At 47.5% G+C, this 144,179-nt stretch overlaps 1 protein-coding gene across 1 annotated transcript; it reads right to left on the bottom strand.

The window, feature by feature from the left end:
• Positions 1-45,340: 45,340 nt before the first annotated feature.
• Positions 45,341-129,141, bottom strand: CDH5 (cadherin 5). The gene is made up of 12 exons (XM_038740134.1): positions 129,006-129,141; positions 88,653-88,877; positions 67,247-67,535; positions 67,006-67,122; positions 64,023-64,190; positions 62,399-62,586; positions 58,360-58,607; positions 54,597-54,739; positions 53,666-53,790; positions 52,495-52,603; positions 47,943-48,188; positions 45,341-46,572 (listed from the first exon to the last, which is right to left on the bottom strand). Exons 2-12 carry the CDS (start codon positions 88,854-88,856, stop codon positions 46,064-46,066), a joined length of 2,346 nt encoding a protein of 781 aa, XP_038596062.1. The 5' UTR covers positions 88,857-88,877; positions 129,006-129,141; the 3' UTR covers positions 45,341-46,063.
• Positions 129,142-144,179: the final 15,038 nt, after the last annotated feature.

The raw sequence follows: 144,179 nt of genomic DNA, 5'->3' as shown, positions 1-144,179 counted from the left end.
CTTGCCCAAGGTCCCACAGCAGGTAAGTGGCGACTCACTGTCTTATGCTCTCTCCACTAAGCCACGCTGCTTCGCCAGGAGGAGGGGCAGGATGAGTGGCAGGGAGGGGAAGTTCCTAAGATCAGGTGAGTGGGAATCTGTTTTCATGGGGAAGTGTCAGGGAGTGGGGGTGGGGGGGCAGTCACAACCTTAGAATTTCACCCTGCAAGAGTTTAGAGATTCTTGGGCACAGAACATGTGATTCCCCCTCGGCGGTGAGGAATCAGGTAAGTGCCTAATGCCAACCTACTCACTATATCTCCATCTTGTCTATCTCACCAGTGATCCCTTGCCCACGTCCTACCTCTGGCTTGGAACACGCTCCCTCTTCACATCTGGCAGCCAATGACTCTTCCCACCTTCAAATCCTTATTGAAGGCACATCTCTTCCAAGAGGCCTTCCCAGACTAAGCCCTCATTTCCTCTTCTCCCACTCCCTTCTACGTCACCCTTGAACTCGGATTTGCACCATGTAATAATAATGATGGTATTTGTTAAGTGCTTACTATGTGCCAAGCACTGTTCTAAACACTGGGGTAGATACAAGGTAATCAGGTTGTCCCATGTGGGGCTCACAGTCTTAATCCCCATTTTACAGATGAGGTAACTGAGGCACAGAGAACTTAAGTGATTTACCCAAAGTGGCAGAACTGGGATTAGAACCCACGACCTCTGACTCCCAAGCCTGGGCTCTTTCTACTAAGTCACGCTACTTTGTCTGGCTCCCCTTCTAGACTGTTAGCTTGTTGCAGACAGGGAACTTATCTACCAACTCTATTGTAGTGTACTCTCCCAAATGCTTAATGCAGTACTCTGAACGCAGGAAACACTTAATAAACTTAATAAAATAAATAATTGAGGGAGGGATTGATAGGCTTGCCACACTGGAATGAAAATTCTTTATGGGCAGGAAATGTATAGCTTGTTTTGTACTTCCCAAGGGCTTAGTACAATTCACTACAACCAGTGGATGCTCAATAAAAACTATTACTACTATGCTGCTGCTAGCAGGAGGCTTTGGCCATAGGGCAGTGGGGAAACTCACTTCCTACCACTGACATCAGGTTTGGTAGGGGAGGATAAGTCACTCCGGTGAGGATCCCGCGGAAAGTTCATCCAGAGCGACCACCCTCGCTCTGGTATGGTCTTCCAGAAAAGGGAAAGGGAACACTGGCCTTTCTCTCTGGCTCGCTCCAGCCTTGACTCATTCTCCTCAAGAGACTGTACTACTACTAATAATAATTATGGTATTTGTTAAGTGCTTACTATGTGCCAGACACTGTACTAAGCGCTGGGGTGGATTGGACACAGTCTCTGTCCCACATGGGGCTCAGAGTCTTCACCCCCATTTTACAGATGAGGTAACTGAGGCACAGAGAAGTGAAGTGACTTGCCCAAGGTCATAGAGCAGACAAGTGATGGAGCCGGGATTAGAACCCATGACCTTCTGACTCCCACATCCATGCTCTATCCACTACGCCATACTAGTAAGTGGGTCCCTGAATTGCTCTAGGAGAGCAGACAGTTCTAACCCATATGTCCCCTGCTTACATGAATATGGCAACCTTAAGGCTGCCCAGGGGTTTGTAATCAGGTCAGGGTTTATTTAAGGAGGAAGTCAGTTACAGTGTGCACTTTGTACTCTGCACCAAATATTTGTGCTTTCTCATTTTTTATTAAAAAAATATGGATGGACCAGGCCGAGGACAATTTTAGATAAAGATGCTGGATGAGAGCAGCTTGTGTAGGCCTAGGTTTGGCCTAAGGGCTGAGCTCAGGTCAGTTATGGTCAGCTGTGTGGCCTAGTGGAAAGAGCCTGGGACTGGGAATCAGGAGACTTGGGTTGTAGTCTCAGCTCAGCCTCTAGCCTGCTGTGTGACCTTGGGCAAATCACTTCACCTCTCTGGGCCTAAGTTTCCTTCTCTGTAAAATGGGGATAAGATCCCTCCTCTCCCTCCCTTTTAGACTGTGAGCCAGGCCTTTGTGGGAGAGGAACTGTGTTTCATTTGATTATCTTGTAGTTACCTCAATGCCTGTTACAGGGTTTGGCACAAAATAAGCACTTAATAAATTCCATTAAAAACAGGGGTGATAAAACCATAACGTTTGGGCTTGGGTTCAGCATGGGTCCCAATTTCTTATTCAGGGCACTTGGCTGACTCCAGGCTGACGTTCATATCCATTTCTTCCAACGTCATATCAAGTTATCAATCCATGGTATTTATTGAGTGCTCTCTGTGTGTAGAGCCCTGGTCTAAGTGCTTGAGCACTGTTCTGATGTGTCTGTCTGGCTTTTTATGGTATTTGTTAAGCACTCACTATGTGCCAGGCACTGCACTAAGCACTGGGGTAGATACAAATTAATGGTCTTTGTTAAGCATTTACTATGTTCCAGGCACTTTAGTAAACACTGGGTTGGATTCAAGCAAATTGGGTTGGACACAGTCCCTGTCCCACATGGGGCTCTCAGTCTCAATCCCCACTTTACAGATGAGGGAACTGAGGCCCAGAGAAATTAAGTGACTTGCCCAAGGTCACACAGCAGACAAGTGGCCAAGGCTGGATTAGAACCCATGACCTTCTGACTCCCAGGCCTGTGCTCTCTCCACTATTCCCTGCCCACGAGGAGCTTCCTCTCTAACAGGGAGACAAACACAAACATCTTTAAAGCACTCAATCACCTTGTCTCCTCCTACCTCACCTCACTATTCTTCCACTACAACCCACCCCGCACACTTTGCTGCTCTAATGCCAACCTTCTCACTGTACCGTGACCTCATCTATCTCGCCGCCAACCTCTTGCCCACAACCTGCTTCTGGGATGGAATTCCCTCCTTCTTCATATCCGACAGTTATTCTCCCCCACTTCAAAGCCTAATTGAAGGCACATCTCCTCCAAAAGGCCTTCCCTTCTGCATCGCCCTGACTTGCTTCCTTTATTCATTCCCCTTTCCAGCCCCACAGCACTTATTCATTCATTCAGTTCATTCAGTCGTATTTATTGAGCGCTTACTGTGTGCAGAGCACTGTACTAAGCACTTGGAAAGTACAATTCAGCAGCAGAGATAATCCCTACCCAACAACAGGCTCACAGTCTAGAAGGGGGAGACAGACAACAAAACAAAACAAGTAGACAGGCATCATTAGCATCAAAATAGATTAATAGAATTATAGATATATATACATCATTAATACAATAAATAGAATAATAAATATGTTTAAATATGCACAAGTGCTGTGGGGTGGGGAAGGGGGTAGAGCAAAGGGAGGGAGTAGGGGTGATGGGGAGGGGAGGAGGAGCAGAGCACTTATGTATATATCTGTAATTTTATATATTTATATTAATGTCTGTCTCCCCCTCTAGACTGTAGCTCGTTGTGGACAGGGAATATGTTGTTATATTGTTGTATTATACCCTCCCAAGCGCTTAGCACAGTGCTGTGCACACAGTAAATGCTCAATAAAAATAATTGTTTGACTGACTGACTTACTGACTGACTATAGAGTGGTCAAAATTGATGACCGCTGTGTTTTAGTGGGTTTGGGAAGGAAGGGAGTACCATGCCTGAGGAAGATAATAATAATAATAATAATAAACTTTGGTATTTGTTAAGAGCCAGGCACTGTTCTAAGCGCTGGAGTAGATACAAGTTAATGGTCTCCCACATAGGGCTCACAGTCTTCATCCCCGTTTTACAGATGAGGTAACTGAGGCCCAGAGAAGTTAAGTGAGTTGCCCAAGGTCACACAGCAGACAAATGGCAGAGCTGAGATTAGAACCCAGGTCCTTCCGACCCCCAGGCCTATGCTCTATCCTCTAGGCCATGCTGCTTCTCATGAGGCTATGAGGACATAAGATACAGTCCCTGTACTCAAGAAGATTAAACTCTAATACAGGAGACAGACACAAAGTATCAAAAATATAGTATGGGTGAAAGAGTATGGGTGTAGATATAGACGATAAAAACCAGTACACATCAGAGCACTGTACTGAACACTAGGGAGAGTACAGCAGAGTTAGTAGATATGATCCTTGCCCTCAAGGAGATTCCAGTCTACTGTGTGCAGAGCACTGTACTGAGGACTTGGCAGACTAAAATAGAAGGGTTTTTTTTAATGGTATATGTTCAGTTCTTTCTATGTGCCAGGCACTGTACTAAGCACTGGGGTAGATACAGGCTAATCAGGTTGGACACAGTCCATGAGCCACGTGGAGCTTACAGTCTTAATCACCATTTTATCAATCAATCGTACTTATTGAGCGCTGTGTGCAGAGCACTGTACTAAGTGCTTGGGAGAGTATACAATGTAACAGACACATTCCCTGCCCACAGTGAGTTTACAGTGTAAAGGGGGAGAGAGACAATAATATAAATGAATAAATTATGGATAGCTACATAGGTGCTATGGGGCTGAGGTGTGTGGGAGGTGGGAGGCTTGAAAGCCTAATTGAAGGCACATCTTCTCCAAAAGCCCTTCCCTTCTGCATCGCCCTGACTTACTCCCTTTATTCATTCCCCTTTCCAGCCCCACAGCACTTATTCATTCATTCAGTTCATTCAATCGTATTTATTGAGTGCTCACTGTGTGCAGAGCACTGTTCTAAGCACTTGGAAAGTACAATTCAGCAACAGAGACGGTCCCTACCCAACAACAGGCTCACAGTCTAGCAGGGGGAGACAGACAACAAAACAAAACAAGTAGACAGGCATCATTAGCATCAAAATAGATTAATAGAATTATAGATATATATACATCATTAATACAATAAATAGAATAATAAATATGTACACATATACACAAGTGCTGTCGGGTGGGGAAGGGCACCTCCTCCAGGAAGCCTTCCCAGACTGAGCCCCCTCCTTCCTCTCCCCCTCCTCCCCCTCTCCATCCCCCCCGCCTTTCCTCCTTCCCTTCCCCACAGCACCTGTATATATGTATATATGTTTGTACGTATTTATTACTCTATTTATTTATTTTACTTGTACATATCTATTCTATTTATTTTATTTTGTTAATATGTTTTGTTTGGTTCTCTGTTTCCCCCTTCTAGACTGTGAGCCCACTGTTGGGTAGGGACCGTCTCTGTGTTGCCAACTTGTACTTCCCGAGCGCTTAGTACAGTGCTCTGCACACAGTAAGTGCTCAGTAAATATGATTGATTGATTGATTGATGAGGTAACAGATACAGAGAAGTTGAGTGGCTTGTCCAAGGTCACACAGCAGACAAGTGGTGTGCCAGGCACTGTTCTAAGCACAATTAGGTTGGGCACAGTCCCTGTCCCACACAGGGCTCAGTCTTAATCCCCGTTATACAAATGAGGTAACTGAGGCGCAAAGAAATGGAGTGATTTGCCCAAGGTCACAGAGCAGACAAGTGGCAGAGCCAGGATTAGAACCCAGATTCTTCTGACTCCCAGGGCCGTGCTTTGTGCACTAAGCCATGATGCTTTTCTATTGTACTCTCACTTGGGAGAGTACACTATAACAGAGTTGGTAGACATGTTCCCTGCCCACGAGCTTATCATCCAGAGCGGGAGAGAGACATTAATATAAATAAATAAATTATGGATATGTACAAAAGTGCTGTGACATGAGGGAGAAGTGAATACTGGGTGCAAACCCAAGTAGAAGGGTGATGCAGAATGGAATGGGAGAAGAGGAAATGAAGGTCTAGTTGGGGAAGGCCTCTTGGAGGAGATGTGCCTTCAGTAATAATAATAATGATAATAATAATAATGGCATTTGTTAAGCGCTTACTATGTGCAAAGCACTGTTCTAAGTGCTGGGGGGATACAAGGTGATCAGGTTGCCCCACATGGGGCTCACAGACTTAATCCCCATTTTACAGATGAGGTAACTGAGGCACAGAGAATAAGTGACTTGCCCAAAATCACAGAGCTGATAAGTGGCGGAGCTGGGATTAGAACCCCTTACCTCTGACTCTTGAGCCCTGGCTCTTTCCACTAAGCCATGCTGCTTCTCGGGAAGTGAAGTGTGTAGACTGAGTTATGGTAGTAAAGCAGTGAGGTAAGATAGGAAGGGTCAAGGCGATTGAGTGGCTCAGTGAGTTGAATTCTCTCAGTTGAGAGAAGCAGCCTGACTCAGTGGAAAGAGCATGGGTTTGGGAGCCAGAGGTCATGGTTTCTAATCCCGGCTCCACTACTTGTCATCTCTGTGACTTTGGGCAAGTCACTTAACTTCTCTGGGCCTCAGTTACCTCATCTATAAAATGGGGATTAAAACTGTGAGCCCCACGTGGGACAACCTGATAACCTTGTATCCCTTCGCACATAGAAAGCACTTAACAAATGCCATTATTATTATTATTTGAGTGCTTTGAAGTGATGGAAAGGAGTTTCTGTTTGATGTGGAGGTGGAAGGGCAACCACTGGAGGTTCTTTAGGGGTGTGGAAACATGGACTGAACATTTTTGTAGAAAAATGATCCGGGCAGCAGAATGAAGTATGGACTGGAGAGTGGAGAGACAGGAGGCAGGGAGGTCAACAAAGGAGGCTGATGCAGTAATCAAGGCAGGGTAGGATAAGTGCTTGGATTAATGTGGTAGCAGTTTAGAGCAAGAGGAAAGGGCAGACTTTAGTGATGTTGTGAAAGTTGAACTGACAGGATTTGGCGACAGATCCAATATGTGGGTAGAATAAGAGAGACAATTGGAGAAGCAGCGTGGCTCAGTGGAAAGAGCACGGGCTTTGGAGTCAGAGGTCAGGGGTTCAAATCCCGGCTCCACCAATTGTCAGCTGTGTGACTTTGGGCAAGTCACTTAACTTCTCTGTGCCTCAGTTACCTCATCTGGAAAATGGGGATTAAGACTGTGAGCCCCCCGTGGGACAACCTGATCACCTTGTAACCTCCCCAGCGCTTAGAACAGTGCTTTGCACATAGTAAGTGCTTAATAAATGCCATTATTATTATTATAACCACAAGGTTTCAGGCTTGTGAGACAGGAAGGATGGTACTGGTGCCTACAGTGTTGGAAAAGTCCAGGGGAGGACAAGGTTTGGGTGTTTTGGACATGTTAAGTTTGAAGTGTTGGTGGGACATTCATCATTCAATCGTATTTATTGAGCACTTACTGTGTGCAGAGCACTGTACCAAGAGCTTGGGAAGTACAAGTCGGCGACATATGGAGATGGTCCCTACCCAACAATGGGGCATCAAAGTAGAGATGTACTGAAGGCAGGAGAAAATGTGAGACTTCAGAGAAGGAGAGAGATCAGAGCTGGAGATGTAGATTTGGTTATCATCTGCATTGAGATGGTAGTTGAAACTGAGGGATTGAATTAGTTCTTTAAGGGAGTGGGTGTAGACAGAGAATGTTCAATCAATCATATTTATGTTCATTTGTATTTATTGATCACTTACTGTGTGCAGAGCCCTATACTAAGTGCTTGGGAGAGAACAGTATAACAGTAAACAGACAGATTTCCTGCCCAACAATGAGCTTACCCAGAACTGAACCTTGAGGGTCACCCACAGTTAGGGGGAGGGAGGTGGAGGAGGCGCCTGCGAAAGAGACTGAGAATGAGAGGCCATAGAGACGGGAGAAGAACCAAGAGAGGACAGTGTCAGTGAAGCTGAGATTAGATAATGTTTCCAGGAGGCGTGGGTGGTCCACAGAGTCGAAGGCAGCTGAGAGGTCGAGGATGATTAGGATGGAATAGAGGCCATTGGATTTGGCAAGAAGGAGGTCTTTTATGACCTATGAGAGGGTGGTTTCTATGGAGTGAAGGGGGAGGAAACCAGATTGGAAGAGGTCAAGGAAAGAATTGGGTGGGAGGAACTTGAGACAGCCAGGTTTAGATAACTCACTCAAGGATTTTGGAGAGGAATGGTAGGGGGAAAATGGGGCAGTAAATGGAGGGAGCTGTGGGATTAAGGGAGGGTTTTCTTTTAGGATATGGGAGACATGAGCATGTTTGAAAGCAGTGGGGAAGAAGCCAATGGAGAATGAACAGTTGATGACAGTCAGGGAGGGAAGAAAGGAGGGGGCAAGTGCTTTGATAAGTTCTTGGTCCCCTTCTGTTCTCTATCTACACTCACTCCCTTGGTGAACTCATTCACTCCCATGGCTTCAACTATCATCTCTATGCTGATGACACCCAAATCTACATCTCTGCCCCTACTCTCTCTCCCTCCCTTCAGGCTCGTGTCTCCTCCTGCCTTCAAGAGATCTCCATCTGGATGTCTGCCCGCCATCTAAAACTCAGTATGTCCAAGACTGAACTCCTTATCTTCCCTCCCAAACCCTGCCCTCTCCTTGACTTTCCCATCACTGTTGACAGCACTACCGTCCTTCCCGTCTCACAAGCCTGCAACCTTGGTGTCATCCTCAACTCTGCTCTCTCGTTCACCCGTCACATCCAATCCATCACCAAAACCTGCCGGTCTCACCTCTGCAACATCGCCAAGATCCGCCCTTTCCTCTCCATCCAAACTGCTACCCTGCATCCTAGGGTAATCTCTCATCCTATCCCGACTGGATTACTGCATCAGCCTCTTCTCTGATCTCCCATCCTCCTGTCTCTCCCCACTTCAATCTATACTTCACGCTGCTGCCCGGATCATCTTTGTGCAGAAACGCTCTGGGCATGTTACTCCCCTCTTCAAAAATCTCCAGTGGCTACCAATCGACCTATGCATCAGGCAAAAACTCCTCACTCTTGGCTTCAAGGCTCTCCATCACCTCGCCCCCTCCAACCTCACTTCCCTTCTTTCCTTCTACAGCCCAGCCCGCACCTCGGCCGCTAACCTGCTCACTGTGCCTCGTTCTCGCCTGTCCCGCCATCGACCCCCGGCTCATGTCCTCCCCCTGGCCTGGAATGCCCTCCCTCCGCACATCCGCCAAGCTAGCTCTCTTCCTCCCTTCAAGGCCCCACTGAGAGCTCACCTCCTCCAGGAGGCCTTCCCAGACTGAGCCTCCTCCTTCCTCTCCCCCTCATCCCCCTCCCCATCCCCCCCGCCTTACCTCCTTCCCCTCCCCACAGCACCTATATATATGTATATATGTTTGTACGTACTTATTACTCTATTTATTTTACTTGTACATATTTATTCTATTTATTTTATTTCGTTAATATGTTTTGTTTTGTTGTTTGTCTCCCCCTTCTAGACTGTGAACCCGCTGTTGGGTAGGGACTGTCTCTATATGTTGCCAGCTTGTACTTCCCAAGCACTTAGTACAGTGCTCTGCACACAGTAAGCGCTCAATAAATACGATTGAATGAATAAGGTCCAAAGGGATGGGGTTGGAGGCGCAAGTGGAGTGGGTGGATTTTGAGGAAAGGCAGGACATCTCCACTTGATATATTGCTGGGAAAGGTAGGGGAGTAGAAGAAGAGGCAGGAAGAGGGAGGGATTGGAGAGGAGCAGGGGAGATTTTAGGGAGATCATGCCTGAAGGTTTCAATTTTCTCAATAAAGTAGGTGGCCAGGTCATTAGGGGCAAGGGATGGGGGAGACAGGTGAATAGGGGATTTGAGGAGGGAGTTAGAGAAACAGAGTGGCTTAGTGGAAAGAGCACGGGATTGGGAGTCAGAGGACATGGCTTCTAATCCCTGCTCCACCACTTGTCTGCTGTATGACTTTGGGCAAGCCACTTAACTTCTCTGTGCCTCAGTACCTCATTTGTGAAATGGGGATTAAAACTGTGAGCCCCACGTGGGACAACCTGATTACCTTGTAGCTACCCCAGCACTTAGAACAGTGCTTGGCACATAGTAAGCACTTAACAAATACCATAATTATTAATTTCTTATTATTAAATTTCTGGAACAACTGGAGAGGGCATTGGCATGGGTGTCAATTAGAATGGAGAAATAATTTTGCCTGGCAGAGGAGAGGGCAGAGTTGAAGCAATCAAGTACTACCTCGAAGTGGACAAGGTCAGCCTGATATCTAGATTTCCACCAGCAGTGCTTTCTAGCTCGTGCATAGGAGAGAAGGGAGTGGACAGTGGAGTTGATCCAAGCCTGTGGGTTAATGGTACGAGATTGACGAAGGGATAGGGGAATGAGTGAGCTGAGTTCAGTAGAGAGTGTGGGGCTGACGGCATCAATTTGGTCATCAAGGGAAGGCAGTTTGGGTATGGAGGCTAAATGGGGCATGATGACGAGTAAATTGGATGGAGTCAATACATCGGAGGTGTGGGACAGGACAGATTGCAGGGAGGGGTATGTGGGAGAGAAGGCAGATAAGGAGGCTGTGGTTGGGTAGAGACTGCACAGAGATTAGAGTTGATGTGATCCAGTGTATGTGTCCAAATTGGTGAGTGGGCGAGGTGGGGTGGAGTAAAACTAAGCCCTCATTTCCCCTACTCTCTCTCCCTTCTGCATTGCTGTTGTACTGGGATCTGTACCTATTGTTCACCCCACCCTCAGCCCCTCAGCACTTATAAATAAATAATGATGGCATTTTTTAAGCGCTTACTATGTGCATAGCACTGTTCTAAGCGCTGGGGGAGGATACAAGGTGATCAGGTTGTCCCATGTGGGGCTCACAATCTTCATCCCCATTTTTACAGATGAGGTAACTGAGGCATAGAGAAGTTAAGTGACTTGCCCAAAGTCACACAGCTGACAAATGGTGTAGCCGGGATTTGAACCTGTGACCTCTGACTCCAAAGCCCAGGCTCTTTCCACTGAGCCACGCTGCTTCTCTTATGTACATATCCTTTATTTATTTATTTATTTATTTATTTTAATGTCTGTTTCCCCTATAGACTGTAAGCTCATTGTGGGCAGGGAATGTGTCTACCAACTCTGTTACCAACTCTCCGAAGCCCTTAATACAGTGCTGTGAACACAGTAAACTGAATGCTCCTTGAGGGCAGGGATTGTGTCTACTAACTCTACCGTACTCTCCCACGTGCTCAGTACAGGGCTCTGCACACAGTAGACTTTCAGGACCTTGATCGATCAATCACTTATATTTATTGAGTGCTTACTTAAAGGGCTGGAGAGAGTACACTTGAGTTGGTAGATGCCATTCCTGCTTTAAAGGAGCTTACAATATAGCAGGGGAGAGAGACACCAGAGCAGGGAGGGAAAGAGAGAGAGAGACAGACAGACAGACACACGTTTGAATGTAGGTGTTTTTCAGCTGGGTCTTCTTTACATTCTGTTCTCCTGCCTAACTTGGAAATCAATTTAAGGTTTAGGCCGGTCTTGTTTTACAGGCTTTCATCATTTCGCCTTCCCTCCACAAGTACACAATGTCCCTTTTCAGTTGTGGGTCCCAGAGTGGACAGTCCCCTGCACCAGCCCAGTCTGAGCCCTAAGTTTTTTAAACAGGATGCTGGTACCCCACCTGACACTCAGATCTTTCTCGGCCAGTCTCGACTTCCTTCACCCACCCCCTTACCCCCGCCTTCTCCCTCCTCTTCCTCTTCTCCCCCTCAGCCAGGACCAATGGCTTTTTCCATGGTCACGCTCCTCAGCCTCACTGCTAGTCTCAAGCTCCAAATCATGGAAATTACTCAGTGCTTTTTGCAAAATCTTTGATGTGGAACCTAATCAAAGGCCTTTTGAAAATCTAAATCTATTATGTCTCTTGGTTTCCTTCTATCCACAAGCTTGTTGATCCAGGCAGAGAAGTGCAGCCGGTCATTGAGGTCCAATTTCCCCTAGAGAAACACTGTTGTCTTTTTCTCTAACTCTGCTCCTGTCCCTGTCCCTGACTACTCACTGATATTGAAATTAATCATCATCATCTTCATCACCATCAATGGTATTTATTGAGTACTTACTAAATGCAGAGCACTGTAGTAAGTGCTTGGGAGAGTACAGAAAAGCAGAGTTGGCAGACACGTTCCCTGCCAAAAACAAGCATCATCGATTCCACCAGCTTTCCAAGTATGGTTGCAGGGGGAGACACAGTGGTCTAAAATTCCCAGGTGCTCCTCTGGACCTCTTCTTACAGCTTAGAGTTACACTGGTGTTTCTCCAGCCCTCCCATGCGGTGACCCATCCATAATAATAAGTTACACTCCCGACAGAAGTCTGCAACTTTTTTTCTGAGTTCCTTAGGAACTTTCAAGTGGATGTATATGATTCCAATTTTCTCCCTGTTAGACTGTAAGCTCCTCAAAGGTAGGCACATTCTAATATGTCTAAGGCTTATGCACACATTGGCCAGGCTGGGAATTCTGGGTTCTCTGGACCTTCTCTCTCCTGCTTGGATTTCCCAGCTGCCTCTGCAGGATTTTGGTACCCAATGAGGAGCCTGAATCAATCAATCAATCAATCAATCGTATTTATTGAGCGCTTACTATGTGCAGAGCACTGTACTAAGCGCTTGGGAAGTACAAATTGGCATCACATAGAGACAGTCCCTGCCCAACAGTGGGCTCACAGTCTAAAAGGGGGAGACAGAGAACAGAACCAAACATACCAACAAAATAAAATAAGTAGGATAGAAATGTACAAGTAAAATAAATAAATAAATAAATAAATAGAGTAATAAATATGTACAACCATATATACATATATACAGGTGCTGCGGGGAAGGGAAGGAGGTAAGACGGGGGGATGGAGAGGGGGACGAGGGGGAGAGGAAAGAAGGGGCTCAGTCTGGGAAGGCCTCCTGGAGGAGGTGAGCTCTCAGCAGGGCCTTGAAGGGAGGAAGAGAGCTAGCTTGGCGGATGGGCGGAGGGAGGGCATTCCAGGCCCGGGGGATGACGTGGGCCGGGGGTCGATGGCGGGACAGGCGAGAGCGAGGTACAGTGAGGAGATTAGTGGTGGAGGAGCGGAGGGTGCGGGCTGGGCAGTAGAAGGAGAGAAGGGAGGTGAGGTAGGAGGGGGCGAGGTGATGGAGAGCCTTGAAGCCCAGGGTGAGGAGTTTCTGCCTGATGCGCAGATTGATCGGTAGCCATTGGAGGTTTTTGAGGAGGGGAGTAATATGTCCAGAGCGTTTCTGGACAAAGATAATCCGGGCAGCAGCTGAACCTAAGAGGGAAGTCATCAATACCTTCCTCAAACTGGAAGGGACTGGAAGGTAAATCCCAGCAAAACCTTGACTCTTCTTCTCTCCCTAACAGCCATCTTCAACTGTTTGCTCTCCAAGTGCTTCTTCACCACTGCTTTCAAATATACCCATGTCTCCCCTATCCTCAAAAAACCCTCTCTTGACCCCACAGCTCCCTCCAGTTGTCTCCCCATCTCCCTCCTACCATTTCCCTCCAAACTCCTTGAGTGAGGTGTCTACACCCACTGTCTCAAATTCCTCTCCAATTCTGTCCTTGAGCCCTTCCAATCTGGTTTCCGTCCCCTTTACTCCACAGAAACCGCCATCTCAAAAGTCACCAATGATCTTCTTCTTGCCAAATGCAATGGTCCACTTTAACCTAAACTGCCTTGACCTCTCAGCTGCCTTTGACACTGTCGACTACCCCCTTCTCCTGGAAACATTATCCAACTTTGGCTTCACCGACACTGTCCTCTCCTGGTTCTCCTCATCTCTCTGGCCACTCATTTTCAGTCTCTTTCACGGGTGCCTCCTCTTCCTCCCACCCCCTAACTGTGGGTGTCCCTCATGGTTCAGTTCTGGGTCTCTGTCTCTTCTCCATCTACACCCACTCCCTTGGAGAACTCATTCACTCCCATGGTTTCTACTACCACCGCTCTGTGGATGACACCAAAATCTACATCTCCCCTGATCTCTCTCCCTCTCTCTAGTCTTGCATCTCCTCCTGCCTTCAAGACATCTCTTCTTGGATGTCCTCCTGTCACCTCGAGCTTAACATACCCAAAACTGAACTCCTTAACTTCACACACAAACCCTGTCCTTCCCCTGACTTTCACATCACTGTAGACAGCACTACCATCCTTCCTGTCTCACAGGCTGTAACCTTGGCTTTATCTTTGACTCATCTCTCATTCAACCCCCATCACTAAATCCTGTCGGTTCTACCTTCACAACATGGCTAAAATCCTCCCTTTCTTCTCCATCCAAATGGCTACCATGTTAATACAGTCACTTATCTCTCCTGCCTTGATTACTGTATCAGCCTCATTGCTGACCTCCCATCCTTCTGTCTCTCCCCACTCCAGTCCATGCTCCACTCTGCTGCCCAGATCATTTTTCTACATAAACGTTCCCCATTCTTCAAGAAACTCCAGTGGTTGCCCATCCATCTCCACATCAAACAAAAAGCTCCTCATCTTTGGCTTTAAAGCACTGAATCACCTTGTCTCCTCCTACCTCTTCTCACTACTCTCCTACTCCAATCCAGCCTGTACACTTCACTCCTCGAAAACCAACCTTCTCACTGTACCTCCATCTCGTCTACCACACCACCGACCCCTCGCCCACATCCTGCCTCTGGCTTGGAACACTCTCCCTCCTCAAATCCAACAGACAATGACTCTCCCCATCTTCAAAGCTTTATTGAAGACACCTCTCCTCCAAGAGGCCATCCCTGACTAAGCCCTCCTTTCCTCTTCTCCCACTCCCTTCTGCATCACCCTGACTTGCTCCCTTTATTCATCCCCACCCAGCTCCACAGCATTCATTCATTCATTCAGTCATATTTATTGAGCGCTTACTGTGTGCAGAGCACTGTACTAAGCACAACACAGGTACATAACTATAATTTATCTATTTATATTAATGTCTGTTTCCTCATCTAGACTGTAAGCTCGTTGTGGGCAGGGAATGCTTCTGTTTATTGTTATATTGTACTCTCCCAGGTGCTTAGTACAGTGCTTTGCACATAGTACATGCTCAATAAATACGATTGAATAAATGAATGAATGAGGCTGCTGGGAGCCTGCAGAGAGTGCAGAGACTCCAGAGTGAAGATCCCAGAGAGACCATAGAGAGATGCAGAGCGACAACAAAGAGACCAAATAAATACTGCCACAGAGACTGCAGAGACCCCAGAGAGATCTCAGAAAGATTGCAGAAAGACCCTAGAGAGACCCTAGAGAAATGGAACCACGGAAAGACTGAAGAAAGACCCCCCCTAGAGACTGCAGAGAGGCCACATAGAGACCCCAGAGAGACTTTAAAAACCACAGAGACTCCAGAGAGACTTTAAAAACCACAGAGATCCCACATAGCAGAAAGACCACAAAGAGACTGCAGAGAGGCCACAGGAAAACCCTGGAAAAACTTCAGAGACAACAGAGAGACTATTGAGAAACTACAGAGACTGCAGAGAGATTGCAGAGACTGCAGAGAGGTCTCCAGGTGACAGTAGCTTTGCTCACTATGGGTCTGGAATTCTCTCTAAAAGCTTTTCAAGTTTCTTTTCTCTGATTCTGTCCCTCTTTTTAGATGTCTGGGGCATTCTCGGATGCAGCTTTAGTCTTAGGGGAGAAAGTGGTGAAATCTCTTCACTCTGGATCCTCTTTCCAGGATGACACATGGGAGTGCTAATGCCTCCTTGTCTCTTTGCCTTTTGGAACAACATATCTTCTCAACTTCTTCCCTCTTTCCTGTTCAAGAGGTCAGGGTGCAGAGCATGGCAGAGTACTGTCCTTAAGTGCTTGGGAGTGTACAATATGAGAGAGTTGGTAGATATGATTCTTGCCATCAAAGAGCTTACAGTCTGTAGGGGGAGACAGCTCGTCTGTAGACCCTAAGGTTGTTGTGGGCAGGGAATGTGTCTACCAACTCTGCTATACTGTCATATCATACTCTCCCAAGCACTTAGTACAGCACTCTACACATAGTAATTATTGATTATGATTAATTGATGGATAAATTACAGAGACAGAGAAGGGGAGTGGCAGAATATAAGGATGGGCTGGGGGTGGGGTGAGTATCAAAGTGCTTAGGGATACAGATCCAAGTGAATAGGTGATGCAGAAGGTGGGGGGCAAATAGGGTACGGAAAACAGGTTAGTCAGGGAAGGCCTCTTGGAAGAGATATGATTTTAGTGGGGCTTTGAAGGTGGGGAGAGCGATGCCCTGCCAGATATGAAGGGGGAGGGAGTTCCAGGGCAGAGGGGTGATGTGGGTGAGGGGTCGGTGGTGAGACTGACAAGTTCATTGTACAGTAAGTACGTTGGTGTGGGCTGGATTGTAGTAGGAAGTAAGCAAGATAAAGTGTTTTGGGGGAGCTGATTGAGTGAATTAAAGCCGATGGTAAGGAGTTTCTGTGTGTTGCGGAGGTGGATGGGCAACCACTGGAGGTTTTTGAGGAGAGAAGAGACATGGAGTAAGTGTTTTTTTCAGAAAAATGATCCCGGCAGCAAAGAGGCTCAAGAGCGGAGAGACAGGAAGCAGAGAAGTCGGCGAGGAGGCTGATGCAGTAGTCAAGGCAGGATATGATAATTCCTCAGATCAGTACGGTAGCAGTTTGGATAGAGATGTTGTGAAAGTAGAATCAACAGGATTTGATGATAGATGAATATGTGTCATCATATGGGTTGAATGAGAGAGAGATGAATAGAGGATAATGTCAATGAAACAGACTTGTGAGACAGGGAGGATGGTGGTCTTCTAGACTGTGAGCCCACTGTTGGGTAGGGACCGTCTCTATATGTTGCCAACTTGTACTTCCCAAGCGCTTAGTACAGTGCTCTGCACACAGTAAGCGCTCAATAAATACGATTGAATGAATGAATGAATGAGTGGTGCTGTCTACACTTATGAGAAATTCTGGGGAAGAATGGGGTTTGGGTGGGAAGATGAGGGGTTCTTAAGGCTCTTCATCACCTCGCCCCCTCCTACCTCACCTCACTTCTCTCCTTCTACAGCCCAGCCCACACCCTCCACTCCTCTGCCGCTAATCTCCTCACCGTGCCTCGTTCTTGCCTGTCCCGCCGTCGACCCCCAGCCCACATCATCCCCCTGGCCTAGAATGCTCTCCCTCCACACATCCGCGAAGCTAGTTCTCTTCCTCACTTCAAGGCCCTACTGAGAGCTCACCTCCTCCAGGAGGCCTTCCCAGACTGAGCCCCCTCCTTTCTCTCCCCCTCCTTCCCCTCCCCCCTGCCTTACCTCCTTCCCCTCCCCATAGCACCTGTATATATGTATATATGTTTGTACATATTTATTACTCTATTTATGTATTTATTTTATTTGTACATATTTATTCTATTTATTTTATTTTGTTAATATGTTTTGTTTTGTTCTCTGTCTCCCCCTTCTAGACTGTGAGCCCACTGTTGGGTAGGGACCATCTCTATATGTTGCCAACTTGTACTTCCCAAGCGCTTAGTACAGTGCTGTGCACATAGTAAGCACTCAATAAATATGATTGAATGAATGAATGAATGAAAGAATGAGGGGTTCTGTTTTTGACGTGTTAAGTTTGAGGTGTCAGTGGGATGTCCTGAAGGCAGGAGGAAAGGTGAGACTGCAGAGAAGGAGAGAGATCAGGATTGGAGAGGCAGATTTGGTAATCATCTGCATAGAGATGGTAGTTGAAGCCATGAGCATGACTGAGTTCTCCAACGTAGTGGGTGTAGATGGAAAATAGAAAGGAACCCAGAACTGAGCCTCGAAAGACCTCTACAGTTAGGGGGTGGGAGGCAGAGGAGGAGCCTGTGAAAGAGACTGAGAAGGAGCAGCCAGAGAGTTAGCAAGAGAAGTAGGAGAGGACAGTGTCAGTGAAGCCAAGGTTTGCTAATATTTCCAGGAGAAGGGGGTAGGCCACAGTACTGAAAGCAGCTGAGTGATCAAGGAGAATTAGGATGGAGTAGAGGCCTTTGGATTTGACAAGAAGGTCATTGGTGACCGGAGAGGCACAGTTTCTGTGGATTGAAGGGGACAGAAGCCAGATTGGAAGGAGTCAAGGAGAGAATCGGAGGAGAGGAACTGGAGACAGCAGGTGTAGACAACTCATTCAAGGAGTTTGGAGAGGAATGGTAGGAGGGAGATGGGGAGATAACGAGGGAGCCGTGGGATCAAGGGATTTTTTTTTAGGATGGGGAGACATGGGCATGTTTGAAAACAGTGGGGAAGAAGTCATTGGAGAGTAAGCAGTTGAAAATGATGGTCAGAGAGGGAAGAAGGGAGGGGGTAAATGTTACAATAAAGTGTGAAGGGATGGAACAATTAGAGGGAAGAGTTTGAGGGGACATGATGAGGTCAGAGAGGTTTAAGGGTTTTCAGAGAGATTGTCCTACACAGACAGGCAATGTGCACTGCCACTGACCTCACAAGCTAGGCCAGAATCAATATTACACTTGAGGGAATGCTCTTAAATGATGCAGGTCAGAAAACATCTGTGGAATTCATTTCCATGCCATGGAACAAAAAATTGGAATTTCATTTGAAGAACAAACACTGAGCATTGGCCATTCTATTCAAACTAGGCCTCTGGCTTTGGAGTGGCCTTGAAAAGAGCCCTACTGTGCTTCTGGAAATCATGGGAGCTTTTACTGGAGAATGGAAGGTCAGCCTCAATCTCAGGACCAAGATCGTGCATAAAGGATTTGATTCTAGTGAGGGTGGCTGATGCATTGCCACTCACACTCTCTCGTCCCTGCCTGCCGCATTCCTACTGGGGTATGGGGTGCAACAAGGAGGAGACAAGGGGCACACACATGTGTTTACACGCAGGACCCTTGGGCTCCCAAATTCTTTGTCTGCCTCCCACCACCGAGATTGTGAGCCCCGAGTGGGACAGGAATCCTTTCTAAATTTGTTTAATTTGTATTCACCACGCCCCTCACCACAGTGCTTAGCACAAAGGAGGCCCTCACTAGATGCCATTACTGCTACTTGCCACCGTTTCCAACTGTCAAAGCAGGTTGAAGAGTATTGCCTGGGGTATCCGTTGTCCAGTGGTCTCCTGTGGGGGGTGGGAGCAGGTCTGCAGGGCAGTACCTGAGCTCAGGGGTGGGTTGCTGCCCTGATTTCTCAGCCACTGCTGGGGAGAAGCCCTGTCCGGTGGGCCTGGAGGGGTGGGGGGCAGGATCCCTGGAAGCAACAATCAGAACGTGGGGGCCAGCTGTCACTCTTCTGACCTGGAACAGTCCTGGGGGTGCAGGGCTGGATGCTGGTTTGGTCATGGCTGAATGCACCTGGGTGTTTCTTTCCGAATATGTGGAACTCCCCTACTCTCTGCACCCCACCTAGAAGTCTGTCAGTCTCCTGTGGGCCTGGGATCACCTCTATTTCAATTTCCTCGTACTTTTCCCCAGCACTGAATTCATTCATTCATTCATTCATTCATTCATTCATTCAGTTGCATTTATTGAGTGCTTACTGTGTGCAAAGCACTGTACTAATGATGATGATGCTGGTATTTGTTAAGTGCTTACTATGTGCCATGCGCTGTTCTAAGCTACATACAAGTTTATCAGGTTGTCCCAAGTGGGGCTCATAATCTTAATCCCCATTTTACAGATGAAGTAACAGGCACAGAGAAGTGAAGTGACATGCCCAAGGTCACACAGCTGACAAGTGGCAGAGCCGGGATTAGAACCCACGACCTCTGACTCCCAAGCCTGGGCTCTTTCCATTAAGCCACGCTGCTTCTCTAAGTGCTTGGGAGAGTATAGTACAACAACAGACACATTCTCTGCCCATAACGATCTCTAAATTTAGAGGGGGAGACAGACCTCTAGACTGTGAGCCTGTTGTTGGGTAGGGACCGTCTCTATATGTTGCCAACTTGTACTTCCCAAGCACTTAGTACAGTGCTCTGCACACAGTAAGCGCTCAATAAATACGATTGAATGAATGAATTGATTAATATACATAAATAAATTATAGATCTATACATATGTGCTTTGGGATGGAAGGGAGGATGAATGAAAGAAGCAAGTCAGGGAGACACAAAAAGGAGTGGGAGAAGAAGAGAGGAGGGCTTAGTCAGGAATGGCTTCTTGGAGGAGATGTGCTTTCAATAAAACTTTGAGGTGGGGGAGAGCAATTATCTGTCTGATATGAGGAGGTAGGGTGTTCCAGGCCAGAGGTAGGATGAGGATGAGAGGTCAATGGTGAGATAGACGAGACTGAGGTACAGTGAGAAGGGTAGCTTTAGAGGAACGCAGTGTGCAGGTTGGGTTGTAGTAGGAGATTAGCGAGGTGAGGTAGGAGGAGGCTAGGGGATTGAGTGCTTTAAAGCCAATGACGAGGAGTTTTTGTTTGATGCACAGGTGGATGGGCAACCACTGGAGTTTTCTGAGGAATGGGGAAACATGGTCTCAAAGTTTTTGAAGGAAAATGATCCGGCCAGCAGAGTTTCGCATGGACCAGAGTGGGGAGAGACAGGAGGCAGGGAGATCAGCAAGGAGGTTGATAGAATAATCAAGGTGGATTAGGATAAATTTGTGCATTAATGTGGTAGCAGTTTGGATGGAGAGAAAGGAGCAGATTTTAGCGATGTTGTAAAGGTAAAACTGACAGGATTTAGTGATGGCTTCAATATGTGGGTTGAATGAGAAAGAGGGTCAAGGATAATGCCAAGGTTATGGGCTGAATACAGGCTTTGGCTGTTCACTCCTCTCCCCAGGTATCTCTGCTCCCTGACCCCCTTAACAGGTCCACCCTACTCCAGCACATAATAGTTTGTATCTGCTCTTTGTGACATCATTATCTGCCAATTTTAGTATTGCCATAGCATGTTAATTGTTTAACTACCCCCTGTGATGCCATCACCTACTTATATCATTGCTACTATTATCACTTCTGCATCTCAATTGTTAACCTCCCGCTGTACTGTCACTCGCCCTGCTGACCTCACCATGAACTTTCAATTCCCTTGCTCCCAACTGCCATTCCCATTCCTCACCTTCCCCTTCCCCTCTCCCACCCAGCTTTTTCCCTCCCTCTCCCCCACCAAGACCACTCCCCCTCACCCCCTACCAAGGATGCCTCTGTACCAGCGCCAGTCCTCCATTCCTCCCTCCCAGCCCCCTCCCTCCCCTTCTCCCCGCCCCCACCCTATCCCAGTTCTCCTTTCCCATCGCCACCCCTCTTCCCACTCTCCCCGCCTAGGCCCCCGCCAACTCATCTCAATCCAAACCCTCCCCACCCCTCGCACCCTTCCCCCTCCCTCCCCTCCCTCGACAGCTGCTGCCAAGTGTGGCCTCTGGAACCCCCGCTCCGTTTTAAGTAAGATCCCTTTCATCCTGGACCTATTCCTTTCCAGCTCTCTACTCCTCCTCGCCGTAACTGAAACATGGTTGTCTCCGGACGACATGGTCTCTTCTGCTGCTCTCTCCAGTGGAGGCCTCTTCTTCTCCCACTACCCCAGACTCACCGGAAAAGGAGGAGGTGTTGGTTTCCTTGTCGCCCCCCAGTGTCACTTTCGCACTATCCCTCCTCTCCCTTCCCTTCCTTTGAAGCCCACATTATTCGCCTCTCCCACCCCCTCCAGATTCTTGTAGCTGTCATCTACCGCCCTCCCGGCCCCACTTCCAACTTCTTTAATGACTTTGACCCCTTCCTCACCTTCCTTCTCTCCTTCTCCATGCCCACTCTGATCCTCGGAGACTTCAACATCCACATGGATATCCCTGATGACTCCTCTGCCGCCCGCCAACTATCTCTCCTCGACGCTGCCAACCTCTTCCTCCACCCCACCTCACCCACTCACCAACGTGGTCATACCCTCGACCTCATCATCTCCTATCGCTGCACCGTGTCCACTATCACCAACTCTGAAATCCCCCTCTCTGATCATAATCTTCTCACCTGCATCCTCACTCACACTCTTTTCCCCTGTAAATCCATATTACTCCCTCACAGAGATCTCCGCTCTCTTGACCCCATCCATCTTTCGGAGCGCCTCACACCCCACCTCACCGCCCTCTCCTCTCTACCCAGTCTTGATGATCAGATTACTGCTCTTAACTCTACCCTTTCTACTCAGCTAGACTCACTCACTCATCTTTCCCTTCGACGCTCTCGTACCACTAACCCACAGCCCTGGATCACAGCCACTGTCCGCCTCCTTCGCTCTTATGCTCGAGCTGCCGAATGCTGCTGGCAAAAGTCTAAACACCGTGCCAACCTCGTTCACTTCAAGTTTATCCTTTCCTGCCTTAACTCAGCCCTCTCCTCTGCCAGACAAAACTATTTCTCCTCCCTTATTGACACCCATGCCCATCGCCCCCGCCAGCTCTTCCGTACATTCAACTCCCTTCTCAGGCCCCCAGTTCCTCCCCCTCCTCCTTCCCTCACCCTCAATGATCTGGCCTCCTACTTCATTGACAAAATTAAATCCATCAGGTCCGACCTCCCCAAAGTCACTTCCCCCCCTTCTCCAATCCCCCGGCTCTCAACACTCTCTGCTACTCTCCCATCCTTCCCAGCAGTATCCTCAGAGGAGCTCTCATCCCTCCTCTCAAGTGCTACTCCGGCCACCTGTGCTTCTGACCCCATTCCCTCTCATCTCATCTAATCTCTCGCTCCACCCCTTCTCCCCTCCTTAACTTCTATCTTCAACCACTCACTCTCCACTGGTTCCTTCCCCTCTGCCTTCAAACATGCCCATGTCTCTCCCATCCTAAAAAAAAACCCTCTTGACCCCACCTCACCTTCTAGTTATCGCCCCATATCCCTCCTACCATTCCTTTCCAAACTCCTTGAACGAGTTGTCTACACGCGCTGCCTCGAATTCCTCAACAACAACACTCTCCTCAACCCCCTCCAGTCTGGCTTCCATCCCCTACATTCCACGGAAACTGCCCTCTCAAAGGTCACCAATGACCTCCTGCTTGCCAAATCCAACGGATCCCACTCTATCCTAATCCTCCTCGACCTCTCAACTGCCTTCGACACTGTGGCATCTCTACATCTCTACATTGCCAAGATCCGCCCTATATTGCCAAGATCCGCCCTTTCCTCTCCATCCAAACCGCTACCCTGCTCGTTCAAGCTCTCATCCTATCCCGTCTGGACTACTGCACCAGCCTTCTCTCTGATCTCCCATCCTCATGTCTCTCTCCACTTCAATCCATACTTCATGCTGCTGCCCGGATTATCTTTGTCCAGAAACGCTCTGGGCATATTACTCCCCTCCTCAAAAATCTCCAGTGGCTACCAATCAATCTGCGCATCAGGCAGAAACTCCTCACCCTGGGCTTCAAGGCTCTCCATCACCTCGCCCCCTCCTACCTCACCTCCCTTCTCTCCTTCTACAGCCCAACCCGCACCCTCCGCTCCTCCGCCGCTAATCTCCTCACCGTACCTCGTTCTCTCCTGTCCCGCCATCGACCCCCGGCCCACATCATCCCCCGGGCCTGGAATGCCCTCCCTCTGCCCATCCACCAAGCTAGCTCTCTTCCTCCCTTCAAGGCCCTGCTGAGAGCTCACCTCCTCCAGGAGGCCTTCCCAGACTGAGCCCCTTCCTTCCTCTCCCCCTCGTCCCCCTCTCCATCCCCCCCATCTTACCTCCTTCCCTTCCCCACAGCACCTGTATATATGTATATATGTTTGTACATATTTATTACTCTATTTATTTATTTATTTATTTATTTTACTTGTACATATCTATCCTATTTATTTTATTTTGTTAGTATGTTTGGTTTTGTTCTCTGTCTCCCCCTTTTAGACTGTGAGCCCACTGTTGGGTAAGGACTGTCTCTATATGTTGCCAATTTGTACTTCCCAAGCGCTTAGTACAGTGCTCTGCACATAGTAAGCGCTAAATAAATACGATTGATTGATTGATTGATTGATTGGACCACCCCCTTCTCCTCAACATGCTATCCAACCTTGGCTTCACAGACTCCGTCCTCTCCTAGTTCTCCTCTTATCTCTCTGGTTGTTCATTCTCAGTCTCTTTTGCAGGCTCCTCCTCCCCCTCCCATCCCCTTACTGTGGGGGTTCCCCAAGGTTCAGTGCTTGGTCCCCTTCTGTTCTCGATCTACACTCACTCCCTTGGTGACCTCATTCGCTCCCACGGCTTCAACTATCATCTCTACACTGATGACACCCGGATCTACATCTCTGCCCCTGCTCTCTCCCCCTCTCTCCAGGCTTGCATCTCCTCCTGCCTTCAGGACATCTCCATCTGGATGTCTGCCCACCACCTAAAACTCAACATGTCCAAGACTGAACTCCTTGTCTTCCCTCCCAAACCCTGCCCTCTCCCTGACTGGCACTACCATCCTTCCCGTCTCACAAGCCCGCAACCTTGGTGTCATCCTCGACTCCGCTCTCTCATTCACCCCTCACATCCAAGCCGTCACCAAAACCTGCCGGTCTCAGCTCCGCAACATTGCCAAGATCCACCCTTTCCTCTCCATCCAAACTGCTACCCTGCTCGTTCAAGCTCTCATCCTATCCCATCTGGACTACTGCATCAGCCTTCTCTCTGATCTCCCGTCCTCGTGTCTCTCCCCACTTCAATCCATACTTCATGCTGCTGCCCGGATTATCTTTGTCCAGAAACGCTCTGGGCATATTACTCCCCTCCTCAAAAATCTCCAGTGGCTACCAATCAATCTGCGCATCAGGCAGAAACTCCTCACCCTGGGCTTCAAGGCTCTCCATCACCTCGCCCCCTCCTACCTCACCTCCCTTCTCTCCTTCTACAGCCCACCCCGCACCCTCCGCTCCTCTGCCGCTAATCTCCTCACCGTGCCTCATTCTCGCCTGTCCCACCGCCGAACCCCGGCCCACGTCATCCCCCCGGGCCTGGAATGCCCTCCCTCTGCCCATCCGCCAAGCTTGCTCTCTTCCTCCCTTCAAGGCCCTACTGAGAGCTCACCTCCTCCAGGAGGCCTTCCCAGACTGAGCCCCTTCCTTCCTCTCCCCCTCATCCCCCTCTCCATCCCCCCATCTTACCTCCTTCCCTTCCCCACAGCACCTGTATATATGTATTATGTTTGTACATATTTATTACTCTATTTATTTATTTATTTATTTTACTTGTACATATCTATTCTATTTATTTTATTTTGTTAGTATGTTTGGTTTTGTTCTCTGCCTCCCCCTTCTAGACTGTGAGCCCACTGTTGAGTAGGGACTGTCTCTATATGTTACCAGCTTGTACTTCCCAAGCGCTTAGTACAGTGCTCTGCACACAGTAAGCGCTCAATAAATATGATTGATTGATTGATTGAGTAATTGCAAAACAAATACCAGATGGGATAATAATAATAATGATATCCCCGCTCACTGGTTGTGTTCTATTGAAGGTGAGTGTGTCAATCCTGAGATTCTGAGCTGTACAGGTTGTATCTTGGGCCAGAACATTTCTCCGGGCAAAGCGTTTGGCAGTTGGGCAGTTTCCTACTTGAAGAAAAGGGTGGGTTCAACCAGGGCTGAGGTGTCCTTCCATGACTTCCATATTAACAAATGCCAACATTATTATTATTATTATTATTATTACTGAAAAATGGAACTGCGGGGCCTGTGAATGGTACAGAGGACAGATCAATGAACACTTCCAAGCAATGTGAGAAGCAGCATAGTTAGTGGGAGTCATTCATTCATTCATTCAATTCAATCGTATTTATTGAGCGCTTACTGTGTGCAGAGTACTGGACTAAGCGCTTGGGAAGTACAAGTTGGCAACAGATAGAGACAGTCCCTACCCAACCACGGGCTCACAGTCTAGAAGGGGGAGACAGACAACAATACTAAACATGTAGATGGGTGTCAAAATCGTCAGAACAAATAGAATTATAGCTATAATGCACATCAACAGAATAAATAGAATAGTAACTATGTACAAGTAAAATAAATAGAGTAATATATCTGTACAAAAGCGTGGCTCAGTGCAAAGAGCCCGGGCTTGGGAGTCAGAGGTCATGGGTTCAAATCCCGGCTCTGCCAATTGTCAGCTGTGTGATCTTAGGCAAGTCACTTAGCCTCTCTGTGCCTCAGTTACCTCATCTGTAAAATGGGTATGAAGATTGTGAGCCCCATGTGGGACAACCTGATCACATTGTATCCTCCCCAGCGCTTAGAACAGTGCTTTGCATGTACCTGGGTTCTAATTCTGGCTCCGCCGCTTGTCTGCCATGTGACCTTAGGCAAGTCACTTCGCTTCTCCTGTACCTCAGTTACCTCATCAGTAAAATGGGAATTAAGACTGTGAGCTCCATTTGGGACATGGACTGTGTCCAAACTGATTATCTTGGATCTACCCCAGTGCTTAGTACAGTGCTTGGCACATAGGAAGAGCTTAACAAATACCACTGAAAAATCATCAGTCCATTGATTGTATTTATTGAGTACCAACTTTGTGCAGGGCATTGTACTGAGCACTTGGGAGAGGACAGTACAGTGATTAGGCATGATCCTTGCCCTCAAGGAGCTTAGAGACATGCAAAGTACTCAAAAATATCAATGACTGATTACAGTCTAGTGGGGGAGCTGGCCCCAAAGCATTGACAGATGGGAGGAAAAAATAATTTCCCTAGCTTTTATGCACTTGCCCAATCCCTTGCCCACTTCTCAGCCATGTGCAGTGTGGGTTTGCCAAGGGAGAGTTTCTTCTTATTAATAATAATAATAATAACTAAGAATTATTATTCCTTTTAGACTGTAAGCTTGTTAATAATAATCATAATCATAATAATTATGGTATTTGTTAAGCACTGTTCTAAGCACTGGGGTAGATAGAAGGTAATCAGGTTGTCCCACGTGGGGCTCACAGTCTAAATCCTCATTTTACAAATGAGGTTACTGAGGCACAGAGAAGTTAAGTGACTTGTCCAAAGTCACACAGCTTCACACAGGGGGGCCAGAATTAGAACCCAAGACCTCTGACTCCCAAGCCCTTTCCACTAAGCCACTCTGCTTCCTTGTTGTGGGCAGGGGATGTGTCTACCAACTCTGCTTTTTTGTACTCTCCTTAGTGCTTAGTATAGGGCTCTGCATACAGTAGGCACTCAATAAATATCACTGATTGATTGATTGACTGATTCCTAACACCAAGGAGCTGGAACAGACTTGGAGGGGTCACCTCGTGTATTCATTTATTCAGTTGTATTTATTGAGCGCTTACTGTGTGCAGAGCACTGTACTAAGCACTCCCTCTGCCTCCAGGAAGGACCACCTGCACACCATGCTAGAAAAATGAGATTCTAGTTTATCTCCCCCTCTAGACTTTAAGCACACTGTGAGCAGGAAACGTGTCTACCAACTCTGTTATAATGTACTCTCCCAAGCACTTAGTACAGTGCTCCACACACAGTAAGCGCTCATTAAATGTGACTGATTGATTGTCTCCCTCTAGATTGTAAGCTTGTTGTGGGCAGGGAATGTGTCAACCAACTCTGTTGTGGAGCACTCTCCCAAGTGCTTTAGTACAGTGCTCTGCATACAGTAAGCTCTCAATAAATACCTTTGATGTGGGGAGTCCTCTAGAGAATCAGGGTCCTTTTTGGTCAACAAACACTTTAACTGCCCAATTTTCCCTTATTCTGATCTCAGTGGAGAAGGAGTGTTCCTGGTCTCCACCCTCATTGGCACACCGAGTGACCCCAATCAGCAAATATTTCTTAACAAAAGGTCATGCTTGTCCCTTCAGTCAATTAATCAACCAATCATATTTATTGAGCACTTACCGAGTGCAGCACACTTGTTTGATTGAAGGGAAACAAAGTTAATAGGAAAGTTCACAACACCTTGTGCCTGTGGGAGCTTGTACCCTCAGGGGTGACGATTTCTGATCGAAGAACTCCTATGGGATTTCCATGAAGAGGACAGGCCCAGTGGGAATCCTGAAGCAGAGCTGTCTAACATGGGTGGCAAAGACTGCAGCAGTTCCCAAGGCAACCACCTGTGGTGGTGGGGGCGGAGGTGGGGGGTGTCCTGGCGCTACAGCTCAGTGTCTTTTTGCTGACCACCCAGCCTCCTGTCTATTCCCACTCCAGTCCATACTCCACTCTGCTGCCTGGATCATTTTTCTACAAAAATGTTCAGGCTATGTTTCCCCACTCCCCAAGAACCTCCAGTGGTTGCTTATCCACCGCTGTATCAAACAGAAACTCCTCGCCATTGACTTTAAAGCACTCAATCACTTTGCCTCCTCTTACCTCACCTCGCTACTCTCCTACTACAACCCAACCTGAACACTTTGCACCTCTAATGTTAATCTTCTCACTGTACCTTGATCTCGTCTATCTCACCTCTGACCTCTCTCCCTCGTCCTGCCTCAGGCCTGGAACACCCTTCCTCCTCATATCTGATAGATAATTACTCTCCCCTCCCTTTTAGACTGTGAGCCCACTGTTGGGTAGGGACTGTCTCTATATGTTGCCAACTTGTACTTCCCAAGCGCTTAGTACAGTGCTCTGCACACTGTAAGCGCTCAATAAATACGATTGATTGATTCAAAGCCTTACTGAAGGCACATCTCCTCCAAGAGGCCTTCCCCTGACTAAGCCCTCATTTCTTTTCCTTCTGTGTCGTCCTGACCGGCTCCCTTTATTCATCCCCCCTCCCAGCCCCACAGCACTTAGGTACATAGCTGTAATTTATTTATTCGTATTAATGTCTGTCTCCCCCTGTAAACTTTAAACTCATTGAGGGCAGGGAATGTGCTTATTGTTAGTTTGTACTCTCCCAAGTGCTTAGTACAGTGCTCTGCACACAGTAAGTGCTCAATAAATACCACTGATTGATTGATTGATTGACTGACTGTCAACCCTGCACTATGACACAGCATTGGCACTGTACTGCAATCACTGTGACTATCAGTGGGTCCTGAACATAAGACACCTCTCTGTTCCTTTCACTGTGTCCTGCTCACCTACTGGGCTCACTGAACCCTGGGTCCCAGTGGGAACATGCCAGGCAGGGATGAGACGTGTGAGTGGCAACCACACGAACCTCCAGTGCTAGAACCCATTCCTCTGTGTATGGTCTCCCTCCTGACGTCTTTGTGACTGGACTGAAGTTTGTCCATTGTATGTGCCAGGAGACCCTGGGACTCCATCATTTCCTGAGGTTCAAGAGATGGATTTGTGCGTGTTGTGACTTAATCGGATTATCGTTAGGGAATTAGCCAGCCTTGAATGGTGACGCAAGTGCCTGCAGGTGAGAGCTCACCTCCTCCACTAGGCCTTCCCAGACTGAGCCCCTTTTTTCCTCTCCTCCTCCCCATCCCCCCACCGCCATACCTCCTTCCCCTCCACAGCACTTCTATATATTTGTACAGATTTATTACTCTATTTATTTTACTTGTACATATTTACTATTCTATTTGTTTTGTTAATGATGTGCACATAGCTATAATTCTATTTATTCTGACAGTTTTGCCACCTGTCTACATGTTTTGTTTTGTTGTCTGTCTCCCCCTTCTAGACTGTGAGCCCGTTGCTGGGTAGGGACCATCTCTATATGTTGCCGACTTGTATTTCCCAAGCGCTTAGTACAGTGCTCTGCACACAGTAAGTGCTCAATAAATACAATTAAATGAATGAATGAATGAGGTGAGCTGACATAGGAGGAGGTGATATATGACATACCACAACTCTCTCCACCTTCAAAACCCTCCTAAAATCTCATCTCCTTCAAGAAATCTTCCCTGACTAAGCCGTCATTCTCCCTCCTCCTCCCTTCTTTGTCACCTGTGCACTTGGAACCAATTCCGCCACCATCTAGTCAGCATAAATGAACACTGGCCAATCAATCAATCCATCAGTGGTATTCATTGATCATTTACTTGGTGTAGAGCACCATACTAAGTTCTTGGATGAGAACCATACAAAAGAGAAGGTACAGAGGAGCTTGCCCACAAGGAGCTTAAGTGCCTACAGTGGGCTGAACACTTTACAAAATTCAGATTAGTCATATCCGACTCAGTCCCTACCCCACCCTGGGGTCCCACGGTCTGTGAGAGAGGGAAGCAACTGTCATCATGGCAGAGTGATAGAGCACAGGCCTGGGAGTCAGAAGGTCATGGGGTCTAATCCCAGCTCTGCCACTTGTCTGCTGTATGACCATGGACAAGTCACTTCACTTCTCTGTGTCTCAGTTACCTCATCTGTAAATGGGGATTGAGACTTTGAGCCCCACCCGGGACAGTGGAAATATCCCAATTCTATTTGCTTGTATCCACCCCAGCGTTTAGTACAGTGCCTGGCACATAGTAAGTGCTTAACAAATACCATTCTTCTTCTTCTTATTATTACTACCTTCATTTTAAAGAGGAGGAAACCGGGGCCCCGAGAGGGTAGGTGATTTGCCTGAGGTATGCAGCGGGCCAGGGGTAGGGTTGGAACTGGGACCTAGGGTTCCTTACTCCAGGCTTCCGTGCTCTGACCATCAGACCACACTACCTCCCCATGCTAGCTCACGTTAAGCTTGCGTCTTTGGGGTCATCACCCCAAGCCCAGCAGGACACCAGTGATCACAAGTATTGGCCAGGAGCCTGGGGACTTTCTTGTGGGGCACCTGCAGGGAAGCGATGGGCTCTCAGCCCTAATGCCAGCCCAGCCATCCCTGGGCTTCAGTTTCCACAGCTGTAAAATGGGGAGAGAGTCATACTTCTTGAGGCATCAGGGGAAACTCCAGTAACCAAGAGAAACTATGATTAGGAAGCACAACCTGGTGGAAAGGGCCCTGGGCTGGGAGGCTGGAGACCCCAACTCTGATCTAGACTCTGCCACGAGGCTCCTGTATGACCTTGGGTAGATACTTACCCTCTATCTGGACCTCGGGGGTCCTCATCTGTAAAATGGGGAGATCCTTGATCTTCCTCTCTTGTCAGTCGGGGAGTCTGGGATTTGGGAGGAGGGGAGAGGAGAAGAAGGGAGTTAGAACGGGGACCCTTTCTAATCTGTTTATCCCGAATCTGCCTCAGGACTCAGTACACAAAGTGCGCTTCCGTAAATATCTGTAATTATTGTAATAGCAGCTACCCATCTCTTCATCTCTCCTTCAGCGAGGCACAGGTTACCTGCCGTTCACAGGCGTGACTGCAGGGCTGGGTTTGGTGCTCACTTTCCATTCTCCCAATCCTCCTGGAGCCCTGGGACGGTGAGTGGGGGAAGCACAGGTGAGATCAAACAGCAATTCCATCCCTTGGGGTGGAACATGGCCAACGATGGACAGCGGCCAAGGGGGCATTGTGGGCAGTGGAGTTGCAGGGTCAGCGCACCCCTTGGCCCATCAGAGGTGATGTTGGCCCACACTAGAAGCAGCCACCAGCCACAGCCCTGGGCAACCCTGACTTGATCCACTGCCAGAGGAGGGCTCTGTTTGGAGCACCAAGAGCAGAGCCCTGAGAGCAGAGCCCCATGCTGCTGCAGTGCCTTTGTCCTGGTTGTGGCTTTCCTGCCGGTGCTGGGAGTGAGGGCATCTCAGCCACTGCTGGCCAGTTTGGTGGGGCAGGGGGCCAGTGGGCATCTCAGTGGGGCAAGTGTTTGATCAAAGGTGACCATGCCTGATGTCCATCCTCTGATTTTAAAGTCTGTCTCTCCCCTCTAGACTGTACACTCCTTGTGGTCAGGGATTGCATTTACCAACTCTGTTGTATTGCACTCTCCCGAGCACCTAGTACACTGCTCTGCACATGGTAAGTGCTTAATAAATACCCCTGTTTGATTGGTGGGGACCAGCACTAAAATAAATTACAGACAGGGAACTGGTAAGCGCTCAATAAATACCCCTGATCGATTGGTGAAGACTGACACTAAAATAAATTACAGATGGGGAAGTGGCAGCGTATAAGGATAAGGTTCCTAAGTGCTGTGGGGATGGGGTGAGGTGAATATCAAAGTGCTTCAGGGGGTTCAGACACAAGTGCATAAGGCAAAGCAGAAGGGAGGGCAAGTAGGGTGGGGAAATAATAATGATGGTATTTGTTAAGCGCTTACTATGTGCGAAGCACTATTCTAAGTGCTGGGGGGGTACAAGGTGATCAGGTTGTCCCACGTGGGCCTCACAGTCTTCATCCACAGTTTACAGATGAGGGAACTGAGGCCCAGAGAAGTGAAGTAGCTTGCCCAAGGTCACACAGCTGACAAGTGGCTGAGCTGGGATTCAAACCCATGACCTCTGACTCCCAAGCTCTTTCCACTGAGCCACGCTGCTTTGCTTAGTCAGGGAAGGCTTCTTGAAGGAGTTGTGATTTTAGTAAAGCTTTGAAGATTCTGCCCCTTGTCTGTCGTGTGACCTTGGACAAGTCACTTAACTTCTCTGTGCCTCAGCTACCTCATTTGTAAAATGGGGATTAAATCCTCCTCCCTCCCTCTTAGATTGTAAGCCCCATATAGGACAAGGACTGCATCCAACTTGATCCTCTTGTATATACTCCAGCACTTAGTACTGTGTCTGGTACATAATAGGTGCTTAGTAAGTACCATTTTTTAAAAAAAAAGAGGAGGGAAGAGTGGTGGACTGTCAGATATGAAAGGGGAGGGAGTTCCAGGCTAGAGGGAGGATGTGGACAAGGGGTCAGAGGCAAAGATAGATAAGATCAAGGTAGAAAGAGTAGATGGTTTTAAGTACTTACTGAGTGCTGGGATGGATACAAAGAAATTCAGATCATTTAAGTCTCAACCTCACATGGGACTCCTATTGTCCCATTGTAGGATGATCGGTAATAATAACTGTGGTATTTGTTAAGCATTTACTATGTGCTGGGCACTGTAGTTAAGTACTGGGTTAGAGAAGCAGCGTGGCTCAGTGGACAGAGCCCGGGGTTTGGAGTCAGAGGTCATGGGTTTGAATCCCTGCTCTGCCAATAACAATTGGCAAAGCTGTATGACTTTGGGCAAGTCTGCTCTGTGCCTCAGTTACCTCATCTGTAAAATGGGGATTAAGACTGTGAGCCACCTGTGGGACAACCTGATCACCTTGTAACCTTCCCAGCACTTAGAACAGTGCTTTGCACATAGTAAGTGCTTAATAAATGCCATCATTATTATTATTATCTGGTGTTAGAGGAGCAAAATGAGCTGATTGGATTGGTAGGGGGAGAGGAGCTGATTGAGTGCCTTGAATCTTACAGTGAGGAGTTTCTGTTTGATGTGGATATGAATAAGTGGCCATTGGAGGCTTTTGAGGACTAGGGATACGTGCATAGAATTTTTTTAAGAGAAACGAGCCTAGCAGCAGAGTGAAGTATGGACTGGAGCGGGGTGAGGCTAGAGACAGAAAAGTTGGCAACCCAAGTAACTCAGGAGTGTGGCTGGACACCCACCAGGTCAACCAGCGCCAGGGCAGCTGTCCACATCCTGCAACCCTGCCCTGTTCTCTGCTATTCCCGAGACAGTGAGAGAGAGAGAGAGAGAGAGAGAGAGTATAAATTCATGAAGCATGAGGGTGGGAATGGGTAGAGGAACCTCTGCCCTTGGGACTTATTTCAGAATGAAATAACAGTGAATTCTAGGGGGTTCTCCCAGAGCCTTTGGCTTGTGAGAAACCTTGAGAATTAGTGTTAATTTAGGAACAAACGGGGATTAAGACTGTGAGCCCTAAGTGGGACATGGACCGTGCCCAAGTTGATTAGCTTGTATCTACCCCAGCGCTTAGTGCAGTGCCTGACATAGTAAGCACTTAACAAACACCATAAAAACGAAACAACACAATGACAACCATGATGAGGCAAGCTCTCCCCTCCCCAGAGGGCACCAGCCAGCACTAACATTCCGGGCAGCCTTCTGGTTTGGTCGAAGGGAGTTCTCAAAGGGTTGGGGCTTCCAGGGGTAGGGGCCTCTATAGTCATGTAGCCCAGGGGAAAGAAAGATAGACCGAAAGAGAGCCAGAGTGGACTGAGAGAAAAACAGAGAAACAAAGAGAGGAGACTGTCTCTATATGTTGCCAATTTGTACTTCCCAAGCGCTTAGTACAGTGCTCTGCACATAGTAAGCGCTCAATAAATACGATTGGTGATGATGATGATGATAGACAGAGAACGGCATGGGCAGGATTTATTACCTTTGGGATTTGGGTATTTGCCCCACCCTCAACCCCACTGCACTTATGTACCTAATCTATGTTATATATTATAAATTATTTATTTATATCAGTGTTTTCTCTCTCTCTAGACTGTAAGTTCCTTTTGGGCAGGGATTGTGTCTACCAACTATGTTGTATTCTCCCAAGCGCTTAGTACAGTACTCTGCACACAGTAAACGTTCAATAAATACCATTAATTAATTGATTGATTGTTTGATTGGACAGCCTTGAGACCTCTGGCAAGTCACTGTAATCAATCAGTCAATCAATTGTATTTATTGAGCACTTACTTTGTGCAGGGCACTGTACTAAACGCTTGGGAGAGTGCAGCACAACAATATAACAGACAACATTCCCTGCACACAACAAGCTTATAGTCTAGAGAGGGAGAAAAACATTAATATAAATAAATAAATTACAGATACAGATGTAAGTGCTATGGGGCTGGGGCGGGTGGGTGGCGAATAAAGGGAGCAAGTCAAGGCGGTGCAGAAGGGAGTGGGAAAAGAGGAAATGAGGGCTTAGTTAGGGAAGGCCTCTTGCAGAAGATGTGTCTTCAATAAGGCTTTTAAGGTGGAGAGAATTATTGTCTGTTGGATATGAAAAGGGAGGGCATTCTAGGACAGAGGCAGGATGTGGGCGAGAAGTTGGCAGTGAGAAAGATGAAATCGAGGTACACTGAGAAGGTTGGCATTAGAGGAGTAAAGTGTATGGGCTGGGTTGTAGTAGGAGAGTAGTGAGGTGAGGTAGGAGGGGGCAAGGTGATTGACCTTTTTAAAGCCAATAGTGAGGAATTACTGTTTGATGCGGAAGGAGATGGGCACCACCAGTGGTTCTTGAGGAGTGGGGAAACATGGACTGAACGCTTTTGTAGAAAGGTGATCTGGGCAGCAGAGTGAAGCGTGGATTGGAGTGGGGAGAGACAGGCAGGGAGGTCAGCAAGGAGGCTGATATGGTAACCAAGGTGCGATAGGATGGGATAAGTGCTTGGATTAACGTGGTAGCAGTTCTTAATTCTCTGGGCCACAGTTTCCTCCTCTGTAAAATGGGGCTGTGGTTCCTGCTTTCCCACCTTCTTAAATTGTGAGCCCCAGCTGAGGCAGATATTGGGTCCAAGCAACATGGTCTAATGAAAAGAGGGAGGTCTGGGAGTCAGGGGACCTGGGTTCTGATTGTGGGTCTGCTACTTGTCTGCTGGGCAAGTCACTTGCTTTATCAATCAGTGGTATTTATTGAGCCTTTACTGTGTGCACAGCACTGTACTAAATGCTTGGGAGAGTGCAATATAACAGTTAGGAGACACGTTCCCTGCCCATATAGAGCTCATAGTCTCAAAGTTAACTTTTCTGTGTCTCAGTTTCCTCCTCTGTAAAATGGGAATTAAATACCTGTTCTCTCCTCTTGAGACCGAGTCCTATGTGGGACAGGACATATTGTCTGACCTGATTATCTTGTATCAGGTATATGCTACAGTGCTTAGCATATAGTAAGCATTTAACAAATACCATTATTATTGTATGTACCTCATTACTTAGCATTTAGCACACAGTCAGTGTTAAATCTATATTATTAATATTAACAATAATTATTATTAATATTTTTTCTCAATCGTCCAGGCTAGTCACCCCAGTGTTTTCAGTGGTCTTCTGTTTTCTACTCACCAACTCTGCTCCTATGGAGGGAGTTGGGTTTAGGGGATAACTAGGCATGTTTGTCCTCACTCAAAATCCCAGCAACAGGATCTTTTTGAACCAGAATACTGGCCAACGGTCCGAAGAGCAAATAAACTGGACCACCTCCTCCAGGAGGTCCTCTTCAATTCATTTATTTCTCCCCGAGTCATATTTTCCCAACTACCACCTCTGCACTTTTGTGCTCACAACTGTCCATATATTAATAATAATAATGGTATTTGTTAAGCACTTACTATGTGCCAGGCACTGTACTAGGCACTCGGTAGATATGAGCAAATCGGGTTGGACACAGTCCCTGTCCCACATGGGGCTCTATTCATTCTTCATCTATTCATTCTGTTTTTACCTCCTATCTGTAAATCGTTTTAGTGTCTGTCTCCCATATTAGATGATAAACTTCTTGATGGCAGGGAACATTAGTTGAGTTAGTAGACAAGATCCCTGCCCTAATGGAAAAAAAAGCACAGGTCTGGGAGTCAGAGGACCTAGTCCTGCCAGCTGCTTACTGTGTGACCTTGGGCAAGTCACCTTACTGCCCTGTGCCTCAGTTTCCCCAACCACAAAATGGGGATTGAATCCTACTCCCTTCTACTTTGTGAGCCCCAAGTGGGACAGGGACTATGTCCCATAACTCTAGACAGCACACCATCCTTCCTGCCTCACAAGCCCGTAACCCTGGTGTTATCCTTGATTCATCTCTCTCATTCAACCCACATATTCAATCTATCACTAAATCCTGTTGGTTCAACCTTCACTAAAGTCCACCCTTTCCTCTCCATCCAAACAGCTATCACGTTAATCCAAGCACTTAGCCTATCCCACCTTGATTACTGTATCAGCCTCCTTGCTGACTGCCCCGCCTCCTGTCTCTCCCCCCTCCAATCCTTACTTCACTTTGCTGCCTGGATCATTTTTCTAAAAAAATGCTCAGTCCATGTTTTCCCACTCCTCAAGAACCTTCAGTGGTTGCCCATCCACCTCCACATCAAACAGAAACTCCTCACCATCGGCTTTAAAGCAATCACCTTGACTTCTCTTACCTCACCTCACTGCTCTCCTACTACAACTCAGCCCACACACTTCACTCCTCTAATACTATCAATCAATCATATTTATTGGAGGCCTTCCCAGACTGAGCCTCCTCCTTCCTCTCCCCCTCGTCCCCCTCTCCATCCCCACCGTCTCACCTCCTTCCCTTCCCCACAGCACCTGTATATATGTATATATGTTTGTACATATTTATTACTCTATTTATTTTACTCGTACATATCTATTCTATTTATTTTATTTTGTTAATATGTTTGGTTTTGTTCTCTGTCTCCCCCTTCTAGACTGTGAGCCCACTGTTAGGTAGGGACTGTCTCTGTATGTGGCCAACTTGTACTTCCCAAGCGCTTAGTATAGTGCTCTGCACACAGTAAATGCTCAATAAATACGATTGATTAATACTAGCCTACTCACTGTAACTCCATCTCACCTATCTTACCGCTGACCTCTCTTCCATGTCCTGCCTCTGGCCTGGAACACCCTCCTTTCTCATATCCAACAGACAATGACTCTCCCCCTCTTCAAAGCCTTATTGAAGGCACATCTCCTCCAAGAGGCCTTCCCTGACTAAGCCCTCATTTCCTCTTTTCCCACTCCCTTTTGCATCACCTCAATTCACTCCCCCACAGCACTTATGTCCATATCCATAATTTATTTATTTATTTATTCATTTAGTATCTGTCTCCCCCTCTAGACTGTGAGCTTGTTGTGGGCAGGGAATATACCTACCAATTCTGTTGTATTGTACTCTCTCAAGCGCCTAGTACAATGCTCTATACACAGTAAGTGCTCAATAATACAATTGAATGATTGTGCCTAATATGATTAACTTGTATCTAACCCGGCGCTTAGAAGAGAAATGACACATAGTAAGTGATTAACAAACATCTTAATAACAATTCCACAATAATAGAATAATTATGACTATTATATCATTATCTGATGTATAATAATCATATAATGCCATGATAATAATAATAATAATGGAATAATAACATTCTCCCAAGTGCTTAGTACAGTGCTGTGCACACAGTAAACATTCAATAAATGTGATCGATTAATATCATTATCAATAATAATAATGATAACGATAATAATACTTAGATGGTGAGCCCCATTTGGGACCGGGACTCTGTATGACCTGATTAACTTGTATCTATCCCAGGGCTTAGAACAGTGCTTGACACATAGTAAGCACTAACAACTGCCATAAATAAATAAAGGAGGAGTGTACGGTCTAGAGGTTGTACAATCCCAGAACAGCAGTCTGTGCACAGTAGATGCAGACTGATTGATGAATGGATGGATGAAGCAAGTCAGCCCTCTCTGGCATGAGTCATTCAGAAGCCAGGGGCTCTTCAGGAGCAAGGGCTCCAGTGGGCTGGGCCACACACGAGTGGGTGGAGCTACAATTAAACACAGCTCCTCAGGGGGCTAGTGGCAACCCTCGTAGTGGAGAAAGCACTGGCCTGGGAGTCACAAGGTCATGGGTTCTAATCCCGGCTCCGCCACTTGTCTGCTGTGTGACCTGGGCAAGTCACTTCACTTCTCTAGGCCTCAATTCCCTCATCTGTAAAATGGGAATTAAGACTGTGAGCCCCATGTGGGACAGGGACTGTCCGACCCAATTTGCTGGTATCCACCCCAGGGCTTAGTACAGTGCCTAGCACATAGTAAGCACTTAACAAATGCCATAATTATCATTATTATTAATCTGGTGTCAGCCCCAGCTATTCTAAGTCCTGGGCCATGGTGGTTGTGCCAGCCTGGGAGGTGGAAGAGAGCAAGTTCAGCCCAAAGTGAATGTTTTCAGTCAGTCAATAGTATTTATGGAATGCTTGCTGTGAGCAAAGCACTGTACTAAGTGCTTGGGAGAGTACAGTTCAGTGGAGTTGGTAGACAATAGCCCTGCCCTGAAGGAGCTTACAGTCTAGTTTTATTGCCATTGATGACTATTTGGACTATTGGGATTATTGTAAAACAGTGCACGTGTGTGTGTGTCTGTGTGTATACGCACATGTGTAACTCCTTTTGATACTGGATGATGACTCCAATAATGTTGGTGTTCACCCATGGGTGCATGTGTAGCTGAAGGCTGATGGAGGAGCCACTGTCCCACCTAAACTGGGTGTGCGAACACACACACACACACACACACACACACACACACACACACACACACACACGCACACACTGTCCCTTGTTGTTGGCTATGTAGGTGGGATTGGTGTTTGCGGCCCCTGGCAGGTATTAACTCAGGACAAAAGAAGAGAGACAATACAGAACTGTTGACTGGTTTACCCTTTCGACTTTGGGAGGCAACACTGAATAGGAAACAGCACAATGCACCTTAATGTATTCCTGGCTGTTCCATAAGGGGAACAGGATTTAAAGGCCCTCGTAGCCCTCGGGCCACCCCACTGGGAAACAGGGCTGGCTATCGACCAATGAGGCCACCACACAGAGCTTTCAGCAGCAGCAGCAGCAGCAGCAGCAGCCACCAGCGCAGCCTGTCAGCATGGCCTGTCAGCACCTGGCCCTGTCCTGAACATTGCTTCCCACCTTCACAGTCCCCCTGAAATCCCACCTCTTTCAGGAAGCCTTCTCCATTCATTCACAACACCCCCCAGTCACCTCCCTTAGCACTTATACACTGACACCCCACTTAGGATGGGATAAATACGATTGATTGACTGATTGACTCCAGTATGGGAGTGAGAACCATGCGGGAGAACTGAGGCCGGTGGCTTGCACAGCATGTCTCGCACTCTCTAGTTCCCTCCAGTTGCTTTCCCACTGGGGCCCAAGTGCAACAAGCGAGTAGGCAGACATACAATGAAGTGCTCGTGGAAGCATTTTACACGAAGGACCAGTTATTCATTCATTCATTCATTCATTCATTCATTCAATCGTATTTATTGAGCTGTGAGTCTCAGTTTCCTCATCTATAAAATTGGCATATGATGTGAGGGAGGCAGCATGATCTGGTGGAAAGAGTATGGAGCTGGAAATCAGGCAACCTGGGTTCTAGTCCAAGCCTGCTTCTGGGCCGCCATGTGACTTTGGGCAAGCCACTTAACTTCTTTGGGCCTCATTGTCCCCATCTGTCCTCATCTGAGAAGCAGCGTGGCTCAGTGGAAAGAGCATGGGCTTGGGAGTCAGAGGTCACAGGTTCTAATTTAATCACAGTCTTCACAGATGAGGGAACTGAGGCACAGAGAAGTTGAGACTTGCCCAAAGTCACATAGCAGTCAAGTGGCAGAGGTGGGATTAGAACCCTGTGAGCCCCACGTGGGACAACCTGATGACCTGGTATCTACCCCAGCGCTTTGAACAGTGCTTGGCACATAGTAAGTGCTTAACAAATACCATCATCATTATTATTATTATTGCAACGGCTGAGCCTGTGTGGTCTCCATGTGGCACAGGGATTGGGTCTGTGCTGATTTTCTGTATCTACCCCAGCGCTTTGCACAGTTCTACGGCAATAGTAAACCCCAGCGCTCAGTAAATACCAAGAACTAAGGACGTAGCTTTCAGTCCCGATCTTCCAGTGACACGACTATTCGCTGAAAAATATGGCTGGATCTTGTTGCCACCTGCCGGTCAGATCTAGTAATAGCCCTACAAAGGGACGGTCTGGTTCCCAGTCCATCCATTCATTCATTCATTCACTCATTCAATGGTATTTATTGAGCACTGTGTGCAGAGCACTGTACTAAGCGCTTGGAAAGTACAAATCGGCAACATATAGAGTCGGTCCCTACACAACAACGGGCTCACAGTCTAGAAGGGGGAGACAGACAACAAAACAAAACAAGTAGACTGGGCCAGCTCTGGGCCAATACTGGCTACCAGACTTAGGGCCCTGAAAGTCGTCGGGGAGAGTCTGGCCAGACCGGAGGTGAGGGCCCAAGGGAAGAGAAAATAGAGAGGAAGAGGAGAAATAATAATAATTATTATTATGGTATTCGTTAAGCACTTACTATGTGCAAGGCACTGTACTAAGGTCTGGGGGACATACAAGGTAATTGGGTTGGACACAGTCCCTGTCCCACATGGAGCTCACAGTCTGAATCCCCATTTTACTGATGAAGCCCAGAGAAGTGAAGCAACTTACCCTAGGTCACACAACAGACAGGGAAAGTGGGAAGGAGAGAGGGGATGGCAATAAGGGGACAGGGAGAAGGAAGAGAAAAGGGGGGGGAGGAAAGGTGGGGGATTAGCCCCTCCACTGCTCAGCTGCCATTGCCCGATGCTACTGCTGCTCCTACCTCCAGGCCCCTGGCAGCCCAGGGCTGGATTAGATTTAATGTACCAGATTAGATTTAATGTAGGGCCTCAGAGTTTAAACCATTGGCTCCGGATCTTGACACCCCACCTTCCTCCCCCTCACCACAGAGTTTACTAACCTAGCCGCTGCCTGGGACATCATGAAGATGGAGCTCTTCTTCACATGGCCTCTTCAAGGTAGCCCCTGCCCGCGCCTGTACTTGACTAGCTAACATTTCAGGTAATAAGGCAGCCGGAGAGACCTCCTTGAAAAATCTCTGGCCTTAGCTGCAGTTACTCTCACCTGTGGGGTGATGAGGGCTGGAAGGTGGTGGGGGGGGAGGGGAGTGATGAGCTTGAATTAACACCAATAGGTGCGAAACACCCACGCTAATAACTGCACTGCCCACCCCCTAAGGTATTGTGCCGATTCCTTGCTTGGTTGGGAGAGTGTCATTAAACCGAAAAGGGAAAAGAAAGGGGAAAATGTGTTTGATGTTCAAAGAGATGGAGAGGTGACACTTGCTTATGTGTTTTTGTGTTTTCTTGGCTGTGTGTGTGTGTTAGAGTGTGTGTGCGTGTGTGTGCTCTTGAGGTGCCCCCCATTTCACTGTGAGCAGCCACATTGGCTTTTGAAAAGCAAACAAAGGGTGAGGGGTTGAACTCTCCTAAGCCCTTATAGTACAGTGTTCTGCACACAGTAAACGGTCAGTAAATCATCATTATCATCATCAATGGTATTTATTAAGCACTTTGTGCAGAACACTGTATTAAGTGGTTGGGAGAGTACAACAGAGTTTGGCAGACATGTTCCCTGCCCATTGATTAATTGATTGATGGGAGATGAGGCGGGTCATTGGGTCATGGTGAGGGGGGGGCGCTCTGTATTCCTGACGCCTGCTCCCTCCTTCTGTTCTCCTTCTTGTCCCCTCCCTGCCCCTCCAATCCCCCCAAAAGCCACCGGGCCCTGACTGCTGAGGGTGCCCTCCGCTCCCTTACACCTCTGCCCCTCCTCTGGCTGGTGCTGCTATAATGACGTCATCGAGGGTCACGTGAAGGGAGACCCCCTAAAAACCCAGCTCAGGACCAAAATTTCTCTCAGTGCAACCCTGCCCCTCTCCTTGGAACCCCCATCGCCCCTAACTGTCGCCACTTTTCACCTCTCCTGGACTGCGACTGGCTGGCCTTGGTGGCTCTGCCCAAGCAGGAGTGAGAGGGGGTGGGGATGGCACAGGGGAAGGGGATTGGAGGAGGGGCGGTGGGAGGCAGCTGGGGCCAGATACCCCAGACTAGCCGGCCTTGGGCCACTGACCAGTTCAGTTTGCCATCATCTTCGTCATCATGGGTATGATCATAGTTATCATCAGGGCTGAAAGGAGAAGTCTCCTGGCATGGGAACATCGGGGGCGGGGGGGGCGGCGGGGAGGCTTGTAGGGCATTCCAATAAAACTGAGAGTTGCATTGTGGGAGGAGAGGATGAGGCCGAGCCATTCATCGCTAGGGCATAAGCTCACTGTGGGCAGGGAATGTGCCTATCTATTCTGTTTTATATTGTACTCTCCCAATCAATCAATCGTATTTATTGAGCGCTTACTATGTGCAGAGCACTGTACTAAGCGCTTGGGAAGTACAAATTGGCAACACATAGAGACAGTCCCTACCCAACAGTGGGCTCACAGTCTAAAAGGGGGAGACAGAGAACAGAACCAAACATACCAACAAAATAAAATAAATAGGATAGAAATGTACAAGTAAAATAAATAAATAAATAAATAGAGTAATAAATATGTACAACCATATATACATATATACAGGTGCTGTGGGGAAGGGAGGGAGGTAAGATGGGGGGATGGAGGGGGGACGAGGGGTAGAGGAGGGAAGGGGCTCAGTCTGGGAAGGCCTCCTGGAGGAGGTAAGCTCCAAATGCTCCCAAGCGTTTAGTACAGTGCTCTGCACATGGTAAGCAGTCAATAAATACCATTGATTGATTGTGATGGCGGCTTCCCCTGCAGCTTGGTGCGGACAGCAGGGGAACCCAGAGGTCCCCTGGTCGGGACGGAAGTCCTGCTGGCCGGAAGAGTGAGAGCAGCAGGAGAGTGGGTCTGTTTTACCGGTGCCCTGTTCTGGACAGTTCCAGGCCACTCCAGACCATTCGGAACTGTCCCACCTGTTTTCCACCCCTGCTGCTGGATGCAGAGGTCTGTATTCATGGCTTAGTAGAAAGAGCCTGGGCTTGGGAGTCAGAGGACGTGGCTTGACTGCTGTGTGACCTTAGGCAAGTCACTTAACTTCTCTGGGACTCAGTGACCTCATCTGTAAAATGGGGATTAAAAGTGTGAGCCCCTCGTGGGACAACCTGATTACCCTGTATCCACCCCAGTGCTTAGAACAGTGCTTGGTACATAGTAAGGGCTTAACAAATACCATTATTATTATTATTGTTATTATTATTATTATTATTATTATTGGGCTCCTTGTGGGTGCTGAGCAATGTACAGGGTGCTCGTGAAAACACAATAGAAATAAAATAATGAGAAGCAGCATGGCCTAGTGGAAAGCACACAGGCCCGGGATTCAGAAGTACCTGGGTTCTAATCCCGGCTCTGCCACTTGTCTGCTGTGTGACCTTGGGCAAATCATTTCACTTCTCTGGACTTCAGTTCCCTCATCTTCAAAATGGGGATTCAGTACCTCTTCTCCCTCCTACTTAGACTTGAGCCCCATGTGGGACCTGATTAAGCACTCAGTCAGTCAGTCAGTCTCATATTTTGAGTGCTTACTGTATGCAGAGCACTGTAATAAGCACTTGGGAGAGTACAACACGACAATAAACAGACACATTCCCTGCCTACAGTGAGCTTACAGTCCAGCTGGGGAGACAGACATTAATATAAATGAATAAATTATGGTTATGTACATAAGTGCCATAGGGCTTTTCCTTCCATGGGTAAACAATTTATCTGTCTTCCCCATTAAATTGTAAACTCCTTGAGGGCATGGACCGTGTGTCTTTGACTGTAAAGGGAATGTGTGTCTTACTTCTGCTGCTACCAGGTGCTTAGTACAGCACTCTGCAAATAGTAAACACTCAATCAAGATGATCGATTGATGGATTGATTAAAATAAGATCAGCCTTAACTTTCCATTGAGTGTGAGGCCTTAAGAAGAAATAAAGTTGAAATTTTATTTTATTAAAGTAAAAAAAAAATACAGTACAGTACATGGGAAGGGAAAGAGCAATATCCAGTGCAACAACATGTAGGCCAATACAATATTAAGTAAATAGTGTAGAACACTTTCTATTCTAGTGAAAAGGAAAAAAAAAATCTGAAATGCCAACTTTGTATTCAACTAAAACCCCCAAATTCCTAATACGTTATTAACCTGAACGGCAACACGTTGAAGTTGGCCCAAATATCTTAAAACTATATATGGTTGCAAGGATTTTCATAAGTATATTAGTAAAACCCCTTTGGGAAAAAAGTAGTTACTGGTTAAGAAAACATTTCAATGTTATTTGTGCTCCTTCACAGATTAATTAAACAGAAACAGAAAAGGCCCAAGGCCTTAATTGACGGGCTCAAAGGCTGAGCTCCACTCCAGAATGATCCAGATCCACAAGAGTGCAGGACCCCTGTTTCCAGATACTGTAGTCCATTCTCTGGTGGGGGCAGAGAGGGGACTGTGGAAATGGGAGGTGGGGGTGGGGGGTGGCATTCATGGTTTGGTGGGCAGGAGGTGATGTGAGGGAGGGTTGGGAGATCCTGTTAGCCTTTGGGCTCAGTGACTAGAGAGGCTGGATTGGGATTTGCCACTGCCCCTTGGCTCACATTGGGCTGGAAAATGAAGGGAAGAGTCTGTAAATCTGGGCTCCCTCCTTTGTCCTTGGGGACTCAGGGTGGTACAGTCAGGATGCCCCCACCCACCCGCATCTCCCTCCTTCTGACTGGTCCCTACCTCACCATTTTCTAATCGAAGAGGGGTGCAGAAATGTTCATTTTACAGTATCTGGGTGGTGGGGGAAACATCACAGGAGTTTCAAAGCTTGGAGAGTATTTTCCCTGAATAAAATGAAGCCCTCTCTGCAGTATAAAAATAGAGGAGAATGTTTAAATATGTACTATGCTGCAATGCCAAGGGGTTAAAAACAAAGCTGCAGGATGAAACATGAGCTTTATGAGTGCCACTGGGATGCGCTTCCTCCTCTTTTTGCCGACATTTGGATGGATTGGGGTGGGGCGCATCCGCCATTTTCACAGTCGGGTACAGTTCTGGCCATTGGACATGTCTCCCCTCCCCAAGCCCCCATGCTGGGAGGCAGTTTGGTCTAATGGAAAGAGCCCATGACTGGGAGTCAGAGGACCTGGGTTCTAATTCCAGCTCTGCCACTTGTCTGCTGTGTGACCTTGGGCAAATCACTTCACTTCTCTGGGCCGCAGTTCCCTCACCTGTAAAATGGGGATTAAGACTGTGAGCCCTATGTGTGACAGGGACTGTGTCTGACCTTAGTACAGCACCTAGTGCAGTGCTTGGCACATAGTAAGCATTTAACAAATACCATTTAAAATAAAAAGGCAAAGGAAGAGTGGGTGTTAGCATTTAGGGACCTCGCGGGGCTAAGGGGACAGAAAAATGACCTGAGCCCGTTGGGAAAAAAACGTGGGGATTCCCCAATTTTCTCTGGCCGGGATTGGACGGCCCAGACTAGAAGGGTCGGTGCCGATCAAGGTCTTGGAGAAGGAGACTTCCACTTGTAGATCTCCGGCCCCTCTCGGGGGCCATTTTGATTAAAGTCAGTGATCTGACCTTGTGCAAGGAAACCATGGTCAGGCACCTGATGTACTCTGTGTCTACCAACTGTATGATACTCTCCCAAGCACTTAGTACAGTGCTCTGCACACAGTAAGCACTCAATATATACCACTGATGGATGGGTCGATCGTTTACTCAGGAGTGTGGGTGTGTGGGTGGGTTCGCTGGCGGATCCTGGCCTAGGGGGAAAGAAGCAGATGGAATTTCTGTCTGCTTATGGGGGGCCAGCTGTAGGTGACTGGGAGGGCCAGGGGTGGGGGGTGAGGGGTTGCAAATTGCGATAGGCTGTGAGAATCCAATTGAGCAGAGTCCCAGCCCTGGAGGCAGGGACGTGGAGCCTCTCTTTGAAGTGACTGCTGAGGTGGGTTCCTTGTGAAACCTGTCTCTCCACCACCATCACTGGATGGCAGCTCAATAGCCCACCTTGGGGTGGGCTTCCGAGCCGTACAGCTCGGCGAGCATCTTGAAGCGGGGCCCCCAGTCGTTCAGAAAGTCGTAATCTATGTCCGAGGAGGAGGAATCGCTGCCCAGAGAGCTGAGCGACTCTGCGATCGACTCAGCCCCTTCATAGCCGTAGATGTGCAGCGTGTCGTATGGGGGGCCTCCTCCATCGTGGTCAGCCTCGTCCTTCTTGACTTCGATCATGACGGCCATTTCCCCCGTTCCGGTGTTCACATGCCTGGGAGGCTTCTGGACCTGGGCGTAGAGCGAGGGCCTGGCCTCCAGGGCCAGCCTCGGGGGTTTCAGCCCATTTTTGCGTACAGAGTTGAGCACGGAAACGTCGTAGCTGGTGGTGTCCATCTCGCCGCCGCCTTCCTCATCATAGGTGACGAGCTGCTCGTGGATTTCCGCTCCGCTTTTCCGGAGAACCTTCGCCTCTCTTCTCTGTCTTCTCCGCAGGACAATCAGCAGGGTGATGACTGCAATCACAACACATGCTTAGGGATTCCCGCCGAGGGCACATTCAGCATGACTCATTGCCGCCAGAAGGGAGGGAGACACAGAGGCAAGCAGCACACATAGCAACACAATGAGGGCCCTTCTGCTTGTGTGCCCAGTGCAGTCAGGACTTGGGGGCCCCTGTTGGCCTTATCAGCCCCACATGCACCCGTGGGTGAACTTCACCAGCGGTGGCATCTACTTTGAGTATGAAGAACTTCACCCACGGGTGCGTGTGTGCCTGAAACTCCTGGCCCTAGGATTTGCGATTTGCTCCATAGGCCAGGAAGGCTGAACTGGAGGGGCTGAGGAAGCCAGAAAGGGACTGACTGACTGGACTGACTGACTGATTGGCCGACTGATTGGTTGCTTGTTTGGAGAGGGGAGAGTCGGTGTTAGGTGGTCCAGATTGGGTCACTGGAGGGATAATCAGGGATGGAGAGGAGAGAGTCAGAGGTGTGGGGCAGTTCGTGTTCAGTCACTAGGGAGAGCCAGGGTTGTTGGATAGTCCATGTCAAGTGGTTCATGTCAAGTCACTGGGGGAGAGCTGGGGTGTTGGATGGTCTGTGCTGGTTCATTAGAGGAGAGTTAGAGGTGTTGGATGGTCTGTGTTGGTTCAGTAGAGTTGAGTCAAGGATGGAGTGAGGAGAGTCAGGGGTGTTGGATGGATTGTGCTGGATCACTGGGGGAGGGTCATGGATGGAGAGGAGAGAGGCTGAGTATTGGATGATCCATGCTGGGTCGCTGAGGAGAGTCAGGGATGGATAAGGGAGAGTCAGGGGTGTTGGGTGGTCCTTGCTAGGTCACTGGAGGGGAAGAGTTGGACGGTCTATCCCTAGCCATGAAGGTGGGTGCCCAGGAGGGTAACCAGGACATCGTTCCAACATTCTGGTGCCCCTGCTGGAGAGAGAGTCCTGGCTGGACGAGGCATGGGACTGACCCAGCGATGGTGTGGCTCAAAGCCTGAGGTACTCCTGAAAACTGAAGCAGAAGTCGCCTTTCCCCCTTGCCTCAAACAGGATGCCTGGAGTCAACTCAAAGGTCCCAGTTCTGCCTGCCCCTGCCATCCTGCCCCGTGGAAGCCCCGACCTTTAGCGGTGATCGATTGCCTGTGGAGGTGGACTCAGCTGTGTAAAAAAGGCTCTGCAATAGCTAAGGCCATCTTGATCGATGACAGAAAATCAATAAGAGATGGGAAGTTTTGGCCGGGTCCTCAGCGTTGTAAACCTGGGCTAGGGGGCCAAGTCTCAGTGAGCCAAAAACAAAGGCTGAATGAATCTAGAGACTCTTGGCAAAGCAGCAGGCTTTAGCTCACTGAGACTCAGCCCCCACTGAAAGCTTTAGCACTTACCAATGATGGTGAGGATGCACAGAAAGATAGCTACAAGCGCTTGGATGCTCACTCCCACTTGTTTGGCTGGCTCGTCGCAAAAAGTGAATTCTCCCTGCTCATTGCACTTGCAGACGCTGATGACAAGTGTGTTTGTGCTGGTCAGGTCAGGGGTCCCATTGTCCGAAATCACCACCGGCAGGTAGTGGACTTTGGCCTTTTCCCGATCAAACTGCCCAAACCTGATGGTGATGTTGGCTGTGTTATCTGGAAGGGGCAGGGAGTTTGGTTACTGTGGGATTGGCCGGACTTTCTTCCTGCCTCGACTGAGAGACCAGACATGATGCCGAGGGGGTCTGATAGGATGTTTTCCAGAGGATGTGAATGGGCCAGATGGTTTGTCCCTGTTATCAGTTATCCCCACCATATGGGAAAAGGGGACAATGAAACCAAAAACAAAATGCATTGTTGGTGACTGGATGCAGCTGTGGCAATGGGGGCATGGTGGGACAGGGGTGGAGCTGGAAAGGCAGGAAAAAAGTCAGAGATAGAAAGTCCCTGTTGGTGGGAGGGGGTCAGTCAGACTATTATATTTAGTGAGCGCTTACTGTGTGCAGGGGTCTGGGTGAGGCGGGGAGAATAGAGAGAAGGAGGGAGAGGGACAGAGTGAGAGGGGGCTAAAGGGGAATGGAGAGGGGGCTAAAGAGGAATGGAGAGGGGAGAGAGAACGGGGACCATTCATTCATTCATTCAATCATATTTATTGAGCGCTTACTGTGTGCAGAGCACTGTACTAAGCGCTTGGGAAGTACAAGTTAGCAACATATAGAGACGGTCCCTACCCAACAGCAGGCTCACAGTCTAGAAGGGGGAGACAGACAACAAAACAAAACATATTAACAAAATAAAATGAATAGAATAAATATGTACAAGTAAAATAAATAAATAGAGTAATAAATATGTACAAACATATATACATATATACAGGTGCTGTGGGGAGGGGAAGGAGGTAAGGTGGCAGGGATGGGGAGGGGGAGGAAGGGGAGAGGAAGGACGGGGCTCAGTCTGGGAAGGCCTCCTGGAGGAGGTGAGCTCTCAGTAGGGCTTTGAAGGGAGGAAGAGAGCTAGCTTGGTGGATATGCAGAGGGAGGGCATTCCAGGCCAGGGGGAGGACGTGGGTCGGGGGTCGATGGTGGGACAGGCGAGAACGAGGCACAGTGAGGAGGTTAGCAGCAGAGGAGCAGAGGGTGCGGGCTGGGCTGTAGAAGGAGAGAAGGGAGGTGAGGTAGGAGGGGGCGAGGTGATGGAGAGCCTTGAAGCCAAGAGTGAGGAGTTTTTGCCTGATGCGTAGGTTGATTGGTAGCCACTGACGATTTTTGAGGAGGGGAGTAACATGCCCAGAGCGTTTCTGGAAAAAGACGATCCAGGCAGCAGCGTGACGTATAGATTGAAATGGGGAGAGACGGGAGGATGGGAGATCAGAGAGGAGGCTGATGCAATAATCCAGTTGGGATAGGATGAGAGATTGAACGAGAAGGGTAGCAGTTTGGATGGAGAGAAAAGGGCGGATCTTGGCAATGTTGCCGAAGTGAGACCGGCAGGTTTTGGTGACGGATTGGATGTGAGGGGTGAACGAGAGAGTGGAGTCGAGGATGACACCAAGGTTGCGGGCTTGTGAGACAGGAAGGATGGTAGTGCCATCAAAAGTGATGGGAAAGTCAGGGAGAGGGCAGGGTTTGGGAGGGAAGATAAGGAGTTCAGTCTTGGACATATTGAGTTTTAGATGGCGGGCAGACATCCAGATGGAGATGTCCTGAAGGCAGGAGGAGATACGAGTCTGGAGGGAGGGAGAGAGAGCAGGGGCCGAGATGTAGATTTGGGTGTCATCAGCGTAGAGATGATAGTTGAAGCCATGAGAGCGAATGAGTTCACCAAGGGAGTGAGTGTAGATAGAGAACAGAAGGGGACCAAGAACTGACCCTTGAGGAACCCCTTCAGTAAGGGGATGGGAGGGGGAGGAGGAGCTCGCAAAAGAGACTGAGAATGAACGGCTGGAGAGATAAGAGGAGAACCAGGAGAGGACAGAGTCTGTGAAACCAAGGTTGGATAACGTGTTGAGGAGAAGGGAGTGGTCCACAGTGTCGAAGACAGCTGAGAGGTCGAGGAGGATTAGGATAGAGTAGGAGCCATTGGACTTGGCAAGCAGGAGGTCATTGGTGACCTTTGAGAGGGCAGTTTCCGTGGAATGTAGGGGACGGAAGCCAGATTGGAGGGGGTCGAGGAGAGAGTTGGCGTTGAGGAATTCGAGACAGCGCGTGTAGACGACTCGTTCAAGGAGAGGAATGGAAAGGAATGGTAGGAGGGAGATAGGGCGATAACTAGACGGTGAGGTGGGGTCAAGAGAGGGTTTTTTTAGGATGGGAGAGACGTGGGCACACAGACACACAGACACTGACACACATACACTGGTCACACACTCACGCACTAACACTCTCACCCAGCTGTCACTCAATTCCATCTGAATTGTGTCCCAGAAAATTCCCGCGCGGCCAGAAACATGTCAGAGGGGCTCTGCTGGGTCCCTCCAGGTAAGCAGCCAGATAGCCGTGGTGGTGGCAGTTGGAAAGGAGCAGGGAGGAGCAGGGAAAGGAGGAGGAAGAAGAGGAGACCCAGGACCTGGATGGATGGCCACTGCTCCTCCACCACTGCCATCCTCGCCACAGCTGCCCCATTCACCCACCTGACAACCTGGCTGAAAGTGGAATCTTGCTGGGTGTGCTGGAGGAGGCTTTCCAGTGGCACAAAGGGACCCTAGATTTGTGACCCTCTTGCCTTCTGTGGGATGTTTGGTCCCTCCTGCTATGTGTGGAATGGGCACTGCAGGGGTACCTGCAAGGGTTGTGGGGCAGTAGTGTCTTCAGAGGGGCATGGGGCCCCATGGATCAGTCTGGGAGGGCTTGCCTTGAAGTCCTCCCCTCAGGGGTCACGCTGCAGGCTGAGGGAGAGGGGAAGGGGATGATCCGAGAGCAGGGGGTGGGCACTGGCCTCTGAGGGAGGCCCTAGTGGGGGAGGTGAGTCAGCTCCTTCTCTAAACTGTAAACTCCTCGTGGGCAGGGAACGTGCCTGCCAACTCTCTTGTACTCTCCCAAGCCTTAGAACAGTGTTCTGCACACAGTAGTGCTCAACAAATACCACTGATTGATTGATTGATTGATGCAACCTTTGAATATGTGGTTGGAGGGAGCAGAAGCCTCTCCGAGTGTCTTTTTCTTTGGTGCTGAGCTCTGGCTGGTTAAAGCTTGAAGCTATTAAACCATAATCACCTGTACCCAAATCACAGCCCACTCAAAACACCACAGCAGTCCCTTCCATGACCCTCTGCATTTATGAATACCTTCTGAACAAAGCATTTCTATATCTGTTGCTTGGGGTCTGCTTTATGTTTGGTCCTGGGGGTTATGTTCTTTTTGACCTGCTTTACTCTGTAGCTTTACGTATGTTTGTAGGGCCCATCATTGCAATTAGAAGCAGAGTGGCTACAGAAGTCAGAAGGACCTGGGTTCTAATCCCAGCTCTGCCAATTGCTTGCTGGGGATCACCTTGAGGGAATTTCTCTGAAAACAGTTTCAGGGAAGCCCCAGCTACCTAGGGATTCAAAACTCTACCTTTGGACACTTTTCCCAGGAAAGATGGGTTGGCTGTCAGATTGGCTGGCACAAGTTCCTCTTCAATAAATAGTAACGGAAATACAGTGAGTTGCTCCTCTTATCTTACAAAGCAAATTTGAGTTTGGAACACTCCAAACTAGGTTATAAGTTGGACCTGATCATTATCTCGGGGGGTGGGGGGGAAGCTGGGAGCTGCGTCAGTGAGCCTGTCACATGATCTGGGGACCTGCCTTATAGAGAATGGTGGAGCCCTCAATGGAGATGTCCCAGGTGAAAGACCCCCACTTAGCCCCTGGGAGCTGGAGGACAGGGGGCTTTGGTTCGGGTCTGAATGGAGATGGTGGGTTCAGGGGAGAGTGGGCTGAGATGGGTTGGTGATTCCTGGGCTGGGCACGGCTATTTAGAGGATTGAGTTTTGTATGTGTGTGGGAGGGGTGTGGGCAGGACTCTTCTTGCCTCTGAATCTTTGAAAAAAGCACGAGAGCAAAGTCAAGCTAGCTGGACCCAGTTCAGCCCTCAACAGAGATAGCAATATTGCAGCCCATCCCCAGGAAGGGGGAACCAGACACCTTCCTTCCAGGATCCCTACACGGCAGGTGGCTGCCAGCTCTCCCCACCCCCTCCCCCCATCCAAGGAGGGGACATCCCTGTCCCTCTCAAAGTCTGGAGGAGCCAAACGAGGCTTTCCAGCACAGACACAAAGGCCCTTGCATCTTCCATAGGATGGGCAAGGCTTCCAGCACTGCCACAGCCGTGCTGCTGGAACCCCCTCGTTAACGTAAGCCAGGAGGCGGGGGGAACCAATGGCTCAGAGGAACTGAGTCTGATTATCTCTGTCGCACTTCTTTCACACTCTCCCTGACTGACTCAGCTGTCTAACAAAACCCACTGAAGAGATACAATACCGTGGTTTTCAGTCAGTGTGAAATTGCTGTCTCCAGAGCCCAAAGAGTATTTAAACTTCGCTCCTGGTGGCATTTTATCCTTGTCAGCAGCTGAGATCCTCATGACTAACTGTAGTGATTAAAAGAGGAGGTCATTGAGGGCTTTGCCTCCACATGCAATCTGAGAGAAAAGCCAAGCTTAACGGGGAAATAATGGCATGGAATGGGGAATTGGGGAATGGGGGTGGGTGGGGAATTATTCACAGTTACAACACTCAGGTAGCAAATGGGAGGTAGAGAACCTGCAGACCCCCCACCACCGACCCCAGCAGGGCTGACAGCCAATGGAGGGCCAAAGGTAGTGTCAGAGTGGGACGTGGAGGGGAGAGGAGGAGAGGCCTTCCACTGCAGCACCCCTGCCATCTCCCAGGCCCTCAGCCTCTGGACACGACTCTCGATTGCAGCAGCATCTTGCCTTCTGTCAAGTGGTCCATAGTAGCCTCTCCCAGAGGGCATTGGGCTGGGTAGAGAGCCCCTTGGATGTGCTCAGGATGGTTCATTGGGCTTGGGTCCTGGGACCCCCAGGGATAGAGCTATTCTAGTTGCAGGCATCTCCCGGTTTGGACTTCCCAAGGAACCCCAATTTGGTGCCTGTGTCCCAGGGTAGGGACAGAGAAGCTTGCTTCCAAGCACAGGAATGGGAAGCAGAATGGGGGGTCGGCAGCATCGTAGGGAGCCTGTTGGGGGAAACTGTGGCTTTCACTTACCTCATCTCACTTGCTGGGAGGGCAAGGGGTTGGAGGAGCCCTAGGTGCCACAGGGCCAATGGCTGGGAGGAAATGGCCACCCAGGCTCCTGTGCTCCGGGCTCCAATAGGGTCTAATGGTTTCTGCACTTAGTACAGTGCCTAGTAAGAGCTTAACAAATGCCATTATTATTATTATTATTATTATTATTATTATTATTATTATTATTATTATTATTATTATTATTATTATGGGACAGGACGGTATCCAGGGCTTGCTGGTGAAAACACCATGCCAAATGCCCATAAAGAGCAGCCCATGCCCATAGAGCAAGTGTCAGTGTAGAGAGCGAGGGCCCCACCCATCCTCCCATCCCCTCGCCCCACAACGTGGGCTCAGGAGCCACAGCGTGAGGCAAACGCTGACGATGGAGTTGGGCTACCTACCGTGCCCGGAGCAGCGTTCTCACAGATTTTGGGCTCGTAGGGCTGAGCAAACTCGGGAGCATTGTCATTCTCGTCTAGGACCTCAATATGGACTTGCACAATGGATTCTTTGTCTGTCAGGGATCCTTAAATAACGATGCATAGGAAAGCAAATTTCAGCTTTGTGAATCCAACACTGTGGACATGCCCCACCCCACCCTACCCCAAGGAGTGTCGGTGGATGTCCAGGAAGACAGAAGCTGGGCCAGAACCCACGAAGGGACCGGGCAGGGGGCATTTGGACTCTCCTTTGTCAGAACCCTGTGGAGTAACTGAAAATGCCTGAGTTTAAATTTTAATCAATCAATCAATCAATCAATCACATTTATTGAGTGCTTACTATGTGCAGAGCATTTTATTAAGCACTTGGGTGAGTATAGTTCAACAGAATTAGCAGACACGTTCCCTGCCCACAGTAGGCTTAGAGTCTAGCGGGGAAGGTTAAAGGTTAACAACAAAATGCTGGAATCAGAGCCTTCCTTACCTTAATTGTGGGAAGGTTAGTCTTCCCTCTGGGAAGGCCTGGATGCATTACTCCCTGGAGGTCATGCACTCAGGAGGCACTCAATAAGTACAGTGGATTGATTCATCGATTGATTGATCAATTGATTGAAGAATGACCCACTTCAGTAGTTTTGAGTGAGTTGGTCCTAAAGCCAGGATTTCTGGCCATGAATCTAAATTCTAATCCCTGACTTGGGATTCATTCGAGTCTTTCTACCTCTGAGTTGGCCAAGCTCAGTGTCTGTTCCCCAACACCATGAGAGATGAATAGGGAATTACATGTTATTGCCAACTTTCTGGTCCGCTCACATTCTCCCCATGACCCACCCTGGCTTAGAAAAATCACCATTTCTGGGAATTTTGAAAAGGTTCCCGGCTTGTCGCTTACCATCTCTATTGATTTCTCTTGCTTCTATAGTTAGATTGTACCAAGGGTGGGTTTCCCGGTCAAGAGGCTTTGTGTTTGAAATGTCTCCCTGCTTGGAGATCTTGAAAAAGTTGCCTTTGTCACTGTGGCTTCGGATGCTGTACCTATATAGTGTGGAAAGAAGAGATATTGGTGATTTTGACTCTCGGGTATTGTACTCTCCCAAGCACTTAGTACAGTGCCCTGCACACAGTAAGTGCTCAATAAATATGAATGATTGACTGACTCTGATGAAGGCGCTATGTGGGTAAGGTCCTCCCCCTAGCGGGAGCCCCCAACCCCTGAGCGCCCTTTGAGCAGCAAAAAATGAAGAAGTTTTCCATGAGCCTGTAAATGTATGTCAGTGTGGACCTTGGAAGAAATTGGCCAGGGCTTGAGATAAATCAGGCTGCAGGCCAGAAAAGCTTTTAATACAATTTGAAAATACATCTGTTGAATTGGTTTTTCTTCTGCTACTCGCTGCTGTCAGATGCCTGTCCACTGCTATGAGAGAAAGGAGGGCTAAGAACTGCTTGAGGAGATGGATCAGTTTCACAGGCCAAAACAACCGGGAATGGCCTCTAGTCTGCCTGGACATAGATGACACAGAACTGGCCTAACAACCCCGATTAGGGTGTCCAGTTGTCCTGTTTGATATCATGGTGAGAGTCGGGTTCCCTAACAAGCTGTCTCGGTCTAGTAAGCAACCAGTACTGAGTGTGATGAGGAGGGTTGGGGTGTCATCCCCCAACCTTGTGTTATGCTCTACGCTCTTTAAGTATTTCTGCAAAGAACTTTTGGTGTTTCCTCATGACACTCATGTTACGTGTTGCCTTCTCGACACACACATAACATAACAAAACACTTATCTGTTACTTCTGGGTCAGCAAGGGGGCATCCAGACCCCATGAGTGCCTTTCGTGGTCATTCTAACCCATTTTTCCAGCCCAGATGTTGGAGATGGACCAGTCCCCAAGTTCTGGACATTAGGAATCTGCCACCGTCAGAAATCCTGAAAATATTTCCACTCCCTTCTCTTTTCCCTTCAGAAGCTTGCCCTGCATTTGTCCTGTCCCTGAGTGTCTATGTCTCTGCCATGCTCGAGCATGGAATTAATCCCCAATTTCCTCCCTCTCCTTCCATCTCTAGCTCTCCTCTTTTCTCGAGACATAGACATTTCCCGCAAATTCAGAAACATAAGAACAATCTGGTGAAGTCAGCGCGTTTTCGTGCAAAACAAAAAGTTAGCTGAAAGACCCCTCCATCAGACTATTCTCAATAGGCAGACAATTTGTATCTTGCTTTTTTTGGACTTTCCCGAGCACTCAGTACAGTGAACTGAACTCAGTACAGTAGTAAAGGTAATAACTTCTATGACTGCAACCAATGCTACCACAACTACCAGGAGCTCTGTCCCACTTGACTATCTTGAATCTAGCCCAATGCTTAGTACAGCGCTCAACTGTCACCTCGATCTTGTCTATGTTGTGGGTGACCTCTCGCCCATGTCCTGCCTCTGGCCTGGATGCCCTTCACTTTCCATATCTGACAGATGATCACTCTCCCCACCTTCAAAGACTTACTGTAGGCATATCTTCTCCAAGAGACATTATCTAAGCCCTCATTTCCTCCTCTCCCACGCCCATCTGCACCACCCTTGCACTTGGATTTGCACCCTTTCTTCACCCCTCCCTCAACCCAACCCCACAGCACTTACATGCATGTCTATAATTTATTTATATTAATGTGTCACTCCCTCGAGATTGTCAGCTCATTGTGGAAGCGTGTCTACCAACTGTTGTATTGTACTCTCCCAAGCTCTTAGGACCAGTAAGCGCTCAATAAATATGATCGATTAATTGCTTAGCTCATAGTAGTCGCTTAATAAATACCATGATAACAAACAGGATGACTGGCCAAATCTAGTCAAGGTTGTTTAGCCAGTTCTGTGTTGTCTGTGTTCAGGCAGACCAGAGTCCATTCCTGGTTCATTCATTCATTCAATGGTATTTATTGAGCGTTTACCACAACACTTGGGAAGTACAAGTTGGCAACATATAGAGATGGTCCCTACCCAACAGCGGGCTCACAGTCTAGAAAGGGGAGACAGACAACAAAACAAAACATATTAACAAAATAAAATAAATAGAATAAATATGTACAAGTAAAATAAATGGAGTAATAAATACGTCCAAACATATATACATATACACAGGTGCTGTGGGTAGGGGAAGGAGGTAAGGCGGGGAGGGGATGGGAGGGGGAGGAAGGTGGGGAGGAAGGAGGGGACTCAGTCTAGGAAGGCCTCCTGGAGGAGTTGAGCTCTCAGTAGGGCTTTGAAGGGAGGAAGAGAGCGAGCTTGGCGGATGTACGGAGGGTGGGCATTCCAGGCCAGGGGGAGGACGTGGGCCGGGGTTTGATGGCGGGACAGGCGAGAACGAGGCACGGTGAAGAGGTTAGCGGCCGAGGAGCAGAGGGTGCGGGCTGGGCTGTAGAAGGAAAGAAGGGAGGTGAGGTAGGAGGGGGTGAGGTGATGGAGAGCCTTGAAGCCGAGAGTGAGGAGTTTTTGCCTGATGCGTAGGTTGATTGGTAGCCACTTGAGATTTTTGAGGAGGGGAGAAACATGCCCAGAGCGTTTCTGCACAAAGATGATCCGGGCAGCAGCGTGAAGTATAGATTGAAGTGGGGAGAGACAGGAGGATGGGAGATCAGAGAGGAGGCTGATGCAGTAATCCAGTCGGGATAGGATGAGAGATTGAATGAGCAGGGTAGCGGTTTGGATGGAGAGGAAAGGGAGGATCTTGGCAATGTTGTGGAGGTGAGACCGGCAGGTCTTGGTGACGGATTGGATATGAGGGGTGAAAGAGAGAGCGTAGTCGAGGATGACACCAAGGTTGCAGGGTTGTGAGACGGGAAGGATGGTAGTGCCATTAACAGTGATGGGAAAGTCAGGGAGAGGGCACGGTTTGGGAGGGAAGATAAGGAGTTTGGTCTTGGACATATTGAGTTTTAGGTGGTGGGCAGACATCCAGATGGAGATATCTTGAAGGCAGGAGGAGATACGAGCCTGGAGGGAGGGAGAGAGCAGGGGCAGAGATGTAGATTTGGGTGTCATCAGTGTAGAGATGATAGTTGAAGCCGTGGGAGCGAATGGTTGCTCTGGTCTGTGAAACTGATCCTTCTCCCAAAGCATTTCTTAGCCCTCTCCTCTCTCATACCAGCGGGCAGTCATCTACTACTACTATTAATCTACTATTATTATTATTGTTACTACTATTATTATTATTGTTATCATCATTACTACTAGAAGCAGCACATCCTAGTGGATAGAACACGGGCCTGGGGGTGAGAAAGATGTGGGTTCTAATCCTGGCTCCGCCACTTGTCTGCTGTGTGACCTTGGGCAAGTCACTTTGCTTCTCTGTGCCTCAGTTACCTCATCTGTAAAATGGGGATTGAGACTGTGAGCCCCACCTGGGATAGGGACTTTGTCCAACCCGATTTGCTTGTACCCAGCTCATCACTTAGTACAGTGCCTGTCACATAGTAAGCGCTAAACAAATACCATAACAATAATAATAATAATAATATTAACACTACTACTACTATCATCACTACCACCATCACATTCCTCCTCCTTCTCCTCCTCTTTGTGATAATAATTTCAGGATCATCAGAAAGCCCCAGAAGCTGGGAGGGCACAGAAGGGTTGTAAAGATCAGCTGCCTAGCTGCACTTCCCTTACCTAATGGTCCGCTTCTCCGCATCAGGATCCGTGGCAACGACCTGGCCAATGACATTCACTTTTATGTTCTCCTTCAATTTGTACACGTAGTAAGGACGGGAAAAAACTGGGGGCTCGTCCACGTCAAGGACATGGATGATGACTTCGGCGTTGCTCTTGTATGGCATTTGCCGCCCGTGGTGAACAACGGTTGGGTCGGATGCTTCAACGGTGAATTTGTAACTCTTGATGCTTTCATAGTCCAGGGGCTGAAAGTGGAAAATAAACTTGGTTACTTTGGAAGAGTCAAACCGAACCCTGAGCCCAAAACAACTCATCTTGCTTAGGTTAATGTGTGGGTGTGTGGGAGGAATTATGACAAACCACTGCCATGGAGAAGGAATCTCAGTGAGGCATTTGCAGGGAATGGTAGATCCTAACAGACCAAGGGTCTGAGAAGCAGAGAAGCAGTGTGGCTCAGTGGAAAGAGCCCGGGCTTTGGAGTCAGAGGTCGTGGGTTCAAATCCCGGCTCTGTCAATAGCCAGCTGTGTGACTTTGGGCAAGTCACTTAACTTCTCTGGGCCTCAGTTACCTCATCTGTAAAATGGGGATTAAGACTGTGAGCCCCCCGTGGGACAACCTGATCACCTTGTAACCTCCCCAGCGCTTAGAACAGTGCTTTGCACATAGTAAGCGCTTAATAAATGCTATCATCATTATTATTATTAAGGGTGATTTGCGGCTCTAGTGAGTGCAGCCAAGAACTGGGATTTCTTTTTGATGTTTCTTGGTAAGGGGTGGGGAAGGGAGACAGTGACTTGGTGTGTTTGTGATCATCTAGAGTGGATTATCCAATGTATGGTTTATCCAGGCCAAACTGTGGCTCTCTTCCTCCACTACTAGCCTGATTTCCTTCCAAATGACTCCCATGCTGGGGCAACCACAGCCCAGAACAATGGGTCGCTGGAGGTGCTAATCAGTCAATCCATCAGTAGTATTTATCAAGCAGCTAGCATGTTCAGAGCCCTGTACTGGGTACTTACTGTGGAAGAGCACTTTAACTGGGTGCCTACTGAGAGCAGAGTGCTGTCCTGGGCACCTACTATATGCAGGGTGCTGCAATGAACATCTACTGCATGCAGAGTACTCTACTGGGCACTTGGGAGAGTACAACAGAAGGCACGCGCTCCTTGCCCTTAAGGAATTTCCGGGCTCAAAGAGAGTCGCTAATCTAATGGATTCCAGATTCCCGAGGCCCAGACAAGGCCCGAGCTGGTCCGTTCCTCCCCATCGCCACCGACTTTGTTTCATCTGTTGATCTGTATTATCCGCATCATTCCCCTCCCCTCTCCACTTGGCGGATAATCGAACATTTACTGCATAGCCTTAGTGAAATCTTCAGGTTACTATGGTTCTCCTGAGAGCAGAGGGGCAACCACAGACTGAATCTGGTTGGCCGTGGGGTTGTGTGATGCTCAGGAGAAGAGTCAGCATACAGTCCCACCAGGGATCATTGTCTGAGCACAGAAACAGAGAGTAAACTGTGGCCAACTCAACCAGGAAGAGGTAGATACCTCCACCATTGGTAACAGAAATGGCCACACATGACTCAGGGTTGGGGGGCAGGTGGGATCTGGGAGACCAGGAAACCTGGACTGGATTTAATATGGAGCACCGGTTTGCCTGTGGAGACGTGGTCGGGGTCTGCCAAACCACAGAGGGTCTAGAAAGCGGCTGAGAGAAAGGATGGCCATCTGTGTACCTCAACTAACCGAGAGGTGGAATTCTTGCCTCCTCCCAGTCAAAGAGTTCCCGAAATTTGAGGCTGGGAAAACCACTATTACTGAGTGGAAATGGCACCAGGAGGGTCAGAGACAGTGGTGCCATGGTGCCCTGGGGAACAAGGAGCTTCAGGCTCACTGTCTCAAGGGCCAATCAGAAAAGCAAATAAATGGAGCCCAGGGCTCGGCCCGCTCACAATATTATTTCACCAACTCGGTAGCGGCTTTGAACGTGGAAGGCAGCAGGGATTGCAGACAGCAGGGAGGCCTCTACCAATTGTGGCCCGAGTCCTGCGTCTGGGGGCCAATGCTGCAATGGGGTCTGGATCCACTGCAGGATTCTGAAAGGCTAATGGGCCTGGATGCAAATCCGCTTTGTGGCGGGAACTGGATTTTGCCCGTGGTGTTGCAAGTTCAGTTGACAGACAAAAGCTCAGGGAACGTAGCAGCTTCGGTATCAAAGGGCCAGACCAGGTAGGCTAGGGCTCTTCAGTCTGGAAAGACGCAGGCTGAGAGGAGACAGGCTAGAGGTTTGCCAAACCAAGAGGGGTGCGGACAGGATAAACAACAAAGTGTTGTTTGCCAAATCCCACCCCAACAGGGCGAGGGGCCGCCCAATCTAGTTTGAGGGCTGCTGCTCCATGACCCACAAGAAGAAATGTTTCTTCACCCAGCGGGCAGGCAAACTGATGGAATTTGCTAGCCTAAGAAATCGTGCAGGTAAAAACATCAATCGACTCAAGAGGGGGTCTGGACTCAAGAGGGGTCCACCATAATGAGTTTTCAGAGGGAAAGATAGGGACATTAGAGGAAAAAGGTAGACATTTTGGAAGGCCCAAAATGGATTAATTAGATGCCTCTTTGATTGCTGCATTGGTGGGTTTTCAGAGGGGAGAGTTTGGAATGTTGGAGGGTCCATCCCAAGCCATGAGGGGGTGGTACTCCAGGAAGGCAACCAGCACACGGTTCCTCCCAGCATCCTGCTGTCCCAGTCAGAGACAGAGCTCCGGGCTGGGTGGACCATGGGGCTGACCCCATAGTGGCTCTTCTTGGGGTCTTAGGCTTTTATGTTGCCCCACTCCTCAAAAGATTCCCAGAGTCACCCAATCCTCTCCATCAAGCACAACCTCCTCACCATTGCCTTTAAGACACTCAATCAACCCTCCCCTTCCTATCTATCCATGTCCTTCTACCTCGATACCCCATCTCACACTCTTGGCTCTTCTCCAACCAGCCTAGAGCCTCGAACCTAGAGTCCACCTCATACTCACATCTTTCCCCCTGCCTGGAGCTCCTTCCGCCTTCCCATCTGACAGACTATAGCTTTCCAGATCTTCAAAGCTCTCCTGAAATCTCATTTCTTCCAGGAGGCCTTCCCTGATTATTTTCTCATCTCCCCAGGTCATATCCCCACAACTGCCACTTTAGCACTTCTGCACCACCAGAGGATTTGTGGACTCACACCCTCTCTTAGCACTCTCTCTTAGGATAGCACCCACATCCTAATATTTAAACAGAAACTCACCTCCCTATCCGGTTTTCTTCCTTCCTCCAAATCTAAATGATTTTAGCGCCCGTCCCTGCCCACTAGATTATCAGGTCTTTGTGGGCAGGGATGTTGTCTGCTCATTCAGTTGTACTCTCCCAAGTGAGTCAGTGCCCATTCAATACTTCTAATTAACTGAATGACCTATTGATGTGACACTCAAATGGGTTTAGTTCCCCGACTGCCAGCATTAGACTTAGTCCCAGGACAGGACTCTGCCATCAAATTATTTGGGTCATTACCTGCAGTTGGGGATGGGTAAAGGGGGGAAGTGAGGAATCTCTGGTCGATGTGGCTCTGAAGACCCTGTCCTAGTTCCTCTGTTGGACTGACAGAACCTACAAAGGGTTTTAATGGGGTTTCCTTGGGAACTTTGCCCTCATGTCATTCCCATCTGCTTTCCCTGAGAAGCAAAGGCCATTAAGCAATGCCATATTGAGCCAGACCCATTTTCCACCCTCCTAAAAAGACACTGGAAGGCGCTCGGAAGAACGGCATGGTGGTTGCCCTCCTTGACACCCAGCAGCACGGGGAGGGAGGGCCATCCACATCCCTAGTTTCCTTAAATGCCCTGTGGCAGCTTCGTGTATCAGCCGAACTGTACCAACGGAACCGGCCTTAAGACCTGCCCAGAATTTGACTGAGCTAGAAAATGGGCAATGATGCCTTGTGGCCACAGGACTCCTCTGAATGCGGTTCCTTTCCGCTCAGGTGGCCTAGAGAAAGCTGTACCTTTTTGGCCTTAATTATTCCTTTGTTCGCCAAAGCATCTGCCTCAATTTCAAAGGTATCTCGATAATCTCCTTGGACAAATTTGTACTTGGTCTTTCTGTTCTGAGGCTCATCAATGTCTTCAACTGTTAATGAATCAACATGGTTTCCAACGCGGATGTCTTCAGAGACGTTAAACTGGTACCTTGCTGTGCAAATCAACAACCAGAGAAGCATCAGTGAAACTGGCTTTAGGCTCGTCCACCTCTTTTCCAACTCATTACACAGAACATGGTGCCCCAGGGAATTCAGGCGGGCAGGGTGGGACCAGCCCACCCAAACCCCCTGGAGAATCGAGGTGGGTCGGTTGCCATAGGCCCCATTGGCCATGCCAGCTCCAAGTGGCTCCCTCAAACTCGGAGTAAGATAGAGTGGAGGAGCGGACGGACATTTGTGAGTGGGTTTACGAGGCACAGTAAGGTTCGTCCACTCTAGGTCAAAGGGTCCAGAAGAAAGGCTCCCTTTCTTGGGCTCGGTTGTCACTGACGAGTACAGGCAACTCCCCGCTCTCCAAGTTAATGCAGGGGCAAGGGGCACAGAGGATACAACATGGAAGTGAGGTGGGGGGCAGGGGAAGGCACTCTAAGGCCTGCAGGGGTGGGGGTGGGGGGCAGGGGAGACCATGGAGGGGAGAGGTCACCCGGGTAGGCAGAGCCAGGAGAGAGTAGGTGTTGCTGTGGGGAAGGAGGAGGAGGGCAGAAGGAAGGCAGATTCCCAGCAGAATTAATCTGCTGCCAAGAATCCACAAAGAAGATGCAGGGACTCTGATCAGTGCTCTTCATTGGCTCCGTGAAAGTAGAGTGTCACATGAAAGATGAGGTAAAATTCAGAAATGCATTTCCAAGATCCCCACCCACCTACCCCGAGGAACCCTAAAAATATCAATATATGAAAAATCAAAGATTAAAAAGACCCACAGTAAATATAATAGTTACATGATCAAGTAACACTGTTAATATGTCCCAATGATAAAAAAAATCTTGTGAGTTAGGCCTTTTTGTGTGAATACTTCTGTAAATAATTTTCCAACTGTTCTCTTGCATGTCTTATTCAAGCAAAAAGATATTTGGAGCTAACCTACTGGAGCTCTGTCATTATCCTCTGTTGAAGGTGGAGCACTGTAAAGAACATGACCCTACCTCATAGTTGGGCGGTCAGAATGTCAGATTAGCCCAGCGGAAGCAGAGTGGCCTAGTAGAGTCCTGGGCTTGGGAGTCAAGTGACCAGGGTTCTAATTCCAGCTCTGCCACTTGCCTGGTGTGTGAGCCTAGGCAAGTCACTTCACTTCTCTGTGCCCCAATTTCCTCATCTGGAAAATGGGGATTCAATACCGGTTCTCCCTCCTACTTACAGTACGAACCCTGGTTGGGGCAGGGACTATGTCTGACCTGATTAGCTTGTATCTACCTCAGCGCTTAGTATGGTGCTTGGCACAAAGTAAGTGCTTAACAAATACCACAATTATTATTGTTTTCATTATTATCCATCTGATTCGCCCCAACCCTGACTATGACTTTGCAGCTGGGCATTTCCCCAAATGTTCCCTCCTCCCGCTCCTCCGCCCCCAACCGCACGCCAGACTCACTTTGGGTGAACTTGGGGAAGTTGTCATTGATGTCAGTCAGAGTGATTTTGACTGTAGCCGTGCTCGAGTCTCCACCATACAGGCCAGGGGAATCTTTGGCCTGCACCACAATCTCATAGTAAGATTGCTTTTCTCGGTCCAAATCATTCACGGCGGTAGAAATGACTCCTGGAAGAAATGGTTAGTGGACGGTGCAGGGGTCAGTATGCAGTGGAGACTGTGCTCGATAACTGAGGGAGGAGGGCTGAAGAGCAAACGCCTAGGCTAGGAAAGACAAGGTAAGAGGTAAGAGGAGGGCTTGAAAAGCACAGCTGCTCTACCCAGCCCCCACTCGGGAGCTTTCCAGAGTAGCAACCTGGTGTGAGAAGCAGATTGGTGTAGTGGATAAAGCACGGGCCCGGGAGTCAGAAGGTTATGGGTTCTAATTCCAACTCCACCACTCATCTGCTGTGTGACCTTGGGTAAGCCACTTAACTTCTCTGGGCCTCAGTTACCTCATCTGTAAAATGGGGATTGAGACTGTGAGCCCTATGTGGGGCAGGGACTGTGCCCAACTCGATTTGCTTCTATCCACCCCAGCGCTTAGTACACTGCCTGGCACATAGTAAGCGGTTAACAAATACCATATTATTCCAGAGCCCACCAAAGCAGGGCCCACTACAATAGAGAGGTACCCAGGACCCTTCTCCTCCCCCAAGCCCCCACCCCTAACATTCTCCCAGCTCCAAGTCAGTATGATGCCCCCTGGAGTCGGGCTCTTCTGGGACCCTTTCTGGGGAGACAAAGCACCCGACCAAAAGCTGAGTGGCAGCCAGTGAATCTGTGATTGAAACGTATGTGTCAAGCACATACGTAGAGAAGCAGCGTGGCTCGGTGGAAAAGAGCCCAGGCTTTGGAGTCAGAGGTCATGGGTTCAAATCCTGGCTCTGCCAATTGTCAGCTGTGTTACTTTGGGCAAGTCACTTCACTTCTCTGGGCCTCGGTTCCCTCATCTGTAAAATGGGGATGAAGACTGTGAGCCCCCCGTGGGACAACCTGATCACCTTGTAACCTCACCAGCGCTTAGAACAGTGCTCTGCACATAGTAAGCGCTTAATAAATGTCATCATGGGTTTGAATCCCGGCTCCGCCACATGTCTGCTGTGTGACTTTGGGCAAGTCACTTAACTTCCCTGAGCCTCAGTTACCTCATCTGTAAAATGGGGATTAAGACTGTGAGCCCCACATGGGACAATCTCATCACCTTGTATCCCCCCCAGCGCTTAGAACAGTGCTTTGCACATAGTAAGCGCTTAACAAATACCATCATTATTATTATTATTATCATCATCATCATGTGTGTGACCTTGGGCAAGTCACTTCACTCCTCTGTGACTCAGTTCCCTCATCTGTAAAATGGGGATTAAGACTGTGAGCCCCATGTGGGACAGGGACTGTGTCCAACCTGATGAGTTTGTCTCTCCCCTAGGGCTTAGTCTAGTGCATGGCACAGAGTAAGTGCTTGACAAACACCATTTAAAAAAAGAGCAGAATAGCTCTGACCCCACAACAGCAGAAGATGCTCTTTCACCCTCTCCCACTTGGTAAGCCATCGCTGACAGTGACACTCAAAGTAGTTCAGAAAGGGATGGGTCTGGGGGACAACACTTAAGTGCTCATAAATTCCATCTATCTATGAAGATTCTGCCACAAACTTTGGTTGAAAGGGGGAGATGGGGGCCCAGAGAAATCCTTGGGTGGCAGCGGTTCAAACATATGAGAAGAGCCACCCTACTTGTCATCTTCAATGAGCTAGAGGGGCAGTGTGGCCTAGTGAGGCCTTCCTCCTCCTCCAGGAGGCCTTCCCAGACTGAGCCCCCTCCTTCCTCTTCCCCTCCTCCCCCTCCCCATTCTCCCACCTTACCTCCTTCCCCTCCCCACAGCATCTGTATATATGTATATATGTTTGTACGTATTTATTACTCTATTTATTTATTTTATTTGTACATATTTATTCTATTTAGTTTATTTTGTTAATATGTTTTGTTTTGTTGTCTGTCTCCCCCTTCTAGACTGTGAGCCCGCTGTTGGGTAGGGACCGTCTCTATATGTTGCCAACTTGTACTTCCCAAGTGCTTGGTACAGTGCTCTGCACACAGTAAGCACTCAATAAATACGATTGAATGAATGAATGAATGAATGAATGAATGAATGAATGAATAGTGGATAGAGAACTGGTCTGGGAGTCAAGAGGACCTGGGTTCTAATCCCGGCTCCACCACTTGTCTGCTCTGTGACCTTGGGGAAGTCACTTCACTTCTCTGGGCCTCAGTTACCTCATCTGTAAAATGGGGATTAAGACTGTGAGCCCCATATGGGACACGGACTGTGTCCAACCTGATCAACTTGTATCTACCCCAGTGCTTAGAACAGTGCCTGGCGTATAGTAAGCACTTAACAAATACCATAAAAGCAACCCCCCCAAAAAGTGTTTCCCCCATTTGGCCCTCAAGCCCTGCAGTATCTGGGACACCAGAATGCCCACCACTGCCAAACACACATCATAGGGCAGCCTGACAAGGGTGAGAGGCAGGAGGGAAGGGAGGGAGCCCATTTGGAAAGCGGATCATGTTGGAACACTCTCCAATCCTGGTATTACCACTGGCCATCTCTGACCTATCCCTTTCCTGTCCGGCTCCAGTTTTGAAAGAAAAGGCTCCGTCTCTGCCTTGAGCTCGGGGCCTTCTGGGTGGAGACAACCAGTTGCTTTTCTCTTGCACGTGTCCCTGCTGGAGCAGGTTGGGGCCTCCTTCTGGGCAGACTGTCCGCTCCCTCCCACCCCTCCTGCCCCTTCCCACCCTCCCAAATGGCTCAGATTGTTAGAAGCAGGCATCAAGAAACAGAAAAGCGTTGGCCCCAGTTGGTGAAAACCCCAGTCCAGTCAACCCTGACCTTGGCATATTAGAATAAAGAGGCAAGGTTGGAGTCAGGAGATCCGACTTACCGGTGGGGTCAACCACGAAGTACTTTTGGCCACTAATGAGGGTGTATTGCACAATGGCGTGGCCCGCTACTGTTGGATCATCCGCATCGACAGCTGTCACTCGGGTGACCGAGGTCCCTGGAGAGAGAATGAGCGAAGCAGTTGGGAACATCTGGGCCTCTCAGCCTCCTTCGCAGACACTAGCGCTCTCCCCCGATTTTGCAACCATGGAAAGCCAGCCAACGATTTGAAAAGGACTTACCAACGGGCGACATTTCTGGCACGGAGCCATTAAACTCCTTCTGCACAAACTCTGGCACGTTGTCATTCACATCATAGACTTTGATGGTAAAGTTGGAGGGCGGTTCCAGATTCTTGTTGGTGTACTTGTCGATGATCAGGGCTGTCAGGTGGTACTCAGCTATCTTCTCGCGATCCAGTTTTTCATAGGCATATATATCTCCCGTGTCTTCCTTCACTTTGAAAATGGTGTCGACATAAGGCCCTTGCAGCACATACTTGGCATTTTTGTTATTCACACTGGAGGTGATCTAGGGCATGGAATTCAAGCAATTAATAGGGAACGCAAAAGCTTAGCAAGTGACATGACATAAGAATGTAGACTGTAAACTCTACACTAAGCTCGTCGCGAGCAGGGGATGTTTCTACCAACTCTGTTGCATCGTGCTTTCGCAAGTGCTTAAAACAATGCTCTGCACACAGTAAGCACTCGATAAATACCACTGATGATGATGACGATGATTACGTGGTGGCCAAGAATGTGGCCCAAATCTTGACTCCAAAATAGGTCCAATCAATCAATCAGTCAATCAATCGGTCATATCTATTGAGTGCTTACTGTTGCAGAGCAATGTATTAAGTGCTTCAGAGAGTACTATACAATATAGTTGGTAGACATGCTCCCTAGCCTCAAGGATCTTCCGATCTAGTGGGGGAAACAAACAGGTCCAGGAATTAGCAGAAAAGTGGCATTAGCCTCAGATCCTCAAAGGGTTTTATGACTTGTGTTTGGTCCAACTGTGGAAACTCTTCTATTTCAGCCTGCAAGACAGAGTGAATGCTGCTATTACTGGGGGATATTTGTGATATACAGGAGCTATGCAAGGGAGAGAAATCATTTCTCTTTTCCCTGTTGGAAAGAAAAACCTTTTCCCAGCAACAGTAGTAGAGTGGTCTAGTGGAAAGAGCTTGGGACTCAGAGTCTGAGGACCTGGGTTCTAATCCCAGTTTAGATTGGCACTTGTCTGCTGTGTGACCTTGGGCAAGTCACTTCACTTCTCTGTGCCTCAAGTTCCCCATCTCATTCAATCATTCATTCAATCATATTTATTGAGTGCTTATTGTGTGCAGAGCACTGTACTAAGTGCTTGGAGAGTACAATGCAAGAATAAACAGACACGGTCCCTGCCCACAAGGAGCTTACAGTCTAGAGAGGGGGGACTGTGGTATTTGTGAAGCGCTTACTATGTGCCAGGCACTGTACTAAGTGCTGGGGTGGGGACAAGCAAACAGGGTTGGACACAATCCCTGTCCCACATCAGGCTCACAGCCCCCATTTTATAGATGAGGAAACTGGGACACAGAGGTAAAGTGACTTTCCCAAGGTCACACAGCAGACAAATGGTGGAGCTGGAATTAGAACCTATGACCTGCTGACTCCCAGGCCTGTGCTCAATTCACTATGCCATGCTGCTTGCAAAATAGGGATTCAATACCTGTTCTCCCTCTCCTCTAGAAAGGGGCAGTGTCCAACCTGATGAACTTATATCTACCCCAGCGCTGAGTACAGTACTTGTCACATAGTAAGAGTTTAACAAACATAATAATTAATTATAGTTATTAACAGATCAAATGACTATGAGCCAAAGGGGATGATGGGAGCAGCGTGGCTCAGTGGAAAGAGCCCGGGCTTTGGAGTCAGAGGTCATGGGTTCAAATCCCGGTTCCGCCAATTGTTAGCTGTGTGACTTTGGGCAAGTCACTTAACTTCTCTGTGCCTCAGTTACCTCATCTGTAAAATGGGGATTAAGACTGTAAGCCCCCCATGGGACAACCTGATCACCTTGTAACCTCCCCAGCACTTAAAACACTTGTACATATCTACTATTCTATTTATTTTGTTAATGATGTGCATTTAGTTTTAATTCTGTTTGTCCTGACGACTTGACACCTGTCCACATGTTTTGTTTTGTTGTCTGTCTCCCCCTTCTAGACTGTGAGCCCGTTGTTGGGTAGGGACCATCTCTATATGTTGTCAACTTGTACTTCCCAAGCACTTAGTACAGTGCTCTGTACACAGTAAGCGCTCAATAAATATGATTGAATGAATGAATGAATGAATGAGCAGTGGAAATAGCCCTGGGCTGGGAAACAGGGGCCATTGTTCTGTCACAGACCCCCTAATTGCTAATCAGTCAATCATATTTACTGAGTGCTTACTGTGTGTTGAACACTGTGCCAAGTGCTTGGGAGAGTACAATATAACAGACCCATTCCCTGTCCACAAGAAGCTTACAGTCTATAGAGGGGGAAACAGACATTCGTATAAATAAATATATTATGGATATATACATAAGTTCTGTGGGGCTGAGGGAGGGGTGAATAAAGGGAGCAGTGCTTGGTCCCCTTCTGTTCTTGATCTACACGCACTCCCTTGGTGACCTCATTTGCTCCCACGGCTTCAACTATCATCTCTACGCTGATGACACCCAAATCTACATCTCTGCCCCTGCTCTCTCCCCCTCTCTCCAGGCTCGCATCTCCTCCTGCCTTCAGGACATCTCCATCTGGATGTCCGCCCGCCACCTAAAATTCAACATGTCCAAGACTGAACTCCTTGTCTTCCCTCCCAAACCCTGCCCTCTCCCTGACTTTCCCATCTCTGTTGACGGCACTACCATCCTTCCCGTCTCACAAGCCCGCAACCTTGGTGTCATCCTCGACTCTGCTCTCTCATTCACCCCTCACATCCAAGCCGTCACCAAAACCTGCCAGTCTCAGCTCCACAACATTGCCAAGATCCGCTCTTTCCTCTCCATCCATACCGCTACCATGCTCATTCAAGCTCTCATCCTATCCCGTCTGGACTACTGCATCAGCCTTCTCTCTGATCTCCCATCCTCGTGTCTCTCCCCACTTCAATCCATACTTCATGCTGCTGCCCGGATTGTCTTTGTCCAGAAACGCTCTGGGCATATTACTCCCCTCCTCAAAAATCTCCAGTGGCTACCAATCAATCTGCTCATCAGGCAGAAACTCCTCACACTGGGCTTCAAGGCTCTCCATCACCTCGCCCCCTCCTACCTCACCTCCCTTCTCTCCTTCTACAGCCCACACCGCACCCTCCGCTCCTCTGCCGCTAATCTCCTCACCGTACCTCATTCTCGCCTGTCCCGCCATCGACCCCCGGCCCACGTCATCCCCCGGGCCTGGAATGCCCTCCCTCTGCCCATCCGCCAAGCTAGCTCTCTTTCTCCCTTCAAGGCCCTACTGAGAACTCACCTCCTCCAGGAGGCCTTCCCAGACTGAGCCCCTTCCTTCCTCTCCCCCCTCGTCCCCCTCTCCATCCCCCCCATCTTACCTCCTTCCCTTCCCCACAGCACCTGTATATATGTATATATGTTTGTACATATTTATTACTCTATTTATTCATTTATTTTACTTGTACATATCTATTCTATTTATTTTATTTTGTTAGTATGTTTGGTTTTGTTCCCTGTCTCCCCCTTTTAGACTGTGAGCCCACTGTTTGGTAGGGACTGTCTCTATATGTTGCCAACTTGTACTTTCCAAGCGCTTAGTACAGTGCTCTGCACACAGTAAGCACTCAATAAATACGATTGATGATGATGATGATGATGAGCAAATCAGGATCAATCAATCAATCAATCAATCAATCGTATTTATTGAGCACTTTCTGTGTGCAGAGCACTGTACTAAGTGCTTGGAAAGTACAAGTTGGCAACATATAGAGACAGTCCCTACCCAACAGTGGGCTCACAGTCTAGAAGATGATGAAGAAGGGAGTGGGAGAAGAGGAAATGAGGGCTAAGTCAAGGAAGGCCTCTTGGAGGAGATGTGCCTTCAATAAGGCTTAGAGAAGCAGCGTGGCTTTTAGTGGTAAGAGCCCAGGCTTGGGAGTCAGAGGTCATGGGTTCTAATCCCGGCTCTGCCACTTGTCAGCTGTGTGACCTTGGGCAAGTCACTTAACTTCTCTGTGCCTCAGTTCCCTCATCTGTAAAATGGGGATTGAGACTGTGAGCCCCACATAGGACAAACTGATTACCTTATATCTGCTCCAGTGCTTAGAACAGTGCTTGGCACATAGTAAGCACTTAACAAATACCATCATTATTATTAAGGTGGGGAGAGTGATCATCTGTCAGATATGAAGAAAGAGGGTGTTCCAGGCCAGAGGCAGGATGAGGGCAAGAGGTTGGCAGTGAGACAGTCCCAGCTCCGCCACTTGCCTGCCGTGTGGTCTTGGGCAAGTTATTTCACATCTCTGCACCTCAGTTACTTCATCTGGAAAATGGGGATGAAGACTGTGAGCCCTATGCAGGACAGGAACTGTGTCCAACCTGATTTGCTTGTATCGACCCCAGTGCTTAGTACAGTGCCTGGCACATAGTAAGCACTTAACCAATACCATAATAAGAATAATGATAATAATAATAATATAGATGAGATCGAGGTACAGTGAGAAGGTTAGTGTTAGAGGAGCGAAGTATGCGGGCTGGGTTGTAATGGGAGAGTTGCGAGGAGTAATAGGAGGAGCAAAGTGATTGCTTTAAAACCGATGAGGAGGAGTTTCTGTCTGATGCGGAGGTGGGTGAGCAACCACTGGAGGTTCTTGAGGAGTGGGGAAACATGGACTGAAACCACAGAAACACACACACACGTAAACAGACTCGCACACTCCTACAGCTGTATACAACACAGACTCTCACACATCCACAGATTAATTAATTAATTAATTAATTAATTAATCATTAATCATTAATCATCATTAATTAATTAATGATGGCATTTGTAAAGCACTTACTATGTGCAAAGCACTGTTCTAAGCACTGGGGAGGTTACACGGTGATCAGGTTGTCCCACAGGGGGCTCACAGTCTTAATCCCTATTTTACAGATGAGGTAACTGAGGCACAGAGAAGTGAAGTGACGTGCCCAAAGTCACACAGCTGACAATTGGCAGAGCCGAGATTTGAACCCCTGACCTCTGACTCCAAAGCCTGTGTTGTTTCCACTGAGCCATGCTGCTTCTCATAAACACATGCGTACACATTCATAATCTCCCATCCACACACATCCTCAGCTATACACACACACACGCACACACAACAGTTGGTTTTTAAAAGAGACTTCGAGAGGGATTTCCCTTGGGGTCTGCTGTTCCAGGCTCATCTCTCCCCCACTGGCCCCCTCCGCCCTTTTAAACCCATCTCTTTCCCTCTTGATGAGTTTTGTGCCATGGGTGAATTTCACTTTCAGTCGTGAGCATGAAGGACGTGTGTGTACACACACACACACACACACATACACACACACACACACACACACATATTTTTCATAACTCAGAGGGAAACTTCCTTTCAGATCCTTCACTGGGCCACTCCTGGTAGCTAGGAATTGCTCTTCAAATTTACCATCTGGTTCACCATCCTGGAAACCGTCATCTCCCTGATTTGCCAGGGCATTGTTCTGGCCCTACCAGGGGTCATGTTTCCTAGATTCATATGGACAGTCATAGAATCCCTTTGATGTTTCACTGTTTTCAATTCACCGGGGAAGTGTGTCTTCCCTGAGTGGGGAAGTGTTTCATTTTAATCTCAAAAGCCTTTTTTTGGTAGGCTCCATTTTCCACCTTTGTTCTTTTGAGTCCCATTCAGTCGCTGTCCCCGTCCTTTCTGCTGGGCTGGAGAGCAGAGTGCTGAACGCAAACAACGCTTACGGGAGCAGAGGAAACTAAGGTTTCAAGTTTAAACAGGCGTCCGAGGCAAGAAGGAAGCAGGAAGATTATCCCTGCCCCTTTTTGTCTCAACTAGGACAGCACTCTGGGGAACTCTGTAAGCTCGTCTCTAGACTGTGAGCTCGTTGTGGGCAGGGAACATTTCTAGCAACTCTGTTATAGTGTGCTCTCCCAAGTGCTTAGTACAGTGCTCTGCACATAGTGCTCAATAAATACTCTAGCTTGATGTGGCAGCATTTGGGGGAGGAGATGGGGGTCTTGGTTCTTGGTTCCAACAGGGCTGCAGAGCTAGCCTCAGCCTGATCCTCCTTATTCCTATCCTCAGCACTCACATAAAGAGGTATATTTCCTTGTACACAGTCTTATTTATTCAACTCTTTCACCCCTGACATAGACTCCCTTTTCTAGCCCTGTTCTTCTTCCCACTCACACTGTGTGTAAAACACCTGTGACTCCCTGTCTGTCTCTTCCATTAGCCTGGAAGACCCTTAAGGGCAAGAAATGTGTGTTTGGCTTCTTTTACACTCTCCCAAATGTTTAGGACAGTGCTCTGCACTCACTAAATGCTCCCACTTGATGGCCTGATTGAAAGCAAGCTTGCCCCTCCGTAGTGTTCAACAAATGGACTACTAGCACCCCTAGTAGAAGCATAGTAGAGAAGCAGCGTGGCTCAGTGGAAAGAGCACGGGCTTGGGAGTCAGAGGTCATGGGTTCTAATCCCAGCTCCGCCACTTGTCAGCTGTGTGACTTTGGGCAAGTCACTTCACTTCTCTGTGCCTCAGTTATCTCATCTATAAAATGGGGATTAAGACTGTGAGCCCCATATGGGACAACCTGATCACCTTGTATCTCCCCCATTGCTTAGAACAGTGTTTGGCACATAGTAAGTGCTTAACAAATACCATTATTATCATTATTGTTATTATTATTATTACCCAGCAAGAACTGTAAACCACATATTCATTCATTCATTCATTCATTCATTCAATCATATTTATTGAGCGCTTACTGTGTGCAGAGCACTGTACTAAGCGCTTGGGAAGTACAAGTTGGCAACATATAGAGACGGTTCCTACCCAACAGTGGGCTCACAGTCTAGAAGGGGGAGGACAGAGAACAAAACAAAATGTATTAACAAAATAAAATAAATAGAATAAATATGTACAAATAAAATAAATAAATAAATAGAGTAATAAATACGTACAAACATATATACATATATACAGGTGCTGTGGGGAAGGGAAGGAGGTAAGGCGGGGATGGGGAGGGGGAGGAAGGGGACCGGAAGGAGGGGGCTCAGTCTGGGAAGGCCTCCTGGAGGAGGTGAGCTCTCAGTAGGGCTTTGAAGGGAGGAAGAGAGCTAGCTTGGCAGATGTGCGGAGGGAGGGCATTCTAGGCCAGGGGGATGACGTGGGCCGGGGGTCAATGGCAGGACAGGTGAGAACAAGGCACGGTGAGGAGATTAGCGGCAGAGGAGCGGAGGGTGCGGGCTGGGCTGTAGAAGGAGAGAAGGGAGGTGAGGTAGGACGGGACGAGGTGATGGAGAGCCTTGAAGCCGAGGGTGAGGAATTTTTGCCTGATGCAAAACATATATGTTTGACGCAGGTCTGCTCTAATTCTAGGAGAGAGAGATCTTTATTGCAGGCGTCTCCGTCACCATCCGCCTCATCAGCGTTATCATCATCCATTTTTACTAAGCAGACCAATCAATCCATCAACAAAGGCATTTATTGAGCTCTTACAGTGTGCAGAGCACTGTACTAAGTGCTTGGGAGAGTACCACACAACAGAGTTGGTAGACATTCAGAGCTCAATAAATACCATTGATTGATTGATTGATTGACACGATCCCTTCCTGCAAGGAACATACCACTTAGAGGGACTGAGACCAAGTGTCACTTTCCTGATCACTCAATCAATCAGTGGATTTACTGAAGGCCTACTGAGTGCAAAGCACTGTGCTATGCACTTGGTGAGGAAGGCAGAAGCAAGAGGCACGTGTTCCTTGCCCTGCAGAAGCCCACGATATCATGGGGGAAATAGACCAAAATTAGCAAAATGCCCAGGACTGGGAGTATGGTATTTAAGCACTTAGTACAGTGCTCTGCACACAGTAAGTGCTCAATAAATACAATAGAATGAATGAATGGGTCAGAAGACCCAGGTACTGGTCCCAGCATTTAGTCCAGAACAGTCATGCTACCTCGTCAGTAACCCGTGGCCCAGGGCCTCCGCATTCCCATCCCATTCTGCCCTGCTCCACCGAGGTGGGAAGAACCCCAGCAGCGGGTGGCTCAAAGATCCCGCAAAACTTAGAACGTTGGTTTGCCCGTGTTTGTGGGATTCAGAGCTCTGAGGAGACAGAAATATTGCTCCTCTAGCCCCAGCACTCTTTTGATCTTTGTTTTTCTTTGCTGGATTTGTCTTTGTCTTTTATGTTGTTTTAGTGTTTCATCTCTCCTTACGTGTCTGTCTCCAGTTCCCTCTCCCTACCCTTATCATCTTCGATTGCGGGGGGGCCCCTTGATGGATGCCTGATTACGACTGTGCCACTGACCTCCTGTGAGACCTTGGGAGGTCACTTAACATGCATGGCTTAGTGGAAAGAGCCCGGGCTTGGGAGTCAGAGATCATGGGTTCGAATCCTAGCTTCACCACTTGTCAGCTGTGTGACTTTGGGCAAGTCACTTAACTTCTCTGTGCCTCAGTTACCTCATCTGTAAAATGCGGACTAAGACTGTCAGCCCCACATGGGACAACCTGATAACCCTGTATCTACCCCAGTGTTTAGAACAGTACTTGGCACATAGTAAGTGCTTAACAAATGCCATTATTAATAATAATAATAATAATAATAATCACATCTCTGGGCTTCTGTCTCCTTCTCTGTAAAATGGGAAGTTACCTGCTCTCCTTTTCAATCAATCAGTCAATCACTGGTATTTATTGAGTGCTTCCTATGCGCAGAGCACCATACTATGTGCTTGGGAGAGTACAATACAACAGAATTAGCAGACATGTTTCCTGCCTATAACGAGCTTACAGTCTAGAGGGGGAGCAGACATTAATTTGAATAAATAGATAATTTACAATATACAATTTAAAAATATGTACTAAGTACCATGGGGTTGGGGGTGGGGGTAATATTAGTCTGTGAGCCCCGTAGGGCACAGGAACTGTATCCAATAGTATGATCTTCCATCAACCCAAGCACTTAGCACAGTGTTGGTAATATAGTCAATGCTTACTACTATCTTGATTAATAACCAGAGCAGTACAAGTATGTCAGGATGAAATAACTCAATAGTCAATCCAAGGAACATGTGTCCAGAAGTGCTGAGTATAGGAATCAAATCCAGAGGTGCTAAGGGTGATGTGATTGGGATGTTGGGAATCACATGGGGAAGACTTCCTGGAGGAAATGAGATTTTAGAAGGATACACTCTATGGACACAGAGGAGACCCAGTTCCTGACCTCTTGATATCAGGCCATGGTTTCTTGCAGTACTGGCATTTGAAATCCCAGGAATTCCAACTGCAAAAGGAGAGGTGGATGAAACATGTATACCATTAAAACTGGGCCTCCTTCTAAGGAGATTTATCCTTGTAGAACTTGTGGAACATAAAATATGTCAGGATAATTAATTTTTCTTATATTGGAGACATCAGGGCTTTTCAATTAGAACATGGAAATTGGATTCAAAGACATAAAAACGATGCACGAATCCTGCTAATGAAGCTATCATCTACACTGCTTTGGGGACTGTTGAAATAGTGAGGGATCAGGCATTAATTCCCATAAAAATGTTAGGGATGGAAGAGCCCGAAGGTGATTTTTCCACAACGTGGAGAGGCAAAACCCATTCTTTTAGTCTCAAATTAATGGTAGGGTCCAAAGCCTCTTCCAGTTCCAGATAGATGGTAGAGTCCAAACCCCACCTCCAGTTCTGGATTGATGGTATAGCCCAATCACCCCATTTTATTTTGAGATTGATAACTGAGCCCAATCCCCCATTGCAATCTTGGACTGATGGCAGAGTTCAAACTGCCCTTTGAGTCCTGGGGGATAAGAAACCAGTCTTTCTGTTCTGAATTGATGGTAGAGCCCAAATACCCACTTCTACCTGGAAATTATGGTAGAACCTAAACCTGACCCTTGAGTCCTAAGCTGTTTTTACAGGCAAAATGCCCAACCCCCGTCCACAAATGCACACTATATTCCTGTACTGATGGTATATCCCAAACCACACTTTTTGTTGTAGACTGTGAGCCCACTGTTGGGTAGGGACCATCTCTATATGTTACCAACTTGTACTTCCCAAGCGCTTAGTACAGTGCTCTGCACACAGTAAGCACTCAATAAATATGATTGAATGAATGAATGAATGAATGAATGATTGGTGGTTGAGCCGAAATCCAATCTTTTCAGTCCAGGATTGTTGGCATAGTCGAAACACCCATTTTCTGCCAGGTTTCATACCAAATTGATCTTTCAGTCCTGGATTGATGGTGGAGTCAAAACTACCTTTTCAGTCTTGAATCATCTTCTCATGATGGCAGAGCCCCAAACCACTTTTATTCCAAGAATAATTGTAGCTTTCAATCCCCTCTTCCCCCCTTCCCCACTTACAACTGTCACTTGGTGTTAATAATAATAATAATAATAATGGCATTTATTAAGTGCTTACTATGTGCAAAGCACTGTTCTAAGCACTGGGGAGCTTACAAGGTGATCAGGTTGTCCCACGGGGGGCTCACAGTCTTAATCCCCATTTTACAGATGAGGTAACTGAGGCACAGAGAAGTTAAATGACTTGCCCAAAGTCACACAGCTGACAAGTGGCGGAGCCAGGATTTGAACCCATGACCTCTGACTCCAAAGCACGTGCTCTTTCCACTGAGCCATGCTGCTTCTCTCTTGGCAGATCTCAAACTTCCCTTTCAGTCCTGGATTGATAGAGTTTAACAGGTACTTTATTTCCTGGTTTGGTGATAGATTCCCAAATCATCTGTTCAGTTCTGGTGATGGTAGGACCTCAAATCACCCTATGAGTTCTGGATTGATGGGAGATCCCAAACCCTTCTTTCTGCTCTGGATTGATTCATTCAATCGTATTTATTGAGCACTTACTGTGTGCAGAGCACTGTACTAAGCACTTGGGAAGTACAAGTTGGCAACATATAGAGACGGTCCCTAACAGAGCCCAAATGGTTCTTTCAGTCCTGGATTCATGGTAGGGGCCAAATCCCCCTTAGGATCCTGGATTAATGGTGGAACCTTGGGCAAGTCACTCACTTTGGTCAAGTCACTTAATTTCTCTGTGCCTCAGTTACTTCATCTGTAAAATGGAGATTAAGACTGTGAGCCCCACTTGGGACATGGATTGTATTCAATCTGATTAGCTTGTATCTACCCCAATGCTTAGTATTATGCCTGGTACATAGTAAACGTTTAACAAATACCGTTAACAAACAACAACAAAAAACCCTCCTTTTCAGTCCTGGATTGATGATAAAATCCAAAGTGACTTTTTAGTTCTGGATTGATAGGAGAACCCAAACTACTCTTTATGTCCCAGATTGATGGTAACTCCCAAACATCCCTTTAAATCCTCCTTTGAGGATAGAACCCAAACCCCACCTTTATTTCTTGATAGATCCCAAAGCCCCATTATGATCTCCACCCATTCCACTAACCATCACCATGGTGGCATTTGTTAAGAGCTTACCATGTACCAAGCACTGTACTAAACTCTGGGGCAGATACAGGTTAATCAGGTCAGACATAGTCCCTGTTCCACATGGGACTCACAGTCTAAGGGGAAGTGAGAGCAGGTGTTGAATCCTGATTTTACAGATAAGGAAACAGAGGCACAGAGAAGTGAAGCAACTTGCCTATGGTCACCCAGCACACATATGGCAGAGCCGGAATTAGAACCCAGGTCTCCTAATACCAGGACCTTGCTCTTTCCCCTAGCCCACATTCTGAATCAGAATCTGCAATTTGCCTGGCTTGGGGGTCACCTAGCAGCAAGGGAACATTTCGTCTTCACAGGAACATTGGAGCTCTGAAAACAGCAGAAAAACTGGATTGGATTCTGAGGAGAGACCAAACGGGATTAACACAACTAACTCTAGAGAGCTTGCCTATGCCACAACCACGGAAGGGAGCAAGATAGTGATCTACTAATATTTGAAAAGGTAAGCTCTAAGGAGGGCGGGGACCATTTAAAACTTGGATAAGAGTCAGAATCTTAAAACAAAAGGAGGGAAATTAAGAAGAGAAAAAAAAGCCCAAGTAAATGTCAAGAACCAGTTGGGGGCCTGCGAACATTGTTGACTTATGATAACATGGAAATCTTTGAAGCAATTCAGTTTCCCTCTGGGTGCTCTTGCTATGGAGAAAATAGGATGCAAAGTGTTCTACTAGATTCTTTTTCTACAGAGAATACCTCTGATGGGGCTGTCCACCCTCTGTGCCTCAGAACGCATTCCAATCTTTCCAAACAGGTTCAGGCGCTGTTCATATTCATTCATTCATTCATTCAATCGTATTTATTGAGCGCTTACTGTGTGCAGAGCACTGTACTAAGCGCTTGGGAAGTAGAAGTTGGCAACATATAGAGACGGCCCCTACCCAACAGTGGGCTCACAGTCTAGAAGGGGGAGACAGAAAACAAAACAAAACATATTAAAAACATATATGTTGCCAACTTGTACTTCCCAAGCGCTTAGTACAGTGCTCTGCACACAGTAAGCACTCAATAAATACGATTGATGATGATGATGATATTAACAAAATAAAATAAATAGAATAAATATGTACAAATAAAATAAATAAATAGAGTAATAAATACGTACAAATATATATACATATATACAGGTGCTGTGGGGAGGGGAAGGTGGTAAGGAAGGAGGAGGCTCAGTCTGGGAAGGCCTCCTGGAGGAGGTGAGCTCTCAGTAGGGCCTTGAAGGGAGGAAGAGAGCTAGCTTGGCCAATGTGCAGAGGGAGGGCATTCCTGGCCAGGGGGAGGATGTGGGTCAGGGGGTCGACGGCGGGACAGGTGAGAACGAGGCCCAGTAAGGAGGTTAGTGGCAGAGGAGCGGAGGGTGCAAGCTGGGCTGTAGAAGGAGAGAAGGAAGGTGAGGTAGGAGGGGGCGAGGTGATGGAGAGCCTTGAAGCCGAGGGTGAGGAGTTTCTGCCTGATGCGCAGATTGATTGGTAGCCACTGGAGATTTTTGAGGAGGGGAGTAACAAGCCCGGAGCGTTTCTGGACAAAGACAATCAGGGCAGCAGCATGAAGTATGGGTGGTAGATACATTCACTATGCCACTACACCATTCTGCCCTTTTATTCTGAGACTGATGGCAGATCCTAAATCTTCTTATTAATAATGATAATAATAATTATGATAATAATAGTAGACTGTGAGCCCACTGTTGGGTAGGGACTGTCTCTATGTGTTGCCAATTTGTACTTCCCAAGCGCTTAGTACAGTGCTCTGCACATAGTAAGCGCTCAATAAATACGATTGATTGATAGTACTTGTTAAGCACTTACTATGTGCCAAGCACTGTACTAAGCACTGGGGTAGATACTAGATAATCAGGTCCCACATGAGGCTCACTGTCTAAGTAGGAGGGAGAATACATATTGACTTTCCATTTTGCAGATGAGGGAACTGAGGCACAGAGAACTCCAGTGACTTGTCCAAGGTCACACAGCAGATACATGTTGGAGCCAAGACTATAACCCAGGTCCTCTAACTCCCAGACCCATGCTCTTTCCAATAGATCACACTGCTTTCATTCATTCATTTATTCAGTCATATTTACTGAGCACTTACTGTGTGCAGATCACTGACCTGAGTGTATGGAAAATACAATTCAGCAATCCCAGCCCACACCGGATTTACTCAATCCCCTTCAATCCTGGATTGATGGTAGAGGCCTAACAGCCCTCTTAGTCCTGGATTGATGGTACAGCCCAAAGACCCCTTACAATCCTGGATTGATGGCTCATCCCAAGCCGCCCTTTCAATCCTGGGCTGATGGAAGAACTTAAACTAATGGGTGAACCCAAATTGCTCTTTCTGTTCTAGAATGACGGAAGAGCCCCAACGTTTTGTTTCAGTCCTGAATTGATGTTTGAGCCCAAATCCCTCTTTTAGTCTTAGACTGAGAACAGAGCCCAAAACCTCCCTTTCAGTTCTGGATTGCTATAGGGACCAAACTACTCTTTCTGTTCTGTATTGATGGTAGATTCCAAACAATTCTTTCTGTCCTGGAATTGATGGTAGAGCCAAACCCTACCAACTCCATTATATTGTACTTTCCCAAGCACTTAGTACAGTGCTCTGAACACACTAAGTACTCAATAAATATGATTGATTAAAGTGAGTCTTGAAGACCTGGATTGATAGTAAAGTCGAACATCCCTTAAAATTCTTGATTAAGGGTAGAACCCAACCCCCCTTTCATTCTTTGATTGATGCTAGATCCCAAGGCTCCCACTTACAATCCTTGTTTGGTGGTAGAACCCATCCTCCCTTTTATTCCAATACTGATAGTAGGCCTCAAACCCCCCTTCAATCTTGGATTAATGGTAAAACCCAAACCACCCTTTCAGTACTGGGTTAATGATACAGCCCAAACCATCCTTGAGTGATTGATGGGAGGTGGCAAACAACTCTTTCTGTTAATAATGATAATAATAATAATAGTATTTGTTAAGCTCTTACTATGTGCCAAACACTGTTCTAAGCACTGAGGTAGATACAAGGTATTCAGGTTGTCCCATGTGGGGCTCACAGTCCTAACCCCCATTTTACAGATGAGGTAACTGAGGCTCAGAGAAGTTAAGTGACTTGCCCAAAGTCACACAGCTAAGTATCAGAGCCAGGATTGCCTTCTCAGTCCTGAACTGTTGGAAGAACTCAGACCGCCCTTTGAGATTTGGATTGATGAGACACCCTAAAGGACTTTTTTCTCTTTTGGATTGATGGCGGAGCCCAAATGCCCTTTTCTGTCATAATAATTATGGTATTTGTTAAGCGCTTACTATGTGCCAAGCACTGCTCTAAGTGCTAAGCAGCACGGCTTAGTAGAAAGAGCACTGGCTTGGGAGCCGGAAGATGTGGGTTCTAATCCCGGCTCTGCCACTTGTCTGCTGTGTGACCTTAAGCAAGCCACTTAATGTCTCTGTGCCTGAGTTACCTCATCTGTAAAATGGGGATTAAGACTGTGAACTCCACGTGGGACAATCGGGTTACCTTGTACCTACGCCAGCGTGTAGAACAGTACTTGGCACATAGTTAGCACTTAACAAATACCATTATTATTATTATTAGAGCCCAAACTCAAACTTTCAGTCCTGGATATCTGCTAGAGTGGAAATCCCCCTTTTATTCATGGATTGATGGTAGATCCCAAATTTCCCTTTCAGTCTTTGATGGTAGAGTCCAAACCACCCTTTCAGTCCTGGATTGATGGTAGAGTCCAACCTCCCAGCCCCTTACAATCTTTGTTTTATGGTTAGAATTCACTGCACACCCACCTTATTCCAAGATTTATGGTAGCTCCCCAACTGCCATTTGGATCCAGGATTTATGGCAGAGCTCAACTCCCCTTTCCAATCCAGGGTTGTTGGCAGAGCCCAAATTGCCTTTTCAGTCCTGGATTGATGGGAGATCCTAAACCACTCTTTCTTTTCTGGATTGATAGTAGAGCCCCAATACCCCTTTTTGACCTTGATTGATGGTAGACCCCAAACCTGATCTTTCAGTCCTGGATTTTGGTATAATTGAACCCCCTTTTATTCCTGCATTAATGGTTGATCCCAAACTTCCCTCTGAATCCTGGATTGTTGGTGGGCCCCCAAGCCTCCATTTGAGTCCTGGATTGATGGTAGAGCCCAAACCCCATTATAGTCCTGGGTTAATGGTAGAGCATAAATCGCCCTTTGAGTCGTGGATTGATGGGAGATCCTAAACTACTGTTTACTACTGTCCAAGACTGAACTCCTTGTCTTCCCTCCCAAACCCTGCCCTCTCCCTGACTTTCCCATCTCTGCTGATGGCACTACCATCCTTCCCGTCTCACAAGCCCGCAACCTTGGTGTCATCCTCGACTCCGCTCTCTCATTCACCCCTCACATCCAAGCCGTCATCAAAATCCGCAACATTGCCAAGATCCGCCCTTTCCTCTCCATCCACACTGCTACCCTTCTCATTCAAGCTCTCATCCTATCCCGTCTGGACTACTGCATCAGCCTTCTCTCTGATCTCCCATCCTCGTGTCTCTCCCCACTTCAATCCATACTTCATGCTGCTGCCCGGATTGTCTTTGTCCAGAAACGCTCTGGTCAATCTGCGCATCAGGCAGAAACTCCTCACCCTGGGCTTCAAGGCTCTCCATCACCTTGCCCCCTCCTACCTCACCTCCCTTCTCTCCTTCTACAGCCCACCCCCCACCCTCCACTCCTCTGCCGCTAATCTCCTCACCGTATCTCGTTCTCGCCTGTCCCGCTGTCGACCCCCGGCCCACGTCCTCCCCCGGGCCTGGAATGCCCTCCCTCTGCCCATCCGCCAAGCTAGCTCTCTTCCTCCCTTCAAGGCCCTACTGAGAGCTCACCTACTCCAGGAGGCCTTCCCAGACTGAGCCCCTTCCTTCCTCTCTCCCTCGTGCCCCTCTCCATCCCCCCCATCTTACCTCCTTCCCTTCCCCACAGCACCTGTATATATGTATATATGTTTGTACATATTTGTTACTCTATTTATTTATTTTACTTGTACATATCTATTCTATTTATTTTATTTTGTTAGTATGTTTGGTTTTGTTCTCTGTCTCCCCCTTTTAGACTGTGAGCCCACTGTTGGGTAGGGACTGTCTCTATATGTTGCCAACTTGTACTTCCCAAGTGCTTAGTACAGTGCTCTGCACACAGTAAGCGCTCAATAAATATGATTGATGATGATGATGATGATGATGATGTTTCTGTTCTGGATTGATGGTAGAGCCCAAAACCCAGTACAACATAAACCTGGATTTTCAGTCCTCGATTGTTGGTAGAATTGAAATTCCCCTTTTATTACTGGATTGGTGGTTTATCACCAATGGCCCTTTCAGTCCTGAATTGATGGAAGAACCCAAAACACCCCTTTCAGTTCTGGATTGATGGTTGAGCCTAAAACCCCCATACAATTCTAACTTTATGGTAGAGCCCAAACCATCCTTTCAGTTCTGGATTGATGGCAGATCCCAAACCATGTTTCTATTCAGGAGTGGTGGTAAAGCTTAAATAACCCTTTATAGTTTGGATTGATAAAACTGGCCTTTCAGTCCTGGATTGTTACACTAGCTGAAACCCCCATTTCATTCTGCGATTGACGGTAGACCCCCAAACCCCCTTTTAATCCCGGTTTGATGGGAGATCCCAAACTGCTCTTTCTATTCGGGATTAATAGGTGATCCCAAACCACACTTTCAGTTCTGGATTCATGGTAGAGTTCCAAACCCCTTTTCAAGCCCTGGATTGAGGGAAGATCCCAAACCCCCATCTGAGTTGTGGATTGAATGTAGTTCCCAAACCATCTTCAAAATCCTGGATTTTATGGTACAGCCCAAATCCTACCTTTTATTCTTGGGTTTATGGTACAGGCCCAGTATGCATTTTCAGTCCTGGAATGATGGTAAAGCCCAAACATCCCTTTCAGTCCTAAATTTCTAGACTGTAAGATCCCTGTGGACAGGGAATGGGTCTACCAACTGTGTTATATTGTACTCTCCAAAGTTCTCAGTTCAATGCTCTGCACACAGTAAGTGCTCAATAAATACAATCGACTGATCGATTGCCAATAGAGCCCGCAAACTCCTTTCAGTGTTGAATTGGAAAGCACCAAACACTCCTTACATTTCTGGATTGATGTTAGAGCCCAACCACCCCCTACTTTCAGCAGTGAATTAATGTAGATACCCCAACCCCACTTCATGGTAGGCCCCAATCTTACCTTTTAATTCTGGACAAATGATAGAGCCCAAATACCAGCTTTGTCTCCTGTATTTATGGTAAAGTCCCAACCTCCCTTTCCGCCCTGGATTGATGGTCGAACCCAAACCCCACCTTTCAGTCCTGGATTGCTGGTGAGCCTAAACCCTCCTTTCAGCCTTGGATTGATGTTAAAGTCCAGACTCCCTTCTCCATTATGGTGTGGGATTCAACCCCATCCTTTTTTTTTTATGGTATTTGTGAAGTGCTTACAACATGTTCCAAGCACTGTTCTAAGCACTGGGGTAGATACAGGTTAATCAGACTGGACACAGTCCCTGTCACGCATGAGGTTCACAGTCTAAGTAGGAGGGAGAACAAGTATCCCCATTTTATAGTTGAGGAAACTTAGGCACAGAGAAGTATGGGACAGGGACTGTGTCTGACTTAATTAACTTGTACCTACCCCAACACTTAGAACAGTGCTTGACATATAGTAAGCACTTAACAAATACCAGAAAAAAAAGAAAAAGAAAGATGCCAGGGCAGGAGTCTATGGATCAGGTGAGCAAATGTAGAACTCAAGAACAAAGTTATGGCCTAGATCCACAACGATTTATCTACTGTAATTGGGAAAATCTCTTCTGTGAAATTGTTTCAGTGCCTTGCCCTGTCTCTGCCACCTCTGGAGGCTGGGTTGGATCCAGGGAAATTGTGGAGATTTGGCTCCAGAGCATGGGCTCTGCCCAGGCCTTAAAGACACCCCCCCGCCCCGGCCCCCAGTCTAGAGGACCTGTCCTTAAGTTTTGGAACTTTTTAGGGTTTCTGGCTCACTCTGGACATATTTGGGGAGGGGAGGGCAAGGGGGCCTAGTGGAGAGAGCAAGTCTTGGGAGTCAGGAGCCCCAGGTTCTAATAATTCCAGCTCTGCCACTGGCCTGCTGTGTGACCTTAGGCAAGGTCACTTCATGTCTTGGGGACTCAGTCTCCTCCTCTGGAAAATGGGGATCATTCATTCATTCATTCATTCATTCAATCGTATTTATTGAGCGCTTACTGTGTGCAGAGCACTGTACTAAGCGATTGGGAAGTACAAGTCGGCAACATATAGAGACGGTCCCTACCCAACAACGGGCTCACAGTCTAGAAGGGGGAGACAGACAACAAAACAAAACATGTAGACAGGTGACAAAATTGTCAGAACAAATAGAATTAAAGCTATATGCACATCAACAAAATAAATAGAATAGTAAATATGTACAAGTAAAATAAATAGAGTAATAAATCTGTACAAATATATACAGGTGCTGTGGGGAGGGGAAGGAGGTAGGGTGGGGGGTTGGGGAGGAGGAGAGGAAAAAGGGGGCTCAGTCTGGGAAGGCCTCCTGGAGGAGGTGAGTTCTCAGTAGGATCAGATCCCTGTTCTCCCTCCCTCTCAGATGTTGAGGACAGGGATTATGCCTGATCCTGTTATCTGGGACCTGACCCAGTGATTGGCCCAGAGAAAATGCTTGCTTGCGCAATCCCAGAACTAGCTGATTCAGTAACTAACTAAAGCTACTGGGTGGGCCTGGAGAGGCCCTTAGACCAAACCAATCCCCTGGGACCACCATCAACCTGGACCCACATGATTTTAGAGGAGGTCCCCCAACCAGTTCTAGAGGATGGAGGACAACAGATTCTCTCCAATCCCTTCCTTTCCCCCAAACCTGTGTTCTTTCAGCTGATACCTCAGCCCACTATGTAGCATCGCAGAGAAGCAGCATGACCTAGTGGATAGAGCATGGGTCTGGGAGTCGGAAGAATCCGGGTTCATATCTTGGCTTCGCCACTTGTCTGCTGTGTGACCTTGGACAAGTCACTTCGCTTCTCTGTGCCTCAATTCCCTCTTCTGTAAAGTGGGGGTTAAGACTGTGAGCCCCATGTGGGACATGGACTGTGTCCAACCTGATTAGTTTGTATCTATCCCAGCGCTTAGTACAATACCTGGCATATAGTAAGTGCTTGACAAACACCGTAAAAAAATTAACAATTACCTGCTGGCCTGGCTGAAGGGACAGGATGCTGATGCCCTCACAGATCCTGAGAAAGCCAGAATTGCTGGGAAACTCTCAATCTCTACTCTCCCCTCCCCTTCTGATTGGAGCACACTCTCTAGCGGATTGGGCAACCATTTGCTTGTATTATTTTATTTCTTTTTAAATGGTATTTGTTAAGTGCTTACTATGGGTCAAGTACTGTTCTAAGTGCTGGGGTAGATAAAAATCACTCAGGTTGGACACAATCTCTGTCCCACATGGGGCTCACAGTTGAATCAGGAGGGAGAACAGATATTGAATCCCCATTTTGCAGTTGAGGAAACTGAGGCCCAGAGAATAATAATAATAATGATGATGGCATTTGTTAAGCACTTACTATGTGCAAAGCACTGTTCTAAGTGCTGGGGGGATACAAAGTGATCAGGTTGTCCCACGTGGGTCTCACAGTCTTAATCCCCATTTTACAGATGAGGTCACTGAGGCATAAAGAAGTTAAGTGACTTGCCCAAACTCACACAGCTGACAAGTGGCAGAGCAGGGATTAGAACCCACGACCTCTGACTCCCAAGCCCGTGCTCTTTCCACTGAGCCAGTGAAGTGACTTGCCCAAAGTCCCACAGCAGACAAGTGGCAGAGCTGGGACTAGAGCTCAGATCATCTGGCTCCCAGGCGCAGTCTCTTTCTACAAGGCCATGCAGCTAATATGAGTGGCCACCTTGGTTGACACTTTGCAAACAGCTTTCCAATTTGCAGGAGTGGAGTCAGGTGTCTGTTGATCCTTTCAAAGCCCTACTGAGAGCTCACCTCCTCCAGGAGGCCTTCCCAGACTGAGCCCCCTCCTTCCTCTCCCCCTCCTCCCCCTCCCCATCCCCCCGCCTTACCTCCTTCCCCTCCCCACAGCACCTGTATATATGTATATGTTTGTACATATTTATTACTCTATTTTATTTGTACATATTTATTCTATTTATTTTATTTTGTTAATATGTTTTGTTTTGTTCTCTGTCTCCCCCTTCTAGACTGTGAGCCCGCTGTTGGGTAGGGACCATCTCTATATGTTGCCAACTTGTACTTCCCAAGCACTTAGTATAGTGCTCTGCACACAGTAAGCACTCAATAAATACGATTGATTGATTGATTGATTGATTCTAAATCCAGCTCTGCCACTCGCCTGCTGTGTGACCTTGGGCAAGTCACTTCACTTTTCTGGGCCTCAGTTCCTTCATCTGTAAAATGGGGATTGAGACTGTGAGCCCCATGGGGGACAGGGACTGTGTCCAACCCTATTTGCTAGTATCCACCCCAGCGCTCAGTACAGTATCTGGCATGTAGTAAGTGCTTAGCAAATGCCACAATTATCTCCAGCTCCCTGAACTCTGAACTGCACACCCCTGGGGAGAATCAGAATCCAGAGCCTTCTGCTTCCCAGGTGCCCACCCGTTTCCATCGAGGATCAAGGCCACGTGACTGAGGAGTCCCGCCCACACCCCTCTGCGCCCCAACCTCCCAGAGCCGAGCTCGTCAGAATCCCGGTGTCCCGATGGGACGCAGCAGGTGCTGCTTCATGGGATGGGGGCCCACTTTACATCTTGCAGCTGGGCATGGGACAACCCCCTCCCAGCCACCCCTCAAGGGGTGGGCGGCTACCTTTCCGACGTGGTGGGGGAGTGGAGTGTTGATCTCCTCCATGATGTGTAGCTGGTTCCATATCCACTCGCGCTTCAGGCGTCTGGGGACTGGGGCATGCTCCACCAGTTGCCCCCTGCTCGGGGCTCCTTCTCCATCCCCGCCGGCCAGCTGGGCCCCGGCACCCACCACGATCAGGGAGAGCAGGAGGATGGGCCTCTCCATCCTCCTGGCTGTCGTCGGAACCTGCAAGCCGACGGGGAGAACGTGAGAGGAGGCAGTCGGGGAAGCTGCGGGTCTGAGCCCCCGCTTCACCGTTCCCAGTGGGACCCCAACACCGGCCAAGCCGATGCAGAGGAGTGTCAGAGGAAGTTGAACATTCGGACGTTCAGAGACCTTTGACTTAAATTAACTCCCTTCCCATGGGACGGACTTCCCATGACCAGTTTTGTTTTTTATCAGCTGTCAGGGTGTACATCCAAAGACGGGAGTTTTTTTTGAGAGAAAAGTCAATACCGCCCTGTGAAGTGAGTATTAAATCATGCCCAGCTCTGGGAGAGGGATGAAGCGGGCAGCTCCGGTCCTGGGGCTGTGCCTTGGGTGTAGATGAAGGAGATCTGACCTTATTTGGGCAGGCGGGAAGGGCGATTTTTCTGGGCAGTGACACTGTCGGCCTGCTATGCTCTCACGAGTCTGTCCCATTGGGAAGTTCTGGCAAACGGTACTGAGCCAAATGGTGGCTGCTTTCTTTCCAGGTTCGATTGGGCAGACTCCCTTCCCCAAAGCAGCAAACAATTTTGTTCTTGGGAAATCAAGGCCCGGGCTGAGATACTTGAGGGGGAAGTTAATCATGTGAGAAGGTCCCTCCCTGAACCATGAGGGTGGGGGTCGGGGAGGGCAATCGATCGATCAATCAATCAATGATATTTGATCAATCAATCATATTTACTGAGTGCTTACTGTGTGCAGAGCACTGTACTAAGCACTTGGGAGGGTACGATATAACAGACTTGGTAGATGCATTCCCTGCCTACTGTGATTAACTGAGTGTTTACTATGTGTAGAGTACTGTACTAAGTGCTTGGGAAAGTCCAGTACAACAGAGAAGGTAGACACGAGCCCTGCCTTCATTGAGCTTGCAGTCTGTCTACCCAGTACACAGTTCCTCCCCGGGTCTTGTTAGCCTGTCACAGACAGAGTTATGGACTGGACGGACTGTGGAGCTGATCCGGGAAGACATCGGGAACAGCTTAGTGGAAAGAGCACGGGCCTGGGAGCCAGAGGACCTGGGTTCTGATCCCGGCTCTGCCACTCACCTGCTGCATGACCTTGGGCAAGTCACTTCACTTCTCGGGCCTCAGTTCCCTCATCAGCAAAATGGGCATTCAATACCGGTGACTGTGAGCTCCATGTGGGTCCTGATTATCTTGTACAGTATCTGGCACATAGTAAGCACTTAACAAATTCCACAATTTTTATCATTATTGCTCTCATCTTAAATTTGGATGTACCAAGGGCCAGGGATCCAGCTGTGTTCTCTGGGACTAACCGAAAGTTCGTTATGGGCAGGGAACATGTCTATATTGTAGACTCCGTTATATTGTACCCTCCCAAGTGCTTAATCCAGTGCTCTGCACACAGTAAGCACTCAATAAATATGATGGAGTGATGGATTAAAAATAATCATGATGATGAGACCCACCTCCCTTCATCCGAGTGGATCAGCCAGGAATAACGGGCAGCTCCAAGAAGCTTCTCTTAGAAGCACTTTCAGAATGAGATCAAGGTTCACCTGACAGTCAGGCAAGAGGATCGAGTTGGGATTGAAATCCCATTCTCTGTCTCGAGCAGCTTTATTCTCACATTTCTGCAGCGGCATGGACTGTGTGACCTTATTTCATGGATACTGTGGTATTGCTGCAGGGACTAAAGGTGAACATTCAAAGAGCCCTCCCACAATTAAATAGCCAGAATGTATCTACCAACTTTGTTATATTGTCCTCTCCCAAGTGCTCTGCACAAGTAAGCGCTCAATGAATAGAATTGACCGATTGATTTACTAGCTCACCAATCAAAGTGTTGTCTCCAAAAATGACTTTGCTTTAGAAAAAAGGCTCCTGAACAAAACCAGAGACACCTGGGGAATCTGGGAATGGAAAAAAAAGAGGGTGACCACCCTAGACCCTCTGCCTTTTCTAAAGGAGAAAAACCTGTTTCTGCACTTTGAAGGACAAAGCTTAATGAATCAATCCTCACTACAATGGCCCTGCCTGCTGCCTCACAAATGTGTTCCTATTTCCTTTTTCTCCAGACATTAAAATAAATTACAGAAAGGGGAAAGTACAGTAGAGTATAATAAGGATATGGACATAAGTGCTATGGGGCTAGGGTGAGTATCAAAGGACTTGAGGGGCACAGTCAAGTGAACAGTTGGTGGAGAGGGGAGAGCGGAGAGGGGGCTGTAGACTCCAGACTGTAAACTCGTTGTGGGCAGGGAATCTCTCTATTGTTGTATTGCACTTTCCCAAGCACTTAGTACGGTGCTCTGCACAAAGTAGCTCTCAATAAATATGAATGAATGAATGAATGAATGGATGAATGAAATGAGGGCTTAGTCAGGGATGGCCTCCTGAATGCTCCTGCACTCTGACAGGCTTCCATGTTGATGTGTTTGACGCTATTAGATTCTCCCAAGTGCTTATTCCAGTGCTCTGCACACAATTAGGGCTCAGTACACACCAGTGATTGACTGTCTGACTGATTGCTTGAACCTAATCTCGAAGTGCCCCATCGTCCTTTAAGAGCCCTCTCCCGGACTCAACTACCCACACTGACTCTCACATTTCATTGTGGGCAGGGAACGTGTCTACCAAATTTGTCGTATTTTACTCTCCCAAGTGCTTAGTACAGTGTTCTGCACACAATAAGCATTCAATAAATACGATTGTTTGACATTGATATGTATGTTCAATACATATCTTGTGGCAACTGGAACCCCTTTTCCTCAGAGGATAATTTGCCAACAACATTTTCTAATCCCTCCAGCAGATGGCAGGGCCTCACATTCACAACTGCTCCAAAGGATCAGTTCAGCTCAGAAGGCCTAGGAAACTGTGGGTTACTGAGCACAAATCCTGTTAGGATAAATTGGGATGCAGCAAAGCCTAGAGGAAAGAGCAGAGGCCTAGGGCCAGGGAACCTGGGTTCTAACCCCGGCTCCACCATTTACTTGCTGTATGATTTTGAGCAAGCCACTTCTCTGGGACTCAGTTTCCTCATCTAGAAAATGGGGATTTTCCCTCCCTGGTAAACTGTGAACCCCATGTTGGACAAGGACTGTGTCTGACCTGATTGTAGTGTATCTTCTTCAGGGCTTAGAGCAATCAATCAATCAATCAGTGCTATTTATTGAGCGCTTACTTTGTACTGAGAACGGTACTAAGCACTTGGGTGAGCACAACAGAATTGACAGAAATGTTCCCTGCCCACCAGGAGTTCACAGCTTGGAGGGAGAGGCAGATATTAAAATAAGTTACGGATATGGACATAAGTGCTGTGGGGCTGAGGGTGGGGTGAATATCCAGTGCTTAATGGATAATGTAATGTAATAATGGCATTTGTTAAGCGCTTACTATGTGCAAAGCACTGTTCTAAGCGCTGGGGGGGATACAAGGTGATCAGGTTGTCCCACGTGGGGCTCACAGTCTTAATCCCCATTTTACAGATGAGGGAACTGAGGCTCAGAGCAGTGAAGTGACTTGCCCAAGGTCACACAGCAGGTATGTGGCAGAGCCGGGATACAGATCCAAGAGCATAGGTGATACAGAAGGGAGAGGGAGTAGGGGAAATGAAGGCTTACTTGGGATAGGCCTCTTGGAAGAGATGTGTTTTTAATGAGGCTTTGAAGGTGGAGTTGTCACCTGTGGTATCTGAAGGGGGAGGGAGTTCCAGGCCAGAGGGAGGATGTGGGAGAGGGCTTGGGGTGAAATAAATGAGATCGAGGTACAGTGAGTAGGTTGGTGTTAGAAGAGTGAAGTGTCCCAGCTGGGTCTTAGTAGGAAATCAGCAAGGTAAGATAGGAGAGGGGAGAGCTGACTGAATTCTTTAAAACCAATCGATCAATCAGTGGTAAGGAGAACAGTGCTTGGCACATAGTAAGTACTTAACAAATACCATTGTTAATATTCTCTCCCTACCCTCTTCCACCTCCCTTGGCCCCTACCTCACCAGCCTCCTTCACCTCTAAGTCCCTCTCCTACACTTAGGAGAATGAGAATCTGTAAAACAAGGAAGGAGCAATCCATCCATCCATCAATCAATCAATCAATCGTATTTATTGAGCCCTTACTGTGTGCAGAGCACTGTACTAAGCGCTTGGGAAGTACAAGTTGGCAACTCATGGAGACGGTCCCTACCCAACAGTGGGCTCACAGTCTAGAAGGGGGAGACAGAGAACAAAACAAAACATACTAACAAAATAAAATAAATAGAATAGATATGTACAAGTAAAAGAAATAAATAAATAGAGTAATAAATACGTACAAACATATATACATATATACAGGTGCTGTGGGGAAGGGAAGGAGGTAAGGCGGGGGGATGGGGAGGGGGAAGAGGGGGACAGGAAGGAGGGGGCTCAGTCTGGGAAGGCCTCCTGGAGGAGGTGAGGTCTCAGTAGGGCCTTGAAGGGAGGAAGAGAGCTAGCTTGGCGGATGTGCGGAGGGAGGGCATTCCAGGCCGGGGGATAACGTGGGCCGGGGGTTGACGGCGGGACAGGCGAGAACGAGGCACGGTGAGGAGATAAGCGGCAGAGGAGCAGAGGGTGCGGGCTGGGCTGTAGAAGGAGAGAAGGGAGGTGAGGTAGGAGGGGGCGTGGTGATGGACAGCCTTGAAGCCGAGGGTGAGGAGTTTCTGCCTGATGCGTAGGTTGATTGGTAGCCACTGGAGATTTTCGAGGAGGGGAGTAACATGCCCAGAGCGTTTCTGGACAGAGACAATCCGGGCAGCGCCGTGAAGTATGGATTGAAGTGGGGAGAGACAAGAGGATGGGAAGTATGGATTGAAGTGGGGAGAGACGAGGATGGGAGATCGGAGAGGAGGCTGATACAGTAGTGCAGACGGGATAGGATGAGAGCTTGAACGAGCAGGGTAGCAGTTTGGATGGAGAAGAAAGGGTGGATCTTGGCAATGTTGCGGAGCTGAGACTGGCAGGTTTTGGTGACGGCTTGGATATGAGGGGTGAACGAGAGAGCAGAGTCGAGGATGACATCAAGATTGCGGGCAATCAAGTTGCGAGAAGCAGCGTGATGTAGTGGATAGGGCACGAGCCTGGGAGTCAGAGGGACCTGGGTCCTAATCCTGGCTCTGCCGCTTACTTGCTGTGTGACCTTGGACAATTCACTTAACTTCTCTGGGTCTCAGTTACCTCATCTTTAAAATGGGGATTAAGATTGTGACCCCTATGGGGGACAGAGATTGGGTCCAACCTGATTAGCTTGTATCTAGCCCAGCGTTTAGTACAGTGCCTGGCACATAGTAAATGCTTAACATATACCATATGAAAAGTAGTACCAGGCCACAGATCACTGCTTTGTAGAAATTGCAGTCAGGCGAAAAGTCAATGAGTTTCTGCTGAAGGAGGAGATGGCTGAGTCCAAAGAGAGAAAACAGAGCGAGCAAGGCAAATGAGGAACAAGTTTGAGAAAAAGGCAGTGCCCGGTTACTGGGATGTGGCCCTGTCTTGGGTGGAAGGAAAGCGGAACATTCTGGAACAGCTTGGGAAGGGGATGGAATGGCCCAGAAAGAGGCACTGGTAAAAGGATAAGTGCCGGTGGTCACTTTTCAGTTGGAATTGTTTCCCAGGGTGAGGGATGTTCAAGTGAAATGTTGCAGATTACATAGTCCATCTCTCCTGGCCCTCTTATTGCTCTCGGCTCTCATACAATCACCTTCCAAATGTGTATTTAAAAAGAGAAAGTGTTGCCAGCCCCATGGGAGATCAAGAGGGTTTTGCCTTCTGTGTGTAAACCCCAGCTGCTCAGACAATCAGCATTACTAGTAAACCACCACTTTCCTCACCTTACTAAAATCACATCTCCAAGAGGCCTTCCTGGACTAAACGCTCATTTCCCCTACTTCCTCCCTTCTGGGTCATCCAGGCACTTAATAATAATAATAATAATAGCATTTATTAAGTGCTTACTGTGCACAAAGCACTGTTCTAAGCACTGGGGAGGTTACAAGGTGATCAGGTTGTCCGATGGGGGGCTCACAGTCTTAATCCCCATTTTACAGATGAGGTAACTGAGGCACAGAGAGGTTAAGTGACTTGCCCAAAGTCACACAGCTGACAATTGGCAGAGCTGGGATTTGAACCCATGACCTCTGACTCCAAGGCCTGTGTTCTTTCCACTAAGCCATGCTGCTTCTCTAATCACTTGATCACTTGGATCTGTAACCCTTAAACACTTGATATTCACCCCATCCCCAGCCCCAAAGCACTAATGGACAGATTCATTCATTCCTTCATTCATTCAATGGTATTTATTGAGAGCTTATTGTGTACAGAGCATTGTACTAAGCACTTGGGAAAGGACAATACAACAGTAAAGAGAGACAATCCCTGTCCACAAGGAGCCATTTCCCCTCCCTGTAATTGACTTTAATGTATGACTCCCCCTATAGGTCTTAAACTTCCTGTGGACAAGAATTGGATCTATCAATTTTCTGTTGCAGTGTACTCTCCCAGGCATTTAACACAATGCTCTGCACACAATAAGTGCTCAATAAATACCATTGGTTGATTGATTGATTTAGTCTATAACATCTGGATTCATTCCCTCCTAGAGATAGTTGGTGGGGAAGGGGAAATGAGTTCCAAAACCTGTGTATTACAAAGCACCAACCCATCAGAGTAATAAGCAGCAATAAATGAGGCAGTACTTTTTTATGGTATTTGTTAAGCGCTTACTATGTGCCAGTCACTGTACTAAGTGCTGGGGTACATACAAGCTAATCAGGTCACACACAGTCCATGTCCCACATAATATAATAATGATGGCATTTATTAAGCGCTTACTACATGCAAAGCACTGTTCTAAGCGCTGGGGAGGTTACAAGGTGATCAGGTTGTCCCACGGGGGCCTCACAGTCTTAATCCCCATTTTACAGATGAGGTAACGGAGGCATAGAGAAGTTAAGTGACTTGCCCAAAGTCACACAGCTGACAATTGGCGGAGCCGGGATTTGAACCCATGAACTCTGACTCCAAAGCCCGGGCTTTTTCCACTGAGCCACGCTGCTTCACATGGGGATCGCGGTCCTAATCCCCATTGTACAGATGAGGGAATTGAGGCACAGATAAGTGAAGTGACTTGCCCAAGTTCACATAGCAGACAAGTAGTGGAGCCGGGAGTAGGACCCAGCTTCTTCTGACTTCCAAGCCCCGGCTCTATCCACTTGGCCACGCTACTTGTTGTGCCCAGAAAAATGGGTTGCTCCTCGAAGGGGATTTTGGCCACGCTTCTGCTACATTTGTGAAGACAAAAGAGCTTCTTAGTAACACAGTGGTCAATAAACATGACCCTTTTAACGTAGGGAACCCTTGAAGCACTTTTGACAGCATATCTCTCAAATCCAATTATGTGTGTGTGTGTGTGTGTGTGTGTGTGCATGAATATTTAGGACTTAAGCAGTGTGGCCTAGTGGATAGAGCCCAAGCCTTGAAGTCAGAAGGACATGGGTCCTAATCCTTGCTCCATCATTTGTGGGAAATTCACTTCACTTCCCTGGGCCTCAGTTACCTCATCTGTAAAATGGGGGTTAAGACTGTGGGACAGGGACTATATTCAATCTGACTTGTATCTATCCCAGTGCTTAGTACAGTGTCTGGCACATAGTAGCCACTTAACAGCATGGTGTGGGAGAGCAGCATGGTGTAGTGGGTAGAGCATGGGCCTGGGAGTCAGAAGGTCTTGGGTTCTAGTTCTGGCTCTGCCACTTGTCTGCTGTGTGACCTTGGGCAAGACACTTCACTTCTCTGGGCCTCAGTTACCTCATCTGTAAAAGAGGGTGTGAGACTGTGAGTCCCAAATGGGACAGGGACTTTAACTCGATTTACTTGAATCCACTTCAGTGCTTAGTACAGGGGCTGGCACACAGGAAGTGTTTAACAAATACCAATATTAAATATTTTGAAAAAAGAGTCCTGTACAACAAATAACATTGGTACAAGATTTCTGAGAGCTCAAGTCCCGCTGACTGTAGAGTCGTGAGGTCTAAATGATGATGATGGTATTTGTTAAGTGCTTACTATGCGCAAAGCACTGTTCTAAGCGCTGGGGAGGTTACAAGGTGATCAGTTTGTCCCACATGGGGCTCACAGTCTTAATTCCCATTTTACAGATGATGTAACTGGGGCACAGAGAAGTTAAGTGACTTGCCCAAAGTCATACAGCTGACAATTGGCAGAGCCGGGATTTGAACCCATGACCTCTGACCCCAAAGCCTGTACTCTTTCCACTGAGCCACAATGCTTCTAAAGATGGGTAGGGAATGGGTCTACCAACTCTATTGTATTTTACTCTCCCAAGTGCCTAGTACTGTGCTCTGCACTCAAAGCGCTCAATAAATACCATTGATTGGTTGACCAATCGATGGGGTTCGGAAGGTAGCCCATTCTGACTGCCCCCTTGCTGAGCCCAAAGGTTGAAAGACCAGAGAAACTCCCAGCAATGCTCCAGAGTACCTTTGCCCGCTTTCTGAACTTCCTTTCCAAGCTGAAGCAGTAGGTCTCAATCAACTTGCAAAATGCTAGGTAGGGAGTTTTGTAAACTCCAGTTACATTTTGGTTTTCGCAACAGGATGTAAGTTAGCTGCTGTCAAAGCTCAGAATGGTTTCATTTCTCTGCCCCCCTCCCGCTGGCCAAATCTGCCTCCCCTACCCCTGCTTGCCTCTCATCCCCTACCTCCCAGCTGACCTTTGTCTGGATTCCCTGAAAGTTTCCATTTTTGTCATCATATTTATATTGGTTGTCTACTATTCTGTGGTCACTTGGGTGGACAATGGGTCCTGCACACAACGAGTCTTTATTTGCCATTATTATTTTTATTATTAAGCAGCATGGCTCAGTGGAAAGAGCACAGACTTTGGAGGCAGAGATCATGGGTTCAAATTCCGGCTCCGCCACTTGTCAGCTATGTGACCTTGGGCAAGTCACTTAACTTCCCTGTGCTTCAGTTACCTCATCTGTAAAATGGGGATTAAGACTGTGAGCCTCATGTGGGACAACCTGATCACCTGCTAACCTCCTCAGCGCTTAGAACAGTGCTTTGCACATAGTAAGTGCTTAATAAATGACATTATCATTATTATTATATTTGTTAAGCCCCTACTATGTGTCAATCACTGTTCTAAGGGCTGGGCTGGGGAAGATACAAATCAGTCAGGTCAGACACAGTCCTTGTCTCACATGGGGCTCATAGTATAAATAGGAGGGAGAACAGGCATTGAATCTCCATTGTACAGAGGAGGAAACTGAGGCACAGAGAGCCTGAGTGACTTCCCCAGATCACACAGCAGAACAGGGCTTGGCACATAGTAACCGCTTAATAAGTATTATTATTATTATTATTATTATTATTATTATTATTTGGCAGAGCCAGGATGAGAACCCAGGTCCTCTGACTCCCAGGCCCGGGCACTTTCCTGTAGGTCACGCTGCTTCTCCAGCAGGGTCACGGGCATGCGGATGATTCCATGCTGACCACCAGTGGAATCCGTTCTTTCATGTGGGGTCTCTGCCCTGAAACCTCGGGCTAGTCCATCATCCTTGATGAGGAGACTACACATCATTAGCTGCTGTTTGAAGAGCACTTACAGGGTATGTGGGAGCACAATTGCTGCCCTCAAGGAGCCTACAATCTCATGGGGAAGCAGGAGAGACACCAATTGTGTCTGTGGCTTTAGCTCTCTGCAGGGCCATTTGGAGGCCAATCGATTCATTCTTTTATTCATTCAATCCTATTTATTGAGCTCTTACTGTGTGCAGAGTACTGTACTAAGCGCTTGGAAAGTACAATTAGGCAACAAACAGAGACGATCCCGACCCAACAACGGGCTCACAGTTGAGAAGGGGAGAGACAGACAACAAAACAAGACAAGTAGACAGGCATCAACAGCATCAATATAAAGAGAATTATAGATATATACACATCATTAATAAAATAAATAGAATAATAAATATGTACATATATACACAAGTGCTGTGGGGCATGGAGGGGGGTAGAGCAGAGGGAGGGAGTCAGGGCGATGGGGAAGGGAGGAGGAGCAGAGGAAAAGGGGGGCTCAGTCTGGGAAGGCCTCCTGGAGGAGGTGAGCTTTCAGTAGGACTTCGAAGGGGGGAAGTGTGCTAGTTTGGCAGATGTGAGGAGGGAGGGCATTCCAGGCCAGAGATAGGACAGTGGGCCAGGGGTCGACAGTGGGACAGGTGAGAATGAGGCACAGTGAGGAGGTTAGCGGTAGAGGAGCGGAGTGTGCAGGCTGGGCTGTAGAAGGAGAGAAGGGAGGTGAGGTAGGAGTGGGCAAGGTGATGGAGAGCTTTGAAGCCAATAGTGAGGAGTTTTTGCTTGATAATCAATCAATCAATCAATCATGAGAAGCAACGTGGCTCAGTGGAACGAGCATGGGCTTGGGAGTCAGAGGTCATAGGTTCAAATTCCGGTTCTGCCAATTATGAACTGTGTGACTTTGGGCAAGTCACTTAACTTCTCTGTGCCTCAGTTACCTCATCTCTAAAATGGGGATGAAGACTGTGAGCCCCAAGTGGGACAACCTGATCACCTTGTATCCTCCCCAGCGCTTAGAACAGTGCTTTGCACATAGTAAGTGCCTAACAAATGCCATTATTATTATTATTGTTTATTGACCGCTAACTGTGTGCAGAGCACTGTCAGAACAGCTGTAGAGAACTAAACACCCAGTGGCCATGACTGTGTGCAGCCAACTCAATCCATTAGATTATAAACTCTTTGTGGGCAGGGAGAGTGAACCTTGCTTCTGTTGTAATTTCCCAAAGATTTAGTGCTTTGCACACAGTAGGAGCCCACAAGCAGGTTGACCAGGACAGAACAGATTCCACATGGATGTCAGTGGCATAATAATAATATCTGTTCTGCTAACAGGGTTAGAGGATTTTGAGGTGTGATGGAAACAGTTGCAGCAGTATGGTCTAGTGGCTACAGCACAGGCCTGGGAGTCAGAAGAACCTGGATTCTAATCCTGACTCCTCCACTTATCTACGGTGTGACCTTGGGCAAATCATTTCACTTCTCTGTGCCTCAGTTCCCTCATCTCTAAAATGAGGATTAAGACTGTGAGCCCAATGTGGGACGTGGACTGTGTCCAACCTGATTAGCTTGTATCTACCCTGGCGCTTAAAACGGTGCCTGGCACATAGTAAGTACTTAGCAAGTACCAAAAAACAACAAAAACCCCCCCTCCAAAACCCACAGGGCACCAAGCCTCGTGCTGCCAGTCTCCTAGGCCGCCCTTCATCCTGCTCCCAGCCTCAGGGGCAGGGCTGTGAGGAGAGTGGCCACCGCCGACCCTAACAAATACTGACCGCACAGATGCATGTGACATCACATCTGTCCCATGTAATGTAATGATGTCACACACACCACTTTGTGGAAATCTGTTCAAGCCGTCCTGGTCCTAGAGCCTGTCCCTGGTTGGGGGGCAGGGGACCCCCGATTCCCCCTTCCCTGTCACTCCAGAACAAAGCCACCACCTCTGAGCCACACAGACAAAGAAAATGCTGGGGAAAAAGGCATCTGGTGCCGCACCCACACTGGATGGGGCACAGAACGGCTGGACACTGGGCTGCCCCCACCGTGCCCATCTGGACAAATGGCTGCCCTAGCTGCAGCTGGGGAGCCAAGAAATCTGAGATGTGCGTCACTTGCCCGGCTCAATCGCCGACAGCAGTAGTCCATTTGGGGCGTGGGGTGGCCTGGGCTTAGTGCCAGCGAGGAAAAGATAGGCAGCTATCACTCCTCAAACACAGGATTCTACCTTGTTCTCTTCCGCTTGGCAAGAAGTAACTTGGAGAAAAAACCCCAAAGGAAGTGAAACTTGAATACAACTCGAGGCAGTTCCTGGCCACACCCAGAACCCTGACTCCCCATTTCCGTGGAACCGCTGTCAGAGGGTGTAGCCACACATGTGTTGACTGTAATGATAATGATAATTGTGGTATTTGTTAAGTGCTTTCTATGTGCCAAGCACTGTACTAAGCACTGGGGTAGGTACAAGCTAATTATGTCCCACATGGGGCTCACGGTCCAAATAGGAAGGAGAACAGGGATTGAATCCCCATTTTGCAGATGAAAGAACTGAAGTATAGAAAAGTGAAATGACTTGCCCAAGGTCACATGGGAGGTAAGTGGCAGAGCCAGGATTAGAATCTAGGTCCTCTGACCCCCAGACCTGTGCTCTTTCCACTAGGCCACACCGTAAACTCCTGAAGGCAGGAGATGGTCCTCTTCCTTCTGGTGTGTTTTCCCAAGTGCTTAGCACAGTGCATTACACCTAGTGGGTGCTCAGAGAATATACAGTTTATTATTAGAAATAGTAGTAGTAGCATTTTTTGAGTGCCCAGTAGATGTGGTACACTGTTCCAAGGGCATGGAAAGTACAGTGCCTGGCACAGAGTTAAGTGCTTAACAAATACCGTTAACAAACAAAACAAACAAATGACACATTTCCTGCCCACCTGGGGCTTCCACTTTAATGAGGAAGGCAGACATAAAAATAACAATGACTGTGGTATTTGTGACTACTATGTGCCATACACACTACTATGTGCCAGGCAGTACACTAAGTGCTGGGGTAGATACGAGATAATTAGCTGAGTCTCACATGGGCCTCACAAGTCTGAGTAGGAGGGAGAACAGGTATTGAAGCCCCATTTTACAAATGAGGGAACTGAGACTTGCTCAACATCACACAGCCAGTAAGTGACAGAGCCAGGATTAGAACTCAGGTCCTCTGACTCCCAAGCCGGGTTCTATTTTTTTTTAAATGGCATTTGCTAAGCATCTACTATGTGTCAAACACTATTCTAAGGGCTGGGCTAAGTAGAAGTTAATTAGGTCAGACACAGTCCCTGTCTCTCATGGGGCTCACAGTCTGAGAAGGAAGGAGACAGATATTTAATCCTCATTTTACAATTGAGGAAACTGAGGCACAGAAAATTAAAGTGGCTTGCCCAGGGTCATGCATCAAGTAATTAGTACAGCTGGGATTAGATCCCAGGTCCTTCTGACTCCCAGGCCTATACTCTTTCCACTAGGCTACGCCCCTTATTGTACGTGTAATTAAAATTAATGCTTGACTACTTGCCTATACTATTAAATAAACCAATATACATAAGCGTGGAGGATGGCTACAGATAAGTATGTAAGTGCTAAAGATGGCTGATTGGCTCGTAATGATAATAATTGTGGTTTTGGTTAAGCTTTGACTCTGTGTCAAGCACTGTACTAAGCGCAGGGGTAGATATGAGACCTTCAGGTCCCACATGGGGCTCTCAGTGTAATTAGAACTGTTCCCCATGCCCTCCTCAGTCTCGGACTCCGGGGCAGAGCGGTGAGGTTCTGGTCGCTTCCACCCTGGGGCCCACGCTCAGTGCTCCCCACCAGTCTCTGGGCTCCGATCCACCGCTGGACTGGCTCCAGCAGCCCAGGCTCACCACCCCCTGCCCACCCTGTCCCCCGACACCGCAGGCCTCTAGACCTCAGCACAGCCTCTCCTGGAGCCAATGCCGCTGCAGGACCCCTCCAACCCCTGCCGCATCATAGCTTGGGATCCATCCCAGGGCCCCATGTTTCCCCAATACCTTGGTATTTTGGGGGTGCTCCCCGCCCTCCCCCAACACAGGGATGCCAACTTCCTGCTCAACTGCCATCGAGAAGCCACAGAATCCGACCGACAGAGCAGTGGGAACATGTTTGGGAGGGCTGAGGGGAGCCTACCGTGTCAGCTCAGGGTGGGTATAGGCAAATATACAGATAAGCGGGTAAGTGACCTGTGCTCAGTACCTGGGCCAGCGGTCGTGTGCTGAGCCCTTCCAGGAGGGAGGATTAAAAGTGTCTGACTTGGACCAAGCTGCTCTCTCTGTGTTCTCTATGCTACACCTCTCTGGGAGTGGTAGCCTACACGATTTAGGGGCTGGGTAAGGCTTGACGGAGTAATTCTGGAAGCTTTGGACATGGGCAGAGCTGGGATCTGTCGGATTTGGGGAGGGAGGGAGTTCCAAGCAGGGGGGTGGGGAGGGGGACAGCATGAGGAAGGGGATGGGAGAGGGAGATTTGAGAGTGAGGTCCATTTAAATGGTAAATTTGAGGGGAGTGAAGAGAGCAGGTTCATTCATTCAATCGTAGTTATTGCACGCTTACTGTCTGCAGAGCACTGTACTAAGTGCTTGGAAAGTACAATTCGGTAAGGAGTAGCAGGTGAAGAGAACGGTTATGAAGAAGGGTGACTTGGTGGAGAGTCTTGAAGCCAATTGAGAGGAGAGATGGGGGGCCAAGCAATGCTCCAAAAAGACGATCCGTATGGCAGCAGCTTGTGGCCTAGATTGGAAGGGGGAGAGGTTGGAGGCTGAGAGAGCCGAGTGGAGGCTACTCAAATAGTCCAGCTGCACGGTGGGTGGAGAGGAAGAGGCGGATCTGGGTGATGTTCTGGAGAAAAAAACCTGGTGGGCTTTGGCAGTGGATGGGAAGTGAGAGTTGAAGGGTGTGTAGGGGACAAGGAGGACACCGGGTTTACGGACTTCTGGGCCAGGGAGGATGGTGGTATTATCTCCTGTTAGGGGAAAGTGATGGGGAGATGTGGATTTGGGAGAGAAGATGAGTAGTTCTGTTTTAGACATGATGAAGGAGAGAGAAATTGAGCATATATCACAGCTTTATTGGTAGAACTTTTTAATGTCCATGGCATCGTCATCATCAACTGTATTGAGCATCTAATTTTGTATAGACTGCTGTGCTGGGTTCCTACTGTGCTGTACCTGAGTGGTGTACAGGGCTCCTAAGCATGCCGAGCTATGAAGTGGGTGCCTACTCATCATCATCATCATCATCATCAATCGTATTTATTGAGCTCTTACTATGTGCAGAGCACTGTACTAAGTGCTTGGGAAGTACAAATTGGCCTACTGTTTGCAGAACACTGTACTGAGGGCCTACTGAGGGCAGAGTGTTGTACTGGAGAACCTACTGTGTGCAGACTACTGGACTGATTTTTTTTTTCATGGTATTAAGTGCTTATTATGCATCAGGGACTGTACTAAGTGCCGGGGTAGATGCAAGCTAATCAGATTGTATGCAGCCATGTCCCACATGAGGCTCACAGTCTTCATCCCCATTTTATAGATGAGGTAACTAAGGCCTAGAGAAGTTAAGCGACTTGCCCAAGGTCACACAGCAGACGAATGGCGGAGCTGGGATTATAATAATAATAACAATAATAATAATACTTTTGGTATTTGTTAAGCACTTTCTAATGTGCCAGGCACTGTACTAAGCTCTGGGTTGAATACAAGCAAGTCAGGTTGGACACAGTCCCTGTCCCATATGGAGCTCACAGTCTCAATCCCTATTTTACAGATGAGGTAACTGAGGCACAGAGAAGTGAAGTGAGTTGCCCAAGATCATACAGCAGACAAGTGGCGGAGCTGGGATTAGACCCATGCTCTATCCACTGCAATATGCTGCTTCTCTATTGAAGACTGACTGCCTGCAGATTGCAGAAAACTGGGCTGGCTGCCTGCAGTGTGCAGAGAGCACTATACTGAGTGCCTGCCTGGGGCAGAGCACTGTACTAGGTGCTTGGGACAGTACAATAAAAGTAGAAAACCTGGTTTCAGCACCTAATCAATCAGTTGTATTTATTGAGTGCTTACTGTGTGCGGAGCACTGTATGTACTAAGTTCTTGAGAGAGTACACTATAACAGAGTTGGTAGACATGTTCCTGGCTCACAGAGAGCTTACAGGAGCTTGCCATCTAATGGGAGAGGCAAGTGGACCCAAATGGCAAGGAGTACAATACAGAAAAGAGTCAGAGTGGGGAGACAAATGATAAAAAATAAAGGTAATACAAAAAAAAATAAATCAGCTGATGAACAGATGTCCGTACAGGATGGAATGATAGCCAGGATGGAATGATAGCCCCTGGCACTAGGTCAGATTTAGGGTCTGCCTGTCGGGGTTCTAGCTGAACTTGAGTTGAGCCCCCAGTGGATACAGCATGGGCCTGGGAGTTAGAAGGACCTAGTTTCTAGTCCCTGCTCTACCGCTTGTCTGCTGTGTGACCTTGGGTAAGTCACTTCACTTCTCTGAACCTCAGTTCCCTCATCTGTAATAAATGGGGATTAAGACTGTGAGTCCCACCTAGGACACGGACTGTGCCCAACTTAATTACCTCGTATCTATCCCAGTGCTTAGAACAGTGCCTGGTACATAGTCGGCACTTAAATACCATAAAAATAAAATAAAATAATAACTAATCCTGCCCAGGCAGACGGTGCCAGGGCATTCTGAAGTGTGACTGTTCAGGAGGTATCAATTGGAATCCGTCATCGACCCCGATTAAGTTAAACATAATAAATAATCCTTGGAACCTGCTCGAATGATTGTAATCAAGGAGACTCATTTGCATACTACCAGGGCTGTGGTTTTGCCTGAAAATTAATGAGTCCTGGGAAGGAGAATGGCAAGCCTGATTAGACACATTCATCTCTCTGAGGTGGTTTCAGTTTCCCTTGTCAGTTAGTGGCTAATGAGAAAGGAAATAAGCGGATAGATCCCCTAGCTCTCTGAGGGATTTTAGGAGGGCTTTGATGGTGGGAAACTCTGTGGGCTAACCGATTTGAGGAGAGGGTGGGAGGTGGGAGGCAGCAGGACCCCATGAGCATGAGACTGGAAATCTGGAGACTTGGGTTCGAGTCCCAGCTCTACCACTGACCCATTGCGTGACCTTGGGCAAGTCATTGACCCTCTCTGGGCGTCAGTTTCCTCATCCGTAAAATGGGTGGGTGGCCCCTGTAAGGACTGCTGGAGGAGGAGGAGGAGGAGGAGGAGGAGGAGATGCTTCTGGGACAGGTTTCCTCTGCCCTGGAAGTCAAGGGCCTGAGGGTGGGCATCAGGCAGGGATGGAGGAAGGAAAGTTCAACTAGCTTTGGATCCCCATCAAGTGCGGGTACTTCATTGGTGAGTTTTAGCCACAGGACTCAAGAGATGGCTTAGTGGAAAGAGAACGGGCTTGGGACTCAGAGGACCTGGGTTCTAACCTCGTCGCCGCCACTGTCTGCTGTGTGACCTCGGGCAAGCTGCTTAACTTCTCTGTGCCTGTTACCTCATCTGTAATAGGAGGAGTAGCGTGGCTCAGTGGAAAGAGCACGGGCTTTGGAGTCAGAGGTCATGGGTTCGAATCCCAACTCCACCACATGTCTGCTGTGTGACCTTGGGCAAGTCACTTAACTTCTCTGAGCCTCAGTTACCTCATCTGTAAAATGCGGATTAAGACTGTGAGCCCCCCTGTGGGACAACCTGATTACCTTGTATCTACACCAGCGCTTAGAACGGTGCTCAGCACATAGTAAGCGCTTAACAAATAACATAATTACTATTATTGTTATTAGGGAGAAGCAGCATAGCCTAGTGGAAAGAGCATGGGCCTGGGAGTCAGAGGACCTGGGTTCTAATCCTAGCTCTGCCTCTTGCCTGCTGTGTGACCTTGAACAAGTCACTTTGTTTCTTTGGGCCTCAGTTTCCTCATTTGTTAAATGAGGAATAAATTAAATATCTGTTCTCCCTCCTACTTAGACCGTGAGCCCCATGTAGGACAGGAACTGCGTCCATCCTGATTAACTCCTATCTACTCCAGCACTCATTACTAAAGTGCTTGGCACACAGTAAGCACTTAACACATACCACAATTATCATTATTATTATTATTATTTATGATATACGTTGAGCACTTACTGTGAAGGCACTGTGCTGAGCACTGGGGTAGATACAAGCTAATCAGTTTGGATACAGTCCGTGTCCCACATGGAGCTCACAGTCTTAATCCCCATTTTACAGATGAGGTATAAAGACATGAAATGACTTAATAATAATAATAATGATGGCATTTATTAAGTGCTTACTATGTGCAAAGCACTGTTCTAAGCGCTGGGGTGGTTACACAGGGGGCTCACAGTCTTATTCCCCATTTTACGGATGAGGTAACTGAGGCACAGAGAAGTTAAGTGACTTGCCCAAAGTCACACAGCTGACAATTGGCAGAGCTGGGATTTGAACCCATGATCTCTGACTCCAAAGCCCATGCTCTTCCCACTGAGCCATGCTGCTTCTCTGCCCACAGCAGACAAGTGGCTATTACTTTCCTCCCTCTACCTCACAGGGAGGCTGTGAGGCCAAAATAAGATCTTTAACATGAAAGGGCTTTGGAAAATCAATCAGTCAATCAATCAGTGGTATTTAAAGAGTGCTTACTATATGCAGAGCACTGTACTAAGTGCTTGGGAGAGTATAACTTAGGCAAGTCACTTGGCTTCACTGTGCCTCAGGTCTCTCATCTGTAAAATGGGGATTAAGACTCTGAGCCCTGTATGGGACGGAGTCTGTATCCACCCCTATTACCTTGTATCTACCCCAAAGCCCCCTTTTCCTCTGCTCCCCCCCCATCACCCCAACTTGCTCCCTTTGCTCAACCCCCCCGCCCCACAGCACTTGTGTATATATGCACATATTTATAATTCTATGTATTTATATTAATGATGTGTATATATCTATAATTCTATTTATTTATATTGATGCTACTGATGCCTATTTACTTGTTTTGATGCCTATCTCCCCCCATTCTAGACTGTGAGCTTGTTGTGGGCAGGGATTGTGTTTGTTGCTGAACTGTACTTTCCAAGTGCTTAGTACAGTGCTCTGCACACAGTAAGTATTCAATAAATATGATTGAATGAATGAATGAACAGTTCCTGGCACAGAGTAAACGCTTAAAAATACCATTATAATAATATTTTTCCCTATCTAGACTGGAAACTCATTGCCACAACAATTATTATTATTATTATTATTATTATTATTATTATTGTAATGAGTTTACAGTCTAGATAGGGAAAAATGAAAAAATATTCTACAAAGGCAAGGTGGTATTATCATTTCAGTAAAGAGCCAAAAGCAGTGGTCCACGTATCCCTTGCCCATGTCCTCCTTCAGGCCCTTCATATGTGACAAACTGCCACACTCCCTACCTTCAAAGCCTTTCTAAAATCACATCACTTCCACAAGGCCTTCCCTGAGGAAGCCCTCATTTCCCCACTGCCCTCCCTTGTGCATCATCTGTGCTCTTGGATTTTAACCTCTTAAGCACTTCGATACTTCCCCCACCCCCAGCCCCACTGCACTTCTGTACCTATCCTTACAATCTTTCCTAACTGTAATTGATTTTAATGTCAGTCTCTCCTGTTGCTCTGTAAACTCCTTGTGGGCAGGGATCATGTCTGTTGTTGTCCACTCTAGCCCTGTACTCCATCAGAAGGGACATTGACTGCATTTTCCCTAAAGGCTTAGCATAACCGACTCCATTTTATGCAGGGCTTAACAACAGGTATGTAAGGAATAGGCGCCGGCCTCGCGAGAAAGATCCTGTAATCGAGGAGGGCTGACACTGATCAAAGCGGCTATGCCCTGTCTGAGACGACCCCATCCTTTGTGGGCGAAGTCTCCTGCTAACATCTTCTGACAACAGGGTGCCAAAGTTTCGCCCGCGGCCCGGGAATACTTTGTATAGCTCCGATGGGGAGCCAAATAAAACGGAAGAAGCAGCTGGGATAGGGGCTGTTCGTCCTCTTCTGTTCTATCTGAACTCATGTCTCTGAGTCATTTTTCCTATCTGCGTCACCACCTTGGGTTCTCGAACCCTGCGACCGATTTATACCGGTTAACTTATTTTGTACCCTACTTGTCGATAACACTGTCAACCATTTTGTTGCACTCTATTGTAATCAATCAATCAATCAATCAATCGTATTTATTGAGCACTTACTGTGTGCAGAGCACTGTCCTAAGCGGTTGGGAAGTACAAGTTGGCAACATATAGAGACGGTCCCTACCCAACAGTGGGCTCACAGTCTAGAAGGCAGTAGTTGTTATAAGGTTGTTATATTGTACCCTCCCAAGTGCTTACTACAGTCCTCTGTAAGCGCTTAATAAATGTAATTGCCTGACTGACAGTAATAATAATAATAATGGCATTTAAGTGCTTACTATGTGCAAAGCACTATTCTAAGCACTGGGGGGATACAAGGTGATCAGGTTGTCCCACGGGGGGCTCACAGTCAATCCCCATTTTACAGATGAGGTAACTGGGGCACAGAGAAGTTAAGTGACTTGCCCAAAGTCACACACCTGACAATTGGTGGAACCGGGATTTGAACCCATCACCACTACAGGGGCAGTGTAGCCCTTCTTTTTGTAATGGCATTTGTTAAGCGCCTACTTTGTGCCAGGCACTGAAGTAAGTATTGGGGTAGATACAAATGAATCAGGCAATATACACAGTCCATGTCCCACATGGAGCTCCCAGTCTTAATCTCCATTTTACAGATAAGGTAATTGAGGCCCAGAGAAATGACTTGCCCAAGGTCACACAGCAGTCAAGGTAGCGGAACATGGATCAGAACCCACGTTCAGCCTCCCAGCCCGTGCTCTAGTGCCACACTGCATCTATTCACCCAAGAAAGCCCATTGTTCCACGTATCTCCATTAGCAGGCTTTTAATCCACACCTACAAATATTCCTTCGAAGACTCCCTTCCAGAGTTACATAACACAATCACTTTAGTCCAGCTCTCCTGTAGTTAAAAAAACAAACAAAAAGCAAAACAAAATAAAAAAAAGTAGTAGTAGCAGTAGTAGTAGAGCATGGGCTTGGGTTCTTATCCTGCCTTTGCCATTTGTCAGCTGTGTGACTTTGGGTAAGTCACTTAACTTCTCTGGTCCTCGGTTACCTCACCTGTAAAATGGGGATGAAGACTGTGGGCCCCACTTGGGACAACCTGATTACCTTAGATCTACCCCAGTGCTTAGAACAGTGCTTGGCTCATAGTAAGCACTTAACAAATACTGTCTTTATTATTAGTGGTAGTAGGGGCAGCAGCAGCAGTAGTAGTAGTAGCAGTAGAAGCAGTAGTAAGGCCAGTACTATTAGCCAGTAAGGCCAATAGTAGTAGTAGCAGTAGGAGTAATAGTAGGGGCAGCAGCATGGTGGTCTAGTGGATAGAGCCAGACTGAGCCCCCTCCTTCCTCTCCCCCTCCTCCCCCCTCCATCCCCCCTGCCTTACCTCCTTCCCTTCCCCAAAGCACCTGTATATATGTATATATGTTTGTACATATTTATTACTCTATTTATTTATTTTATTTTACTTGTACATATCTATTCTATTTATTTTATTTTGTTAATATGTTTGGTTTTGTTCTCTGTCTCCCCCTTTTAGACTGTGAGCCCACTGTTGGGTAGGGACCGTCTCTATATGTTGCCAACTTGTACTTCCCAAGCGCTTAGTACAGTGCTCTGCACACAGTAAGCGCTCGATAAATACGATTGATTGATTGATTGATAGAGCACAGGCCTGGGAGTCAGAAGGATCTGGGTTCCAATTCTGCCTTTGCCATTTGTCTGCTGTGCGACCTTGGGCAAGTCACTTTACTCTATGCCTCAGTTCCCTTATCCGTGATCAATCAATCAATCAATCGTATTTATTGAGCGCTTACTGTGTGCAGAGCACTGTACTAAGCGCTTGGGAAGTACAAGTTGGCAACATATAGAGACAGTCCCTACCCAACAGTGGGCTCACAGTCTAGAAGGGGGAGACAGAGAACAAAACCAAACATATTAACAAAATAAAATAAATAGAATAGATATGTACAAGTAAAATAAATAAATAAATAGAGTAATAAATATGTACAAACATATATACAAGTGCTGTCGGGAAGGGAAGGAGGTAAGATGGTGGGGAAGGAAAGGGAATCCATCTTAATCCATCTGTACAATGGGGATTAAGGCTGTCCTTATGAGGGACAGGGACTGTGTCCAACCTGATTATCTTCTATCTACCCCAGTGCTTAGAATAGTACCCGGCACCTAGTAAGTGCTTAACACATGCCATTATTAGAGAAGCAGTATGGCTTAAATGGAAAGAGCCCGGGCTTTGGAGTCAGAGGTCGGGGGTTCAAATCCCGGCTCCACCAACTGTCCGCTGTGTGACTGTGGGCAAGTCACTTCACTTCTCTGGGCCTCAGTTACCTCATCAGGAAAATGGGGATGAAAACTGTGAGCCCCCAGTGGGATAACCTGGTCACCTTGTAAGCTCCCCAGTGCTTAGAACAGTGCTTTGCACATAGTAAACGCTTAACAAATATTATCATTATTATTATTAGTAGTAGTAGTAGTAGTAGTAATAATGATATTTATTGTGTGTATTGTGGGAAACAAAAGGGTTAACTGGTGGGGAAGTTTGTATTCCCAATTAGGCTTCTAAGGATGCCTAGAGACAGTAATGATAATTATGGTATTTGTTAAGCACCTACTATGTGCCAAGCACTGTACTAAGTGCTGGCATAGATACAAGATAATTGATTGGACACAGTTCAGTGTCCCCCATGGGGACAGTGCAGGGAGCCAGTTGGAAACTGATAAGCGCTTTACAAATACCATTATCATCATCATGATCATCATGAGAAGTCCAGCTTAGGGTAGGTGAAACTGAGAAGAGCTAGGTGAAATTGACCACCTAAAAGTTGACCTGTGACCTCACCCTGACTAATAAATATGCTCAGAAGCAAAGATGATGTTTTTTTAAGTTGCAGAAGACCAATCAATCAATCAATCGGTGGTATTTATTGAAGGCCTTCTGTGTGCAAGCACTTTATTAGATGCTTGGGTAAGAACACTACAGTAGAGTTGGTAGATATTTTCCCTGCCCATCAGGAGCTTCCCCCTTCTAGACTGTGAGCCCACTGTTGGGTAGGGACCGTCTCTATATGTTGCCAACCTGTACTTCCCAAGTGCTTAGTACAGTGCTCTGCACACAGTAAGCGCTCAATAAATACGATTGATTGATTGATTGATTGATTACAGACTGAGCCCCCTCTTTCCTCTCCCCCTCCTTCCCCTCCCCATCCCCCCACCTTACCTCCTTCCCCTCCCCACAGCACCTGTATATATGTATATACGTTTGTACATATTTATTACTCTATTTATTTTACTTGTGCATATTCTATTTATTTTATTTTGTTAATATGTATTGTTTTGTTGTCTGTCTCCCCCTTCTAGACTGTGAGCCCACTGTTGGGTAGGGACCGTCTCTATATGTTGCCAACTTGCACTTCCCAAGTGCTTAGTACAGTGCTCTGCACACAGTAAGTGCTCAATAAATAAGATTGAATGCATGAATGAATAGGGGGGAAACAGACTGTAAAATACATTACTGATCAATCAATTACAGATGTGGGAATGGGAGAATATGGGCACACCTACTTAAGTGCTATGGGCTAGAGATGAGGCACATATCAATTTCTTAAGGGATAGATCCAAGGGCATTCATGATGTAGAGGGGAGGGTGAAAGGGAGAAATGAGGGCTTAGGAAAAGCTTCTTGGAGGTGCGATTTTTATCAATCAATCAATCAATCAATCAGTGGTCTTTATTGAGTGTTTACTGTGTGCAGAGCACTGTACTAAACTCTTGGGAGAGTACGATGAAGTTGGTTAGTAGACACGTTCCCCCTTCTAGACTGTGAGCCCATTGTTGTCAACTTGTACTTCCCAAGCGCTTAGTACAGTGCTCTGCACACAGTAAGCGCTCATTAAATACGATTGAATGAATGAATGAATGAATGTGGGTAGGGACCATCTCTAATGTTGCTGGCTTGTACTTCCCAAGCGCTTAGTACAGTGCTCTACAATCAATCAATCAATCAATCGTATTTATTGAGCGCTTACTATGTGCAGGCACTGTACTAAGCGCTTGGGAAGTACAAATTGGCAACATATAGAGACAGTCCCTACCCAACAGTGGGCTCACAGTCTAAAAGGGGGAGACAGAGAACAAAACCAAACATACTAACAAAATAAAATAAATAGAATAGATACGTACAAGTAAAATAAATAAATAAATAGAGTAATAAATATGTACAAACATATATACATATATACAGGTGCTGTGGGGAAGGGAAGGAGGTAAGATGGGGATGGAGAGGGGGACGAGGGGGAGAGGAAGGAAGGGGCTCAGTCTGGGATGAATAAAGGGAGCGAGTTGGTGAAGCAGAAGGGAGTGGAAGAAGAGGAAAGGAGGACTTAGGGAAGGCCTCCTGGAGGAGATTCATTCAGTCTTATTTATTGAGCGCTTACTGTGTGCAGAGCACTGTACTAAGCGCTTGGGAAGTCCAAGCTGGCAACATCTAGAGACGGTCCCTACCCAACAGCGGGCTCACAGTCTAGAAGGGGGAGACAGACAACCAAACAAAACATATTAACCAAATAAAATACATAGAATAAATATGTACAAATAAAATAAATAAATCGAGTAATGATTCTAGACTGTCTAGAAGGGGGAGACAGGGAACAAAACAAAACATATTAACCAGATAAAATAAATAGAATAAATATGTACAAATAAAATAGAGTAGTGATTCTAGACTTGAGCCTTCACTAAGGCTTTGAAGTGGGGGACGGTAATTGTTTGTTAGATAGGAGCGGTCTTCATCCCCATTTTACAGAGGAGGGAACTGAGGCACAGAATAATAATAATGGCATTTATTAAGCGCTTACTATGTGCAAAGCACTGTTCTAAGCGCCAGGGAGGTTCCAAGGTGATCAGGTATTCAATCATAAATATGATTGAATGAATGAATGAATGAATGTTCCCTGTCCTGGAGGGCTTTGAAGATGGGGAGATTGGTAGTCTGTTGGATACAAAGAGGGAGGGAGTTCTGGGCCAGAAGGATAATAATAATAATAATAATGGTATTTATGCACTTACTATTCATTCATTCAATCAATCACATTTATTGAGTGCTTACTGTGTGCAAAGCACTGTACTAAGTGCTTGGGAGAGTATGATACAACAAACAGACACATATCCTGCCCACAATGAACTCACATCAAGAGAGGGACACGGACATTAACATAAATAAATCAATAAATTACTATGTTCCAGGAACCATTATAAGCGCTGGTGTAGATACAAGGTATAGAGTCCACACAGTCCCTTTCCCACATAGGGGTCACAATCTTAATCCCCATTTTACAGATGAGAGAACTGAGGCACAGAGAAGTTAAGTGACTTGCCCAAGGTCACCCAGCAGACAAGTGTGGAGCCGGGATTAGAAGCAGCGAGAAGAAGCGTGGCTCAGTGGAAAGAGCCCGGGCTTTGGAGTCAGAGGTCATGGGTTCAAATTCCAGCTGCACCACTTATCAGTTGTGTGACTTTGGGCAAGTCACTTAACTTCTCTAGGCCTCAGTTACCTCATCTGTAAAATTGGGATGAAGAATGTGAGCCCCCCCCATGGGACAACCTGATCACCTTGTTAACCTCCCCAGCGCTTAGAACAGTGCTTTGCACATAGTAAGCGCTTAATAAATGCTATAAAAAACCCAGGTCCTTCTGACTCCCATGACCATGTTCTCTCCGGTAGGCCATGATGCTTCCCTAGGATGTGGGCATGGGGTTTGCGGCAAGACAGGTGAGATGTGTAGTGAGTAGGTTGACATTTAGAAAAGCTAAATATATGGACTGGGTTTTAGTGGGAGATCAGCAAGGTATGGCAGGAAGGGGCGTATTAATTGACTGCCTTAAATAATAATAATGATGGTATTTGTTAAGTGCTTACTATGTGCAAAGCACTGTTCTAAGCACTGGGAAGTTTACAAAGTGATCAGGTTGTCCCACAGGGGCTCACAGTTTTAATCCCCATTTTACAGATGAGGTAACTGAGGCCCAGAGAAGTTAAGTGACTTGCCCAAAGTCACACAGATGACAGTTGCCGGAGCCGGGATTTGACCCCATGACCTCTTACTCCAAAGCCTGGGCTCTTTCCACTGTGCCACACTGCTTCCCCCTTCCCACGCTGCTTACCATTGCTTAAAGCCAATAGTAAGGTGTTCCTTTTTGATGCAGAGGTGATGGGCAACCACTGGAGTTTTATTAGGTGTGGTGTTGTCAACAGCAATGGGAAACACAGGATTTATGGGGGAAGAGAGTTTCCAGTACTCTGTCAGTCTCGGTTATGGGAGGGAATTCAAGCAGAGGCATATCCATTCCATTCCTAACTTGGGCAGTGGCTAGTAAGTGGAAGGCAATCTGCTGTAAGTCAAAACTCACCTGTGCTGGGCAGCAGTGGCATGGGAGAGATTCGAGGGCAGAGACTCAGGTTTACTAAGCAGAAGGAGGCAAGGGTAAACCACTTCTGTATTTTTACCAAGTAAACTCTATGGATACACTACCAGAACGATTGCAGATGGAGGTGGGAGGTTCTGGGAGAGATGTGTCCATGGCATCGCTATGGGTCGGTCACGACTCAACAGCATAAGACAAGAACAACAAATGAGGAATTCTGTTTTGGACATGTTCAGTTTGAGGTGTAGGTGGGACATCATGTAGAGATACCCTGAAGGGAGGAGGAAATGCAAGGAAATGCAGAGGAGAGAAGTCACTTCCCTACTTTACTTCTACAACCTAGCCCACACACTTTGCTCCTCTAATGCCAACCTTCTCACTGTGCCTCAATCTCGCCTATCTCAATCCAATCAATCAATCAATCAATCGTATTTATTGAGCGCTTACTGTGTGCAGAGCACTGTACTAAGCACTTGGGAAGTACAAGTTGGCAACATATAGAGACAGTCCCTACCCAACAGTGGGCTCACAGTCTAGAAGGGGGAGACAGAGAACAAAACCAAACATATTAACAAAATAAAATAAATAGAATAGATCTGTACAAGTAAAATAAATAAATAAATAGAGTAATAAATATGTACAATCATATATACATATATACAGGTGCTGTGGGGAAGGGAAGGAGGTAAGACGAGGGGGATGGAGAGGGGGACGAGGGGGAGAGGAAGGAGGGGGCTCAGCCTGGGAAGGCCTCCTGGAGGAGGAGAGCTCTCAGTAGGGCCTTGAAGGGAGGAAGAGAGCTAGCGTGGCGGATGGGCAGAGGGAGGGCATTCCAGACAAGGGGGATGACGTGGACCAGCGGTCGACGGCGGGACAGGTGAGAACAAGGCACGGTGAGGAGATTAGCGGCAGAGGAGTGGAGGGTGTGGGCTGGGCTGTAGAAGGAGAGAAGGGAGGTGAGGTAGGAGGGGGCGAGGTGATGGAGAGCCTTGAAGCCCAGGGTGAGGAGTTTCTGCCTGATGCGCAGATTGATTGGTAGCCACTGGAGATTTTTGAGGAGGGGAGTAACATGCCCAGAGCGTTTCTGGACAAAGACAATCCGGGCAGAGGCGTGAAGTATGGATTGAAGTGGGGAGAGACACGAGGATGGGAGATCGGAGAGGAGGCTGATGCAGTAGTCCAGACGGGATCGGATGAGAGCTTGAACGAGCAGGGTAGCGGTTTGGATGGAGAGGAAAGGGTGGATCTTGGCAATGTTACGGAGCTGAGACCGGCAGGTTTTGGTGATGGCTTGGATGTGAGGGGTGAATGAGAGAGCGGAGTCGAGGATGACACCAAGGTTGCGGGCTTGTGAGACGGGAAGGATGGTAGTGCCATCAACTGTGATGGGAAAGTCAGGGAGAGGGCAGGGTTTGGGAGGGAAGACAAGGAGTTCTGTCTTGGACATGTTGAGTTTGAGTTTGACATGTTGGACATGTCATCTCGCTGCTGACCACTGGAATACCCTTCCTCCTCAAATTCGACTGACAATCACTTTCCCCTCCCTTCAAAATCTTATTGAGGGTGCATCTCCTCCATGAGGCCTTCCCAGACCAAGCCCCGCCATTCCTCTTCTCCCATTCTCTTCTGAGTCGCCCTGACTCACTCCCTTTGTTCTTTCCCCCTCCCTGTCCCACAGCACGAATGTACATATATGTCATTTATTTATTTTTATTGGTGTCTGTCTCCCCTCCTCTGTACTGTAATAATAATAATAATAATAATAATGGTGTTTGTTAAGTGCTTACTATGTGCCAAGCACTGTTCTAAGCACTGGGGTAGATACAACGTAATCAGGTTGTCCCACGTGGGGCTCACAGTCTTAATTCCCATTTTACAGATGAGGGAACTGAGGCACAGAGAAGTGAAGTGACTTGGCCACAGTCACACAGCTGGTCAGTGGCAGAGCCGGGATTAGAACCCACAACCTCTGATTCCCAAGCCCGTGCTTTTTCTTCTTATGGGCAAGGAATTTGTTTATTGTTGTACTGTACTCTCCCACACACTTAGTACGGTGCTTTGCACACAGTAAGTGCTCCATAAATAAGATTGAATGAATGAATGAAAGTCGGGGCTGGAGAGAGATTTTTTTTATGGTGTCTGTTTAAGTGCTCACTGTGTCAAGCCCTGTTCTAAGCAGGGGGTGTGGGGATGAAGCTGAGGAAGCTCAGGGAAAGAGTAGGTGGTACTGGCTGACCTGTACAGTGTCAGTGTGTCTCTTGAGGTAGAGATTCCAACTGACCCCAACCTCCCCCTGCAGCCCCTTCTCCCCCACACTGGCACTCAGAGCAGCCCCACCCCACCACCCTATCTTCTCTTCTGTGTCTCCTCACTCTCCAATCAATCATATTTATCAAGCACTTACTATGTACAGAGCTCTGTGCTAAACAGTTGGGAGAATACAATATGACAGAGTTGGTTGACACGTTCTCTGCCCACAGGAGCTTACAGTCTACTTATCAATCAATTGTATTTATTGAGCACTTCCCGTGTGCAGAGCACTGGACTAAGCACTTGGGAGAATACAACCGTTAGACACGTTCCCTGTCCACAAGAAGCTTACGGTCTACTTATCAACCAATCATATTTATTGAGTGCTTACTCTGGGCAGAGGACTGTACTAAGCGTTTGTCAGAGTATAACAGAACAGTTGGTAGATGTTCCCTGCCGACTAGGAGCTTACAGCCGTTTGCGATACTTCCATCTTGGGGAGGGGTGTGATGAACTGTGACCCCCTGCATTGCCCAGGCAATCCCCTCCCACACCTACCCATTGCCCTTCAATGAGACTTGAACCTAGAAAACGGGCTAGGGTTGTTGGATGGGATAAAGGGGAAATAACTGTACAGGCCAGCCTGTCCTTGCTGGGGTCTGAATCTTTCCCAACCACAGGGAGGCACCGATCTCTGTCTCCCCACTCCTGTTCTTCTCCCCTGGAGCCCACAGATCACATTCATGGGAAACTCAGAACCCCAGTGGTGTTGAGAACAGATAATGTTTGGATTGGTCGATTCAACAAAGGCTCAGTGAGCAGCAAGGTTATCTGCTGGGAACATCAATTGGACAATCACCACTTTATTTATGACCCATGCAGTGCCAGTGCAGAGGCACTTTTTCTGGTTGGGGGCGGGGCAGGGGGGGCGGTTAATGGTATTTTTAAGTGCCTTTTGGTGCCAGCACTGTTCTAAGCACTGGGGTAGATACAGGTTATGAGATGGGATATAGTCTCTCTCCTGCATGGGGCTCACAGTTTAGGTAGGAGGGAGTAGGATTTAATCTCCATTTTACAGATGAGGAAACCGATGGGGTCCATACAAACATTCCTTTCTTTCTCAGGGAGCAAGCAGCAGCACAAATAGCCTTCAGGACCTTCAACCAGGAGCCAGGGTCATTGACGACAATAGCTATCCAGCACTTTACTGGCTGCTTACTGAGTGCTGAGCACTTTATGGGGTGCTTACTGAGTGCAGAGACTTGGATGCTGGGATGGGGGGATACAAGGTAATCAGGTTGTCCCACGTGGGGCTCACGTGGGGCTGGATGCTTACTGGGTGCAGAGCACTGTGCTGGATGCTTACTGGGTGCAGAGCACTGTCCTGGGTGCCAACTGGGTGCAGAGAATTCTGCTGGGTGTTTGGGGGCACACACCCAAAAATCAGACCCTCAGACTAGGTTCCCTGGAAATCTGTTTTAGTAGAAGATATTGGACAAAGAAATCTTCAACTGTTACCCCCAGCTAATTATAACAGCATAGGGGGGTACGCAAGGCCTAACTGACTTGATTCCCCTTGGTGAGAGGCCACCCAAGAGCTGCCCAGGATAAACCAGTCAATTAGAGTTTGTTTGTTTTATGGCATTTGTTAAGTGCTTACGATGTATCAAACACTGTTCTAAGCTCTGGGGCAGATATGTCTCCCCCTTCTAGACTGTGAGCCCGTTGTTGGGTAGGGACCGTCTCTATATGTTGCCAACTTGTACTTCCCAAGTGCTTAGTACAGTGTTCTGCACACAGTGAGCGCTCAATAAATACCATTGAATGAATGAATGAATGAATATGTCATTTAGGTTGGACACAGTCCTTGTCCTTTATGGGACTCACAGTCTAAGTAGGAGGAAGGACAGGAGAACTGAAGCACAGAGAAGTTAAGTGACTTGCTCAAGGTCACACAGCAAGCAATTGGCAGAGCTAGGATTAGAACCCAGGTCGTCTGATTCCCAGGCCTGTGCTAGTTCCACTAGGCCATGCTGTTGCAGTGGTATTTATTGAGTTCTTCTTCTCCCACTCCCTTCTGTGTCACCCTTGCATTCTATTCACCCCACCATTAGCCCCGTAGCACTTATGCACATAGCCATCATTTATTTATTTATATTAATAAATACCCTCTAGGCTGTAAGCGCCCTGTGGGCGGGGAACGTGTCTACCAGCTCTGTTATATTGTACTCCCCCAAACGTTTAGTACAGTGATCTGCACACAGTAAGTGCTCAATAAATAATAATAATAATGGCATTTATTAAGCATTTACTATGTGCAAAGCACTGTTCTAAGCACTGGGGAGGATACAAGGTAATCAGGTTGTCCCACAGGGGGCTCACAGTCTTAATCCCCATTTTACAGATGAGGTAACTGAGGCGCAGAGAAGTTAAGTGACTTGCCCAAAGTCACACAGCTAAGTGGCAGAGCCAGGATTTGAATCCATGACCTCTGATTCCAAAGCCTGGGCTTTTTCCACTGAGTCATGCTGCTTCCCATAAATATGAGTGATTGATTGATTGACAGTGAGTAGGGGACAGACGGGTTTTCTATTGGAGAGAGTCCAACTAACACTTCATATACATCAAGTTCCCTACTCTACTATTTAAGTGGCTATTTATTCACCTGTACAAAACACTGTGCTGTCTGCCCACTGCAAGCAAAATACTATTAAGCCCCAGCTGTGTGCAAAGAACTGTCCTGGGTGTCTTCCTCACCTTCAAAGCCTTCCTAAAATCCCATTTCTTCCAACAAGCCTTCTTCTAATCATCAGCATTCCAAATCTTATTGCCTCAGCTGCCTCTTGCACTTGTATATTTATTTATGCCCATCCTCAGAACCTGTGCATATATTTATTCACAGAATAGTCCGTTTCACTTATAATAATAATGGCAATAATAATAATAATAATAACTGTGGCATTTGTTAAGCACTTACTATGTTCCAGGCACTGTACTAAGCACTGGGTTGGATACAAGCAAATGGGGTTGGATACAGTCCCTGTCCCACATGGGGCTCACAGATTACATTTTATAGATGAGGTATCTGAGGCCCAGAGAAGTGAAGTGACTTGCCTAAGGTCACACAGCAGGCAAGTGACAGAGCCGGAATGAGAACCCAGGTCCCTCCCACTTCCAAGCTTGCCGTCTATTACAGTGCTCTGCACACAGTAAGCACTCAATAAATACGATTGAATGAATATAATAATAATAATTGTGGTTTATCTTAAACACTGGGGTAGATACAAGATATATTTGGGGCTCACAGTCTAAGTAGGAGGAAAAAAAGAGGTATTTATTCTGATTTCACTACTTGTGAATAGTTCTGCCTCCCCCATTAGATTGTAAGCACCCTGTGGGCAGGGGGTGTATCTTGTGCTTCTGTTGGACTTTCCCAAGCTTCTTAGTAGAAGAAGCAGTGTGGCTCAGAGGAAAGAGCATAGGCTTGGGAGGGAGAGGTCATGGGTTCTAATTCTGGCTCCACCACTTGTCAGCTGTGTGACCTTGGGCAAGTCACTTAACTTCTCTGTGCCTCAGTTCCCTCATCTGGAAAATGGGGATGAAGACTGTGAGCCCCACGTGGGACAACCTGATTACTTTGTATCCCCCCAGTGCTTAGAACAGTGCTTGGCACATAGTAAGCGCTTAACAACTGCCATTGTTATTATTAGTAGTACAAGTGCACTGCACTCACTCAGTAAGTACCAGTACCTACTGCTATTCTGAACACTGTACTAAGCTCTTTCAATTAATCAATTAATCAATGGTATTTATCAGAGAACTGTATTAGGTGTTTTGGGGAACATACATCAGAAGTGAAAAATGCAGGCCTTGCCTTTGAGGACAAGGGCATACACATTTGAAAATATACAGCAGGTAAAAGAACATAAAATTAACTAGGCTGCCCTACTGGGGGTGGGGTGGGGGAGGTGATTGTGTGTGTGTGTATGACCTCTAGACTGTAAGTTTGTGGTGGGCAGGGAACGTGTCTATCAACTCTGTTGAATTGTACTCTCCCAAACAGTCCAGTGCTCTGCTTACAGTAAGTGCTCAATACATACCATTGTGTATGGGGCGGGGGGGAGGGGGAACAGCTTGCCCCTTGTCATACAAGAAGAGGAGATGAATTATTGAGGGCCCTTTGAAGACACCCACCCACCCCCAAAACTGGATACATGCATCCAGAAAAACACCTGGGATAGCCCTCTTTGGACTGTTGGTTGGACGGTGTCCAACCCAATTTGCTTGTATCCACTCCAGAGCTTAGTATAGTGCCTGGCACACAGTAAGCACTTAACAAATACCACAATTATTAAGTATAAGGACTTTGGACCGGTCCAGAACCAGGAAAGTGGCCCAGGCAGTAAAGCTGGAACTCTCCTGGAATGACTTCTCCACGAACAAAGCCTACTTAACACCACAACCACTGCCGCATTTTCTAATATGCAAATATTTTCTGAAACTTGGGAGATTTGCACATGCAGAAAATGCCCTGAGGAAAATTCCAGGGCTATGGAATTTACCCTAGGGGACAGTTGGGCCTTGGCTGACTGCCTACCCCTTCCACAGGGAGCTGAAGGAGTGAGGCACACTGAACCCTCCCTGTCCCACACTGTGGGGTGCAATAGCTAGTTTTGCTGCTTTATGTGACACCCCCAACCCCCTGCCACCTTCCATAAACCTTATACATTCAATTGTATTTAATTAATTAATTCATTGAATAGTATTTATTGAGCACTTACTGTGTGCAGAGCACTGTACTAAGCGCTTGGGAAGTACAAGTCGACAACATATAGAGACGGTCCCTACCCAACAACGGGCTCACAGTCTAGAAGGGGGGACAGACAACAAAACAAAACATGTAGACAGGTATCAAAATTGTCAGAACAAATAGAATTAAAGTTATATGCACATCATTAACAAAATAAATAGAATAGTAAATATGTACAAGTAAAATAAATAGAGTAATAAATCTGTACAAATATATATATGCAAGTGCTGTGGGGAGGGGAAGGAGGTAGGGCAGGGGGGATGGGGAGGAGAGGGAAAATGGGGCTCAGTCTGGGAAGGCTTCCTTGAGGAGGTGAGCTCTCAGGGATTTGAAGGGAGGAAGAGAGCTAGCTTGGTGGATGTGTTGAGCACTTACTGTGAGCACTTACTGCTCAACCCAAGCACTTAGTACAGTGCTCTGCACACAGTAAGCACTCAATAAATACGATTGAATGAATGAATGGATGAATTTAATGAGCACTTACTGTGTGCAGAGCACTGTACTAAGTGCTTGGGATGAGCAGTAAGTGCTCACAGTAAGTGCTCCACACATCCACCAAGTTAGTAAGCGCTCAATAAATACGACTGAATGAATGAATGGATGAATTAAATGAGCACTTACTGTGTGCAGAGCACTGTACTAAGCACTAATTAAAACCACATCTTTTCCAAGGGGACTTCCCTAACTAAGCTCTCATTTCCCCTACTCCCATGTATGTCACTCTTGCACTTGCACTTGGATTTTTTTATTTACAGTATTCATTAAGCCCTTACTATATGGGGGAAGCAGTGTGGCTCAGTGGAAAGAGCACGGGCTTTGGAGTCAGAGTTCATGTGTTTGAATCCCAGCTCTGCCAATTGTCAGCTGTGTGACTTTGGCCGAGTCACTTATTTTCTCTCTGCTTCAGTCACCTCCTCTGTAAAATGGGGATTAAGATTGTGAGCCCCCCGTGGGACAACCTGATCAACTTGTAACCTCCCTAGCGCTTACAACAGTTCTTTGCACATAATAAATGCCTAACAAATGCCATTATTATTATTGTTATTTTGTAGCAGGTTGCCTTCTACTGGCTAGCCACAGGCCAAGCTAGAAATGGAACGTCCTCCCCCTGGCCTGGAATGCCCTCCCTCCGCACATTCACCAAGCTAGCTCCCTTACTCCCTTCAAAGCCCTACTGAGAGCTCACCTCCTCCAGGAGGCCTTCCTAGACTGAGCCCCCTCCTTCCTCTCCCCCTCCCCATCCCCCCGCCCTACCTCCTTCCCCTCCCCACAGCACCTGTATATATGTTTGTACAGATTTTTTACTCCATTTATTTTACTTGTACATATTTGCATATTCTATTTATTTAATATGCTTTGTTTTATTGTCTGTCTCCCCCTTCTAGACTGTGAGCCCGCTGTTGCGTAGGGACTGTCTTTATATGTTGCCAACTTGTACTTCCCAAGCGCTTAGTACAGTGCTCTGCACACAGTAAGCGCACAATAAATGCGATTGAATTGAATTGAATGGGGAGGCCTCTGCTTGACTCTCCCTCCCGTAGTCGAGACCCGTAGAGTACTGGAAACTCTCCAGGTGCGACTCTGAGAAGGTCTGGACACAGTAGGTGTTCAATAAATATGATTGATTGATTTTCCACCCTGACTGCAAGGAAAAGTAGCGTGGCTCAGTGGAAGGAGCACGGGCTTTGGAGTCAGGGGTCATGGGTTCAAATCCCGGCTCCGCCAATTGTCAGCTGTGTAACTTTGGGCAAGTCACTTAACTTCTCTGTGCCTCAGTTCCCTCATCTGTAAAATGGGGATTAAGACTGTGAGCCCCCCATGGGACAACTTGATCACTTTGTAACCTTTCCAGCACTTAGAACAGTGCTTTGCACATAGTAAGTGCTTAATAAATGCCATTATTATTTATTAAAACCCGGCTAGGGGCTCTGCCACATCAACTATGTGACTTTGGGCAAGTCACTTAACTGCTCTGTGCCTCAATTCCCTCATCTGTAAAATGGGGATTAAAAGTGTGAACCCCACCTGGGACAACCTGTCTACCTTGTAACCTCCCCCCCCCCCCCAGCGCCTAGAACAGTGCGTGGCAGATAGTAAGCGCTTAACAAATGCCATCATCATCATCGTCATTGGCCTAGCTATGGGGGGAGGGGCGGGGAACGGGGGCGTGGCTAGGGCGGGACGGGGGCGGGACCAGAAAGGGGCGTGGCTATGGTGAGGTGGGGCGTTGTGGATGAGGGGGCGGGGCCGTCTGGAGCGGCCACGCGCACGTGCCCACGTGACCGGGCAACGGCTCCTGAGGTGCCGGTTGCTCGCTCTCGGGCCTCAGAAGCCCGGAGGCGTGTGGCGCCGAAGGCTTCTGCACGGCGGAGGGGGGGAAGGCCTGAGGGAACGGAGAAATAAATGAGGCTGTCTTTCAACCGATATTGTTTTTGAGCGCTTAGATTGAAGAAAAATGGAGGGGGAAGAAGAAGAGAAAGGACAAGCAAGAGGAGGAACAGGATGGGTAGTTAGGAGAGAATTCAAGGACGTTAAGGGAAATAAAATAGGAAGACGAAGGAGAGAAATAGTAGGCAAAATCAATCGACGACGAGGGCGGGAGGAAGGGAACCGGAGGTTGGGAAGGAAGATTTTGAAGGAAGTGTCGGGGAGGGTGGACTGAGGCGGTGGGGGCCACCTAGTAAAGATTTCGACTTGCCCCCAACCGTTATGGGCTTGGTTTTACGCGTGGACCACTGCCCAATTCTTTTCCTAGCCCCCTCCCACAGGTATTTCTCAGTAATTACCTGTGGAGGACTCTGGCCTCGCCTGAACTAAAACTGGTTTTTGGGAGCGAGTTTTCCACGATGTCGCGTAATACCGAGCGGGTAGCGTGGTGAATTGAGGTGGGGACGTCCCCCAGTTTCCATTCATTTGCGAGGCTGCCCTAAGCTTTGCAAACCCGATTTGAGATCTTTTGACTTTTCACTGCCCATTCTTTACAAACCGCTATCTGCATCAGCAAAGCCCAGGACATTACTGGGATCTTCCGGGAGCTGCGCCAGAACCCAGCGGGTCGCCGGCCAAACTCCACTGGAGATAAATTCTCCCAGCCCCTGGAGAGAGTGTGAATTTCCTCTTTTTGCGAGAAATCAGTTTGGTGGAAAAGGTCTCTGGGTGATCACTACAACATCTTTCACGGGCGGTTAATTCGATCCAATAAAATGAAAACGCCCACAAATTTGACTTAAAACAATAAAAACAAACAAAAAAATCCTCGTTGGTTTTGAACTGCCCTGAAAATCACTTTTATTGAAATCATGTAGTGTTCCTGTAGAGTTATTGACGCGAACCGAATCATCTGTGTGCTATATTAAATTAGAGTTGGGAAAGACGGGCGAGTGAGTTAAAAGGAGCCAAACTGAAAAGCCTTGTGAAAGGGCAGTCGGAGAACACAGAACCAGCAGGCGATCCTGCCACAGTTTATAGGTGGGCTCCAGGGAGCCTAGATGGGGCTAGGCTTAATAGAAATTTCAAACGGAAATTTATACAGAATGGACTGAAGAACTGTCAACGTTTTTCTTTGGGGGAGATTTAAATTGGATGCTTTATGAGAGCAAATGAATCCCATGTAATCTACACAATTGTAATCTCATGACACACTAATGCAACTGTTTACAAGGGATTAGCTTAAAAAGGTTGAAATACCGAGGTCTCTTCAGGTTTAAGTCTGGATGAGAGAGTGTGTGGGGGTGGAGAGGTTAGGTAAGAATAATAGTCCCTTTTGAAAGAGGTAGGCTGAGTTATTACTTCTTCCTTCGATGCTAAATCCGGATTTAAGAGAGCAAACCGTAAACAACTCCCATTAGGGTGCTGCAAGAACCACTGCGCTTTGGGGATGACGTGTAAACTCAGTCTGACCATGGGAGGACCCAATTTCACCTCCATTTACCCTCTGCCCTAACTACAGATATGTACTGAAAGGCAAGAGAGGTAGCGCTTCAAACTGCAAAATCTCCTAGGTCTCGCCAAGGGCTTTTCCTGATCTCTCTTTCTCTCTGATCATTCACAACTTTAGCATTGAGAAACCAGCTCTTCAATCCCCAAGAATTTCCTCACAGGCTCTCAGCCAGCAAGAGAATTTGAGGGAAAATGATTTCTACCATATTTAACCTGAGAAAATGCAAAGCATGCCACTAAGAGAAAAATCACTATTCACTCCACACTGCTGCATTTGAAATATACAATATTCCCTGTTTGAGACATGTTTTATACAAGCAATGAATTTGACCTCAGACCAATGTGTCCTAGTGATCTTGATTTCCCTACCTGTTAGATCGTGAGCTCCACGTGACACAGGAAGTCTATCTATGCTCTGATTAGTTTGATCTACTGGCACAATGTTTAGCATATAGTAATGCTTAATAAATCTTGTCATTATCAAAGGAGTAATAGTTGACAAAGGGGAAACCCTCAAGCCTTGACAAATACCTGGGCTGAACAAGTTCAGCTCAAAAGGAGATGGGGTCAATTGCCTCTAATTGCTCCAGTGGAGTGTGTGTCCTATGACTGGCAGCTCAATAAATACCTCAGACTGATGCACCACCAGTTCACAAAATGGCCGTACTGGGATTTTTTTTTACCCCAAAAGGACTTCTAAAAGTCATCTAGCCAGGGATTCCAGGAAGGGTTGCTCCTAGCTCTTCCCAACCTAAGGGCTCAATTTTACCTCAAGAGTCTTGAAGAGGACTCTACACTTTTCACAGGACTGGCTCTGAAGTCTCACAGCTCTGCCAGACCAATTTCCATGAATTCTGAAACAGATTCCTCCAAGTCCTGAAAAGGACTGCTCTCCCTGATTAGCCATCTCTGAGTCATCCCTGGGCTCCTCCTCTAGTGAATGGGGCAAACAGCAAACAGGTTGGTTTTCAGGAAGAAGTTACGTAGCAGTCCCTGACCAGGGTTGATATCACCTAGTTCACTTCCTGATTAATCATTTTCCTGGGTTCCTTCCTGAGGTGGAACTGTGGAAAGAGCATGTGATTGGGAATGAGAAGACCCAGGTTCTAGTCCCAGCTAGGCCACTGGCTTGCTGAGTGACCTTGGGCAAGTCACCACCTCTCCATGGCTCGGTTTCCTCAGTCTTCCATCTGTAAAATAGGGATAAATGCTGGCTCCCTTTCTTTATAGATGCCCCAACCAGAGGCCAACCACCACCTGTGCTTTTTTCCTGGGGGAGGAAACACACGACTTTCGGTACTGAACTTCCTGAGAGGCCGAAAGACTCCTTAATATTTCTTTTTCTTTTCACTGATGAAGCAGGCCTTTTGATCAAATAATCATCTGGCCTCTTGTCTAGATCAGCAAAGTACCAGCAATCAGTTGGACTTCTAAGTTTAAATCCAAACAACCCAGCTCGCAAATTTCCTGTTGTTCACATCCTGCTTTTGTTTTAGCCGAACAATAGCTCAGGTTGGCTAAGCCTTTTGGCTTAACTCTTTGAGTGGAAATTGCTCTAAAACAGAATGGGGCAACAGAAGATCGTGTTGTGCTACGGTGTGTATCTGCTTTAGTTTATGGAAGCCAGTTGTACTCTCCCAAGCCTTCAGTACAGTGTGCTGCACACAGTAGATATTCAATAAACACAACTGATGGATTGCCAATTCCATTCAGAACCAATCTCCTCTGAGGTTGTTTCTCATTCACTGGGTTTGAGAATAAGTTCACGGCACTCAATCCCTTCAAGGGTTCAAATTGTTAAGATTTTTCTAATGTTGAGTAAAGCTGAGCCTCTTCCTCCATAGGAGCATGTCAGCATACTGGAAGCCTGATTACCTTTCACGTACCCCAGCATTCAGTAGAGTGCTTGGCACATAGTAAGCATTTGACAAATACCACAATTACTACTGTGCTTTAGAAAAAAGCTGCTTAAAGAGGGAGTTTGCAGAAAAGGCAGGAGGAGACCTGCCAGTGGTAGCCTTCTTCCACTTTAAACTCCACTTTAAACTCTCAAACCCTTTGTTTGCTCACCACAAAACAAAATCACTGCCATGCCACCACCTAGCATTTCCTTGGAGTTAGCCATGAATTGCCAAAGGGTCAGTTTTCCCTTCAGAAGCTGTCATGCTCTTTTCTGGACAGCTTGGTTTTTTGGGAGCAAATTAAGCTAGCCCGTACTTGACCATTGGATCACACCAAGCAGGGAGACAGAATTTCAAGAGAAGAATTCAACAGATCTGGGCTGTGGATTGCTAATCCCAACTCTGTGTGAGAGGGAGAGGGAGGGCTATTATGAGTTGGGGGTAAAAAGTGTTTGAGAGGGCACAGGGTGTTTCTCTGCTTTCTTCCACCCCAACCCCCCGACTCTTACCAGCATTTCAGAAGCACATTATTATGCCTTTTTTTAAAAGTTCTTTCTCTCATGGATATGAATTCTACCCTCTCATTCTCGCCAGATCTCCAAGTAGTTCTGAATTGTCATGTGGGGTTTCATTTGAAAATTCCAATAGGGGCACACACGTAGCCAAAACTGTTCCCCAATTCTTCTCCGACTTAGACTGTGGGAACCCCATGTGAGACAGGGACTGTGTCTGACCTGGTTATCTTGTACCTACCCCAATGCTTAGTACGGTGCTTGGCACAGAGTAAGCACTTAACAAATATCAAAATCATCAAAAGTCTCCATTTTCAGTATTCAATCAAATCTATCAGCAGTATTTATCACGTCTTTCAGGAGAGCATTTTAGTACCTCACATACACTCTGCGGTACAGCAAACTTGTTTTCCTACCCAAATATCTGAAGTGGTAACAGAAAAAACAAGTTTTATTTCACCCAAATTGGCGCATAGTCACTTACCTGGTTTCCCAGAACAGACTGCCTCCAGGCCTCCCAACGTCCCCAGAAGTTGTTAAATGTGGGCAGGAATCATAACGTTAGACAACAGAGAACCCCAAAGCACTTTGTTTTTTAGGGCATTGAATGAAGTTCTTGGGAGTGTGCAGCTCCCACAGGTTTTCCAGTTGGGGCTCAGCCCTGACCCACCCTACAAGTTTCCTGTTATTGTTCCTTTTGTTGAAGCCAGTGAGGGCCTCGGGAAAGAGGAAAAAAAAATTCCAGATAAATTAGGAAGCTATTGTGGAGTGCTGATCTGCTTTTTACATAGGGACAGCCAGGTCTGAGGCTGGGGAGTGAGGCTTGCCCTCTGAGATACTGTAAATAAGAGAAGGATAGGTTGATATTTTCACATCCTGTTGGACTTGCCTCAATAAACAGATTTTGGTTCCTTCTAAAAAGGCATGTCTGAACCTCAAATCAGGGTCCCCATCTCCAGAATGAAACAGGGGTTCCCATTGTGGTTTGAAATTTCTAGTCATCCTTAGGCCAACTGATTACCAGACAGAGCCGTGGTTTCAAATGAGAAAGTCAATGCAAATTAGTGTATTCATCAAGAGCCCCCCGCCCCACCCGAAGAGAATAGTTTGAAGTTTAGAAGCAAGGTGATTTATCTAGGGCTATACCCAACTGGGTTGAGCCTGTTGTTGGGTAGGGACTGTCTCTATATGTTGCCGATTTGTACTTCCCAAGTGCTTAGTACAGTGCTCTGCACACAGTAAGTGATACACACGATTGAATGAATGAATGAATGAACAAAGTGAAAGAGAGAGTTGGTGGCTATGTTTAATTTAATCAGGGTGTATAACCAAACTGCATGGTTCAGTCCTCAAAGAGGGTTCTCTAGGCCTGAATGATCTGTTTGGGCTGGGTAGAGGGCCATTTCTTTGATTGTGAGCCACCCTCCCTCCTAGCAGCATGGCCTAATGGAAAGAGGACAGGCCTGGGAGGCAAAGGACCTTGTGGGGTAGTGTCTCATTTTGGCTCTACCAATTGTTTGCTGTGTGACCTTGGGCAAGCACTTCACTTCTCTGGGCTTCATTTTCCTCATCTGTGAAGTGGAGATTCAATGTCTGTTCTCCCCCTAACTTAGATTGTGAGCCCCACATGGGACAGGGGACTGTGTCCTACCTGATGAACTTGAATTTATCCCAGGGCTTAGAATGGTGTTAGCCATGTAGCAAGCACTTAACAAATACTGTAATTAATTAATTCCCAACTGTGTATTCTCTCCCAGTGCTTAGTATAGTTGCATAGTATACAGTAAGAGCTTACTACTATTAATACTATTCCTACTACTATGTACCCTTTTTCTCCAGGTTTCCTTAAAACCTATTGTTGCCCCTATCTGAAATAGAATCTTGGGCGGGCTGAGCCATTGGGCTAACCCAAAAATTGCAGCCTTAAGCTTTAAAACATTGATGGAAACCACTGGAGCATGACCGGTGTTACTGGGCTGTGGTTGAAGCATAGCTTTGCTCTTTTTCCAACTGTATCTGCACTGTGCCAGTTTTGACACCCACAGGATGCAACAAGGATGGTCAGCCGCATCCACTCGTACAGATAAAAATCTCATCTTCCATAGCATTGGACTGTGATATTGCAGTCTCTTTCACTCTCCCCACTACCTCCTTGTGGTTCAAGGCCCCAACTAACAGCTTCTGGGTTCCTTGGGGGTGCTATGTGGTTACAACTATAACCAAATGCTTAGCATGTCTCCCTGAGGCTAATAATTACATGATCAAGTCCTTACCTTTCCCTTCAGAAGAAGACTGAACTATGATGAAATTATTTCACATTCGTATGACATACTAAGTAGCACTTTAAAAAAATTATACATTAATTACTCAGGAAGGATGACCAACTAATGAGAAACATTTCTCAATGTCTTAAGGGAGACTGATTACAATTAAATTGCCTTCTAGGACAGAGCAGTTCCTATTTACGCCACACAGGATGTAGGCTGGAGATTCCAATGACGTTATCTCCTGAAGACATAGTTTTAGTGGTAGGCTGGTACTCACTACAGACGGTAATCCTGAATTACATGTTTTCTTTTGAGAGTGACTCAAAATCCAGTATGTTTATGAGGGATGATTGTCTTTTGAAGTAATTAACAAGAATCTAGCTCTTCAATGTATGTCAATGAGAAAGGATGTGAATTCATAAGTGCTGAGGATGGATATAAAACCAAAGTGCGAAATGGGGCTATTGGATTCATTCGATTTATGGTGTTTCAAATCAAACATGAAAATTTTGCTGTAGGAGGTGGGGCTTCAGGAGGGTCTTGAGATAGAGGGAGACTTCATTCTGGTGGATCTAAGGCCTGGTAGGGACCCACATATGCAGACACTTGGACCCTAGCCATTTCATCACACCTCCCAGCTTTGGGTAGAAGATGAGGCCTTAGTTGCCTGAAAGGGAACCAGTTTGACCTAGTGGAAAGAGTCTAGTCCTGGGAGTCAGAGGACCTAGGTTTAATTCCAACTCTGCTATTTGTCTGCTAGGTGACCTTGAGCAAGTCACTTAACTTCTCTATGCCTCAGTTTCCTCATCTGGAAAATAGGCATACAGTGCCTGGTCTCCCTCCTGCTTAAAATGTGAGCCCCATGTGGGACAGGGACTGTGTTCAACCTGATTATCTCGTATCTACCCCAGAGCTTAGTACAGTGCTTGGCACAAGCACTTACCATGTGCCAGTTAAAAATTAAACAAAACAGAAGATTGGTGGGCATGAAGGTCTTCCAGCAGACTCTGGAGTCGGGACAGAAAGCACCTCTGGATTCTGTGGCAGTCCTGAGTCTTGGGGGAATGGAGGGGTGGCTCTGGCAGCCTCAGTAGCTAAGGTCCCTCCTCTTTTAAGTTCCTCTTACTAGTCCTTCATTCATTCATTCATTCAATTGTATTTATTGAGCACTTACTGTGTGCAGAGCACTGTACTAAACGCTTGGGAAGTACAAGTTGGCAACATATAGAGATGGCCCCTACCCAACAGTGGGCTCACAGTCTAGAAGGGGGAGACAGACAACAAAACAAAACATATTAACAAAATAAAATAAATAGAATAAAATGTACAAGTAAAATAAATAAATAGAGTAATAAATACGTACAAACATATACATATATAAAGGTGCTGTGGAGAGGGGAAGGAGGTAAGGCGGGGGATGGGGAGGGGAAGGAGGGGGAGAGGAAGGAGGGGGCTAAGTCTGGGAAGGCCTCCTGGAGGAGGTTAGCTCTGTTGCTGTTGCTGACCCATGTCCTGACTCTCCTTACCGACGGGGTCATAGAAGTGATCCTCTGATTAAGGCTCTGCAGCTCATCCCCACATTTTTTACATTTGTAGATTTCTCTCAGTTTGGGCTCTGTAGCTTGGGCGGTCAAGCTCCCTTTGGGGTTTTTGTGGTTAACCTCCACATCAATTATATCTGTAGGGTTTTTCCTAGATTGGGTCTTTATGGTTTGCTGGGTAAGCACTGTGGAGAGTTTATAATAGGGCCTCTGAAAGTGAGTCCATTTGAGCTGATGTTGTTCAGGGCTCACCGTTTTCAGTTCCATGTTGGGGGAGGTGGAGGGGGTCGGTAGGGAAGAGAGGTGGAAACATATTGCTATTTGTGCTTCTTGGCCCTGCCAGGCAGTAAGCTTGGATCCAGGGGTCAGCCGGCCCTGCCCACTGATACTTCTTAAAGGCAAGAATAGTGTTCATCTCATCATGGGTAACTGTCGGGGACAAGTATTGTTGTTGTGAATTACCCCTTCTCCGGTCTTCTGCACCCCATTGTGGGGGGGTCATCCTGGGTATATGAGGAGGCAGAATCCATTAAATCTTCCAGAAAGATGGGGTTCACCTTCGCTCTGAGGCCCTGAGATCTCATTTCAGGGAAAAAACTGTGTGGACAAAGTGGTCTTCTGGCTGCAGTGGCAAACAGAAAAGACAGCCGTCCCCTTGGTTTCCATGGTGGTCCTGAGCCTATATGAAAGGGCAGGGAGGATCTGGCAGCCTCAGGATCTGAGGGATCCACCCACTAAGTAAGCCTTTGGAAACTTTTTTAGTGCCTGTTGTGCAGTCTTACTTCCTGGTACCCTTATTGATGGAGATATGGGGGCAGCAGTATCTCTGTGTCCATTCTGTCCACTGTGGGGGAGATCACTATGAGAAGTGAGGAGCTGCTATCACTTGAGTGAGTGATGCAGAAACAACCAGAGACCCTCCCAGCCTGTTCAAGGACATGATCCAGGAGAATGATCTCCTGCCCACTATCAATCAATCAATCAATCAATTGTATTTATGGAGTGCTTACTTTGGGCAGAACACTGTGCTAAGTGCTTGGGAGAGTACAACACAAAATAATTAGCAGACATATTCTCTGTGATCTTACAGTCTAGAGATGCACTAGCAATGCAGGAGCCTGTCCAGAGTTCCTTGTGGTCATGATCCTTTGGGAAATGATGTGTCAGTTCTGAAATCCTTAGAAACTGAGAGCCCCTTCCCCTAGACCTGCCTTATGAGACCTGTTAGCCCCAGTGTCCAGTCCGATCTCCTAGCTGCCTTACTGTAGGAGATGTGGGGATAGCAGCGTCTCTCTGACTTTCCCTTATGTCCATTTTGGGAGAAAGTTTATCTATGGGAAGTGAGGAGCTGCAGTCACTTGAGAGAGTGATGTAGAAAGTAAATGAATGAGAGCCTTCCAGGCTGTTTGAGGACATGGTCCAGGGGCTATGGCCTTCTGCACACTAGAGGTGCTGCCAGAACTTATCTGTTGTTCTTTGGTAGCCCTTGTCTTGTCTTATGCTATCGAGTCATTTCCAACCCATAGCGACACCACGGACGCATCTCTTCTCAAATGCCCTGCTCTCCATCTGCATTAGTTCTGGTAGTGTGCCTATAGAGTTTTCTTGGTAAACATGTGGAATTGGTTTACCATTGCTGCCTTCCGCACAGTAAACTTGAGTTTCTGCCCTCGACTCTCTCCCATGCTGCTGCTGCCAGCATGGGTGTAGCCCTCAGACAATGAGAAATAGTGGGGTGATTCTGACAGACTATGAAAACAAAGTAACCTTCCCTTAGGCCCATTTTACGAGTGTTGTTGCTACCCGATGTCCAGTCAGATCTCCTGGCTCCCTTACTGAAGGAAATATGCTGACAGTGTATTTCTTAGTCTCTCCCTTCTGTCTACTTTGGGAGATATCCTACCTATGGGTGGTGAGTGATGCAGAAACACTCAGAGCCCCCAACCCTGTATAAGAACACAATCTAGGGGCATGACCTCCTGCCCATTAGCAGTGCTGCTGGAACTTATCTGTTGTTCTTTGGTAGCCTATGGGAAATAGTGGGGTGACCCTGACAGAGTCTGAAAATGAAGTAACCTTCCCCTAGGTCCACTTTACGAGTGTTGATGCTACCTGGTGTCTAGTCAGATCTCTTGGCTTCATTTCCAAATGAGATTTTAGGACAGTGGTACGTCTTACTTTCTCCCTTCCATCCACTTTGGGAGAAATCCTACCTATGAGGGGGTGAGTGATGCAGAAACACTCGGAGCTCCCAACTCTGTTCAAAGACATGGTCCAGGGATGTGACCTGCACATTAGCAATACTGCTAGAACTTATTTGTTGTTTTTTGGTAGCCCTTAACCAATGGGAAATAGAGGGGTGATTCTGACAGACTCTGAAAATGAAGTAACCCTCCATTAGGCTCACCTTACGAGTACTGATGCTGTTCTGTGTCCACTCAGATCTCTTGGCTCCCTTACCGAAGGACATACACTGACAGTGGTATCTCTTAGTGTCTGCCTTCTGTCCAATTTGGGAGAAATCCTACCTATGGAGGGGTGAGTGATGCAGAGACACTCAGAGCCGCCCACCCTGTTCAAGGACATTGTCCAAGGCCATGACTTCCTGCTCACTAGCGGTGCTGCTGGAACTTATATGTTGTTCTTTGGTAGCCCTTAGCCTATGGGAAATAGTGGGGTGACCCTGACAGAGTCTGAAAATGAAGTAACCTTCCCCTAGGTCCACTTTACAAGTGTTGATGCTACCCGGTGTCCAGTCAGATCTCTTGACTTCATTTCCAAATGAGATTTTAGGACAGTGGTACGTCTTACTTTCTCCCTTCCATCCACTTTGGGAGAAATCCTACCTATGAGGGGGTGAGTGATGCAGAAACACTCGGAGCTCCCAACTCTGTTCAAAGACATGGTCCAGGGATGTGACCTGCACATTAGCAATACTGCTAGAACTTATTTGTTGTTTTTTGGTAGCCCTTAACCAATGGGAAATAGAGGGGTGATTCTGACAGATTCTGAAAATGAAGTAACCCTCCATTAGGCTCACCTTACGAGTGTTGTTGCTGCCCGGTGTCAACTCAGATCTACTGGATTCCTTACTGAAGGTGAATCCCTGGCTGTGGTATCTCTTTGTCTCTCCCTTCTGTCCACTTTGGGAGAAATCCTATCTAAGAGGGGATGAGTGATGCAGAAACACTCAGAGGCCCCAACCTTGTTCAAGGACATAGTCCAGGGGTGTGACTTCCTGCCTATTAGCAGTGCTGCCAGAACTTATTTATTGTTCTTTGGTAGCCCTTAGCCAATGGGAAATAGTGGGGTGACTCCAACAGACTCTAAAAATGAAGTAACCCTCCATTAGGCTCACCTTACGAGTATTGATGCTGTTCGGTGTCCACTCAGATCTCTTGGCTCCCTTACCGAAGGACATACACTGACAGTGGTATCTCTTAGTGTCTGCCTTCTGTCCAATTTGGGACAAATCCTGCCTATGGAGGGGTGAGTGATGCAGAGACACTCAGAGCCCCCCACCCTGTTCAAGGACATTGTCCAAGGCCATGACTTCCTGCTCACTAGCGGTGCTGCTGGAACTTATCTGTTGTTCTTTGGAAGCCCTTAGCCAATGAGAAATAGTGGGGTGATGCTGACAGACGCTGAAAACAAAGTAACTCTCCCTTAGGCCTACCTTACGAGTGTTGTTGCTGCCCGCTGTCCAGTCAGATCTCCTGGCTCCCTTACTGAAGCAGATATGCTGACAGCAGTATCTCTTAGTCTCTTCCTCCTTCCACTTTGGGAGAAAGCCTACCTATGGGTGTGGTGAGTGATGCAGAAACACTCAGAGCCCCCTATCCTGTTCAAGGACATGGTCTAGGGGCATGACCTCCTACCCACTAGCAGTGCCAGAGAATATCTTTAGTTCTTTGGTGGTCCTTAGCCAATGGATAATGGTGGGGTGACTCTGATGGTGTCAGAAACTGATGTAAGACAGACCTTACAAGACTTGTTGGTGCTAGTTTTCCGGTTTATTCTCCTAGCTCTCTTAGTGAAGGAGATGGGGAACAGCAGTACCACTTTGTTGTTTCCTTCTGCCCATTTTGGGAGAAACCCTACTTATGGGAGGTTAGGAGCTGCTATCGCTTGAGTGAGTGATGCAAAAAGAAAAAGAACCAGAGTTCCTCAGTCTGTTCAAGGACATGGTCTGGGCATGCCCCCTTGCCCTCTAGAGCTGGTACCAGAACTCATCTATTGTTCTTTGATAGTCGTTAGCCAAAGAAAAATAGTGGGCTGACTCTGACAGACTCTGAAAATGAAGTAACCCTCCCCTAGGCTCAACTTACGAGTATTGTTGCTGCCCGGTGTCCAGTCCTATTTCCTCTCTTCCTTATCGAAAGAGATAAGCTGACAGTTGCATCTCTTTGTCTTGCCCTCCTGTCCACTTTGGGGGAAATCCTACCTATGGGGGCGGGGGGTGAGTGATGCAGAAACAATCAGAGCCCCCCACCCTGTTCAAGGACATAGTCTGGGGGATGACCTTCTGCCCATTAGCGGTGCTGCTGGAACTAATCTGTTGTTCTTTGGAAGCCCTTAACAAATGGGAAATAGGCAGGTGACTCTCACAGACTCTGAAAATGAAGTAACCTTCCCCTAGGCCCACTTTACGAGTGTTGTTGCTGTCCGGTGTCCACTCAGATCTCTTGGCTCCCTTACCGAAGGACATACACTGACAGTGGTATCTCTTAGTGTCTGCCTTCTGTCCAATTTGGGAGAAATGCTACCTATGGAGGGGTGAGTGATGCAGAGACACTCAGAGCCCCCCACCCTGTTCAAGGACATTGTCCAAGGTCATGACCTCCTGCTCACTAGCAGTGCTGCTGGAACTTATCTGTTGTTCTTTGGAAGCCCTTAGCCAATGAGAAATAGTGGGGTGATGCTGACAGACACTGAAAACGAAGTAACTCTCCCTTAGGCCTACCTTACGAGTGTTGTTGCTGCCCGCTGTCCAGTCAGATCTCCTGGCTCCCTTACTGAAGCAGATATGCTGACAGCGGTATCTCTTAGTCTCTTCCTCCTTCCACTTTGGGAGAAAGCCTACCTATGGGTGTGGTGAGTGATGCAGAAACACTCAGAGCCTCCTATCCTGTTCAAGGACATGGTCTAGGGGCATGACCTCCTACCCACTAGCAGTGCCAGAGAATATCTTTAGTTCTTTGGTGGTCCTTAGCCAATGGATAATGGTGGGGTGACTCTGATGGTGTCAGAAACTGATGTAAGACAGACCTTACAAGACTTGTTGGTGCTAGGTTTCCGGTTTGTTCTCCTAGCTCTCTTACTGAAGGAGATGGGGAACAGCAGTACCACTTTGTTGTTTCCTTCTGCCCATTTTGGGAGAAACCCTACTTATGGGAGGTTAGGAGCTGCTATCGCTTGAGTGAGTGATGCAAAAAGAAAAAGAACAAGAGTCCCTCAGTCTGTTCAAGGACATGGTCTGGGCATGCCCCCTTGCCCTCTAGAGCTGGTACCAGAACTCATCTATTGTTCTTTGGTAGCCATTAGCCAAAGAAAAATAGTGGGCTGACTCTGACAGACTCTGAAAATGAAGTAACCCTCCCCTAGGCTCACCTTATGAGTGTTGTTGCTGCCCAGTGTCCAGTCCTATCTCCTCTCTTCCTTATCGAAAGAGATAAGCTGACAGTTGCATCTCTTTGTCTTGCCCTCCTGTCCACTTTGGGGGAAATCCTACCTATGGGGGCGGGGGGTGAGTGATGCAGAAACAATCAGAGCCCCCCACCCTGTTCAAGGACATAGTCTGGGGGATGACCTTCTGCCCATTAGCGGTGCTGCTGGAACTAATCTGTTGTTCTTTGGAAGCCCTTAACAAATGGGAAATAGGCAGGTGACTCTCACAGACTCTGAAAATGAAGTAACCTTCCCCTAAGCCCACTTTACGAGTGTTGTTGCTGTCCGGTGTCCACTCAGATCTCTTGGCTCCCTTACCGAAGGACATACACTGACAGTGGTATCTCTTAGTGTCTGCCTTCTGTCCAATTTGGGAGAAATGCTACCTATGGAGGGGTGAGTGATGCAGAGACACTCAGAGCCCCCCACCCTGTTCAAGGACATTGTCCAAGGTCATGACCTCCTGCTCACTAGCAGTGCTGCTGGAACTTATCTGTTGTTCTTTGGAAGCCCTTAGCCAATGAGAAATAGTGGGGTGATGCTGACAGACACTGAAAACGAAGTAACTCTCCCTTAGGCCTACCTTACGAGTGTTGTTGCTGCCCGCTGTCCAGTCAGATCTCCTGGCTCCCTTACTGAAGCAGATATGCTGACAGCGGTATCTCTTAGTCTCTTCCTCCTTCCACTTTGGGAGAAAGCCTACCTATGGGTGTGGTGAGTGATGCAGAAACACTCAGAGCCTCCTATCCTGTTCAAGGACATGGTCTAGGGGCATGACCTCCTACCCACTAGCAATGCCAGAGAATATCTTTAGTTCTTTGGTGGTCCTTAGCCAATGGATAATGGTGGGGTGACTCTGATGGTGTCAGAAACTGATGTAAGACAGACCTTACAAGACATGTTGGTGCTAGGTTTCCGGTTTGTTCTCCTAGCTCTCTTACTGAAGGAGATGGGGAACAGCAGTACCACTTTGTTGTTTCCTTCTGCCCATTTTGGGAGAAACCCTACTTATGGGAGGTTAGGAGCTGCTATCGCTTGAGTGAGTGATGCAAAAAGAAAAAGAACAAGAGTCCCTCAGTCTGTTCAAGGACATGGTCTGGGCATGCCCCCTTGCCCTCTAGAGCTGGTACCAGAACTCATCTATTGTTCTTTGGTAGCCATTAGCCAAAGAAAAATAGTGGGCTGACTCTGACAGACTCTGAAAATGAAGTAACCCTCCCCTAGGCTCACCTTATGAGTGTTGTTGCTGCCCAGTGTCCAGTCCTATCTCCTCTCTTCCTTATCGAAAGAGATAAGCTGACAGTTGCATCTCTTTGTCTTGCCCTCCTGTCCACTTTGGGGGAAATCCTACCTATGGGGGCGGGGGGTGAGTGATGCAGAAACAATCAGAGCCCCCCACCCTGTTCAAGGACATAGTCTGGGGGATGACCTTCTGCCCATTAGCGGTGCTGCTGGAACTAATCTGTTGTTCTTTGGAAGCCCTTAACAAATGGGAAATAGGCAGGTGACTCTCACAGACTCTGAAAATGAAGTAACCTTCCCCTAGGCCCACTTTACGAGTGTTGTTGCTGTCCGGTGTCCACTCAGATCTCTTGGCTCCCTTACCGAAGGACATACACTGACAGTGGTATCTCTTAGTGTCTGCCTTCTGTCCAATTTGGGAGAAATGCTACCTATGGAGGGGTGAGTGATGCAGAGACACTCAGAGCCCCCCACCCTGTTCAAGGACATTGTCCAAGGTCATGACCTCCTGCTCACTAGCAGTGCTGCTGGAACTTATCTGTTGTTCTTTGGAAGCCCTTAGCCAATGAGAAATAGTGGGGTGATGCTGACAGACACTGAAAACGAAGTAACTCTCCCTTAGGCCTACCTTACGAGTGTTGTTGCTGCCCGCTGTCCAGTCAGATCTCCTGGCTCCCTTACTGAAGCAGATATGCTGACAGCGGTATCTCTTAGTCTCTTCCTCCTTCCACTTTGGGAGAAAGCCTACCTATGGGTGTGGTGAGTGATGCAGAAACACTCAGAGCCTCCTATCCCGTTCAAGGACATGGTCTAGGGGCATGACCTCCTACCCACTAGCAGTGCCAGAGAATATCTTTAGTTCTTTGGTGGTCCTTAGCCAATGGATAATGGTGGGGTGACTCTGATGGTGTCAGAAACTGATGTAAGACAGACCTTACAAGACTTGTTGGTGCTAGGTTTCCAGTTTGTTCTCCTAGCTCTCTTACTGAAGGAGATGGGGAACAGCAGTACCACTTTGTTGTTTCCTTCTGCCCATTTTGGGAGAAACCCTACTTATGGGAGGTTAGGAGCTGCTATCGCTTGAGTGAGTGATGCAAAAAGAAAAAGAACCAGAGTTCCTCAGTCTGTTCAAGGACATGGTCCATGGGCATGCCCCCTTGCCCTCTAGAGCTGGTACCAGAACTCATCTATTGTTCTTTGGAAGCCGTTAGCCAAAGAAAAATAGTGGGTTGACTCTGACAGACTCTGAAAATGAAGTAACCCTCCCCTAGGCTCACCTTATGAGTGTTGTTGCTGCCCAGTGTCCAGTCCTATCTCCTCTCTTCCTTATCGAAAGAGATAAGCTGACAGTTGCATCTCTTTGTCTTGCCCTCCTGTCCACTTTGGGGGAAATCCTACCTATGGGGGCAGGGGGTGTGATGCAGAAGCAATCAGAGCCCCCCACCCTGTTCAAGGACATAGTCTGGGGGATGACCTCCTGCCGATTAGCGGTGCTGCTGGAACTAATCTGTTGTTCTTTGGAAGCCCTTAACAAATGGGAAATAGGCAGGTGACTCTCACAGACTATGAAAATGAAGTAACCTTCCCCTAGGCCCACTTTACGAGTGTTGTTGCTGTCCGGTGTCCACTCAGGCCTCTTGGCTCCCTTACCGAAGGACATACACTCACAGTGGTATCTCTTAGTCTCTCCCTTCTGTCCACTTTGGGGAAAATCTTACCTGTGGTGGGGGTGAGTGATGTAGAAACACTCAGAGGCCCCCACCCTGTTTAAGGACATAGTCCAGGGGCATGACCACCTGCCCATTAGTGGTGTTTCCAGAACTTATATGTTTTTTTTTGGTAGCTCTTATCCAATGGGAAGTAGTGTGGTGACTCTGACAGACTCTGAAAATGAAGTAACCTTCCCCTAGGCCCACTTTATGAGTGTTGTTGCTGTCCGGTGTCCACTCAGGCCTCTTGGCTCCCTTACTGAAGGACATACACTGACAGTGGTATCTCTTAGTGTCTGCCTTCTGTCCAATTTGGGAGAAATGCTACCTATGGAGGGGTGAGTGATGCAGAGACACTCAGAGCCCCCCACCCTGTTCAAGGACATTGTCCAAAGGCATGACTTCCTATTCACTAGCGGTGCTGCCTGAACTTATCTGTTGTTCCTTGGAAGCCCTTAGCCAATGAGAAATAGTGGGGTGATGCTCACAGACTCTGAAAACAAAGTAGCTCTCCCTTAGGCCTACCTTACGAGTGTTGTTGCTGCCCACTGTGCAGTCAGATCTCCTGGCTCCCTTACTGAAGGAGATATGCTGATAGCAGTATGTCTTAATCTCTTCCTCCTTCCACTTTGGGAGAAAGCCTACCTATGGGGGCAGGGGTGAGTGATGCAGAAACACTCAGAGCCCCCCACCCTGTTCAAGGACATAGTCTGGGGGATGACCTTCTGCCCATTAGTGGTGCTGCTGGAACTAATCTGTTGTTCTTTGGAAGCCCTTAACAAATGGGAAATAGGCAGGTGACTCTCACAGACTCTGAAAATGAAGTAACCTTCCCCTAGGCCCACTTTACGAGTGTTGTTGCTGTCCGGTGTCCACTCAGATCTCTTGGCTCCCTTACCGAAGGACATACACTGACAGTGGTATCTCTTAGTGTCTGCCTTCTGTCCAATTTGGGAGAAATGCTACCTATGGAGGGGTGAGTGATGCAGAGACACTCAGAGCCCCCCACCCTATTCAAGGACATTGTCCAAGGTCATGACTTCCTGCTCACTAGCAGTGCTGCTGGAACTTATCTGTTGTTCTTTGGAAGCCCTTAGCCAATGAGAAATAGTGGGGTGATGCTGACAGACACTGAAAACGAAGTAACTCTCCCTTAGGCCTACCTTACAAGTGTTGTTGCTGCCCGCTGTCCAGTCAGATCTCCTGGCTCCCTTACTGAAGCAGATATGCTGACAGCGGTATCTCTTAGTCTCTTCCTCCTTCCACTTTGGGAGAAAGCCTACCTATGGGTGTGGTGAGTGATGCAGAAACACTCAGAGCCCCCTATCCTGTTCAAGGACATGGTCTAGGGGCATGACCTCCTACCCACTAGCAGTGTCAGAGAATATCTTTAGTTCTTTGGTGGTCCTTAGCCAATGTATAATGGTGGGGTGACTCTGATGGTGTCAGAAACTGATATAAGACAGACCTTACAAGACTTGTTGGTGCTAGTTTTCCGGTTTGTTCTCCTAGCTCTCTTACTGAAGGAGATGGGGAACAGCAGTACCACTTTGTTGTTTCCTTCTGCCCATTTTGGGAGAAACCCTACTTATGGGAGGTTAGGAGCTGCTATCGCTTGAGTGAGTGATGCAAAAAGAAAAAGAGCAAGAGTCCCTCAGTCTGTTCAAGGACATGGTCTGGGCATGCCCCCTTGCCCTCTAGAGCTGGTACCAGAACTCATCTATTGTTCTTTGGTAGTCGTTAGCCAAAGAAAAATAGTGGGCTGACTCTGACAGACTCTGAAAATGAAGTAACCCTCCCCTAGGCTCAACTTATGAGTATTGTTGCTGCCCGGTGTCCAGTCCTATTTCCTCTCTTCCTTATCGAAAGAGATAAGCTGACAGTTGCATCTCTTTGTCTTGCCCTCCTGTCCACTTTGGGGGAAATCCTACCTATGGGGGCGGGGGGTGAGTGATGGAGAAACAATCAGAGCCCCCCACCCTGTTCAAGGACATAGTCTGGGGGATGACCTTCTGCCCATTAGCGGTGCTGCTGGAACTAATCTGTTGTTCTTTGGAAGCCCTTAACAAATGGGAAATAGGCAGGTGACTCTCACAGACTCTGAAAATGAAGTAACCTTCCCCTAGGCCCACTTTACGAGTGTTGTTGCTGTCTGGTGTCCACTCAGATCTCTTGGCTCCCTTACCGAAGGACATACACTGACAGTGGTATCTCTTAGTGTCTGCCTTCTGTCCAATTTGGGAGAAATGCTACCTATGGAGGGGTGAGTGATGCAGAGACACTCAGAGCCCCCCACCCTGTTCAAGGACATTGTCCAAGGTCATGACCTCCTGCTCACTAGCAGTGCTGCTGGAACTTATCTGTTGTTCTTTGGAAGCCCTTAGCCAATGAGAAATAGTGGGGTGATGCTGACAGACACTGAAAACGAAGTAACTCTCCCTTAGGCCTACCTTACGAGTGTTGTTGCTGCCCGCTGTCCAGTCAGATCTCCTGGCTCCCTTACTGAAGCAGATATGCTGACAGCGGTATCTCTTAGTCTCTTCCTCCTTCCACTTTGGGAGAAAGCCTACCTATGGGTGTGGGTGAGTGATGCAGAAACACTCAGAGCCTCCTATCCTGTTCAAGGACATGGTCTAGGGGCATGACCTCCTACCCACTAGCAGTGCCAGAGAATATCTTTAGTTCTTTGGTGGTCCTTAGCCAATGGATAATGGTGGGGTGACTCTGATGGTGTCAGAAACTGATGTAAGACAGACCTTACAAGACTTGTTGGTGCTAGGTTTCCGGTTTGTTCTCCTAGCTCTCTTACTGAAGGAGATGGGGAACAGCAGTACCACTTTGTTGTTTCCTTCTGCCCATTTTGGGAGAAACCCTACTTATGGGAGGTTAGGAGCTGCTATCGCTTGAGTGAGTGATGCAAAAAGAAAAAGAACAAGAGTCCCTCAGTCTGTTCAAGGACATGGTCTGGGCATGCCCCCTTGCCCTCTAGAGCTGGTACCAGAACTCATCTATTGTTCTTTGGTAGCCATTAGCCAAAGAAAAATAGTGGGCTGACTCTGACAGACTCTGAAAATGAAGTAACCCTCCCCTAGGCTCAACTTACGAGTATTGTTGCTGCCCAGTGTCCAGTCCTATCTCCTCTCTTCCTTATCGAAAGAGATAAGCTGACAGTTGCATCTCTTTGTCTTGCCCTCCTGTCCACTTTGGGGGAAATCCTACCTATGGGGGTGGG

This window comes from Tachyglossus aculeatus, chromosome X1 (assembly GCF_015852505.1).
Source record: "Tachyglossus aculeatus isolate mTacAcu1 chromosome X1, mTacAcu1.pri, whole genome shotgun sequence".
Lineage (NCBI taxonomy): Eukaryota > Metazoa > Chordata > Mammalia > Monotremata > Tachyglossidae > Tachyglossus > Tachyglossus aculeatus.
This window is presented reverse-complemented; position numbering and strand designations above follow the sequence as displayed.

Bases quoted from the DNA above. Each gene is read 5' to 3' on its own strand.
- CDH5 (XM_038740134.1), bottom strand. From the start codon at position 88,856: ATGGAGAGGCCCATCCTCCTGCTCTCCCTGATCGTGGTGGGTGCCGGG. The intron at 54,740-58,359 runs GTAAGGGAAGTG...CACACTATATAG, and splicing joins GCGGAGAAGCGGACCATTAG to GTACAGCATCCGAAGCCACA. The intron at 48,189-52,494 runs GTATTGTATCTC...TGCCCCTTCCAG, and splicing joins CACACTGACTGAAAACCACG to ATAACACAGCCAACATCACC.